The 144,179-nt window shown below is 43.4% G+C and overlaps 5 protein-coding genes across 11 annotated transcripts; 3 read left to right on the forward strand and 2 right to left on the reverse strand.

Moving 5' to 3' along the window:
* Window positions 1-8,222: 8,222 nt before the first annotated feature.
* pigc (phosphatidylinositol glycan anchor biosynthesis, class C) lies at window positions 8,223-16,558 on the reverse strand. 2 transcript variants are annotated; one of them, XM_056603788.1, is made up of 3 exons: window positions 16,468-16,558; window positions 15,814-16,072; window positions 8,223-10,140 (listed from the first exon to the last, which is right to left on the reverse strand). In XM_056603788.1, exons 2-3 carry the CDS (start codon window positions 16,039-16,041, stop codon window positions 9,484-9,486), a joined length of 885 nt encoding a protein of 294 aa, XP_056459763.1. In that variant the 5' UTR covers window positions 16,042-16,072; window positions 16,468-16,558; the 3' UTR covers window positions 8,223-9,483. The 2 variants fall into 2 exon arrangements, with proteins under 2 accessions (XP_056459763.1, XP_056459764.1); XM_056603789.1 differs by having other exon boundaries at window positions 16,272-16,478.
* A 75-nt stretch (window positions 16,559-16,633) lies between these two features.
* On the reverse strand, window positions 16,634-20,685 carry tmed5 (transmembrane p24 trafficking protein 5). Its single transcript, XM_056603790.1, has 5 exons — window positions 20,486-20,685; window positions 20,039-20,339; window positions 19,442-19,539; window positions 19,162-19,345; window positions 16,634-18,551 (listed from the first exon to the last, which is right to left on the reverse strand). Exons 2-5 carry the CDS (start codon window positions 20,222-20,224, stop codon window positions 18,333-18,335), a joined length of 687 nt encoding a protein of 228 aa, XP_056459765.1. The 5' UTR covers window positions 20,225-20,339; window positions 20,486-20,685; the 3' UTR covers window positions 16,634-18,332.
* Window positions 20,686-21,887: 1,202 nt separating this feature from the next.
* suco (SUN domain containing ossification factor) lies at window positions 21,888-85,748 on the forward strand. Of its 4 annotated transcripts, XM_056603907.1 has the most exons (24): window positions 21,888-22,173; window positions 61,576-61,708; window positions 63,856-63,966; window positions 64,323-64,738; window positions 65,276-65,419; window positions 65,865-66,033; window positions 67,762-67,873; window positions 69,035-69,162; window positions 69,996-70,063; window positions 70,283-70,390; window positions 70,489-70,594; window positions 71,401-71,421; window positions 71,750-71,805; window positions 72,319-72,410; window positions 72,730-72,795; window positions 73,666-73,749; window positions 75,848-75,935; window positions 76,490-77,917; window positions 78,157-78,244; window positions 79,483-79,587; window positions 79,761-79,918; window positions 80,099-80,190; window positions 80,930-80,985; window positions 81,438-85,747. In XM_056603907.1, exons 1-24 carry the CDS (start codon window positions 22,121-22,123, stop codon window positions 82,020-82,022), a joined length of 4,467 nt encoding a protein of 1,488 aa, XP_056459882.1. In that variant the 5' UTR covers window positions 21,888-22,120; the 3' UTR covers window positions 82,023-85,747. The 4 variants fall into 4 exon arrangements, with proteins under 4 accessions (XP_056459882.1, XP_056459884.1, XP_056459883.1 ...); XM_056603909.1 differs by lacking the exon at window positions 63,856-63,966 and having other exon boundaries at window positions 81,438-85,748; XM_056603908.1 differs by lacking the exon at window positions 71,401-71,421.
* On the forward strand, window positions 29,143-49,678 carry LOC130393271 (uncharacterized). The gene is made up of 2 exons (XM_056603914.1): window positions 29,143-45,870; window positions 45,930-49,678. The coding sequence occupies exon 1, from the start codon at window positions 42,507-42,509 to the stop codon at window positions 43,656-43,658; it is 1,152 nt and encodes a 383-aa protein (XP_056459889.1). The 5' UTR covers window positions 29,143-42,506; the 3' UTR covers window positions 43,659-45,870; window positions 45,930-49,678.
* A 796-nt stretch (window positions 85,749-86,544) lies between the features above and the next one.
* On the forward strand, window positions 86,545-92,765 carry mysm1 (Myb-like, SWIRM and MPN domains 1). 3 transcript variants are annotated; one of them, XM_056603912.1, is made up of 20 exons: window positions 86,545-86,857; window positions 87,112-87,184; window positions 87,297-87,367; window positions 87,481-87,555; window positions 87,636-87,714; window positions 87,835-87,933; window positions 88,127-88,655; window positions 88,754-88,994; window positions 89,130-89,260; window positions 89,509-89,612; window positions 89,702-89,779; window positions 89,951-90,033; window positions 90,141-90,195; window positions 90,340-90,390; window positions 90,761-90,835; window positions 90,941-91,129; window positions 91,223-91,355; window positions 91,573-91,678; window positions 91,765-91,822; window positions 91,926-92,765. In XM_056603912.1, the coding sequence occupies exons 1-20, from the start codon at window positions 86,724-86,726 to the stop codon at window positions 92,262-92,264; spliced, it is 2,703 nt and encodes a 900-aa protein (XP_056459887.1). In that variant the 5' UTR covers window positions 86,545-86,723; the 3' UTR covers window positions 92,265-92,765. The 3 variants fall into 3 exon arrangements, with proteins under 3 accessions (XP_056459887.1, XP_056459886.1, XP_056459888.1); XM_056603911.1 differs by having other exon boundaries at window positions 86,546-86,857; window positions 88,751-88,994; window positions 91,926-92,764; XM_056603913.1 differs by having other exon boundaries at window positions 86,546-86,857; window positions 88,751-88,994; window positions 90,340-90,351; window positions 91,926-92,764.
* Window positions 92,766-144,179: the final 51,414 nt, after the last annotated feature.

Below are 144,179 nucleotides of genomic sequence, written 5' to 3' on the forward strand. Positions count from 1 at the left end.
CACTCTCACACACACACACACACACTCAGTTTGTGTCTGCCTCCGCTTACTGTCATCCCCATTGCGCTACACAAGTATCTGGCCATCAACAAACACAGTTAAGCCATTGACTCGGCGCATCTGCTGAACAAACGATCCACAAACTCAACACAAGCAAATCCCTACTGACCTCCGAGCAATGGACCTTGGGCGTAGGGCAGGATGACTGGGATCCTTCTCTTAGTTATTCATGTTATTATATGAGATCAGATTAGATGCATGCATTTTCAAATGTGTTTTCTCAAAGAATCCCCCCTCCCCCCCCCCCCACACACACACACACACACACTTTCGTGATTTATTTGTGACCACATTTTATTTATACTATTCTCTAAAACTCTCCCCCGTCACCTCTTTCTCGTCTCTCTGCCTCTGTATCACTTTCTTTTTCTCTCTCTGCATCTCTCTCTGCGTCTTTCTCTCTGCCTCTCTCTCTTTGCGGTTGGCAGTCTCCCTGGGACTGTTCACATTCCTGGCTGGAAAATCTGAGGCTTTGTCCAAACACCAGCTTCCAAGATCTGCCCAGAGAAATCCCACATGGCTGTTTCTACTCTACAGCCCCCACCCGCACAGTCCTCCGCCAACCACCCATCCACCAACCAGACCCCCAGCAATCCCCCCCCCCCCCCACACACTTACTACTACACCTCCACCTCAAACCCCCCCTCCCGCCACTACACCACCCCCTCCTCCCCGCACCCCCATCCCATCCCCTCTCCCGTCTCACCTCCATCAACTCTGCTGTCTAACCTCCCTCCTGTTGGCCCTGCTTTCCTATCCCCCCCACATCCCCCTCCTCCTCTCTAGTCATTAATTTGGAAATCCCGAGGAGTTGCTTAACCTTTCCAGAAGGCCTTGCACCCTAAAGTCCATCAATATACAGCACACCGTGGTAGTTATCCGGTCAGAGTTTTAATCTCTGCTCCAACACTGAGCAGACTGGCATTCCTGTTCCCTACCCCAAACAAGGGGCCACCGTCCTGCCTGAGGAAAAGCAGATATCACACAAAACTTATATACGCTCCATCAACTACCGTCCCCTGCGCTCTCTATGTGTGTGTGTGTGTGTGTGTGTGTGTGTGTGATCAGGCATGCTATATATATCAGGCATGCTATAGGATCCATTAGTCTGAAGGAAGAAAGGATATCATCTCTTTAGTCTTGAAGACGTAACAGCTGTGATGTATGACGTTCCTTGACCACCCGGACACCAACAGGAAGATATGTAGACAGACACAAACAAATGCACATATAAGCACTCACATGTTCACACATGCACACAACACACACACACACACACACACACACACACACACACACACACACACACACACACACACACACACACACACACACACACACACACACACACACACACACACACACACACACACAGATCAATATTGTATCAATATTGTAAATATTGTAAATAAGAAACTGTTCTTAATGTTTTATCTGGAAAAATAAAGTTTAAATAAAAATAAAATAAACACACACACACACACCCACACAGTGCCATTATATTAGTGAATCTTAAGTCTCTGTGTGCTGAGGCCACAAGCTGAGCAAGTCAAACTGTACAGGATCTTACACATTTATTCATTCGGAAAGTATTTGTTCAAACAAGATTCTTCTAAACTGACTCTCTTGGTATGTAGACATATAAGTTAGTCACTGTTTTTAAAATTGTTAACTATATCAGAAGGGTTAGGGTTATTTGATCCATAGGCTTTTACTATGGACTATGGACTACTTCTTACATACCACCGACATTATAGTATATTGTTTTCTCCCGGACCAACAGCAGCTGCATGCAAACAGACACACATTCATGCACAATTCATCGGTGTGTCTCGACAAGAGGAGCAGGGGCGACCAGGAGGCTCTTCCTTGCACTGTCTAACCAATGTGCAGACTACTGTACACCAGTAAGAGCCTGAACAGGTAGTCTGAACACTGGGATGACCGAGCAGGACCAATATTTCTCGTCCCCTCTCGCCGTGATTCCTCCATCGTCTTTTCTCCCGCACTTAGCATGCAACAACCCCCCCAACAAAATCTCTTCTCTCTTGTCCCGTGGCGTCGGATGTGTGGCAGGAGAATGTGGGGGGTCATACGCTACACAAACACACAAACTCCCGCTCACATCACACACCAGACACACACAGTTAAGCCTCTCCGCTCCTACCGGCGTGCCACCTCTGGAAACGTCTTCCACTGCTTGGGAGGGGCGGGGGGGTGTTGTCCAGAAGGCCGCTCGGTCCAGGCTCGGTATCCAGTCTTGACGTGGCACATTTGCACTTTCAGCTGCTGGGGATCTGTCTGTCCTCTCACTCGGGGTAGGCGTAAGGAAATAGGGGCGAGTGAAAAGAGAGGGAGAGAGAGAGTGAGGTAGGCTGGAAATGAGGTGGCCATATATGGGTTGATGGGACTCTTGGGGAATTGACGCTGGAGTACTATGCAGAATCTCCCCTCCCCCCAAGCTACCCCCTTGCAAACTTTCTAAACTCCCCATCCCTGCTGTCCAGGTCGGTCAGCCTGAGCTCTGTTGTTCTTCTCATGCTCACCTCCCTCTGTCTCTGTCTTTCCCTCTGTCTTTCTCTCTCACTCTCTCTCCCTCTCTCTCGCTGTCTCTCTTTCTCTCTACAAGTCTCCGCTCCCTCCTCTTCCTCTGTGTCTTGTCTGTACTTTCTATTTCTACCCCATCAGAACGCGCTCAGCTTCCTCTCTACCCTGACACCCCTCTCTCTCTCCGAGCTAAAGCAATTCCAGATGTTTCTGCACAAGCGCCAATCGCCTTCTGTCATTTTTTTTTCGGCCTCTGCAACAGGAAGTGGGCCCCTCTGACAAAAAAGTTTGCATAAAAAAGAAAAAGAGGGAAGAGGGGAGAGAGTCGTAGGGTTCAGGGGAGCAATGGGAGAGACTTGCGTCTTCTACCAACATCTAGGTCTGTCACTGTGGCCTCACACCCGCCTGTTCCCTGAACAAATGGGATTTTGTCATGGGACTGGAACTTTGCTCACAAAATGCCTATTGGTCCGATTTCAGGGGAGGTCACATCTCTCTGTATTTTTGGTTATCCATTTTCTCCCATCTTCCCCTTCTTTGAGTGAAAAAGGAGACTCGGTGAGCTGGCAATGAGAGGAGAGAAGGAGAGAGAAGGACAAGAGGGGGATGGGCCTCCCTCTCGGAGAAATGTTGTATTAGAGCTGAATCTGAGTAATGACTTTCACATGTGCAACCAGCCTCCATAGCTCATATTTTTTTTACTTCTTCACCTACACCCCACCACCCCTCAGTCCACCTCAGTACTGTCTGGTTCGCCTCACTCTGTTCTCCTTCATTCATAACTCCCTGTGGCGATGACAGACTATGGACCCACGGCTTCTTTCTCTGAGTGGGCTTGTAAACATGAGTATTTCTGATATGCAGGGCAGTAGGCATGCTAAAAGTAACAGTGAAGGTGGTGTAGGTGTTAACTACAGCACCACCTCATCCAAATCTGTCTGCATCCTTTTATCTTAGGCCAGATATAAATATAGCTGAATATATTATAATGCTACATTGAGAAGCTATATTGTATGCATCAGTGAATCAGTGAGAGTGACGGGCAGTATAGGATAGTGATGTTTTAAAACCAACTACTCACCCTTTCCACTATAACTTAGCAGCAAAGTATAAAAGTGTAGAAACATAAAAAAGTTAGTGTAAAACTCTGGGCTGAAGCTTGCATGGCGAAGGTTGTGTGTGTGTGTGTGTGTGTGTGTGTGTGTGTGTGTGTGTGTGTGTGTGTGTGTGTGTGTGTGTGTGTGTGTGTGTGTGTGTGTGTGTGTGTGTGTGTGTGTGTTTGCGTGTGTGTTTCACTGTTTGTTAATTGCAGGGTTGTGGCTGAAACAAAGGGAGACAATGAAAGAGTGTTTAGAATCTGGAGCCGAAGCAAAGGCTGTATGATTGTACCGACGCATGTGGCTTTTGTTTATAGTTCTCTGTTATGCTATGTTCTGAGAGCAGTCTGTGTTTATGTATGTGTGTGTTTGTCTGTGTGTGTCTGTGTGACTGCATATGTACATGTGATCCTGTGTTTGTGTGTGTGCTTGTGTGTACGCATGTGTATTGTGTGTATCTACATATGCTTGTCTGTTTGTTTGTATGCCTGCTTGTGTGTGTGTATTCATGCTCATGTGTGTGTGTATGCTTGTGGGTGCTCATGTGCATGTTATATGGTGTGTGTGCCTATGCGTGTGTGTGTTTGTGTGTGTGTGTGTGTGTGTGTGTGTGTGTGTGTGTATCTACATATGCTTGTCTGTTTGTTTGTATGCCTGCTTGTGTGTGTGTATTCATGCTCATGTGTGTGTGTATGCTTGTGGGTGCTCATGTGCATGTTATATGGTGTGTGTGCCTATGCGTGTGTGTGTGTGTGTGTGTGTGTGTGTGTGTGTGTGTGTGTGTGTGTGTGTGTGTGTGTGTGTGTGTGTGTGTGTGTGTGTGTGTGTGTGTGTGTGTGTGCGTGCACGTAGACCGCAGCATACCAACAGCAGGCTCATTAAGCAGCTAATCAAAGCCAGAGTGCTTGGATCAGAGATGAGGCTGCTCTTGTTTGGAAAGAATTGCTATACTCACCACAAAAGAAGGAGAGAGAGAGAGAAGGGTTGAGGGGAGATGGGGAGAGAGGGAGAAAGAGAGAATATTAGAACCATTGGCCAGAAATGTGTCCGATGAAGTATGTCCAATGGCGCCCCCCCCGACCCCCCTTCCTGTATTCACTTTTCCGTGTATTTATGTGTTCTCATGTGTGTATATTTGTTTCGGTGTGTGTTTGTGTGTGTACGCATATGCGTGTGTGCGCTGGAGTGTGCGCGTTTGCATATGTGAGTGTGTCTGAGCGGTTTTGTCCCTGTGTGACAGCCATCAAAACCTCAGGAAACCTCCTCAAACATAAGACCCGACTGTGTGCCGAAATTCCTGTAGATGCAAGAGACAGAACAATTTTCAATAAATAAATCTCACAGTGCTGGAGATAATAGCAAGGAGCCTCCGAATGAAAAACATGGTTTGTGCAACACTAAAGTTTGGTTAAATGTGTGTGCTACTAAGTTACGAACATCCGTCTTTATAGTGCTGTCATCTTTATTAAGTCATAGTAGGCGTTGTCCTTCCCCCTGTCCCTGTGTTGTCGCTTATTGCCCCGACCCGAGCGTCCCACAATTTCTCTCTCTCTCCCCCCCCCCCAGGATCAGAAAGGTCCTTGTAGTTGAGGTGGTGCAACCGTGAGAAGGGACCCGCGTCAGAACAACAGAGTGATTAAAGATAAATGTTTAACAGATGGGCCTTGGCCAGCCCCAGATTCTCACCCGCTTTCAAGATAGCCTTGCTGAGACTATGGAATGGGAGAATTTAAGATAATCTTTAAATAATTAATTTTTGTATGTTTTACAAACATAAAAAAAATTATTATGTATTTTTTTGGGGGGGGGAATTATGTCTAACTTTGTGTGTAGCTGTGAGCATTTCTTTGTGTGTGCATTTGACTTTATCCTTTCTGCGCCTGGTCGCCTCTCTCCCTATTTAAATGAATTGCTGGAATGTGTATAAGGACTACAGGTCCCTGTAGCTGGCCCGTAACTCTCAGGAGGCCAGCTGGAAAGATTATCTTGCTGTGAGCTAAGGTGGGGTCAGCAATAGCACTCTCCTTCAACCCCAACCCCACCCGGCCTAGCCACCGAATTACAACCAAGCTTGACCTTAGCTATGGGAAACTGCACCTGCCCTCACCTTAACAGTCTCCCCAATGAACACTGAGGCCACAGCAGAGAGGCCAATGTTCGTTCCAACTTCACTAGCCAGGAGCCAGAGACAACAGGCTAAGCCCACTCCCTCAACCCCCTTCAGTGCTTTGTACCATGCATTTGATTTATTGCACGTTCCCAATTTTCCCTCATGCAACATACCTTTTCCCCTGCCTTTCTTTTTTCTCTCTGCTCACTTTCCTCCATTGTCCGGTTGCACCCCGACTTTTGGCCAGGGTCTAGCCACCGAATTACAACCAAGCTTGACCTTAGCTATGGGAAACTGCACCTGCCCTCACCTTAACAGTCTCCCCAATGAACACTGAGGCTACATTAACCTCGGAAACTAAGGCTGGAACCCCTTTCCTTTTCACCCTCGCAGAGAGAGTGAGACAGGAGGGAGGGAGAGTCCCCCACCCCTTCCATGCAGCTCTGTCGTTGGCTCCTCAGCAACACATTCTTAGCTTATGATGTCACTATGAATGTGTGCCTGTGAGTGAGTGTTTCTTGTGTGTGTTTGCCTGTGAGTGTGAGTGTGTGTTAGGGTTACTATGTGTGTGCCTCTGCTCGTCTGTTTCTAATCAGCAGTTTAGTTGGCCCCCCATCCCTTACCCCCTCAACATCCCTCCACTCCTTCCCCCTCCTCACCTTCGTTGTGCCCAAACTGCTCTCTGGCTCTTCAAGCACGGACGCTCCCTAAAACTTGGATTGTACTGAGGTCTGGCGCATAGCACAACAGCTCCGATTTAACAATGGGTACACATGCTGCTTGCAACCACGCCTGGAACTGGGTTTCATGGAGAAGCCACTCGTACTGCCATAACTTCTAACTCTCTGATAGTCATTTTCCCCCTGTAGTTGTAATCAAGGCTAGCGTGTGATTGTTTGTTCCGGTCAGCTGGATGGGAAAGGGGGTTGGAGCCGAGAGCCTGCAGGACTGCTAATTTGAGCCAACTGGTGCTGGACAGATCGTTGCCAGGTCGACGATCATTCTCATTACTTCCAAAAACATATTAGCGAAGACACTCGTGCACCTTATGGACAAACAAGGAAATTCTACCTTCGCTCCCAAGTGATAGATTGCTCAAAATTGTTGATCTGCTCTTAGATACTCTATAGATATGCTCTGTTTGACACACACACACATCAGTTCGATTTGGTACTATGCTACATTCAGGTTAAACAAGTGGGCGACTTCATGTACGAGATAATGTGTGTGTGTGTTTATCGCTACACACCTTTTATATCTGTTTCATATCGAAACAGCGACCACATGTGCGTAAATGGCACCTATCTTACTCCTCATCTTACGCTGTTTTTCAAATGGCCATTTCTCATCTCCGCACGCCCCTTCCCCCCTAACTCCACTGATCCTGCATTGCATTGTACACCTCCCGTCGTTGATGGCTTCTAGGAGTCCACAGTTCAACCCGGCGGTGGCTCAGCCCAGGGACCACATGTTGGGTTAGCATCCAAGCACAAATCCACTCGTTTAGACTCACCCGGGCCACATTCTAGCCAGCCCCCCACCTATTGACACACACACACACACACACACACCAATACACTCACATACAGGACATGCATGCACTTACACACACACACAAATCCTAAACTCACACCCGTAACCAAACCTTGGGCTACAGAGGCATAGGGGGGAACGAGTGTGTTATTTGAGCTGGGTGGGGGTCTGCTGGAAAATGTGTTTCTCATATTCCCTTTCCCATCAGCCACAGCAGAGAGGCCAATGTTCGTTCCAACTTCACTAGCCAGGAGCCAGAGACAACAGGCTAAGCCCACTCCCTCAACCCCCTTCAGTGCTTTGTACCATGCATTTGATTTATTGCACGTTCCCAATTTTCCCTCATGCAACATACCTTTTCCCCTGCCTTTCTTTTTTCTCTCTGCTCACTTTCCTCCATTGTCCGGTTGCACCCCGACTTTTGGCCAGGGTCCCCCACTCTCTGTATTTCCTCTGCGCTCTCCAACAGTTTCTTTAGGGCCTTTCCCGCTTTTTACTTTCTCTCGTCCATTTCCCTCACATGTTTCCCCTACCCAATCTATCTCTGCCTCTTATCCCTCATCTATCACACACTGCCTGGGCGTAACCATCTCAACAACCATACCATTATACCAGTTGTACGTCTAATCCTGCATAGTGCGCACAGTTCGATTCAATTGTTGCAGCTAATACAATTAAATACAATACACAATAGCTCATTTTGACCAGAATAAATGTTTGAATGGTAGGATATAGCATTTCCATCTGGTTCCCATTTAAGTAAACAATGAAAACCAAAATGTCAAAAAACCATACCCCCCCACCTGATTTTTTTCTCCTTCCTCCCTGACTTTTAGAACATTTGCATAAATAATAGGGTTGGAAAATACCCACATATTTAGTTGTTAAAGCATGCTTTTATATGTAGCATTATAATATCAAGTATATTTGTTCATTGGCCTAAACTTGACGGCAAGTTTCAATTTAGTGAAAAAAATTACACATACAACACATTCAACTATTTCAGGATGCAGCATCCAGTTTCCTGTTATTTCAGATTATGCTTTTCTATCGATAACTACATTTCCCATATACACCAACAATCATTCAGGCTGAGAGATGTCAATGAGGTGCACAATGTGTAATCCAGCAGTATAGTAGTGTGCCAAATTATTCCTCCCCCAGAAAACTTCATGTCTGCGTTTGGACCTGTGTTGCACATAAAAATCTTTGTCCAGAAAGGTTGTACTCTGGCTTTGTCTCCGGAAATCTCTAATTTGCCTGAGCTCCGTCAACAAAAATGTGTAAAATTGCTCAATCTGCTATGACAAAGGTGAATATATACAATTGGATACATTTACCAGGGGAAAACGTATACTTTATTTTAAGAGCAACCATTCAGCAAAATACTTAAGTACATACGTTTTATTAATATGCATAATTTCTAAGTCAGAATCGGTTGGGAAAGACATGGTAAACATGTATGGCAGTCCCCGTTGTCTTCACTCTTTGAATTCCAGAGAAACTTGGTGCACCAGAAACTGTAGAAAACATATACATCGTGTCTATCACCTAGGAATGTAGTCACACAGAGGTATTGATATATATTGTTCCAGCTCACATTGCTTGGAGAAGCAATATGTAATTAATTTAGAATAACAAAATTATTCATACCACAGGAAAACGAAAAGTCTTAACCTGTTAAGTTAGGACATCTAGTGGTTAAGTTAGGACATCTAGTGGCTTTTTCCGCTACTACACTGTGCAACTGGATCACAGACAGCAGTCACAAATGTCATGTTCATCTATGCGCAATACATTTTTATTTGGAAATACTTGGAAAAACAGTTAAACATTAACCATATTTTCAGTGGAATTCAAGACCCTTTTTTTCCCACTTATTAAATAGTAGGGGCTACGATAAAATAGAAAAAAGTATAAATAAAACAACCATGAGATTTATCATAGTATAAAGAAGTAGCTTTTGTAATTTTAGGCCGAGAAGCACATCAATCGCACACAAACAATTTAAAACTGTAGCAACATTCCCTCAAGTTTTACCCATTATCTTTGGTGTTGACAGGAGAGCAACATAGGCTGCCGGTCCCTCTGCATATGACTGCCTTATCATCATGTTGGGCGCTCACCCTATGCACCTCAGTATGGGACTTTACAGAGGTCCTCATGGATCTCAGCCTCATCCCACGGTCCCTGGATGTTGTCTTTGTGTCTCTGCAGCTTGACCAGCAGTAAAGGACAGAGCAGGATGACACTCACAAGGGCAAGGGCCAGGAGTACAGCCCCCCCCAGCCACCTGGACCCCAGGCCCCCCACCCCTCCAAGACACACTGCGACGCACAGCCATGCGGACGGCCCGATGGCATGGTCCCTGATGCTCTGCAACAGGCAGGGCCACAGGGCAAACATCAACAGGGCACAGCTGAGCATGGCAAAGGTGTGCAGGGCCCCTGGGAGCCGCGACGCCAAACACACAGAGGCAAACAGCGCCGCATTAAGGGATAGGCTGCCAGTGGGTGAGGGGTGGGCGTACGGGAACGACACCAGGTGGGCCAGAAGCATCAATGCAGACATGGCGTACACCGTGTCAGTGCTCACAGACTCCGTCAGCGTCTTCAGAACTGGCGAAAAGCCAAAGGTGAAAGAAAGGAAAATGGCGGCACTCTGCAGGTCTGCCAGGTGCGTGCGGGGCTCGCGGTCTGTGCCCAGCTGCGGCCTCAGTGCGTTGTGTAATCCATAGCCCAGTACGCCAACTATCAGACTGGTCCACAGAAGAACTTCTGGGGAGAGCAGACCCTAGAACAAAACTGGTCAGGTCAATCACAAGTGGCAGAAGAAAATAAGAGTAGTAAACAGGGGTATTCCATCAAAGTCGCTAACGAAGGTTAGTTGATTAAGCTAACGCCAACTTCCACTTGAGGCTAAAGCCATTCCATCAACCCAGTTCAGCCTCGCCTTGGTCAGGTTAGTTCAAATCAGGCTAACGTTATCTTGGATTACGCGCAGTCACGAGAAATGCAACCCGCCCAGAACCGTGAATGTCGAATCATGGATCAAATGTCCATACAGGATCAGGCAGCATCTTTACCAGCAGCGAACAGAAGCTGCTGGTGGAGGTCTAGGAGGAATACAAGCATATAATAACTCAAAAAGGGAACACCGCAACCATTAATAAAAACGGCAATAAAATCGCAGATCTTTTGAATGCAGTAGTATTAAGCGTAACATATTTGAATTGAATATTGACAATAGTTTTGATATCAGGGTGATAGTCTCGAGGTAACTTGTCGGACTTGGGTTCAATCCCCACGCTATTAGTAATTTAGGAAGGATTACTGGAGAAATAAAATAACTTTTCATGCCATTTATTTTTCATTTCTTGGAATATTCTAAATTGAATAACCATAGTATTTATCTCAGAGGTATTCTCGGGGGCCTGCCGAGAAACTCACCTGAATAGAATTTATGTGGCTGACAATTTCCCATGCAGTAGTGTCTTTGTCATTGTGGCAAAGGCTTCACTAACGTTATTAACATTAAGTAAGTAACATTAAGTTATATTTGGTTTCATGGGAAATTGTAAAACATATTTATTATATAAAAGCCCATCGTTAGGCCTTCTTACTCTGACAAAGGGAATTACAAAATTAAGCCAACATCAAGAATTCTATTACGCACTCGGGAAGCGAACTCGGGTCGCCTGTCCCACAGGGCAAATGCTAGACCATTTACCCAGAATTTAATAAAAAATGTGTTGAGAAAATATCCAATATAGCTGATAGTAATTCATTTAATTATTTTATTTGCATCATTCAATCTAAGACCCTTAGTAAAAAATATACGCTGTTTGTACTTCATATATGTACATTTTTTACAAAATCGTGAGGACTAGGCTCGGTGGAACCTTCTGATGGTACACTTGTTTCCAACAGATGGAATTCTCTCAAACACAACATCAAATAAGCCCGTCAGTTAGCCTGGTACCAACCAGGTTAGTTTGGTCGGATAAATTGCCATGGTAACTTAGCGGCCTATTGTCCCCCACACAAACTTGATTATTTTATTTATTTTTCTCGCAGACACATCGTTACGCCGGAAATCCGACGGGGCGCCTGAAAGCTATCAGGCAGGTATATGATGTTATTTAAATATAGAGCTCCAGGACTGTAAAGCAAGTGTTGTAGGCCTACACTTCTTTGTTATTTGGATAACTGTTCTGCTGTTGGTGTTATGGCGCATAACACGTCGGACTCTCGTCTCTGGTATTTCCACAACGAGACTCGTAGTGGGGGTTATCTCATCCATGGTTGAGAAGGAATTGGGGGAAAGGACATGGAGGAGAAAGGGATTGTTGCCCGCGATGTCTTCCACTTGAGCCCCGGACCACCGCCTCGGCACTGCCTGCTGCAGGAGGCGTTGGTCCCTCTGCAGCGAGAAGCGGGGCTTCTCCCTTTCTCCTCCATGTCGTGGTTAAGTCTGCTTCAGATTGATGTTGACGTGTTAGAACCCGAGAAATCAGAGAACCCGACGCAGACGTCTGAGATTCATAATATCGTCTGGAGGCGACCACATATCTATGTATAATATGATATTAATTAGATACAGCGCTCCAGGACTCCCGCCGGAGCACCCGGAGTGTTCTAGAATACTGCCGGTAATACTTCCGGTAGAGCTCATGGGACCTATGAGATCGAAAAATATGAATGGGTGTCAATGGAGAGAAAATAATTATTTTCTGGTCCCAGTCTTTATATGCCCTGGATTACACATATGTTGTTTGTGGATTTAAATGATAATTTTTCATGCAAAGAAAACTAAAAATTTTCGTGAAGAAGTTTGATAATTTTAGGTTTTATGTGAGGCCGCTTTGTGAACTACAGCTCTTCGCTGCTCTCGACGCATATGATATACGTCACCACACCCGCACTTGGAACTCGGCACAGAGATGGCACATAACTAAAACTCTCCACATGCCCCGACTTATAGTGGTTTTCACCTCTTTCTATGCTTTTATCCTCACCTTGAAAAAAAGTGGCGAAGTGTAGCAGAGAGATCGCCATCTCTGTGCCGAGTTCCAAGTGCGGGTGTGGTGATGTACATCATATGCGTCGAGAGCAGCGAAGAGCTGTAGTTCACAAAGCGGCCTCACATAAAACCTAAAATTATCAAACTTCTACACGAAAATTTTTAGTTTTCTTTGCATGAAAAATTATCATTTAAATCCACAAACATATGTGTAATCCAGGGCATATAAAGACTGGGACCAGAAAATTATTATTTTCTCTCCATTGACACCCATTCATATTTTTCGATCTCATAGGTCCCATGAGCTCCACCGGAAGGGGCGTGACTTCGCCACTCTATAGGTCCCTTGGGCTCTACCGGAAGAGGCGTGACTTCGCCACTCTATAGTGATACATCCACTGTAAACAGAGCGCATGGTACCGTGGCCGCAAGCTGCTCAAGGCCACAACCTATGGAAAGCCAAGAAGGCCACAATCCGGACCTAGAATGGCGCGGTAAAAGTGCAAAACCGCACGGAATCCGTACGGAAACCGTACGGATTCCGTACGGATTCCGTACGGATTCCGTACGGTTTGGCAAGTATGCCGTACGGAATCCGTACGGTTTCCGTACGGTTTCCGTACGGATTCCGTACGGTTTTGAATGACTAATAGCCGCGGCTATTAGTCATTCACTCCGGCTATTAGTCATTCACTCCGGCTATTAGTTATTCACTCCGGCTATTAGGTATGCAGAACGAGCCCCTCCCTCTTCTTTGCTTGAACACTAAGTTTGAAGGCTGTCTAAATAATCAGAGCTGCAGTGCCTCGATGTTTCGCTGTAACATAAAGCTGTGTTGTCTTTACTAGTTTCACTACAATGTAATGACCACCATTAGCTAGTGGAAAATACATTTGTGTCTGTACAGTGATATATTTGTATATGTTAGGCTATATATTGAGATGGCAGTGTGCGAAATACCCGACAATATTCGGGGATGTCCTCATCCCCAGATGTTCTCGATATGCAGTAGCAGCTAGGCCATAACATTACATAACATGAACATGAACTGAATAAATGCCAGGTAGGCTATATAGCATCGGAGACGGGCACACAATCAGTGCATTTGCAAATGAGAGCCTGCAGTATGACCGATCTTGTGACATGTGGTCGGAAAGAGTCGTGTGTGTGTGTGTGTGTGAGTGTAGAGCAAGTTGTTGAAGGAAGTGTTTCTATTTGACGTTACAATATTTCATGGATGCAAGCAAGCCAAGACAATCAATCTATATCTATAGCTACATAACACACACACACACACACACACACACACACACACACACACACACACACACACACACACACACACACACACACACACACACACACACACACACACACACACACACACACACACACACACACACACACACACACACGTAAAGCAATAGGAGCCTGCATTGGCTAAAGTTGTTGCGATGCGCGTTATTTTATAACAGGGAGGGGCAAAGTTGTGCATTACAATGCAAACACGACAATAATTGGCACCGTTCTTGCGCACTCAGAAGAACATGAACTGAATAAATGCCAGGTATATAGCACATCGGAGACGGGCACACAATCAGTGCATTTGCAAATGAGAGTCTGCAGTATGACCGATCTTGTGACATTATTTAACCATCCCTCTACAGCTAATACGATCAGACAGATACATCATTGATCACATATAAGCCCATTACAAGCCCAACATCACCACGGCAGGTGCGCTCTCTCTCGCACATTCACACAATCACTCCAACTTCTCCAACTCCAAGGCAAGACTGTTTCACTAAGACCACAAACAACCACAACTAAACAGCCTACATATCCACAACAATGCACAAAAATCAGTTCATTGCGTCTATCTTCTGTTTGCCGCACATGGCTAATTTGCATACTTGCACATGACTGTCGGCTCCGCTTGTCAAAAAAATAGAACGTATTTGTGAATAAATGCTTTTCATTCTGAATACTGGACTTGGTGAGCTTAAATATGCTACATTTAAGTGACCTTTAGTGAGATGGCCTAAAACGGAATACAAATGAATTATTCTAGGACATAGGCTTTCAGGATCAATGTAATGCACAACTTTGCCCCTCCCTGTTATAAAATAACGCGCATCGCAACAACTTTAGCCAATGCAGGCTCCTATTGCTTTACCAGTGTGTTTAAAGTGTGTGTGTGTTTAAAGTGTGTGTGTGTGTGTGTGTGTGTGTGTGTGTGTGTGTGTGTGTGTGTGTGTGTGTGTGTGTGTGTGTGTGTGTGTGTGTGTGTGTGTGTGTGTGTGTGTGTGTGTGTGTGTGTGTGTGTGTGTGTGTGTGTGTGTGTGTCATGTAGGCTATAGATATAGATTGATTGTCTTGCTTGCATCCATGAGATATTGTAACGTCAAGTAGAAACACTTCCTTCAACACACACGACTCTCTCCGACCACATGTCACAAGATCGGTCATACTGCAGGCTCTCATTTGCAAATGCACTGATTGTGTGCCCGTCTCCGATATGCTATATACCTGGCATTTATTCAGTTCATGTTCATGTTATGTAATGTTATGGCCTAGCTGGCTACTGCATATCGAGAACCATCTGGGGATGAGGACATCCCCGAATATTGTCGGGTATTTCGCACACTGCCATCTCAATATATAGCCTAACATATACAAATATATCACTGTACTAGACACAAATTTATTTTCCACTAGCTAATGGTGGTCATTACATTGTAGTGAAACTAGTAAAGACAACACAGCTTTATGTTACAGCGAAACATCGAGGCACTGCAGCTCTGATTGGTTAGACAGCCTTCAAACTTAGTGGTCAAGCAAAGAAGAGGGAGGGGCTCGTTCTGCATACCTAATAGCCGGAGTGAATAACTAATAGCCGGAGTGAATGACTAATAGCCGGAGTGAATGACTAATAGCCGCGGCTATTAGTCATTCAAAACCGTACGGAATCCGTACGGAAACCGTACGGAATCCGTACGGATTCCGTGCGGTTTTGCACTTTTACCGCGCCATTCTAGGTCCGGATTGTGGCCTTCTTGGCTTTCCATAACAACCCGACCCTCCTCCTTGACCCACCTCTCTCCTCCTCGTTTGCATTAAAGCTACAGACACCAAAACAGCGCGTTTGGGGAAAGCTCAATGTGCGACTGGATCGTAGTGGCTGTAATTCTGCACCACAGCTGAATTTTGGGAGCGTTTTCAGATACTGTGTTAGGGGCCCACTAATATCTATATTAAAGCATCCATAAAGTAGCATGCCATGGGACCTTTAAGTCAACTTAATGGAACGCAACTCTAGCTGAAAGTAGCGAGGCTAGGCAAAAAAATAAGCCCGGCTTTGCCTTTAGCTTGCTTGATGGAATACCCCTCAGGTCCCAGAACCAAATCTATATCGCACCAAAAGTGGGAAGGTCCATTCCATACCTGTTCCATGTAGAGCCAGAAAGTGATGAAAATGGCCACACAGGACAACTGCTGGCCGACCAGAACGGCTTCCTTCACCACAGCCCAGTAGCGGTACTGCCGGATTCCCTCATTCCTTCGGAGCTCCTCCAGGAAGCGTTCATCCACATAGTTATCAGGGAACGGCTGGCGTTCCCACAGAACCTTCCGCCAGGGAACATTAGGACCCGGAGCAATGTCTGGCCCCATCACATTGACCAGGCTTCCAGTCAATCAGATACTTGGCATTATCGGGGAAGAGATGCAGACATATTATTCGAAGGCTCAAGTGGACGTGCGAACAGAATAAGTGTCTTAGGACGACACAAATTAGAGTAAACCAGTTAAACCAACCACAGGGCTGCATTTACTTTTAAGACTACGCATTTCGTAAATCCCTCACATTGGGCTTTTCCCTTTCCTATAACATGCCATCTTACCTGCACATATATTACCACACTAATGCCAAGCAGCATGCCTTATGAATTGTAACCTTACGTAACACACAGGTTAAATACATAAGTATATTTCCAGTCAAGTATCTATAAACTGACATTAGTTAGCGGATGTCAAATACAGAGATACTATTTCATTTCTTCGGAGAATGTAGATGAACGTCGTGAAATGTATATCTACCCGGTATATGTTCCGGTTTCTTGCCCGGCGTCTCGTCCTGTCACATCCCGGAAGAGACGCAAATAGAGAACACCGCGACGAATCCAAAGACAGCGCCCTCGTGACAGCTCCGTATGCCATACCTGTGACGTATTTCCTCTGATCGGCATTCTCGCAAAACATCCAGTAGGCAATTCAGAAAAGGTAGTCTTTTAATGTACATGTATTTCAATCAAATAGCCCAGGTAATACTTGTTTATTTATCTGGAAAATAACTGATGCGTTTGCATCAGTATTTAAACAACTGTTTAAATACAGTTGCAAAATGTATGTTTACACTAAAGGTAATTGAAAAACACTTTATGTAACGCTAAATCTCTAATTGGAAATGTAGGCATTTGAACATACCCTTAACAATGGTTAACATACGGAGGATTTCCATTAGAAACCCTTAAAAATGTAACAATGCATTTCATTGAACTGAAGTTAAGGCAAAGATAAACAGACATATTTCCTGATCCCTAGACAGCCCGTCAGGGGATCAGGTCACTGCAATGTGCAATGCAATGTCCACAGCAACTGTCAGGATTTAAGTCCTAACAAAAAGATTGTTCACAATGCAATTGAATGCAGCGACATTTTTGTACAAGAATACTGTACATTAAAACCTTCTTTAGCAATTTCAAGTCCCACCAGAAGATGGAGACAGAGACCATTTAGTTGACAAAGTAAAAAGGAAAACATCAATGCAGTCAAAAGATAAAATAAAGTAACCAACGTCATAAAATACATTTTGTTTGACGTTATAAACAAAATCGAATCAAAACCCATGAACAGATGCTAAAGATTTGAAAGGTTTCATAAACCCACACAGATCTAGAGCTCTGACAGTGCATCCATTTATCACATTGCTGACCATTTGTCTATGTGTTTCCAATGACCTTGACTATACAGACCAGTAAATAAAGCCAACAAATAACTGCGGGGGTCTGTTCTCAATTTTGTTGGGAGTTTTGTTTCTAGCCTCTCTAGTAGTGGCGATGACCCAACTGCTGGTCAGTAAAGCAGAAATAGACTTATGTGACTCAATATCTTCACAGGCAAGGTGGCTGTAACCAGAAACTCATAGTGGCCACACAGCTGAAGAGAAGAGGGCGAGTGAAGCCAACTGCTGTCCAGTCAATGCAGCCTGGGAGCCATGCCATGGAGATGGCCCTTTCTCCCTACTCCACTCTCCCCCTTGGTGCTATGAACTACGGTTAGCAATGTGTCCCTATTACTTCAACACAGAGCCCTGTGGAGAGGGGTCATTTGTAAAGGTTGAAATAGCTATTCAAGGCGGCAAGAGACTGGTAAAGGAGGCACAGATTGGGGAAATTGCTGATGAATGATAGTCGAAAGTGATATTATATCACAGTAAGTCTGATGGTAACATGTTTTTAAAAACATGAACTATGAGAAAAAGGCAAAGGTGAAGGCATCTCAGTAACTTATATCACATGAAAGAAGGATATTCCCCAACATTCTATAGCTCCAGGCCTGTTTGGAAGACATACACCACAATATACAATTATAGAGCATTTCTATGCTCAGTTTTACCCCATTAAGTTTATGTAGTTTAGAAAGAGTATTCCTGGGATAAAGTTGGCATCATAGTAAGATCCTCGCACTGCTCACCTGACATCAGTTAGTCAACACAACAAAATGACCTTTGGCATTCGAGTAAATATGTATACGTTTTAAGTTAAAATATTTATATCTCTTTGTATGATTCTGTGTTTATACAGTGCCCTTGTATAGTCATGTACAATGCAGCCACGTCAGTTGATCTATTTTTGTACTAGGTGTGTTTTGTTCCACCTCTTATTCTGCCGCTGGGGCAAGTGTTACGTCCGCATTCTCCTTTTGTCATCAAACAGGGAGCGGAGCAAGTACACCTGAACGCCAGACACCAGCACCATAACGAACATGTTAATGACAGACCAGACGTTCACCCGCTCAAAGTTGCTCTCCTGGATGTTGCGGTCACGCGCCTCAAAGGCCCGCAGCACCGTTTGGATCTGTGCACTCTTCCCCAGTCGGGCCTTCACACTGTTGATTGTGTCCTGCAGGGGGAAGGAAATGAGGAAATGGTCAGAGGCGCTTCCTCCAACACACAGGGGTTCTGGGTAAAAGGTGGACCCCAGCTCCATTGCCCTCCACTTCCTGACTGTAAATGGAATCCAACTAGGATCTAGGCTACGTTTATGAGAGAGATTAGATTTAGTCTTATGCAGAGGGATCAACAGCCTTTGTTGCTCACATGTCAACACCGAAGATTATTGGTAAAACTTTTAATTGTAATCAAACACTGCTACGGTTTTAATGCGATTGCTCAGACCATTAGTGAATCGGTAGTTGTTCATTAACTGGTACAATAATCAAGTTATTCAAATAATAAAATCTATTCTAGATTTGGAACGTTCACACTGACCCCGACTCTCAACTAGGTCATCTATTCAGCAGACTGCCAACACAACCCAGGCTGAATAACAAACATGACTAGCAACTAAGACACATTTAAAAAAATTACTGCACCTCATGAAATGAGACACTAGTCAGTTCTCCTTCTCAAAAGATAACATTAAATACTCACACTTACAAACAAAGATTATAATTATTTGTTCAATATTTCTGTACGACACAGAGGTTATTGAAGTCAGGACAACTTCTTACCATAATGTCTTCCAATTTCATGTCCAGCATATCTGTTCCATGAACATACTCCTTCCAGTCATCGTCGTCATCTAAATCTTGATCCATGTTGTCCAGGATCAGCTCAAAGAAGATAACCTTCTCCGATATGGAACTGAATGTGTTGTCAAAGCATAATGCGTAATCTCCATCCTCTGTTTCAACTCTAGAGGAAAAACAAACAGGTCGTTGGCATACGCGATGACGATGCTGGCGGTGATGGTGTTGAAGACTTCTGATTATTGTGCATAAAAAATCTCACGTGTGCACGCCGTCTGATTTGCGATAGTCACTGAAAACCACATGACCAGTGGGAGAAGAGATGTGGAAGTCAACATCCAGGCCTGCGCCATCTAACACCTACAGATAGAGGCAAAACACACAGACACACTATTGAATAGCACTACACGATATACAAGATGTTAAATACAATACTCGAGTGGACCATAACCCAAAATCCCAATGACATACATAACAATGTTGAAGGGGGGGGGGGGGTGTTAAAAATGCCTGAACGAAACTATTTGTCGAAAAGCAACACATTTGAGGGTACATTTCAGACCAGAAATTCCAATGACATGAATAATCAAACAAGCTTTCATGCACACAGAAAGTATTGGTGAAGTTTGTATAACCAACTATTTTCTGACATGGCACCTGACCACGGTAACATCAATTTTTTATTTTAATCTTATTTAAAACAAACGTATTTGTCCGAAGAACATTGGGCTGATATGTTAAGAAAAGTTATTACGAATTTACTTTTCTGATAGTTCCATGTTAACAAAATTGTGCTGCGTTTGTGTTGTTAAATACCATCAGAAAATATTAATGTCCGGTATTTTAACTTGGAATCTACCTGGTATTCGATTTCCAACGATGCATCTTTCTTCATGGTCTGGTAGAAGCATTCCTTCCGACCGGCGGGTAAGGTAAACGTGAAGTCGCTGTCAAAAGACTGCGAGAATGCGGCCAACGCAATAAACCTTGTAGAGAAAGCAAAAAACACTAGCGATAATTCCAGTAACATCCTAATAACTCCCATAGTAAATCGACAATAAACAATTTGACAGCCTAAAGTCCTTGTTCTTGCACTCTAAAACTTGTTGGACAGCTCATACGTTCGCGAGGACAGGACTGATATTCTTTGAGGACCCCGCCTGTAAAAAAAATCGTAGTCGAATATTTTCGAAAGTTATTACGAATTTACTTTACTGATAGTTCCATGTTAACAAAATTTTGCTGCGTTTGTGTTGTTAAATACCATCAGAAAATATTAATGTCGGTATTTTAACTTGGAATCTACCTGGTATTCAATTTCCAACGATGCATCTTTCTTCATGGTCTGCGAGAATGCGGCCAACGCAATAAACCTTGTAGAGAAAGCAAAAAACACTAGCGATAATTCCAGTAACATCCTAATAACTCCCATAGTAAATCGACAATAAACAATTTGACAGCCTAAAGTCCTTGTTCTTGCACTCTAAAACTTCAGGACTGATATTCTTTGAGGACCCCGCCTGTAAAAAAAATCGTAGTCGAATATTTTTGAAAGAATTACACATTGTCTTTTCTTTTCTTGTATTTATTTGTTGTGGCCACAATTATTCAATATCTCGTGTAGCGGTATAACATTTCATGAAATTATCGCACTGGTATTGGGTTTGCAGTGATCTCTGGGAAATGAAGTTCCATGTTCCCTGGACCAGGGACAATTACAATTTCTAAGTAGAGATTTGATTCATTGATTTATTTATTGCTGCTACTATAATTTATTGCTGCTGTATTACAGTGATTTTTTCTGTGGCTATGTTGAAAAATAAAATAAAATTACACAATTGAGGAAACATTTGTCTTTCCAAGATTGATAAAGCGACCTACATCTGAGAATACCAACAATAATTAACCCATAGATGATCAACCAAAGAACTGCAGTCAAAAGGGTGCACGACAGAGTCCAGAGGAGCTTTTTTAATGTTTAGTTGTGATAGTCAATTGGATACTTCGCAACAGTTGATGTGGTTTTCAACGTCTAGTAGCCCAGTATAGAGGGTGGTTACGTTTCATTGATCTATATATGACAGTTTGTTAGGTTACTATAGGCCTACACAAACATTTTCTTTGGATGCATGCATACTTTGAATCGATAATTTATTTATTCTTTCGTTAACAAAACAAGGCAACAAATAAATAACCAAAACAATAAAACAAAAAAACATCAACAAAACATGGAGAAGCTTTGCTGCGTTATATTTTATAAGTGAAGACCGCACAAACCTCCTTCTATTATTATTAGATTATCAAAGAGTTATTATTGATAAAATAACAACAATAATATTTATCCTCAATAATAATCTTATTATTATTACGACTTCTACCTACTTATAATAACAATATTAATTGACACCAAAATGTGAAATTGTGATATTGCTAAGCTTATTACCAATAATATTGCTATAGCCAAGTGTTTCTTAATCTTTTATCAAAACGAGTCAGCAAACCATTAGGCAATACCTTTTCACTGGTTTGAGGAGTTTGCCTGTCAAGAAATCGGTGACGCGTCCACTTCCAGCATGTCCAAGTCATCTAAGGAGGCGGGGCTGCAACGGATTCTGTTTGCAATTTCTACCCTGTGATTCGTCCGTTAAACTACAAGTCTGATCCAATTGGTCTGACGCGTGAAGAGGCTGCGCTTACCAATAGCTTGCTATCGAGCAACTGCAGAAGCCACCAAGCAAGCAAGAGGCAGCGAACGTTTGATACAATCAAATTTAGACCTAGTAAGCTGTAGATTTGACCAAAAAAAAAACATCTTCATAAATCTAATCTAAAATGTGCTTTGGCTCTCAGTCGATACATTATTATCGTCCATAGCCGAGTATCCACGACACATTAGAAATATCACCAAAAGAGCGAGGATGTTGGTCCCCGCGGGAAGATAATGAAGAGGTTGCGCGATTTGTTGGTGTGCCTCATTGTTGCTCTTCTGTGCTGGTAAGCTAAGCAAACCTTTGCACCAATGTACAAAATGTGGTTGACGTTACATTTTTTATGGTCATGCAGAAGTGTATGAGGATAACCTTCATAATGTCTGCCATGGCGATGGATCATGTTTTGCCACATATTTCTTATCATCATGCTAACCTTAAAAGCTGGTCGGGGTGTGTTGAGGGATGTCTGGTTGGCCTTAGTTAGGCTGTTTATATCAATGTATTATTCACAAGACAAATGCTATTTTGACCCGTAGACCTGAGTATATGTTAATAGGAATCAAGAAGTTGATTAAACCTTAAACTATTCGCATAACTTAGACGTTCGGCACTAATACAATAGGAAGGAAACCAACTTGCTAGCCTTACTAACACAATGCGCATGATCGATTGGCGCAAATACGTTCATATGTGAACGTATTTGCATGGTTGTGTAGCAACAATCCAACCTTTTCATAATGTCTAAGCTATGTTGTACACCAAGTCTTGATCTGAAAGGATGATAAAAGGAGCATGCTTTGCAGGAAGCATCGACGCATACCATAACAAGTGGAAGTCAGTCTTATGAATACTGCAAAGCTATCTATATCTATATATATCTATATATATATATATATGTATATATATATATATATATATATATATATATATATATATATATATATATATATATATATATATATATATATATATGCGTGTGTGTTTGTTCTACCAAGTATTACGTATGATTCATATTTTTCAAGTTTAGCTTTATGTGTGTCTAAATAAGTGATGAACTGCTATGGAAGCTGCTGTTACTTCTACATACTAGCTAGTTTTATGCAGAGTGTAAATGCTATCTAGTTTATTGAAATAAATCACTTTCTATTATACTTAGTGATGATACCAATGTCAATATATTTCAATCAGACCTATTATTTGCTTATCAAGTAGATAAATGCTTTCTTATTATAAACTCGATTGCTTATCGAGTTTACATAAATAAACTTTGTTTGCCCTTAAAGTAATATGCTTTTTTTTCTTTTAGTTTACACTTTTGGTTGCCAGGTACATTGCCATCCTTTTGTCAATTTGTGTTTATAAATCTTTTATTTTCTTTGGTGATATTTAAACCATATACATTTTTTTTTGACGGTAAGATAGCAGTTAAAGGTTTAAGGGTTTCCAGAGCAGAAACAAGACAGGCCCTCTGTTATCAGCTCTCTGCGTGACCAAGTGAGGGGGAAATGTGCAGAAGTGACAGGGCTAGTCGCTAACGTAAAAATGAAATTGATTAATCAGTCCAAGAAAAAGTTGGTTTTCCGATAATATTGCTTGATTCCTGTATGTTATGTGTTGTTGGAAGGACAACTTCATCTATTCTATCTTCACTTGGGGAAAGAGTATTATAGTGATGCAAAATCACATCCACTTTGGTTGTTTTCTATTCTGCAGAACATTTTCACTTTCTCAGTCATAGCAATGCACCTACTAGACTTATTTTGGAGCCCCTACTTGTGTGTTGCTGTCCTATTCCTGGTGGCAAGTGTACCTCACACTTCCCAGGAAGCACAGCGCTGAAAGGGGAGAGGGGAGGTGACTTGTGTTCATGTCCATGGTGTTTTTAAAGCATAAAACAGGGGTCTCTATCATAAACGACTGTTGGAAAGGGACTGTGTCTTCCTCAATGGTTACAACTCGCCTGGCTAGAATGGATGTGTTTCTGCATTTCCTAAGTTACATTATTCAGCTGGCATGTTCAGCCTTCCGGTTTTATTCTAATAATTGCATTTGGCAATTTGGCAATTTAAGTATCAGAAGATGCCAATTTGAAATCTCAAGCTGCATTCTCTGCTTCACTGACTTTGCTTCAGTTCTTGCCGGGCTTGCTGGCGTTTTTTCTTTAGTTTTCCTGCTTTTGCATGCTCCAACGGCTGATCTGCATGCAGCAGTGTGCATGGATGTTGACTGGTCGAAAGGAGCACAGTTTAGCGGGATAGGTGCATTCCTCTTGTCGCAAAATCAACAACATGCCCTGCGCTAAGTACACCCTCCGCATGCTGCTGATGTGTGTGTCTCCGTAGAGAAGTCTGCCTGCTTGAATACGGGAAATCCTGTTGTATCTCTTAGGACTCACCTGCCACTGATCAGTTCAACCAATGCATCTTATCCGGTGCCCCCATGGTGACTTCCTAAAGTCTCGTTACAGAAGGCCCCTTCTGCCATTCTCTGTGCCCCGCTCCTGTTAGTGACCTGCTGCAACTTCTCTTACTCTAGTGTTGAATTTAAAATAGCTATATTCATGCACTTGGGCAAGAGATAACCTCATTACCTTCTCATGACGGAACGCCTGCTACTGGGTTCTCCAAATATGCGTTATTGTCAAAAGAGGCTGGGACTCGTTTCAGTCATATGGGTTTAGTGGCGAGAAGCATGAGAGGGGCAGAGACTTCCACTAGATGGTTATCTGTCCCTGTTACACGTTTTCGGATACTGCTTTTTCAAATTCTTCATATTTATATGATTTATTGTGTTCTTCTCACTCCGGGCACTATTAATTGGGATACATGGCTCACAGGACGTACAAGAGAAGATTTTTATTTGATGAAGCTGGTTGTGGGTAATGCTACACTTCATAACCATCTTGCAGCCTAGGCCAGAGGAGGGCCTTTAAAAACCCTTTGTGATATCTTTTCTATGTGTGTAAGTTATGTCTAGCCATTATGTCATCCAAATGTATGTAAATGGAATGGTGTAACTATTACTTCTGTTTACCGCAATAATTGATTTGATGCATTGAAATGTTTGGAAGTGTGTTGTTGCTGGTCGATCATAGCCCATGGTAAGTCTTTAGATGTGGGGATGTAAGCAGCACAGCCGCAGGTCCAGTAATATAACACCAGGAAAGCTTCTGCTCAACCAGTTTTTTTTCTGTTGAGGAGAACATGGCCTTTAAAACTTTCCAGTCAAACGATGTCCCTGAAGCATGTTTGCGTACCCTTGTATTCAGCAACGGTGTTTATCAAATTTCCCACTCACCATACCCAAGTATACACAAATGAATAAATTAATTAACATCTAAATCATAAAAACAAGTTGAAAAGACTTAAATGATGCATTATATTTTGCAAATTTTTTTTTATACAGGCTTGAGAAAACACAACTATTCCTTAATCCTTTACTCTTGAGTCTTCTTCAGTGTTCGAGGGCTTCTTCCTCATTAACGATGGGAGGACATAATGTTCAGAATTACCAGGCCCTCTGTAGGTAATGACCCTCCGCCCCCACTCCTTGTAAAAAAAGAAAGAAAAGGCTGTATGGACCCTGGCCTAATTGTAAAAGTACCCGGTGTGCCTCAGCATTGCTACAGTCAGGAATCTTTCCTGTTCTCATTGAGTTGGACAGCAGTAGTCGGCACTGACCACTTGTTGGTCAGTCTTTGCCTGGCATTATTTTTTTGTGTGCAGAAAAAAGGGAAGCAAAAAAAAAAGGGGGCGTGGTTAAGTAGTATGTATTTTGATTGTACTTGATGCATGAGAGATGGAAGGTCAGTAAACCTCATTAGTGCACTTTATTATCTGCAGCCTTTTGGTCTCACACTCCTCACCCTCTTCTTGCTGCACTCTCCTCTCTCTAGGATTTATTGTCCTGCAATTGGTTGCATGTATGCCTCCTAGATGTGTTTTTTATTTTCTATCACTATACACACAACGCTGATATTGTTGCTTGCACTCTCCTTTTTTTTTTACTGAACACCTTCATGGCGTTCAATACTTTAAATGTCCAGGGTGTGGATAAGAATGAGCTTGTGGATAAGTATAACAATGCAATGTGGTATTTCTCCTCTGGGTTTATTCTGCTTCTGCTACATTGTCAGCTCCCTGCCACATTCTGAATCTGCTCCCAGTAGAGGAGGTCTGGGCTAAGTGGGGTCCTCCTGATCAATGCCTCATTGCAACACAGCCATTCCATTGAAGTGATTGTCCGTGGGATGTGCAATAGGGTATAAAGGCACATGGAATTTTTCTGGCACTTGTAATTAATGAGCTGTCGATGTTGGAGATTCGCGCAGTAAATACCCATGCTGTGTCGATAACTCACCAACACTCACTCGCCACTAAATTTGTATGTAGTTTGCATAACGTTACATGTTATATGCTTGCATGACGTTAATCTTGTGTTGGGATTCTTTTTTTATGATTTTATTTTATAGTTAATCTATTATATAGTCAGTCAGCATCTGCACTGATTTACTACTCCTGTTCTGTTGCCTACATATGCATGAAGCTGTAATGTTCGGCTATGATGTAAATATGAACGGGACTCTTTGTTGTCTTCTGATCAAGGCAAGCATGACAGGATAGACGCAACTATAAAAGGAGCTGCAACTTTGTGTCAAATCGTTATCAGCTATATGAAGATTTATCAACTACCGGTATTTACTTATGATGACATAAGTGTAAATAGTTATCAATGTTGTTAAAGGACATGATATTGACATTTTAATGTCAATGTCTTACTCCAATTATGCTTTCAGGGAATGTTCAAAGGAGTCAAGATGTAAAGGGGGATATGCAAATCACATTGACTTGTTTTAATTACCATTCAGCGCGGCCTTGGCTTGAACAAACACTTGGTACTGATTAACACACATCCATTCGTTTTACCTCTAGCTCTTTTTAAGGTAGCAGACTAAGAATGGAATTGGCAGCCCTCCTTGCAAATGTTTATTAATGTTCTTATTGTTGTTGTTGTATCATGGCTTATTGCAACACATTGGTCGTCTTGTACCTTAATCCATGGTAACACAGACTGGACTGGCATTGTGGCTTTTGCCGTTGTTCCAGCCCACTGGTCTGGCACACTTTTGAGCAGCATGAAAGGCCCTTGTTCTATGGCCTTGCCGACCTACTTGGAAACTCGCATACATATCACACCATGACTCAAAACTATTCACTTTCCATTGCGTTTCTTCATTGTAACCATTGCTTACATTTTTAATGCAACCATATTGGCATGTATACAAAGGATTTCCTGATTTATATTGAAACTTACTGACTGACTTTGAATTCCGATGCAGGTGTCTTTAACGACCAGTTGGGTCTGGGTTGCTTCAATGATATGGCCGGTTTGCCAAGACCGCAGCCCAGGTTAATCTTTCGCATTGTCTTATGTTGAGCTGGAAACCAGCCATGATTTCCAGATTTTCTCCAATTCTCCACAAATCCACAGGTTTTGATACTGTGTTCACAAGCCACTGTGTATGCTCATTGCTCACTGACTTAGACTGGGGGATACTGTGTTTACCGGCCACTGTGTATGCTCACTGACTTAAAGACTGGGGCATGCAGTTAGAACTATGAGCGATTTGGCTGTGTTTTAGGCAGTGTAATAATTCTTGAGTTTTGACCGCAGAGTCATATTTCAATAAGTTGCGAGGGTAAGTGTTTGAGGAGGAACTTTAACTGAATGGAACGTATCTCAGTGATCAATTACGGATTCAAACCAGTTGTATGGATGTATGTAGAAGCCTCCAATAGTGCCAGAAAAATGCAGCTGTGTCTGTCTACATCTAGACATCGATGTCAACAATTAATCTTGTGTCAATTCAAACTGCCTGATGGCAGAGGACATAGGAGATCAAACCAGCAATCTTTCAGGCGAGAGTTGAACACCCGAGCCATTACACTGTAAAAAACAGACATTCTCTCTGTATTAGATTCAAATGGCCATTATTCGTCCATCATATTCCATTAAAAAAAAGGGAGAGAATTGTCAACCTTTACTTCTAAGTGTATCGGTCTAGTTTCCTGAGAAAGTAAATCATTTGCAGGATCCGAACTCTCAGTGCAGGTGGATCAATAGTCTTTTGGCCAAAGGTGAGAATTGGATTCTAGCCAGTAGCCTCGTGTCTTGAATCGGAGGCCAAAAAGCATTGTTTACTGTGAAGCTATATGGTATTAAAAGGATAGTGATTGTTGTCTTGAAAAAGCAGGCTTTTTTTGCCTACACCAAAGGTATAGGTTATTTTGCCCATACTGTTATTATATTTAAAACATAAATGTGTATTCTTTTGGCACAGGCATAACTAGCGAATGATATACATTACAAAATATATATATTAGGGCCCGACCGATTTATCGGCCTGCCGATTTAATCGGCCGATTATAGCCTTTTTGAAAATAATCGGCATCGGCCAAAAAGACGCCGATTACAACCGATTTTTTTTTATTTTTATAAATGTTATTGCGCTTATTATACTGCAGATTGCGCTCCTACTCGCCTTGCTAACTAACAACTTTAGCTGGAGTAAAAAAGAGGAGATTGAATTTTACCGTACAACATGAAAGCACGCTCGCCCAGGCAGCTGCGCGCTCACCTCACCAATGTACACAAGACGCGTTGTTTGAGCATGTTGTGCCTGTTTTTGTTTAGGTCCCAGGCCATGTTAATTTGTTATACTGTAGACTCTAACGGTGAGACCATACTGCTCAGCACGCACGTGTTAGTCACTGCTCACGAGCGCAGCACATTGGGATTTAGTTATTTATTTTACATTTTACATTACACTCATTTTTGACTGTAAATGTATTCTAAAACACTCAAAGGTTCTGCACTCAATTCACATATTCGTCAAAAGTGTTTAAAGTATATTTAAGGTATCAAAAACTACGTTTTATATGCTTTTTTTTTTTTTAATCGGCCGATTTAAATCGTAATTTTTCTCTGAAAATAATCGGCATCGGCACTCAAAAATCAATATCGGTCGGGCCCTAATATACATTGATGTATATCTTGAATTCTTATCTCTTCTCTGAGAGGAACACAATGTTCTTTTTCCTCTATGGACGACTCTCCTTCCCTACCACCCTATTTTCAACCCTCATCCCTCTCCCGCTGCTTATTGTCCTCTCATTGTCTTAATCTTAATTTAGGTCGCTTTCTGCCTATGCTTTTATTTTTATTCTTTGGGGGGGGGGGGGGGGGGCTACCGTCAAGGCTGACTCGGGAACATTATGTACTATAGCCAGTGAGGAGGAGTGGCTTTGAGGGAGCTTTCAGGCAGTGTTGTAGCCAATCTACAAAGCCTGCTGAAAGCCCGCCCACATACATTGGACATATAGAATGTCAACACGGACGTTAAGCCCTCTGTAGGGTTTGTTTAGTCAACCAAAATGTGTTGCAATGTTTCTCCCTGGGTAGCTCTGTCCTTTACAAACAAGCGTGTATAGTGAGGGTAAAATATTTATGCTCCATTTTTAGAAGATGTTGGCCACAACAGCAGCCCCAATTATGGGGCTTCAGGATCTTTAATGACGCTGTGTTGTTGTACAAAACCAGTCTTTGTCTCGTAGCACTCCAGACATTGAGTATCTGTGTTCCATGAGTTCCTGTTCTGCTGCTCGGCCTGATGCATGTCCACTGAATTCATGTCTGTGGTGAATCCACACGCACGCAGACACGCTTTAATGCGCCGAGCAAGTGGCTTTACCCATCACACGTTGTTATACCGCATGACTGCGTCCTTAGTTGTCCTACTCACTCGCTCTCTCGCTCTCTCTCTGGGATGGTGTTCCGATCCTCATTCCCGGCACTCCCCAAGGCTCTTTGATACCCTACTGACTCTGACTGCTGCTATTCTTCCCACTGTTCAGCTTCACTCAGCCCCAGACCCGGCGGGGGGCTGGGGCTATCTGTCCAGCTTTTTCTAGGTGTGTGCTGACTGGCTTTGACATGAATGCGTTAACCAAGGACAGTAGACCTCATGAGGACTGTATTTATCCAGACATTGTATTTTTTTGTATTTACTATTTTTTCCTATAATGCCTGCATTAATTGATTGCCGTCGTGATCGAACAACCCTTCATCAAACCTCATACAATTGTATATTATGTCATATTATCTTCCCTTTGTGTCTAAATGATGATGCAAATTAAAATGTAGCTTCCCTTTTTGAAAGAAAGATCACTGCGTCGGACCAGAAAGCGATAACCGATCGCTTCCATTACTTCGCCAATTGACTTCAATTAATTTTTTTCCCCTTCCCCGATCAGGTTTCACCAGCTTCTGTCGATTCCTTGGGGGACAAATACATCTCCATGAATAAGTGGATGATTTGCTCTTTAACAAGGATGTCTTAACGTCAACTGGAGCGTATCCTGCTGGGGTTTAATGAGTCAGCCCCTCGGGTGACGTGGTGTGTTTTGATTCTGGGTCTAGCTCCAAGGCAGAGGCAGGCCTGTTTATTCATGCAGTGCTACAGACAAACCGGCTCTAATGTAAACCGAATGCAGTGAGATGGAGTCGTGTGTCACACCGCTATTGTGAGACTCGAATCCTGACGAGAGGACCACCAATTTCACCCATGGTTCATCATGGAATTGGAAGTGTAAATTATGTTTCATGTGCCTCACCCCATATAGGAAAGCCACAAAGTGATATGTGCATTATCGCTTCCTGTTGCTCATACCTGGGCCTCTTTGTTAGCTTGATTTAGGTGTGTTTGAGATAAGAGTCTTCCACATATTTGTTTTTCTGTTTTCCTTGTCGATGTGGAGCCATTGCATCACCTGATGTCATCAGGCAGGCGACGGCTATTCTGATAAGCACCTGGAGCTGGATTGATTTGGGTCAGTAGAGCTTCTCAGATAATCAGTAGTGGTTGTCTCTATTGGCATTTATTCATTCTTCAGTATGGTCTTCTCATCTTAACAAGGGCTAATCTGCTTTTTGTATGACACAAATCTCCAAATGTTGAAAGCAATGTTGTGGTTGTATGCGGTAGATCTGTTTATGGTATAGTTTCTTCCTTTCGGAGTGTGTTTTTATGTGCGTGAGTCCGAGGGAGCTCTTCAGCTGAGCCAATGTGTGCTCCAGCAGCTGAGTAGATGTGTCAGCATAGGGGAGGATTACAGAGGCTAAGCAGGCTTTGGGACAAACTGCTTCTGCTCAAACCTCATTCTATTTCCTTGTTGTGGCACTATGCTAGAGATTGGAGCAGGCTCTATGATTGGATCCTCCCCGGCTCTTCGGTGCCGCTGCCGCTTCCTCCAAGCAGTTAAATCTTTTTTGTCAGTCTGGCTGAAGCCCATCCCCTACTTTTTACAAGCAGGTCCTACCATCTCTCCCCGCCCTTTACCCCGCCCCCCTACGTCCCCACCTCCGCCCACGTGGCAGCTGGAACTTCTTGCGATTGCATTCTCTCTCGGCCTCTCTGTTTCAGTATTTCACTCTGGCTCTCTGTTCTCAGTCAGCTGTTCTGGAGGAGGAGGAAGCACTTCAGTCCACATTTCTTCTCGCTTCTGCTTCATGAGCTATGATTTATAGTTGGTGAAGTGTTTTTAGCAACTGCTGCAATGCTATGGCCTTCTGAATGGTTTATTGCCCGATTTGATGTACAAGTATATTTTCTTATAATTTCTCATAGCTTTTTACGTTCTCCACGTCCCCGCCCTGAAGAACCCATATACAAACAGTCCTAGTGTTTTACAGAGTGCTTCACAGAATCAGCTACACTATTCCTTTCCACTGAGGGATTGGAACCACAGTGTAAAACACAGTGGTATCTTCAGGTGTCAGCCATTGCTGACACCTAAACAATGAAACAGTCATATTCTTTGTTAGTCTGTCTGCTCTCATGCATCCCTTTCTGAGTGTGTTTGTCACCCTTTTATCATTTCTAGCAGTGGCTAATGGGCTTAGCGGTGAGCTGATGCATTCAGAGATACGATGGTAAACTGGTTTGAACGTGGTCAAGGCTTGCTTGCTGTGCAGTTGACAATTTTAGCCACTGCCAGTACGTCATCTTATCTCTGAACCTTGGCGAAAGATACTTGACCGTTGCAATGGTGACATCGCATTTATCAGCATACACCGTGACCTGGGCATGTGTGAGATACAAAGATGCAGGGTTATTTACTGCTTCTAAGGTAGGTTAGTCCCTTGAAGTAAATGGCAAGCGCGAGGGATGTAGGGCAGTCACATAGTTTGCCAGAAACTTTTCAGACAGACAGTCTCACACCCTGTGTGTGTGTGTGTTTGTCTGTGTGTGAGGCAAATCTCCATTGTAACTGGGACTGGCGGAAGCTTTGTGTTACTGGGCAAACATCCTGCCAGTGACCAGACAGCTGGGTGGTAGGATAACGTGTATAAAAAACCTGCAGGTGGATTAAGCTTCCTCGTCCGGTCGATTAAGTTGGGCCATCAGTTTGTATCGTGGGGTCCCGTGGATGCAGTACACTCATTTTGCTGCAGTACGGCAGGCTCCCAAGCCTGCAGGATATTCGATGCGATTTGACTGCATCCAGCAAACGGGGACTAAACTGTTTTTAGTTTGGTATGAGACAACGGCAAAGGGCTTTATAATTTGATGGTTATATAATTATCTGGACTGCTGATAATTATGCTTTCTTTTTTTACTGCCCAAAGGGAGAATAATTTGGAATTGTTCTTGCAGTTGCTTTATTGAAGAATAAATTATTCTAAGTTTGCCGCTCCGTCATACTGGGATGGATTTTAGAAGATGAATTACCCTTACCCTTTGGTTTTGTCACAAATATATTTGTATAATGTTGTTTGGTCTTTTTCTAAATTATTTCTCATCTAGGCCGGTACAAGGACGCATGAAGCCAGATGTATTGCATGAGCAAACATCCTTCTTGCTCCTCCTACTTCTGTAAATAATATGAGAGTGAACCAACTCATCATTGAAACACTTAAGTGTTTCACTGCATTTTAATCAGCCAACCTAGCTGTTAGTTATACCCAGTCGCCATCGCAGTTTGCTCCTAAACTCAACGAGTGCAATACAGCCTTCTGTCTGTATTTTAATCAATCAAAGGGTTGGATTGGGAAATATGCAGTCCACCTTTTGAGACCTTAGTTGATAAGATTAAATAGATCTTGGAATGCATTATTACCAGCACGCTCAGTAATGCAAATACCCTATGTAATATTTTAGGATGGCAAAATAATATTGCCTGAAAAGGGAAGGGAGAGGGAAGAGAAAGGGAGCTACTGCTAAAGTAGAACAGGATGGATGACTGACGAGGGAAGGAGTAGAGCAGATATCTGTAGCTCTGCAGAGTCATGAGTCTTGCCTGAGGTTCTTCCTGAGCTCGGAGAGCATCAATTCTTGGAGCTACCGTTTCGGACAACACTTTCTCTCGCTCATATTTCTGACCACACTTTGCCTAAGCCTCCTGAGTTTGGCCTCTTAAGCAGCCTCCAATGTATTTCTACTCAAGGGTGGTTCCGCCCCCAACCCTCAGTGTTGCATAAGAACCAGAAGTAGGTCAAACCCCGCCTCTCAAAGCGGACGTAGCACATGCACACTCGCACCATGGCCGTTTCTTTCCCCTTCCTCGTCTTTTCAAAACTTTTTCTCTTTCACCATTGAGACGATGATGGTGGGGGGGAAGGGAACACTGAACTTGCTTTGTCTATTCCACTGAAGAAGTTGAAAAGGAATGTTTTGTTTGGACATTCATTGATTAAATTGTTTATTTATCATCCAATGCACGATTCGCAAAAGGCTGCAGTATAACTGCCTGTATGTGCAATTAAGGTATAACTCCTGATAATTGCTATATCTCAAACCAATATTGATGAAATTGTAAATAATGTGTGATTAGTGAGAATTGTCTTTATTGTATGGCTCGAATGAGTAAAATAAGCGCATGTTTAACGAGTTTGTGCAGGTACATGATGGTCAAGTAATTAATTTTGCCACTTGTTTTCGTAAAAATACTTTACATCCATTGGCTTTAATTAAATACATTTTATTTGCAATGGCTTAACATTGTCTTAATTCTATGCAGGCTGTTTTCGATTGATGGCCAAAAGAAAAGGCATTTTGTCGCTGCTTATAGCAAATTAAAGACGTCATTACAGTAAGCTTTCTGTTCTACCTCCATGGACTGTTATAGAATCAAGTGGGGAGCTACATAATCTTGATATACCACCCTGCAGAAATGAGTACCTTCCTACATTTTATTCAGCATCCTACCTCTATTTTATTTAAAGGAATACATAGGGACGAAACATTTATGGGCAGAACTATGTGATTTTCTGTAAATTAATCATGATTTATTTATTCATATCTATGCCACACGCTACTTGCCCTTGGTAGAGGGTACATAATAGGGATGGGTCAGAATATTTGATTATTCGTTCCTGAGGGTCAAAATCGAACTTTTGGACCATGAACATATTTTCCCATTCAAATATAAAGTTTTTCACAAGCCATTACTTTGTTTACCTGGTAACGCCTGAGGGTTTGTCTTATACCTGGTACAATCATTACCTTCCCGTAAGGTTCTTATGCAACGGAAACGTTGTTCACTCCTCAAGTAAATAGTACGGACCTTAGTTACAACTTGGCAACGGGAGGTATTCTAGTCCCTAACATTATGCATTGTACATATTTATAATTCTAAATTCGTCCAAAGCCTTTATACAACAGATGCTCTAGGTCTATAGCATATAACCGCGTTGTCTGTTTACAGTTGAATTCATTTTTCACAATTTACCAGCTCTCGTTTTGAAGACCGAATCACCGTGACATTCGTTTCAATGGGATTCGCGACAGTCTATACTTTCAACATAAAGTGTACATATTTATAATTTGAAATTCTACCCAGCCGTTAAACCACAGATACTATAGGGCAGAGGTCACTGAATGGCGGACTCCGATCCGGACCGAGTGAAGGATCTTTCTGGGCCGCGACACATTTAAAAAAAAAAAAATAGAAATTAATAATAATATTGAAGGAGCGTTTTTTTCAACCGGCGCGGCTTTGTCGCAGCTTGTCCAGCTTCACGCTACTCGGCCAATCAAAGCGATTGTTTAGAGTGTGTGGAAAGAGAGGTGGGTAATTGTGGAAATGGCTAGCTAGAGAGAATCTTTAATGGTCCATGGAGAGAAAGAGAGAGGATCAGAGAGAGGATCGAAAGCAAGAGCTAGCAAGAGAAGAGATAACAGCATGTCGTGCTCAAAGATAAGAAAAGTAGACTCCGAAAATCGAGCTTTCAAGGATGAGTGGACAGAGCAATACGTCTTCATTCTTCCTGCTGCGAGTAGTAAACCAGTCTGCCACATATGTTCCGAGACCGTGGCGATCATAAAAAGTGGCAATGTGAAGCGCCACTACGAAACCAAGCACAAGTACATTGAGCAAACATACCCACTGAAGTCAGAGGTGAGGGCACGGAAAATAAACAAACTCAGATCCCAGTATGATCGGTCCACCAGAATACTCTCACATTCATTAACGGCCCAGCAACGTGCAAACGAATGTTCACTAAAAGTAACATGGATTTTGGGTCCACACAAGCCATTAACTGACGGGGTCGTTGTTAAGGAGTACATGAATGCTGTTGCTGAAACATAACATGAGGGTAAACAAAAATATGAGTTGTGTGAAAAAATCAAACAAGTCCCAATGTCTGCTCAAACATAAAATGAGACAGACAATATTAACAGAGGATGTACTGCCGCAGCTTGATGCAGCTATTCAGAGTGCACCATATCCTTAGCTGTTGATGAATCTACACAGATATCACTGATAAAGCCCAGCTTCTGATGTATGTTCGATTTTTCCACAAAAAGAAAGAATTCTGTGAGGACCGGTTCTTCAAGTGTAACATCAGTTGACTTGAGACACATACAAGAGGAGAGGACATATACAAGGCCATAAAGGAGATGTTGAGAAAGGGGGATAGATTTGAAACAAGTGGTCTCAATCACCACAGATGGAGCACCTGCCATGGTAGGAAGAGAGAGAGGAGCTGTGGCACGGATGAAAGAGGACAACCCTGATCTCATAGCTTACCACTGCATCATCCATCAATCTGTTCTGTGCGCTTATCTGTCAGAAGAGTATATGAAGTGATGAATACAATGATGAAACTCAACAACTGCCTCAGAGCATCCTCATCCCATCAACATCGCCTTCTGAGAGAATTCCTGAAAGAAGTTGATGCAAATGCCGACGACTTACTACTGCACAACAACGTAAGATGGCTCAGCAAAGGCAGGGTGTTGGAACGCTTTTGTCCATTCGTAAAGAAATGGCCACTAATTAGTACAGCTCAAGAGTCAAGTGTTTCGTAAATTAAGCGCATCAGCTGCATTTCCCCCATATAGCCACATGGGAGCACGATCAAACACATAAGCTGCCTTACCCCCACATAGCCACATGGGAGCAGGATCAAACACATAAGCTGCATTACCCCCACATAGCCACAAGGAAGCAGGATCGAACACATAAGCTGCAATTACTATACATTGCCACAAGGGGAGCAGGACCAAACATACAAGGGGTAATAACTACTCCAGTCACAGATGGCAGCACCTTTAGACAGATGAGGAAGCCTGAGCCAATGCGTCACATAGGTCACGCCTACTTGATACAAACGCAGAGCGGGAGCCAGAAGAGGGCAGAAACATGGCAGCCCCGTTGGCAGCCCCGTTGCTAATAGGTCAGCGGTATGTCGCTCCATGCGCGTGTTAAATACAATTCACTCCTTCTGCTTCATATTTACCATGCCGAAATACTTTAACAGAAGGAACCACAGTTTTTACTTTTTCTGCAAGATGAGAGCAAAATCGATATTGCAGGGGTTGACACTAACCAGTACCATTATGTGATCACATAATTCAACGAATAATCAGCCAAAGTCTGCATATTCATGCGGGGCCGCATTCTTTCAAGTATGCCTCACTTTCACCGCCTAAATTGCTGATTTCCGTGAAAAATATGTGGGGCTGCATGATTTCATAATCACATATATCTTAGCAGAAAGTTGAAAAATGTTGTGTTTACTTCACACAAGAGCAGCCATTTCCCCCTGTTGCCATGGGAACGTTATGAAGCGACGTAATTACGTGACGTGAAAAGCTGCATTTTCGTCATCGAAAAGCTGCATTTTTCGCAAGTTCCTGCATTTTCATCACATAAAATTGCATAAATATGCAGTATATTTCATCTCATTTTTTAAGAAAACGTGCCGCATAATCAAGGGTTTTTCTGGAGGGACTGTTTATTACGCACGTAGAATAACTACATCTACCCCTGAATCATAGCGCAAGTTAGAAATTTGAATGGTTCGGACCTTCGCTGGGCGGAAATTTGAGTCACTGGACCTCTTTGAATTCTAATTTGGTACCCTTGCTATAGCGTTTACAATGTAACCGCCATTTCTGATTAGATTATAATGCATTTTTCACAACAGACAATTTGACTTTTTTGCGTTTAAGATATTAAGTGATTTCTTTCCAATGATCCATAGATACCTTTGTGAATGTCGGCACACATCGAATAATCAATTATTTGTTCATACCACCCACTGATTATTCGACCATGAAGAATTTGAGTTTTTCACATCCCTAGTACATAAGCATCTGTTGTTAAATGACAAATCAAATCAACAAGAGGTGTTGGTAGGTCCGTAATATGCCATTTTTCTTTTTACAAATTAGTTGACCTTTACTGCTTTTAACTGATACTGAAACTATCGCAGACGGTTTCAAGTTTCTTAAAATCCGACGTAGGCTAGTTTTGATGATGTCACACAACCACTGTTTGGCCAAGGACAAGTCTCTTCCGGAAGAATGTAAAATGCAGAGGATGTCATCTGCTGTTAAAGTCACCTTGGCTTCCAGTTGACTGCAGATGCGTCAGATGAATACATTCCTCTTCTTGCGGTGAAAATGCATCCATTCTACATTACTAAATGTGTAATGTATTTTCGTGATTACTCACTTCCTTGGTGTCGTGTGGTCTGCATCTTGTGACATTCAATTGATTTATTTAAAAAAAGCAACGGCTTCAAGATTCAGTTCAGCATTTACATGTGCGCATTGCAATATGTGAAAGGTGCAGGTGAGTTTGTTTAAGTCTTTAAAAAAAAAACGTATCAGACTTGGTGGTTCTGAAAGGTCATCCTCAATGAACTTTCCTAGCTTGGTCTTGAACAACCAGAAGCTTCAACTGCCATTCTTTGCAGATAAGCTACGTTAATCAACATAGGTCCTGGCTCCAAGTATAGCTCAGGATCATATCACCAGCCCCCCCCCCCACCCACAGACCCATATAATCTGTATGCTTCTCTGGTTTCTGTAGGTGTCTTGTCATTTTGACTAACCCTCATGTGGACATGTGGGTGAGTAACATGCCAACCAAACCAAAACGTGTTTTAACGACCAGTGTGGATGTGACCAGTGTAAACCCAGTTCATTGGAAAATGCAATAGAAAAATGTGACACGTTAAACCAGTTTTTCCACAAAAAATAAATATTGTAATATGTTTAGGCTTTATCGAGTATACTATTTATATCTCAATATTTTGAAATCTCCTGTAAATGCTTGATTTGACTTTTTGAGTGTACAATCAAACCAGTATGATGATTATAATAGTTCCTCCCAACATATGGTGGCAATGCAACATTCTTGTTTATATTGTGGAACCGTTTTAAAATGCAGAAAACTTACAACCAAGTTAAATTCAACGAAATTGTTAAATGAAGCTAGGCCTGCTGCCTACATACTGTAGTCACTTGCAAAAAGTGCACTTTTTGCGAATGATGTTTGTGCACAAGGTCAATTTAAAAACTGTAAAATTAAATGGCAAAGAGTGTGTACCATAAAAGGCACACTGTTTTAGCTGTAATTCGAATACTTGAGTTTTGGGCTGAGGTTTGTACGAAGGGTTAGCGTTTCACGACCCACAGCAATCTTGTGATGCCTTTTTAGTACAGTAGTTTTGGACCGCAAGATTAATCGTATCAAAGTCGGGAGACGATTTCAGTTTTGAGAAATCGCAGTTCGTTTGACCAATCAATGTACTGATCATCAGGGATGGGCATTCGATTTAGTTTTCTTGGTCGATCGTCGGGAGAATTAATCAATTAGTCGATTAATCGTTATTATTTTAAAAATTATATTCAAAATTAAATGAAAATACAAATGCAGCGTGTTTTCCTCATTGGGATCTTTATTATTAGATCAACAACTCAGTTAAACCAGATCCTTTGAATACTTATGCGCTACTCTGCTCTAAACAACGGAGCATGCAGCTCGATGCCGGTGCTCATAAACATAACTAAAAATAAACACAACCCTAGTTTCTTCCCAAAATAATAACAATAATAATATCAAAAAAACAATCATGTTATAACTTAACCAACCAGTCTACGGATTTTTGTTCAGAAAGATGAGCATGTTGACATGCTCTGGGGTCAGACGCGACCGCAGCCTGGTGACAGTCAGTCCAGCCGCCGAAAACACCCGCTCTGACGCCTCGTGCCCACTACCTCCGTCCGTTGACTGATCCCCATTGACTTTGAATGGGGACAGACGCCCAATGCATTGTGGATCCGTTCGTTCCGTTGGAGCCTTCGGCTCCGTCAAAAAGTTGAAAAATTTTAAACTTTTTCGGCAGCGACGGATCCGTCATCCAATCAGATCGCGTATGCAAATTTAAGCACTGTGACGTGACTCGGGCTCTGACGATACTGGAAAGCGGGAAAGCGGGTCATCTTGCAATGACAACGCAACAAGCAGGAAGAAGCGGGAAGAACCCGGCTTTGTTGTTGTTAGCGGGAAGCGATTTGATTGACTGACGGATGCCTCTGCAAAGACTACTCCCCCATCCGTCAGCCACGCCTTCCCACGTCCTTTGACTGACGGTGCAGTGGGCATGAGGCGTGAGGGGACCGACGTTGCCGTGATGCACAAATACCTCCGTGCTAACTTGGCAAGGCGGGGGAACAACTTTCCACAATTAGGGGTGTGACCGGGTACACCTGTACACTAGAGATGCGCGGTTGGCGGTTGCAACCGCGGACTCCGCGGTTAAACCGCGGATCGGACGGGTGACGTGACAAAAAATAATATTTTAATTAAATTCGGGCGGTTGGCGGTTTAACCAACGAAATTCAAAAATATATACACATTGTTAAATGTCGTTACCTACTTCCAAGCACATTTTGAAATAATCCAATTCTCATCAGGCAGTAAATTGGCCTCTCTGTCTCTATCACACACACACACACACTAACGGAAGCAAAAGTTAAAATTAAGTATAAATTAAGTGACGATCCGTCCCATGTCGCATCTCCACAAACCTGCAAGTTATGAGACAGCTGTCAGTATTGGAAGAAGCTTTAACGTCTCGTAGATGAAACTGCCTGGGTTATTTTGTTTCGTATGTTATATTTTAAAACAGCCAGTCATTGTAGCCTACCACTCGTGGAATATGGAATTTCAAAGAGATGATGGAGTGATTTGACTCAGAAGTGACATCAGGCATTGGCAGCGTGAGATGTGCAGAACAAGTTAAACTTCTAGCTCAGTAACATCAACACCTAAGAAAGAAGGTAAGAAAAATAGTCGGAAAACTTTGATTTGCAAGGCAAGCAGGCAAGTGTTGGGCTTGTTACAGTAGCCTATATAGCCTTCAATGCGGTGAAATTTCGGAATTAATAGGCTCGAGTCGGTGTTTCCTTAAGGCGAGACACAGCAGGTGAAATATCGATTTTTTTTCATGCCCTGGTCAAATTTGAGATTTTGAGCTAATTTGCCTCTTTAACTTGTTATCTTTCATACTACCGTAAAGAAAACGTCAAAATTACACATTTATATGTCTGTTTCACTGCATTTAGTTCAGCCGCGGCATCCATTTCGTCCTAAAGAACTAAAGTCGATTCATTGGCTGACGGCGCTTTTCTGCTAACGTGATTCGCTCAGTGCCTCACGTGTTGTCTTTTTGACATTTCCGTGTTAGCTTGCCGCGGGAATTTTAGAAATGCCTCGTCTTACTAAATTGTCCGCTAAAAGAAAGACACAAATGGGTCTAGCAAGATCCACGAGAATATATCAGCCGGCCGAATTGCCTCATAACCCTCCAGTGAACAGCGCGTCCGGTCGTAAGTTGTTTACTAACCGTGAGGTGAGCGCCACTGACTGCGCGACACAGCAGTGGTTGATTGTCCATGTCTCTCGTATAAATGATCTTCTGTGTCCTAACTGTGCCGAATCGGATCTGTCAATAAACATTGATCAAAAAAACCAGGGCTTTTGCAGTAGCCTGATTCTGGAGTGCAACTGTTGTTGCACGCCGAGACGTCGCCTTTGACGTAAATGTGCGAATGGTGCTGTTGGCACACGAGTTGGGCTTGGGTTATGCTGCGCTGAAAAAGATCAGCAAGGTTTTGGGGATCCCTTCCCTTCATTTGAAAACGTACCAGCGACATGACAAAAGAGTTACAGGTAGGCTATGGAAAGATGAGGAATGATTACAGACTTGGATGATAATAATGTAGGTCTAGTAATAATAAATATATGTAGGCTACTGTATTAGGTAAATGTACACATTATTATGGTAGATAGGCAGGGTTTCCCCCAGCACTGTCTTGTTAAGGCGGCCGCCTTAACAAGACTAGGGCCCCGCCTTGACTACCAATGTATTAAAAAAAAAAAAAGTTGAAAAAAAAAAAAAAAAAAAAGAAAAGCGAGATTTTTCTGCCATGAATAGGGTAAGCCCATCATCTTCTCACTATCTTAGTTCAAAATTTAAAATATTAAATATACAACATTGACTTCATTCACTCTATGTGTAGATAAAGACAGACCTGCGAAACAGGCTGCAGGGCAAGAGTCTTACAGCCTGCATGAAGATCAGCATCAATGGCCCACCACTGTCTAAGTTCAATTACAGCAGGGCGCTAGAACTGTTCTTTGCACAGCCACGCAGAATTGCATGCACTGATGCCTCTTGTCAGCTGTGCCGCAAATAAGATCCAAAAAAGGAACTGTAAATAGTTGAATTTGCATACGAAAGTTAAGTGTATTGTCCATTATTTGTATTTAATTTGCACTTTTCTTTAATTTTATTTTGTAGTGTCTGCATGTTTGCACAACATTTGTACCTACTGTTGTTTATTTATATGGAAATAAACAGTCGTTTATTTCATTCATGCGTACTGGCATCTTTGAGCAAAATACCCCCAAAATTTTTCGGCGCGGCGCTTTGCGCCGCACCAACAACACCACCGACTGCTTACCACCTTGACTGAGACATTTACTGGGGGAAACACTGATAGGTATTAACTCTATACACATCCAACATAATTATGTTACACCACTAGTAGTAAACATAATACACCATACAACAGATAATATTATATTAGGCTAATAATACATTATGTTATTCTTTTGATTATGTTATAAAAAAAAGGACATAATAAAATGAGCAGATGTTGACACAGTGTGTATTTTAATTTTAGTGGCAGAAATTGAGAGGGGACTAGGGTCCTTGCACAAGGCCAGGGAGAGCATCAGGCAGGCGTATGCAGATATGGATCCGGAGGTGGCTGAGTCACTGAGGCAGGATACGGATGCTGTCATAGACATTGGGGTCTCATTCGATGGGACCTGGCAGAAGCGAGGCTTCACCTCACACTACGGTGTGGGTGTCTGCATTGACATCCTGACAGGTCTCGTTATAGATTACGAGATCCTGTCATCTTACTGCCATGCATGCGCCTGTAAGAACAGTGTGTTGAAAGCAGGAGAAATCAGTGAGGAGGAGTTTGACAGCTGGAAAGAAGGCCACAAGGCTGACTGCGCTAAAAACTTTGCTGGCTCCAGCAAGGCCATGGAGCAGGAGGCTGCCAAAAGGATGTGGGGTAGGTCAGTGAGCCGTCATCAGCTCAGGTACACGGAGATGCTGTCGGATGGAGATAGCTCAGCATTCCGGCAGGTAGTAGAGCTGAAGCCCTACCCGGGTCAGGAGGTCACCAAACTCGAGTGCATTAACCACGCTCACAAAAGAATGGGCACTGCACTCAGAAAGATAAGTGTAGGCAAAAAATTGGGTGGCAAGGGATCAGGCAAACTCACGGCAAAGAAGTGCAAATCTCTACAAAATTTTTACAGGGGGGCCATTCTAAATAATCAGGGAAACATTGAGGGCATGAAGTCGGAGATATGGGCGGGCCTGCTCCATTGCATGTCTACTGACGAAGTGCCATTGCACAACAGATGCAACCCCCAGTGGTGCTTCTTTAGGAGGGCGGAAGACAACGGAGAGACCCCTGACAGCCACTCGCTTCACTCAAAAAACCATTTGTCTCGGGAAGTGGGTCAGACACTTGTGCCCATTTATCATCGAACGTCAAGGGACAGTCTCCTGCAAAAAATGCAGCATGGGGGCACACAAAATAACAATGAGTGCCTCAATTCAGTTATATGGGCTCGCTGCCCAAAAACAGTGTTTGTGGGGAGAAACAGAGTGGAGGCGGCTGTAAGCATGGCCATATCATCTTTTAATGAGGGTGCGTCAGCCATCCTTAATGTGATGGCCAACCTGTGGCTGGAGAGCACAACAATCACCCTAAACACCATCAGGGAAGCTGACATGCTGAGGGTCACCAAGGCAAATGCCATCCTGTCTCCTCAAACAAAGGGAAAGAGAAAACATGAGAGCAATGAAAGAAAAGTGAAGTGAGAACAGGAAGAGGGGGCGACATATGGTGCAGGGATGGAAATGTAGGCCCAATGTTCTGTATATGCAAATCAATTAATTACCATAGCCCACTTAAACTAGATTAAAAAAATGAATTGCATGTTTTGTGTAATCATTTTGATTTAAGTTATGAACTGGTTCATGATGATACAGTATGTATAAGTTCAAATCTTACCTTATTCACCTGCACAATACCGTATAATTAACCAGCCTGTTACAGCAGTTGTTGGCTTTCTATGGCTGCCATGTTATTAAATTATTTATTTAAATGTTCTTTATATATTCAAAACTGTTATGACTAAGAGCTTGAGCCTTTATTTTGCGTTCTAGTCGATTTTTGCTGTATAAATGTATGAAAATCCCCTATATAAATCTTTAAATGCCGTTTTCTCAAAATGAGTGTTTTTCCATTTTTAGGTGCACATTTCTCAGCCTTTGTAGAACCTAGGTACACCACACTTCCCAGTTTCACACATAGCATTGTTATGAAGACATCTACACATGGATTTATTTATAAATTGTTCCTGGCCAGATTTATGGGTCATTTTACCTGGAAATCATGGCGAAAATAGGGTTTTTAAGGCCATGGATAGTATATTTTGATTTCCCAGGTCATAAAAGCAGATATCCTAAAATCCATGTGAGGATTTTTTGTCATTTGATATATAAACAAAATAAAAAAAGAATTTTGGTCCTGGCTTTATCCCAGTTTAAAATTCATGCACCGGAAATATATGCAAAAACGTGCATATTTAATGAGATTCAGCCTAATTAGCATAATTAAATATGCAAAATTCAAAGACTTGTAATACATTTTTTTCTTATAATGTATGTAATCAACTGGTAAAGTTTCATGGTGATCCCTTGTATTGAAAATTTTTACCCTATTCACCTGCCATGTCTGGCCTTAAAAGACTATCTTTCATTTTGCAAAAAAAAAACACAGTAGGCTATATTACCATATTAAAATGGTGTACCAAATTGCGTTTTATTACAATGATAAAAAAGTGTAGGCCTACTAGCCTATGGTAAGGTCAGGTTTGACGATGTGCTTGGCTATTTTAAAGTTTCTCCCTGTGCATCGATCGGAGACAGACGTCACTTCACTGATAATATTCTGGGGATAGGCTACAACATAGCCAATAGGCTTTCATACTAGGGACTTTATCCTTTAAATATCTTTGCGGCATTGGATCAGTCTCCTTTCAAGAACAGGCAAGAACTTTCTAGGCTCGCGTCAGCAGCGCATATACCTAAAAACAACAGGCGGATGGCGGGCGGGTGCGGTTTTGAAAATTGGTCAAAAAAATTGTTGCGGAAGGATGGCGGGCGGATCAAGCGTTTTGTGATGCGGTTGTGGATGAAATAATAGCCCATCCGCGCATCTCTACTGTACACGTGTAACCGGTTAGTAAATCATAACCGTAAGGAAAAATCAGTTAACGAAAACCGAAAAAATATAATAATAATTAAATCAAAAATAACACATGCTATTTATTTAGCGATTAATAAAGCTACAAATGTTCCACTTGGACAACATTAAGGAGCTAATAAATGCACGCGATAAATGTTGGGTAACTGAACACCGGGCATTAGGCTACATCATGTTACGTGTAAGTTCATGGTTCCAGTGCTGGCCTTACCGTGCGTTCACACCAAATGCAACGGGGCGGCAAGATCCCATACAAAGTGAACGTAGAGACACGTATCGGGGAATTTTTCGCGAGAGAAAACCGGCGACAAGTTCTGATTTGTCGCGCCACACTTTTGCCGTGCACAGGCGAGCGCGTTCACGAGAATTTGTTGCGCGAAAAATTTGCTTGAGTTCAAATATTTGAACTTTGACGCGAATTTCGTGTGACGCGTGATGACAGCCGTTCAACAGCGTGGCCACTGAGTCACATGTGTAACGTAACAGCCAATCAGCGTTCAACCGTCAAACTCAGTGCAGTGCAGTCCGGGGTGAACTGCAGCATGGAGGAGAAAGTGAATGTTGCTGTTTGCGACTCCCAGAGCTCTATATATAATATAATAGTATATAATATAATATTTGTATATATAATATCACGGCCAAAAGCTCTGTGCGCCTCCGGATGGCCGTAGCGCGGGGAGCTCTCGTAGGGATTGGGCTTCTCGGGGTTTGTTTACCGGCGTTGCTGTGTTTCCGTTCTTGTGTGTTCCAACGGTTTATTAGGTAATAATAATAATAGATTTCAATTTATGTAGCGCCTTTCTCACACTCAAAACGCTTAGGTAGGCCTATCTAATAAATCTCTGTCTATTCAATACTTCATTCACTGCCTCTTCCGTGGTCATTACAATATTATGAATATACTGCGTCGTGTCCTCCGACGTCTCTCCCTCTTCCACAAAAGGTAAAGAAAAAAAAAAACGGTTAACTGTGTGCACGAAAAAAAAGTGGTTGTGTAACAGTTTACATATTTTTGAAACCGTTCATCCCCCTATCCACAATCCAGGGACTCAGAAAGTTCTTTATTTCTGCTTCGATGCTAACCTCGCCTTGAGTGGTAGGCCTATAGTGTTTCCCAAGAAGTCATTTTTTAAATCATAATGGTCCCACACCAGACTTCTCCGTTGCCTCGTCCGCTTCATGATTACATCGCCGTGTTCCAATATCCATACTATCCGTACTTACTAGTCTTAAGTTTGAGTACGCAGGGCGTTCCGATTCAGATCGGGCGAAAATAAGTGTACTGAAAACGGTAAAATCACAAAGTGGGTGGCGAATGGCGATGTACACTTTTCGTACTCAACGGCAGCCATCTTAGCTACGTAGCGGAAGAGGGCGGAGCCAGGCTGAGCCAAAGTCTGCGCATTTTCCACCGCCTGCATTCATAGTCACTTTGTAGTTTTATAGCTGCTAGGCGTAAAGAGTTCACCGTTCAAAGCGGGATGTTTATTGCGGGGGAGGAGCCGCAAATGTAAATATTGGCCCTGTGTGGTAAAATGTTTAATTGCACACTGCATTAGTTTAATCGATTAAAAATGTACGCAATCGAAATTCTTAACGATCAATTAGTCGATCGTCGATTAATCATGCCTGGGATCAGTAGGGATTACTGATCATCCACCTTGATAGCAATCGGGGCTACAAGCCCTTGTTTACTTGCACCGCGGTGCCTGAATCCAGGTCGCTTTTAATAACATGAGTGTGCAGTTGTATCGCAATAGTTTCGTTTTGGATATCAACTTTTTCCGAAAGAGTGAGGGCCTGGTTTTAGTTATCGAACATGGAAAGTTACCTCTAAAAGTAACATCTCCAAAACATAAATGTATTAAAGAATGCACACCCAATTATCATAAATCTTTTTTATGCTGCTACAGATGCCCATCTTATGCCCACCTTTTTACAGCATGGTCCGCGTTTACACTAACCGAGGTAATATACTGGTTTCATTTCGCACCCCAATTTACCCTCTCAGACCCTACACATAATGGGGGTTTAATTTTTATGTAAATGCAATTAGACGGCTTTGCGGTTCCAGAGGCGCGACTTGAGTAGGGGTGTTGTTTTGTTGTCTCTACAACAGAAACAACGCAGCGATATCAACATGAGTAGTTCTAACTTGAGAGACGGTGAAATCCGCGAGATGCTGACCATCATGGGAGAGAAGGTGATGCAGTCGCATTTAACAAAGATGTTGAAAAATTGTTATCTATGAGAAAGACGTAGAGGAACTTTCCTTACTATGCTTTCGTCAGGATAAAAATTATGTGGTCAGCAAAATAATGAAAATGCTGTCATTTTTGCACATGTAAATAGGGGCCTACACTGCGATGTTAGTTTACTCATTCGTGCACGCGAGTGGCTTGAATAACAAAAAATTAACCAAGAAAGCCTTCGTCCCGGCTCTTTGACGAAGGCTGATTAAACCCCTTCGGTTTTACACGGGCAACACAGTGTAACGCAGCTTGCCCACTGCATCCGTCCGTCAACGGACGACGGAAGGCGTTTCTGACGGATGTGGTAGTGGTATTTGCCGACGGAGCCACGATCTGATTGGCTGACGGATCCGCCTGAAAAGTTAACATTTTCTCAACTTCTGAACGCAAGAGACGGAGCCGACAGAACGGACGGACCCACAATGCATTTTGGGATCGCCCCATGCAAAGTCAATAAGATCCGTAAACGGACGGATGCAGTGGGCAAGGGGTGTAATTACAGGGGGTGCTAAGCCGCGACCGTACCGGCTTGGCAGTGTAAAAATGCCTATTGACCCTCTCATCTTCGAACTGCCATTCGCTACACTATTTTGCAGTATAACATTATAATTGAATCCTCTTAATACAAAATATATTTTGGTGATAGGCCGGAATATTAGTCTTCAGTATGCTATAAATTGGGAGTTGAATCCAACTTTATTTTTCACTGGTGCGATTATTATTGGAAATAACCACAGAAGGAAACACACAAAATGTTGACAGACTGATGTTTTTGCTTTGGTTGACTTTGGTTTTCATTTTAGGAGGCATACAAACGCCTAATCTCACGCACAGAAAACAGAAAAAAGATTGTGTAACAAAGAGAAGACAAGATACTGAAGTCGATTTTGTTTTAATTTCAGTTTCAAGCTCAGTGTTCCCTTCTGTGGTCAAAGTTGATATGCCAGCCCAATAGCAGGTAACATCATATTTGTTTGTGGCGATTCCTTCTGTATCTGGTTAATTAGTGAATTATTTTTTAAAAGGGGACATATGAAAAAAACACTTTTCCTGGGATTTGGGGTGTTGTTTTGGGTCTCTGGTGATCCCACTTGCATACAAAAGGTCTGTACATGATTTTTAGAGTGAGATATGCATTTCTGAAAGTACCCAGCCTACAGTTACCAAACGAGCCGTGACATTAGATATAATATTATATAAATGCCCATATATAATAATAGCGCTCCAGGAGTCCGCAAACCGCAGCAATCCCTTCTCCTCCAGGCTGTGGTTCAGTCTGACAGCTCATTGGTCAATGGGCAGCAGCTCATTTGCATTAAAGCTACAGACACCACAAACGGCGCACTCTGAAGGGACTGAAACAGAGGGGAATAGCGGTAGGCGAGATCTTTTTTTTCCTAAAAGCTATTTCCAGCAAAAAACGTAAACATGTTTTCTAGAACTCAAATACTATGTTTACTTGTTGGGAAAACACCATATTATGTCTCCTTTAAATTAAATAAAAAATAATCGTGAGATTTGTGATCCATTTCTAATGCCTCGTTTCCAGTTGGACAGGTTGGTTACGCTAAATCAAGCTTTTGTTTCCACCGCCGACGGAACCCTAATCGTAGGGGCTGGGTTTAAGCCGGATGGCGATAGCCGCAGCAGCTACGGAAGCATTGTGCATATAATAATAATAATAATAATAATAATAATAATAATAATAATAATAATACATTTAATTTAGAGGAGGTGTCACGTTAAAATTGTACCGGCCTACGTCATCAGTTGTTGACACCTTGACAACTGATTTGATTGGGTTGTCCGTTGCCGGGCAGGTTTCAAAGAACATTCGGCTCATGTTTCCAAAGGCGAAATAACATAATACAGATAACGGATCGCTAGATAACACTTGTTTTTACTTTATATTTGTATTGTATTGAATTGTTTAATCGAATTTAGCTAGTAAACTGAGTGTTTAAAGTAGGTTTCAAAAACCTGTCTTGTCACGCTCAATGAAGGAGTGCAATGAACGAGCATGAAAGTTCGCGAATGTTCAAGAACCTTCCTACGTCATTCGACGCGATCGCCCGTTGCCAGGCAACAGACGATCGCGTCGCCCGTTGCCAGGCAACAGACGATCGCGTCGTCTGTTGCCAGGCAGGTTTGGAATTTGTCAACAACTGATGACGTAGGCCGGTACAATTTTCGCCACCGGTACAATTTTAACGTGACGGCGCCTTTCAAGGCACCCTAGGTCACCTGACAGAGCATAAAGTCATCATAAATCGTTTAAAAACAAGACATTGTGAAAAAAATAATAAATAAAACAAAAACAAGACAAAACAAACAAACAATCAAGACAGTGATCAGTTAGACGTTGTGTGCGAGTTTGAACAGGTGAGTTTTGAGTTGTGACTTGAAGGTTGTAATGGTGTCTGACTGTTTTATGTTTGTTATGTTATGTTTTATATAAAGCATATAAAGAAAATCGTGGTTCTCATTTTATCAAAAATCGTGCAGCTCTACCGTTTTTGTGTATGAACCATTGTGCATGAAATGTGCCACACACCGTGGCGTTGTAGCAGAAATTGCTTGGAGAGATTAAACCCTCACTTAGACACGGATATCAAAATATACCTCTGCTCAGAAGGTGCTCAACACACCAACCTACACCGTAGCATAATAAAGCTGTCCGGAAAGCACAACGCTCTCTCGGGACGCTGCTGTCCACCGCGGTCCTACGCAGCTCTACATGTCTACACATGAATCAATGCTTGTGTTCCTTTGTTGTGACGTCAAATAACAGGCACTTTGGCGTCACACAAATGCAGTTATATGGAATGATCACAGGCTAGCAAAAACATAAAATGATGCTCTGGTTTCTCTAAATCAGGGGTCTCAAACTCAAATTACCTGGGGGCCACTGGAGGAAGAGCTTGGCTGAGGTTGGGCCACAAGTACTCAAGTATTTCTTAAAAAGGTGTTTAATATAAAAAAAAAAAACTTCAAATTTTCTCAATATTTATTATTAACAGTTCATCAACAGTTCAACATTCTCAAAGTGCATAAACAGAACATAAATAAATTCCTCTGAAAAAAAAAAAATATTTCTTTTTAATTTAACCTTTTAGAAAACAACTGTTCCAACCTTCACAGTATTTATTATTACATAACAGTTCCTCAACCGACATTTATTATTATTATTAAATTTGTATTGCAATGTAAACAATCTCAAAGTGCATGAACAGTAATTATAAACATAAATTCCTCATAAATGTTACCTGACAGCTCGGTAACACGCTCTGCCACTGTGTTAGGTGACAAGCTGATGCTGGCAAACTGAGCTCTTTTTTCGGGGCAGACAATACTCGCAGCCTGCAACATACACTCCTTAATAAACTCGCCTTCTGTAAAAGGCTTTCCTGCCTTAGCGATCATTTCGCTCAGTGTAAAGCTGGCCTTTACTGCTTTATCAGCCTCGTCGGTTGGTTTCCTAAAGAGAGTTTGTTGCCAGGTGAAACATTTCTTTAGGTCTGTGACTCGCTTCTCCCTCTCATCTCCCCGGTATTTCGCATACTCCTCGGCATGCCTCGTTGAGTAATGGCGTCTGATGTTGTATTCTTTGACAACGGCAACTTTTTCAGCACATACAAGGCAGGTAGGGGTTCCCCTGTGCTCAACAAAAAAATATTCTAACTCCCACCTTTCATGAAATTGTCTGTGGACATCGTCGACCTTTCTTTTCCCACTGGGTTTTGAGAGGGACATGATGTGACGCTACGCTTCCACTTTGTGTCACTCCGTTGCTTGCTGCGTTTCCTAGCAACCCGGTTGGCTGCCTGCTATGGTAGCCCATGCGGGCCAAAGCGCGTTTGGTAAAGACACGCGGGCCACATTAACATTACATACTGACGACCACTCGAGGGCCACAAAATGTCGGCCCGCGGGCCACAAGTGGCCCGCGGGCCTTGACTCTGAGACCTCTGCTCTAAATGGTCTAATTTCATTATCATTGCTAAAGTGGCATAGATTACTCTATGTTGATGATCATACAAGACCTATTACCTTATTTAAAACAGCCAACAGTTTTGTGATCACACACAGCCACAGTGTTTCCCGCAGACCAGGTAGCAATGTGTGGAGTCTTGCGATTAATGTGTGCATTTAACATTAATCGCAAATATCCCGCTGCTTCGGGTTTTCCTATACAGGCGCGTTGAGAGGAGGCGTGGACGAATCCGCTGTCAGTGCGTGTGCAGTGTATCAGTTATATGCGGGACAGGGAGAAAGAGTACTATGCGGAGATGAATGAATGGAACGATATTTATAAAAAAAAAAAAATTGTGGAGCTCGGTGTTCATTCTGTGGCGCTGTGCCACACATTGGTCTATGTGTGGGAAACACTGAGCCATGTGTGTGGATATGCGGATGTGTGGTGCTCAGAGTTCCCGTTGTCCGGTAATTACCGGTCTTTGACCGGAAAAAAATGAGGAGGACCGAAAATTCTAAATGTCTCCGGTCAGAATGACCGATTGGAAATAAGGCCCCGTCCACACGGAGCCGAAAAGGGCGAAAACGATCCGGTTTCGTTTTATGCTTAATGTTGAAGGCGCTGGTTCTCCACAGAAAAAAGTGGAGCGCATCAACCCTGCGCTCATACAGCATGCGCGCTGTAGTGGTGCAACGGTTCACGGGTTTCCCGTGATCCGTACGGATCAACCATCACGGTTCGGGACGCAAGTTATCCGCGGATCGGCTGATTAAAAAAAAAAGTTGTGCGTTGACGTGATCAGCGCATGTTTAGAGGACAATTCCGGTATTAACAACATCATCAAGTATCGTAGCGAAATACAGTTTATGTTGTGTTTTATTTGGCGATCCGTAAATCCCATTGAAACGTAAACCGGAACCGGTCGTCTTTAGGTTTGGTTGTAGTCTTTTCGCGTATCAACAGTAGGGCTAGAACTGAGCGAAAAGACTACAACCAACCCCCCTAGCAATGAGCATGAGTCTCCCAACCGAAATCAATGGATTTACAAAATACCAAATAAAACACCACAGAAACGGTATTTTGCTACCAAACTTAAAAAAAGAAGATAAGGATGTCTGCATTGCCTTGGGAGAGTGTAGACTCTAAACTCCCCAGGCAATGCAGACATCCTGAATTGTAAATCCAGGGTTAGGGATTATTTACTATCCTATCCATGTTAAAAAGAAGAAGGAATAATGCCTCAAATTGCAATTATTTTTAAATATTGACCATGCTTAAAGGAAGCAGAGCTCTCCCGGAGCTCTTTATATAATAGTATATAATATAATTGTATAATAATATCACGGCCTAAAGCTCTGTGCGCCTCCGGATGGCGGTAGCGCGGGGAGCTCTCGTAGGGATTGGGCTTCTCGGGGTTTGTTTACCGGCGTATGAATATACTGCGTCAGGTTCTTCGACGTCTCTCCCTCTTCCACAAAAGGTAAAGACATGCAATGGTAGTTATCTCGGCCGGAATTTGGCAGTAATGGTGGAAAAAGTAACAGACCGGGGAACATAGAACCCTTTTTAAAAAAGGGTCCTATGTTCCCCGGTCACATGCATATCGGGAGAGGGGAACATATACAAAGAGGGGAACATAGGACTCGGGGAACATAGACACGCTCCCCTATAGACTACCGTAGGTTTATGAACTAAACGGCGGCAAGCTTGCGAAAGCCGGCGGCAAGCTTTGCGGAACACCGGTATTTAACAACCATGGCGAATCAAAATATGATCACACACTTCTTCTTCTTTATATAGCCTGCCTATCAATTTAAGTGCAATAAACACGGACAATATCTGACCGTTTTTTTTTCCAATTTGACCGGTAAAATGATACCTTCCCGGTCACATGACCGGCACCAATTTCTTCTAGCAGAAACACTGGTGGTGCTCATTCTGTGTAGCCATTGAATTTGATGATTGCGAGAGAGGGTCAGGATTCCCGGACACTCTAAGTATAACCCAACAGTTGTTTTTTTTGTACTGTTTGGCCTACTGCACGTGTCTTTTTGTATCTGGAGGGAAGCAGGGAACGGGGAAAGAGCCCAGATAGAGCTGAGAAGCTAAACGTCAAAAAGCAAGTCTCATGCCAGTAGCTTAAGAAATTATGTCAAAATTAGTTACTAGATGTTCCTGATAGTCATTTACTACATCCCATTTTGAACAAGTCGAAATATATAGAGTGTACGCGATACATTGCCCAGCCCTATTATGAGAACATTTCAGGTGGAATGAGCCAGAACCCTACTGGAATCAGTGATCACACTAAAACTGCTCTGCCCACATACAATAGCACTGCAAGGCCACATCAGCACCACGCACGCGTACATCAGTATCATGCACTTCAGCACCTTTTGATCATAAATGAGCACCAGTCACTTGCATATCAGCAACTTGCACGCAAACACACCATAGTGCAGTCAAACAACACTCTGCCCAGCTGCTTGAAACTCATTCCACATTTCATTTTCACTTTGTGGCTTGTCCACACAGAAATGCAAACAATTGACCCGAAAATGCAACGGTTATTATCTTAAAGGCCCACTATGCAACTTTTTTAGCCAAAATTACATTAAGTATGCAGGTTGAGAGTTATGCTGATGTTCTGCATCCATTTCTGGGTCGATTGGTGGGTGTGTCATTTACCCATGTAGCCTCTACAGTGAAAAAGCGCATATGCAACTTACTCTGTTCGGACCGACACAATCCGGATGTGACGCAGCGGAAGTATCCTCGAAAATGTAGTCGGATTGTAGTTTCGAAAATGCTTTACGGCACAGACACACACCCAAACATGGCACCGGCTAGATATAAACAGCCAGTTGCGAGGCAATTGTTGCATTCATCATGGATCAATCGACTGATAAGGGACCCAAGAGGCGACCGTCGGTGGAACAAAAGAAGAATGGACCAGAAAAGAGATCAGACACGAGTGAAAGGGGAACTATGCAACTTTTTTGGCTTGATTTACCTTAAAGGTTGCGTAGGTGATTCGCTTTTTTGGCCATTTTTGCAAAATTACTTGAAATCCTTATCATAACCCGCTTACAGCCACTGAGTTAGAAGTACTGACATGAAAATTAAACTTGTCAATCATCTGTGGAACGGGCAGGGCTCGAAAAACTCCAGCCAATCATTTCCATTGCCACCGAGTTTCATTGGACAGTAAGTACGTCAATCAAACGGTCGTACTGCACTCCCCCTCCCCCGCGCCCCGCGCGCGCAGTACTCGTGACCCAGAGCTCGTGACCCAGAGCAAGCTCCTGTTTGTTGTTATCCTGCGGTATCTACTGGAACTAGTTAATCCACATTTGGACCTAGCAGTAGAAGACAATTTCCATGGCAGACAAGACGCCACCATCCCCACCACCACCACCACCACCAGCAAAGAGAAGGAAAACTCTTTTTCAGAGAGTAATTGATAATAAAAACGCTGAAAGAGAAAAACTGAAATCAAGAATAATCCTAGGCGCTGCTTTTGAACGTTGGCGGCAACTGAAGGACGAGAAGGGTCTAAAAACCGATGCTTGTGTGGCGGTTGACCTAGTTTCAAAGTTTATACCGTTTATACTCGGTAATACCGGTGTTGAGACAAGTGTATTACTCGGTGTGAAAATGTCCACACCGCGGCAACCCTAGTGAAAACCAGGACTTCCAATACAATTATATGGAACAAACATACATTTTCTAAAAATAGTAATGATTTATGTGACCGTTTAATGTTTATAACATCTGGTGCAACCATAGCCGCGAGAACGTATTCTCAGCAGGGGGTGCTGGAGAAAAAAAACCCGGCCTGCACTAGACTCGCAACTCGTCACATTGATAAAAAAGATATATAGCAGCGCAGCTCAATTACACCAGTGCATGCGCGCACAGTTGAAAATCGATCGTTGTGTTCACTTCCTTCACACCATGGTTCACATCCAGCTGCTCACAGAACAAGTTTAGCGCACCACCGCTACCCTCACACTTTTTCATATAACCTTTTTTCAGCACTAGGACATATGAGCATTAAATAAATGCTGCGTCTCAACATGCCTTGGACAGCAGCGAGGATGACTCGCTTTGCCACGGGCCGAAACAGTTCGGAGCGACCACAGCCAGAGCGAACACAGCGGGGCAGAGGAGTGTCAGGAAGTCTTTGGTGTACACATCAGTACGGCCTATTTGCACTACTGTTTAGTGGCAATGCAGTGTTTTATTCTATGCCTTTTTATTTTCGTATATTATTTCAATTAATACAATTTATTTATTCATGAAATCAAGATCTGGTCTTCAAATCTTTTTTCCAAATATAGGTCGTATTACAATGGGGTTTGTGTTTATATTCGGACCAATACGGTACAGCGGACGCTCACATGACGTTAAGCATTTCCTGGTGCATAATGTGACGCTTCAGAACCTAAAATCCCGTTTCTCCCCGTTGATACGACAACACATAACCGGCGTTTTCAGAAATCTCCACTTTGGCCGGAGTTTTTAGAAATGATCGTTTTCTGTGATAAGACAGGGCCTCGGACAGGGGGTGTTGCAGCACCCCCAAAACCCCTACTTCCCGCGGTACTGGGTGCAATTTACAGCTGAATGTAGTGTCATGTTGTTAAACGAAAACCTACGCTAGCCTGGCTCGCTCTCGCGCATCTCTGTTCGCGCTCGTGCATGATTGCGCGTCCAGGTACTTGGAATGGGTGGAGTCAGAGTCAGCGTTGAAGGAGAGGGGGTAGGACCATTTGAGTTGTGTATTTTCAAAATCTGCTGGCGTTTCGCAAATCGCGTACCCAACCTTTAATATAACAGGCTAAGAGTCATGCGATGGTTCTATTATACATTTTTGTTCGATTGTTCGTTGTTTCGACTCACCCTTGCGCATCTTGGCGGAGAAAAGGAATATGTTTCTGCCGGCAACCCGCCGCCCACTCTCGCGGGAGTCTCGGGTCTCGCAAAGTAACGAATTGCTTTACGGCACAGACCCCGAAACACGGAACCGGCTCGATATAAACACAAGTCACTAAGGGATTGTTATATTCATCATAGATCAGCCGACTAAAAAGAGACAGAGAAACCTAATGTCGGTGGAACAGAAGAAGGGAAAAGGGAGACTGACCGGCAGAGAGGCCAGACACGAGTAAACGTTGGGCAAGCTTTTCAGGAATAGCGTGAACTGAAAGAAAAAGAAGACTGCAAATCAGACGCCGACTCGGCCGTGTTGCTTTTTAAATTGAAAGTACCCTTGGGTGGCCTTTGTCTTCGTGGTATTCTTGATGTTGATAGTCTCTGTACAAATGTGTTTGCTCAACCATTTTGTTGTGAGCCCTGTAAAAATTGTTTTCTCGACCGTTTTGTTGTGAGCCCTGTATGTTTCTAGCTTGCTTGGTTGCAACCATATAAACACCTTTGTTTCCATGGGTGTTTTGCTGTTCGTCTGTCTCGTCCCCCAGATACAGACTGAATCCCCGAATCCAGGTTCTTGTTTATTTAGATTATGTTGGCCAAACCTCTTACACTGATTGTTCTGTTCAACCTAAGATAAAACAATTATAATCTAGGATATAAATTCTCCCCGTCAACTATAAAAAAGGATGGATTTATGTTTATTGCAGTACAAATACACCCTTTTAAAAATGTATAACCTTGCCTACACTTTATGAACATCTACTTCGGACATGGCTCCACGCATTCGCCGGCTTCTTTGAAAACAAATGCACATGGCTCGCGTAGAAGTGCATGGGGAAGGGTCGTCAACGAGTTGTTACGACAGTGTTGTGAAATATCTACTACGAAGCTGTAGGGGGCGCTGTGTAGAGAAATGTGCGTGCCAAAACCAAGAAAACAGCGAAGAAATGCCCGAAGTTGCATAGTGGGCCTTTAATTGCCCACTTGTTTATATTCATAATCAAGAGTCTTGAGCTGTATGACTGTTTACCATATATTGACCATACCAATTGAATTTTGTTCTGTAGCCTACTGAACAAAATTCAATTGGTAAGGTCTGATGAGCCCCCTCTATTAGATGGTGAGTAGAAATATATAAATTTGGTTTCAAATTCAGTGTCACGGAAGCGACAGTTTCACAGGAGTGTGCCCGCTTGTAGTGCCGCTTGACAGGACGCTGCCCCTCCTCTCTGCCCACTTGCATCTCCATTGAGAATGCATTAGCAGACGCGACAAACGTTTAAAAAGCCCTTTATGGCACCTGAAGCAGAGTCCTGCACGGGTTTGGATACCCACTAGGTGTGTAACGGTACACTGAAGTCACGGTTCGGTTCAGACATCACGGTTCGGTACGAGTTCGGTACAATGAAGGGAAAAGAAAAAACAAAAATGCAGCAGAATCTTTTTTGTCTCAGGTTGTACCACCTAGTGTCATACAGTCTCTCCCCTGAGCTAGCTGCAACAGCCTGAACTGTGTATTCTAAGATGTAAACAATAAGTACCCCACATCACCTCCAGACTCCATCTGTAACTTGTAAACAAAATAAGAACAGTTATAAAACTGAAAATTCTGCATGTCTTATTTATGAATCTGAATCTGCGCATTTCCACCGGAGGGTGCGGGTCGGTTCGGTGCGGCTTGGTGAAGTAGGGAAGGTGCGGTTCGGCGCAGCTCAGTTACGGCTCGCGTTTCCACTGCCTACAGTACCCTTATGGCGCATTTACACGTGAGGGTTGGTTCGGTGCGGCTTGGTAGAGAATTGAAGGTGGCATTTTACAGATCCATTCAATGGTAGGTGTTTAGTATGGTCCTTCACCGTTGCTTCTTTACCTATAAAAATCTACAGTCAGTGTTAAATTACGCTGATTTACCTTTGAGCATTTCCTATTATAGGCTACTGTGTAAAACAGTGTTAAGAATTATTGTGAGTATCAAGAAAAGAAAGACCCACCGATGGGGAAAGATCTTACGTTTTATGTTTGTTTTTGTTATTATGCATACGTGCATGTTGCAGAAAATGTGCAACGGCGCACACTGAAAAGGTCACACTTTTCACTTTTTCGCAGAATTCGGTGTAACAATGGCAAACTTATGTGCGACATTTTCTTCAATAAACGAAGGTTTTGACGTTGTCCAGAAATACCTTGCAGATAATGTGTTTGTTTATTATCCCCCTGTCTCATGGAAGTGTGATTCTGTTGACCAATCAACGGCTTACATGTGTAGCTCATACTTGCCGGCACCCTTTCAGGCGTCTCAGTTGTCCCTGAAGATCGCGGATCTAACATTAGTTCGGCATTACATTAATTAAATCGGACTCTAGTTTTATTTAATTTTATTCTGTGTATTCTCCGTGTAAATCCATGCACCGAACCGTGACGTCCGTGCCGATTCGGTTCAATACGAATACATGTATCGTTTCACCCCTAATACCCACGGGTACCGGTGTGGGTACCAGATCGACTCGGCTGCCACATCGACTCGGGGTCCTAGATGGGCAATAATGACGCACTTCCCGTAAACGCTGTCTTTTAAATGCAAATGCGCGTTTCATTCATTCATTCCCATGTTATTCCCAAGTATTAACGATCTCCTTTTGTTTTCTAATCTATGAATAATAATCGAATGTACAAAGATTGATCAGATAATATTTTGCATCAGTATCAATTTATAGCAATGCGGAATGTAATTCGCGCTACTGTCGGAACACGGGTCAGATGCGGTTCTAAGTTTTGCGGGTACGGGCGGGTGCCGGATTGCAAATTAAGACCCAAGGACTCTAACTGGCACTGGCACCTAGCCGCAGGTCGGAAGAACGAGTCAATAGTTTGCTTGCTTGTTAAAACGAGCGTAGCAGGTTGTGAAATTGTTCTCCTTCTCACAGACGTTTACGCTAGGGTTGCCGCGGTGTGGACATTTTCACACCAAGTAATACGCTCGTGTCAACACCGGTATTACCGGTATAAACGGTATCAACTTTGAAACTATAGGTCAACCGCCATCTTCTCCGTCAAATCTCCTCTCACACTCGGTGACAGCGGCTGGCAGCGCGCCAATTCTCGGCGTCTTATAACGTTCTATGTATAATAGTATAATAATTTTATATATCATAATATCACGGCCAAAAGCTCTGTGCGCCTCCGCATGGCCGTAGCGCGGGGAGCTCACGTAGGGATTGGGCGTTGCGGGGTTTGTTTACCGGCGTTGCTATGGTTACCAGTCTTGTAAGGAAGCGCGTCAATTCTGGGCGCGCCAATTCTCCCGCACAGAGCACTGTGGCCTATTCTACACATTTTAATTATCTTAATTATAATTATATTATTCATTTTTACTAAATTTGTTTTTTATTACTGAAAAAAAAACTTAGTGTTGCCGGTGTGCAACACCGAGTAATCGGTGTTGGCCTCAACACCGGTAACACCGGTAATACCGTATAACGCGGCAACCCTAGTTTACGCATGCTCTAACTTCTAGAACTCTCCCCCTCCATACATTAGCCACTAACAGTGGCCATTCCCTATCCTTCTCACAATCATTGCTTGCTACAGATTCCGGTTTCATTGACGCCCCCCTTCAACGTTTAACGTGCAAAAATAAAAGATATTAGATTTTTAGTGCCCCTTGTAAGGTTCCCCCTTTGATTGCATGCCAACATGAGGGTCCATCTGCTGTGTGCTTGAAAGTGTTGAATGGCTGCTCAAGAGGAACAACTCCAGTTGCTGAGAATCAAAGAGTTGTATTGCTATTCCTATATCCAGGAATGACTCATCTTCTGATGTATACAGGTGGGAATTTTACCTTTTTAATGGCCTGTAGGGTATGTTCAATTTCCGAACTGCCTATTTCCTGTCTGAACTTCTCATGATGCGATAAAACGCAGCGGCCGTCCGAGTAGCTTGCTCCCAAGTGTTCCATCCTCTCTGTGGATTCACACGGATCGTAACGAGTAGCCTTGTGTTCGCGACACAATCTCTGCCTTCACTACGAGATTCATGACAAGTGCAGGGTTTCCCACAGCACTTCTCACTGCACTTTACAGCTTAGGTGGCTGCCTAAGATACACACTATTTATTTTATTGTGAATATTACACAAAAGTATAAAAAAAGCATTAGCATTAATGGTCCACCTGTCAAAGAGTGCACCACCACCCCCCCCCCCCCCCCAATCTGACGGCAAACCACACCACCTAACACCTTTTCTGCAGGAAACCCTGCGGTGTGTCCTTCTCTTCTTCTTTGCTCTTCCGGTTCTCAATCACTTACTCTTCTCTATTCCGCGTCTTCTTAAATAAGGGTAAATAATCTAGTAACAATCTTTTCATTGTTCTTGTGGTTCAATGCATTCAAAGTTAAGATGATGGATAAATATTGCTATTAAATCATCAATTATCGATATTTATAAGGGCAGTGAATGTTAAAAAATAACGGGAATAAATAGCAGTTCAGTCTTCAAAACTTGGTATTTTTTCGATAGTACTAATATGTCTAAAGGACATTTGCTTTGTAAACAGTAACTTAATTTGATGGCTGGCCCAATGACTGCAGAAGCTAAATCTCATTTAAAGTGCTAAAAAGGTACAGGGGAGCCCACATAATGGGATTTCTAAAGCAGAGACTGAAGCCGGTCTGCACTGTCTCTCTAGTAGTGGACTCTCCAGCATCCAAATAAAGGTTGCGCGACAGGTAACCATAGCAACAAGTCAGTAACTTACAGCCAAACTGAAGTTAACATCTGCTGGTGTCCCTCCATTAAATTGAGATGCAATCAATTGTCTCATAAGACCAGAATTAACTTCTCTTCTTTTTTTACCACACACCTTCAACTAGCCATTCATTTAATTTGTGTTTTTCTTCAGTTGGGAGACCAATTCTCTCTAGCACAAGCCCATTTCTCACTCCGCCTGTCCAAAATTACTGCCTGGACTCGATACCCCGTTGGCCTCTCATTGAAAATATACGAGGGCTGAGGATTCTTGTCTCGTCTCTTGCGGATCCACAGAGATATTGCTTATACTGGCAGCATACACTTCCATTGTTGCCTAAAAACACATAAAAGCAAGTCACAGAACAGCATAAAACCATTTTGTTTTTGGAAGGTCCGTCTGGGGTTTCTTGAAGATGTATGATATCTTGTATGATACCAGGCTAAATATTATATATTTTTTTGACTATCGTTTTGGTGTACAAGATCGCCTTTCCAAGGTGATGTATATTTATAATGATACCAAATGGATGGTTTTCCTGTGCTTGTTGTCTTCCAGGTGCCCCAGTAATTATGTGTATAGTTCAGAGCAAAGCGTGCCCAGTCCAGCTCAGTCTGGTGGGGACACAGACCCTGAGGTCCACAAACGGACCATGGAGGGGGCCCTGGAGCAGGAGTCCACTCGGCACAAGGTTTGTCCTGTTCATTATACGGTGTATATATATCGTCATAAAAAACACTCTCACTTCTACACTGACGTTTATTTTGTACACAGCGTCTCTCATCGTCTTCTGATCACAATCAATCAATTACACTTTCAGCCTAGAAGAGTTTGAGTTGACTTATCGCGCTTTTCCAACGATGGGTACCCTGTTCCACCGAAGTGCGATTCTGTCGACCAATTAACGGACGGTGTGTGTAGCTCGGAACTCGCCAGCAACGTTTTAGGCATCTCAGGACCCCAACGGAGGAGTACTGCAAGACGAGTACGGCTCAATACGGCTCAGTCCGGGTCACGCCCACTTTTGACAGTGGAAAGGCGATCCGTGCCGCATCTTTGCGAACTGAACCGACCCGCACCCTCCGGTGGAACTGCGCCATTGCTTCGCCGGCAGTCCGGCGTTGTACTCCCGGAGCTGAACTGCCGCCGAAGCTGGCAGGTCCGGCGGGGGTAGGTCTCGGCGGCAGTCCGGCAGCTCCAGCGCGGGGAGCTCGGCGGCAAGTCCAGCAGCTCAGCTCCCGGAGTACAATCCCTTTCTCCTCCATGTCGCGGTTCATGGACTTCAGAGAGTCAAGGCCAAAAGTACCTTTCCCCCAATTCCTCTCAACCATGGCCGAGATATCCCCCACTACGAGTCTTTACTTGTTGTTGAAGTGCCAGAGACATCAGACGCAGTCTTTATGATTCATATCATCCGAGGCGCATATAGCTTTTGATCGTGATATTAGATATAATATTGTATAAATACCATTCTTTTTATTATATTATATGATATAGATGTAGAGCTCCAGGAGTCCGCACACGGCAACAACTCAAATACTATGTTTACTTGTTGTGAAAACATCATAATATGTCTCCTTTAACAATACCACAAACAGTGCTCAGTCATTATGGCTGATCGGAGCTGTAGAGGGTAGGCTATCAGTGTTTCCCCTTGCCAGAGATCTTAAGGATCACAAGGGAAAAGACAGATAGGGATATCTGTGTAAAAAGTTATGATTGCGTCACTGCTGGATGTGTGTTAAATACATCTAATCCACTCATCTAGAGCTGCCCAAAGATTGTGGAACAGTCTCACTTTTTCACCTGGTTGCCTGCCTTAACCAAGTCTTTAATGTCTAGTGTTGAAGAAATATATCACCCAAACCTCTACTAAAGTTTCACGGTCACATCCTTACATACTAGCACATAACCAAAATGTCATTGGAATCTCTGATTACTTTAAGGGTTAGGGTTAGCCAGGTCTCTGCCATCTTCTCATTTTAGCACCATCACGTGTTCCCTAACCATTTCCTCTTAAATGTATTGGTAAATGAACATGTTTCATGCACAGCATCGAAATATGCCATGACCGATGTGCTTTCTGAATTTTGAGTTGACTCTTATTACTTGTTGAGGCTTCTGCCTGTTTGACGCTTTCATAGTAAAGCATGTGTAGGTAGTACTGAATTGGGCAACTTTATACTGTAGTTTAGTCTGTTGACGTTGACTGTCCTCCAGAACGGTATCTACTGGCTTATGTTGTGTTTGTGTATTCTTTTTTTGTCTGCCTGTGTTATGGAAAGGCGTGTGTATCGGGAGTGAGTGAGCGAGTTGTACAGTAAATGTGTGTTTGTATGGAAGAAGAAGGGCCATTGTTTGATGTCCTGTGCCCAGCCACCCCACCAAACATGCCTGTCAGTCTGTCAGTGCCCTGCTAACACGCTCTTTATCTCTTCCAATACCGAGTCCAAAAAAGTTTATCTCACAACCTGAGATGGAAACTCATCCCCCGATTTTGTTTCTGTCCCTTGAGCTCAATGTAGGCTTGGCTTGATTATTTTATACCAACAGGATTTTCTAGTTGAGACAAGGTATATGATTATTGATCGAACTCTTAGAAATTGAAAACCAAAATCAAATGAATATCTCGAGCGAAAAGCAGTCGAAACACTAGCGTTAACCTGCTTGACAATAAGTCGAAGTCTATGTGAAACTTGTTTTTCAAAATGCTAAGCGTGTGTGTGTGTGTGTGTGTGTGTGTGTGTGTGTGTGTGTGTGTGTGTGTGTGTGTGTGTGTGTGTGTGTGTGTGTGTGTGTGTGTGTGTGTGTGTGTGTGTGTGTGTGTGTGTTTCCCAGATTGAGGAAGAGTCGTTGCACACGCTTACGTCATATGATGTGGGACTGAAGACGGAGAGAGCAGAATCACTAAAGCAACCGCCAGCAGAAAACATACACAACAGTGAACTGGTTAGCGTCCAAAAAATATCCACAGCATAAAATTTCCCTTGCCCCGAGGGCTTTTCTTGTCACTCTACCTGTTTAGTACAAACAAGGTCATAGCGCTGATAACCAGTTTGTATGTAAGGCACTAATTTCTTTCAAAACCATCTCTGGCCAATCAGTAAGTCCTCTGAGATGTAGGCAACATATTTTACTATACTAATCAACAGTACAAACAATATGTGATGGTCCGTGATCCATTCCAAGTGATGCATTTGTTTTGTTGCGTATGTTTTAGTTTGTGGGCTTTCTCTGTGGTTAGGAGTAAGCCAGTGCTTGCAGAGCCTCATCAATTCATCCTACTGTCTTTCTCTTCCCTTAAGACTCTGACCCCAGATGAGGCGTCTTCAGCGGCAGATATCCCACCAGACCATCAAACCGACTTTATACCGGGTTCTCCTGAAACCAGAAAAGACACAGAGCCCCAGACATACTCGGATCCACACTCTGAAGGCCAGGACCACGACCGGGCAGCCCAGGCTCTACAGTCCCCCACTCCCTCTACCTCCTCCATGCTGGTCACCCCAGACCAGCCGCCACCTCCAGCCCAGGACCAGGCTACCACAGACATTACTCCACCCCGAGCCCTCCTCCCCGAGCCGACGGAGGGTTCCGGCGATGCCCCCGCGCCGCAGCCCACCTTGGAGGCTGTCCCATCGGCTGACCCCTCCGGGGAGCAGTCCCCACGCGACATCCAAGACGCGCCTACCTCAGGGAGCGTCGGCTCCTTGCACACAGGGTAAGAAGGACCCCACTCCTGCCAACGCAGGACCTCCATGTCTAGCTCCATGGAGGATTTGACACTCACTGCAGACGGTCATTTCTGACAAGTTCGCAATGTAGGGTCTATCATGGTAGTCTCTCAACCAGTTCCATTGGAATAAACTACATACTTATTTTGAAATGCATCATGTGGAATGGGTTAACCCACTGCAGCTGTCAAGTGCCAAATTACGCACATCATTGGAGTATGCTTTTCGATGTGTGCTGAACTTTTACGCAGTGTCTTCCAAGTCGTTATCCTCATGGAATTCCACCACAATTGGATGTGGTGGAAGTTGGTCATTGCACAGTCACTAACTTAGATTCATTCAGGATCCAACCTTCAAAAAGAGTGGCCTCATGGCTTCCTCACTGTCCGATTCCTCGAGCAAAAACACCTGCTTCCGAGAAGACTGTTTACTCTTCATTTGAGCTGAACCACAACAGCCTTTCCCTTTCCCTCCCCTCAGTTGAAGAAGCTGTGTTAAACAGCATATCCTTTCTTTCCCCTCAGTGCAGTGTGGGTTGCCAGTGACGGAGACGAACCCCCAGTAGACAGCTTTGTCTCTGCTGAGCACTATGCTGAGCTCTCTGACTCACAATGTGGAGTCAAACTGGCAACCTGTGCAAACCCTACTTTTGGCAGCCCTCTCCCCAGGTGAGTTAAGAATCCAGAAGGCCAATCAGAATACCAAGCAAGGTAATCGTAGAAACGCCCCCTCGCCCAATCACTGCTCACGGCTAAGTGCATCCGCTGTTCGCTGGCCTTGCTCTCCTCCTACGCCTCCTCCACTCTCTTTCACTGCTGTTTCCTGGGTAAAGCCAACAAAGGCTAACTGGTAGCTGAAAGGGGATGACATATCCCCTGTTGGAATACATCTCCACATCCACGTCATTCTCGACACCCACTGGTGAATGCTGGCACGTTCACCAATGGGTGTCGGAGGAGCAACGTGGGTGGTAGAGATGCACTTGCACAGTTGTGTTGTGTACCTTGCCCATTGTTTTAGTGAGGCCTACTTCTGTTGTCTACCCTACCATGCTCACTGTCCACTTTCCACCTCTCCCTCTCCTACCTCCACCCCTTTGTCTCTATGCTATAGTGAGGATGTTAATGAAGCGGAGAGCCAGTGGTCCGAGCAGCAGGTCCAGGAGGTGGAGGTCCAACAGTTAAAGGTGTCTCTGAGCCCAATAGAGCGGCAGGAGGAGGATCTCCAGGTGCTGAGGGACAGGGACCTGCAGGGAAATGCTACCGCTCCCCACCAAGAAGAGGTCAGTCATTCACAGCCATGTGAAGCATGTGCTTTGGGTCTGCCAGTGTAATGCGGGATACAATGGCAAGGTCTCCCCATCACCATCAAGAGAAGGCACTATATGGTAAACCTTGTCGTGACCATGGTTTGGTGTCTTCAATGTCCTGTTCCTTATGACAAAAGACCCCCCCCCCCCCCGTTCAAAAAGGGTGTTCAAAACAGCCAGGCCGCTTTTGAAAGGGAAGGAAACCTTTTTTACCAGTTCAACTTTTGTTAGAGCTTTTTATAGGGGTGTTAGATATTTTCTGTTATCTTAGCCTTGTCAGGGCCCCAGACTGCGACCAAATGGTCATATTTTGCTGTGCAAAAAAAAGCACATCATCCACTGAATAACATATCCAGCACCGGAGAAGTCTCGCTCGCAATCACAAAACCCGCGTCCGACCCGCAGCCGTGTCCGACACAGTCCATCATTTTTCACCCGTTTCATCCAAATTGTGCGGGTCACCCGTCATGTACCCGCGGGTACCCTAACCCGGTCAGGACTTCATGTGCCATAAAGGGCTTTTCACACTGGAGGCATTTTTCGCGCCTGTTAATATATTAGCAGGCGCGAGCGGGCAAAGAGGAGGCGCAGCGTGCTCGTCGAACGCATGCGCGCACACGTGGAAACAGTTGGTATAGAAGAGAATCACAATAAAATGTGATACTGAATTTGAAACCGCACATTGTAATTTCTGCATCTATTATCAAAATATTTATTAGTAATACAGTGAAATAAATTAGAAAATCACATTGGCATTTTGATTTATGTTGTGTGCCCCTAAAATGTCTGGTTGTGGCCCTAACAATTTCAGTTAGGGGCCACAGTGCTCCTAGTGAAAAAAGTTAGTCTGGAGCCCTGCTTGTACCTTTTGCAGTGCTTGAATATTTGCCGTCTCAGGTGAGAGGTGCTATATAAACTCAAGGTTATTAAGGTAGATGTGTGTCATCCCAGCTACGACCATGCCGCAGAATGTGTGCACAGGCAGAGCAAGAGATGGTGGCTCTAGCTAGCCAGAATAAATGGCACTCCTGACCAAAGGCGTGGATCATAAATGTTTTAGCCGCACAGTCACGTGAGTGTATGGATTTATTTTCCTGTTTTTGTTGGTCTAGTCCGGAAAGTATTTCCTGGATTTAATTGTGAGCCTTCGCTCTGTGTGGCAACTAAGTCAGCCAGTGAGTGGCTGGCTGCCTAGCCCACTGGCATTCTGCATGCTGAATGGCCGTGGCTGTGCTTTTATATGTGTAGATGTATTTGGGTTGGTGGCTTCGTAGACCTTCTCCTGGGACACCCCTAGGTTTATGTAATCCCTCAAAGAATTATTCACAGTGCAATGTATCTCCCTGCACTACCAATGCCAAAGGCTCTTCACACTCATCCTAGGTAGAATCTACTTAGGTTCCGATCCCACTATGTACTACTCTCTTACTCTATTTGGCCAAAACATATTTAATAAGTCGTTTTGTGCCTGTTGATGACAGAGAGGCGAGTTGTTATGCACATAATACGAGAGTCTATTATAATTCATAGCTCACTGAAGCCAGGAGGACTATAAAATGCATCCCATGTAATAGTGAGTGGAACATTTGTTCATGTGCTAACTGAGAATCATCCTGATCTTAGAAGGCTGTGTTCTGCTGCGTCCTCCTGAAACAACTGCTGATTTCAAGGGGGTCATATGCTGCTTGTTGTTGCTTTCAGGCGGGGGATGCCGACATCTCCAAAGAGACGGACTCCTCGGTGCCGAGCAAAGAGGATATCCCAACCTTTGATGAGTGGAAGAAACAAGTCATGGAGGTGGAGAAAGAGAAGAGTAAGAGACACGACGCACGCATGCATGCATGTATGCTAGCACACACACATGCACACATTCATGTGTTTGTGTATTTGATTGTGATGAATATATGAGAAACTGTTTTTGTTGAGAGGAAAATGTATGTTTTGTTATCACAAAGAAACTTTCAGTTAGTCTGGACTCTTATTTGCGCTTGAAAAAGAGTCTATACCTCTCTCTTCAGGCCATGTGTCATACTCACTTGAGCGTGAGTGTATTGGTGTTGCGTAACCTCTTACTCAATGTGCTCTGCTCCTATGTCAGTTTCCACTGGGGCCATGGGCCCTGTCCTACTGGATTCCAGTTTCCATTGTGTTAGCGTGCCCTGTCCTAAAGCATTGAATTAAAAAAAACACATGTATCCTATGTGAGTGGAAGCTCTACGTACATGGACTTGATAGGCTAGGCATTTGTTCAGTGTTACCCACAAAAAATGGTTAAGTGGAGGGGGAAATGCTTTGAGAAAGGGGAAATTAAAGATGTCAGGTCGTACCTTAAAATAGTCTCATCATTGTCAGTCGATTCACATTGTTTACGTAAAAAAATCTTGCGCTCAAATGTATAATCATGTTCATTATATTAACCCAAATTAAGCAGGTTATTTCGACCGCTAACAACACAGGGAAGACTTCCACTTTTGACTCAAATGGTGGCGCTAAGATCACATAGGCAGGTGATAGATCTTGCCCACAGCACATTCTAATAGGCCCCCATCAATTGGGGTAACCCTGGTGTTCACTTCATGCCTTTGATGACACTGGTCAACCAAACATCTAAACAGACGTAGCAAGAAGCTTCAAATGCAATGTTATAGTTCCCCTGACAATTTTGGTAAAACTTTTCCAACACCTTTCATCTATATGAATAGCTTTTTGGGTTGGTTTACAACCCAAGTTAATAATAATCAATTACATTATTCAGGTATGAACTTATTTTGAGTAAGATTGGAGTATACGCATCATTTTCTATTAATTCCTGACCGTTATTATCATGACCATGATCATATGGTTCACATAGATCAAGGAGACGCGTGTGCGCTCTTTGATGTCCTTCTACTCAATGAGCCCCATGACTTGACCCTTTGCATTCAGGAACCCTCTTTGTTCTACTGGCTTTAGTCGCTCTGTTCCTGCCTTTTAGGTCAGTCTCTTCATACCTCAACCAACGGTAGCCCCCACCCTGTGAAAAAGGTCAAGAAGAATTTCAAGAACAACTACGCTTCTGTGGAGTGCGGTGCCAAGATACTGTCTGCTAACATTGAGGCCAAGGTGAAACATCTATTCCAAGAAACCCACTGCTCAAGCTGGGGCTTCAATGTCACCAGTGCGCCGACATTGCTTTCATGCATTTCATTCTACTACAGATAAGGAATTCTCCAATATGCATAACATATTTATTGGAGAATTTGTATTTGAAGGCCAGTTATAAATACATGTAAGCCATGTGGAAGTACAGACACGCACTCAAAGTGAATTGCTCATACAAGGGGTTTTGACCCCTATGACCGGGTGATATTATTCAATGAATATAATGATAATACAACTTTATTTATATAGCACCTTTCAAAAGAAAGTTACAAAGTGCTTAACAATAGGAACAGATAATCCAAGACAATTATTGCAAGATTACAAGATGCACTACATTATATACACTATATTATATAATCAAAAAAAAAAAATAATAAAACAAGATAAAATAATTTGAATAGTAAACGAAATGCCATCAGTTGGGAAAAGCCATAAGATAAAAGGGAGTCTCAAGAACAGATTCATAGAGGATACTGAGTTTGCCCGCTTGAGATCTCCAGGTAGGAAGTTTCCCCAACTTAGGCGCCCAAACAGCAAAGGCCCGGTCACCTTTATTGAGAAGACCAGACTTTGGAACCATTAGACGGGACCTGCTGGAGGATCTCAAGCAGCCTTCAGGCTCATGTGGAGTTAGCAGATCACAGATCACAGGCAGGAGCATAACCATTCAAGGCTTTAAACACAAGCTATAAAATCTTAAAATCTATTAAAAAACGTCTGAATATTGAGTTACAAAATATTATGTATGTTATGTCAACGGTAAGCTCATGATACTATGCTCTTTTTTATTACAGAGCACCTCTGCTATCCTCATGGAGAATATGGACCTGTACATGTTAAATCCATGCAGTAACAAAATATGGTAAAGGCCAAAAAGAAAAAATATTTGGCTGCAACTATGCATCATCTTTTTTTTTCATAATCAAGTCAGTTCGTTTTATTTTATTTGAAGCATGTATTTATACCGTAATGTATCACATTTGGAACTTCCATTAGAAATGTAAGATGCAATGCATATTCTGTGAAGTACTTGATGGATGATTGCGTTCTCCATCCACTAACTCTATCCCCGGGCCTCCAGGTTTGTAATTGAGCTCTGTGAGCCCATCCAAGTGAAGCAGCTCGACATTGCCAACTTTGAGCTTTTCTCGTCCACACCCAGAGACTTCCTGGTCTCAATCAGCGACAGGTACACTCACAACCGGGACACTTGAGCACATGTTGAAGAAACATGTTCTGTTTGTGTACACGAGTGCTTAACTCTTTGACTCCGTTTTCCATGTTCAGGTACCCCACTAACAAATGGGTGAAGTTGGGAACGTTCCACGCACGGGACGAGCGCACCGTTCAGAGCTTCCCATTGGACGAACAGCTCTATGCAAAATATGTGAAGGTGCTGCTCTTGTTCATTTTTGTTAACTGTCTGATCAGTACATTAATGCAATCTGTGTTGTCAGATTTCGATGCAAATAGATGGGATCCGTGCAAACAGGTGGGAACAGGTTTGAAGAGATGAAGGCAACAACGTTCAAAACCACCCACTGAGGTGGCACATGCTATTCTCAATCTAGATTGGCAAGAGATAGCTTGCCGTCTCATGATGGGTTTCAAATTGAGATGCAATCAAAATATAAAAAAGGTTATAGAATCTAGACATTTGTCTCATAAACAGAGCTGTTGAGTTGTTACAATTACGTTGTTACTTCACGGTTGTTAATGACGGTCTGCCTGATGTCTGGGAGCCCTAAACCTAATCCATTTAATGACATTTAGTATCTCTAAAATGGGCCTCAAACCAACACTGACCTTTTCCCTGTTGAATTAAGATAGCCGTGTGATCAGACTGTGAATAACCTCTTGTGTAATGCATTAAGTTATATACAGTAAGCGTTATACAGTAAGATAGGCACTGCAGCCTAACTGTGTAAATCTGATGTCTTTGTGCAACTCTTGTTCTTCCCTTTGTCCTTGTTAATGTCCTTCCCTCTGTTGCCCTCCTTTTAAACCTCGACAACAGCTTATTTGAGTTTGCTGCTTGTAGATGTACTAGCTTAATCCTCCTGCGTTTGTCAGCAGTGCATTGCCTTATGAAATGAAAAAACACTTAATGCTGTGAGCTAAATGCTGACTTTCTTGGAGCATGACATACAAATCTAATGACTTTTGTCTCTTTTTCTTTCTGTCCTCTTCTCGCATCAGATGTTCATCAAGTACATAAAGGTTAGAACCTTTCTCTCTGTCAGGGCTCACAAAGCGCTTTTACTTTGATACGGTGTAATGAGTATTTTGGTGGCGGAGCACAATACTGATCTGTAATGCATGAGGAAGGCATTAAGCCGATGGGACACACACAAGCACTGCCATTGATTTGGGTAACCCTGTGTATTTTGTTACTTTATTGAGTGGGAATACAATTAAATACGTGCCTGTTTGTTTCCATGGGGATGATTGGAGTTAAATAAACCAAACCAATGCTTGTGGGTTACTTGCTTTAATGTGGATGACTTGTTTGTTGACCATGTGTTGCCTGAATATCCCTCCCTTACAGGTGGAACTCCTGTCCCACTTTGGATCTGAACATTTTTGTCCCCTCAGCCTCATTAGGTGAGACGTCTTGAAGAGCTCTTGAACCGGTTTTATCCAGGCTTCCAATATAATCATTTCAGGTCCTCAGAGGGCTACTACACTCTGGGTCAGTTTCCCACAACACAGGTGCAATGGGGTCTGTGAAGCTGGTGGGCCTCAGGACATTTTCAACTGAACTGTTTCATTAATGGAACTATTGTGTAGAGGTTATCATTGAGAAAACTATCACTTTCCACTCTAATTATTTAATTATTTGTTTGTAATACCACCAGGCACATCAATTAAGATCGACATTTAGTGTGGGATCCAAGATTCTTATCAACCAGAGTTGCCTGGCCTAATTATTTTAATGTAAAGGAAACATTGTGAAAAAATCATCAATCGTCATCAATGACTTCAAACCCTTTCTCTGTGTTGATCAACCGCTAACCCTTTTAATTCAGTAAAAGACTTGAACTTCGGTACTTAATGCATTTAATGCATGTATAAATGTGTTAAGTTATGCAAGTTTGTTTGTCTTTGTTTTCATAGGGTATTTGGCACCAGTATGGTTGAAGAATATGAAGAAATAGCAGATTCTCAGTATCCCTCAGAGAGACTTGAGTACCTGGAGGAGGACTATGGTATAACACAAACTATTGACATTATGTCAGTTCCTTTTTATTTATTTACCATATACAATTTTTCCATATTCATTTACAACCAAGTTACTGATATTACAATAAAGATCATTCTTTCGGCAAAGCCTATTGAGAAGGGTTGCATAATATTTATTCTTAGAACACGAAAGTGTTTTGCTGCCAATGCATTCAGAACTGAGTGGTGTGCAAATTAGAATTGATTGAACTAGCCCCAACTTGCTTCACAAAACACAACGTTTGTGTGTTCAAAGTTCTGTCGAAGTCATCATTAACTGTGTTTGTGTGTGTGTGTTCTTCTCAGACTACCCTCCAGGTTTCCAGCCCACTGAGGACAAGGCTGCAAAAAACCTCCTCGGCTCTGCTACCAGTACGTACGTGTGTGTGTGTGTGTGTGTGTGTGTGTGTGTGTGTGTGTGTGTGTGTGTGTGTGTGTGTGTGTGTGTGTGTGTGTGTGTGTGTGTGTGTGTGTGTGTGTGTGTGTGTGTGTGTGTGTGTGTGTGTGTGTGTGTGAATGCAGTATGTGAAATACACTTTCAGAGGTTGATCACGCAGAGCAAGTAAAGCACACTAAACCAACCATTGTTTTCCTCTGGCACTTAGCTTCTTCTTCGCTTTGTGTTTTCGTGGTGTTTTTTGTTAACCACACTGTACGGGCACTCTGAATAGTTCTCACAAAGCACTATGGTATGCTGTTTTCAGAGCGTCCGTGTCTGTTGTGACACTGTTCTGTGTGATTGGTCCCCAACCCAAAACAATCACTGGATTATTTATAAGAATTTGTTTAGTTCATATTCAAATTTCTTCAGATAGACGGTTTGGGAGTCTGCATGTATCGTATGATTTCTTTATTTTTGGTACTCTGGTTGGGGATGTCCGTGTTTGCACGGGCACACACCAGTGCACACACAAGCACACTGTGGCCCTTTTGTCCACTGATTTAGTTTGAAGGGGGATTCTAAGGGAAAGCAGAAGTTGAAACATGCACACACATGCACTCATGTTATTAAACATGTTGAGACCCAACGGAGGGCTTTAGAAACATCATGTGTCCATTGAAGAGTGTTTGAGCCCCTTATAGACAAAAGATTGGAGCAGAGTAGGCAAAGAGCCGGATGGTCGAGTGCTTGTGGCTGAGATCCTTGTGATTAAGCCTCCAGTTGCTGCCTGGCGGATGTTAAAGCCAGGCAGAGACATTGAGCCTGTTAAATAAACTCAAGTCTGCTATCTTCATTTTCAGATGCCATCCTTAATATGGTCAACAACATAGCCGCCAATGTGCTGGGGGCCAAACCAGAGCTTGCCGATGGGACACACCTAGAAGGTAACTGAACCCATCTCCATCTCCTCACTCAAGGCCGCGGGGGGCCCGGGTCAAGGGCCCCGAGGAAGCCTCCGTCTACCAGAAGGCCTGCGCAAATGCACAAAGTTTTGGGGATATTTGTAAAGTTCTAGGTTGTGTGATTCATACCGGCCTGTGGGGCTACATGCTAGGCCAGCTTATGCACGATGGAAGCGGCGATGCCTTTCTATAGCAGGGGAGGTGGTTTGTTCTTCTGCTGTGCTAACCCTCCTTGTTCTTCCTTGTATTAACCATTCCTGATTACGTGTAAGAGCCTGGAGGAGGCTTTCATATTTCCCTATGAAAAATGTATCAGTGCTTTTGAGTAGCCTACCAGCAAAGTGTTTCATACCACCTCAGGTATGTAGCCTGCAGTTGTGTGTGTATAAAGAGGACACATGAATGGTCAAAGGACTGCATTGATATGTTATGGAACATGCACTACTCCAGGCTCACTAGCACATATAATAATACACTCTACAGCTGAGAAACACACTTTTTTGCAGATGGGACTTAGTCATTTTCAACAAACAACTCTCATTAAGGGTCTGCCAATAAGGGCCTACTGTTGACTGCATCTCAATCAGACTCATTGGTTTTGTAAAAGGTTAGATAATTAATAAAGTTTGCATATAATCTTGTGTTCAGTGGATGTACAAGAACATGTGGACTTGAGTGAACTTTAATCATAACAATTGAGATCCTCACCTTATTGCGCCTCATGCAGGAACAAAAGGGGACAATTTTTATCTCATCTGTAGTTATTATTAGATTGCCTTATATAAACACGTTCATCTACTGTTTTTTGATGAAAAGTTTATTTGGTGATGAATTTATTTTTTTATACTATAAAGATGAGGACACAACCTATGTAATGCTTTGCCCTGTTCTCTTTACTGTTAAATGTTGTTGGACAGTCTCTTTCAGTTCTGCCTCCTGATTGGTGGACACTTGGTGGACACCGCCCATTTCTCACACTGACGTCATTCCTCCTTCGAACCACACTTGTTTGAATTAACTCAAACAAATACTGCTTTGACTCGTCCGTCCACCCTCTAATTTCAGTCTCAATCTGCATTGTATACATTAAAGTATGTGTTAAACTGTGTGGGCAGAGTCAACCAGGTGTTTACTTTGCCTGTGGGACTGCGTCAGCACGGTTTGCACAAAACCATGGTTCTCTCTGTTCCCTCTCAGTGGGGCGCAGTCCTACCGTGGGACGCGGGGAGCAATCTACACTCCATTCACAACGCACCCTTTCCATCACTGCATTCAGGGGCGTGTTTAAGATATATAAGCAATTTTTTTGTTCGAGAGTAAGGTACCAACTAATAGGTGTACCCAAGCGCTTAAAAATACACATGCAGTGGCTGAGCAAGGAATACCAGCGCCCTCTTATACACTATTATATCTGCAAGAAGGCCAGGGCCAGTGGGAAACTGGAAGACAAAGTCAGCAAACCTGCTATGCTACTACTGTGTTTATTTGGTTAATACAAATAATTACAAGCCATTATTCTATATGATATAGTTATGATGTAATTCTGTATCATATGGGCTATGTCTGTTCCCATCTAATAGTTGCTAACATTCCTTCAAAGGAGATACTCGTGTGAGATTTTGGTGAACAAATGTGTTCATCAAAATGATTAGCTAACGTGTTTACTATCAGTCCTCCCGCCTCACTCAGGAATAATTTTTGTCACGGTTTTTGTATTAGGGCTGACTTAAGTAAATATAATAATTTATAATATTCAAGCTTTGTGTATACTTTTAACAACAAGATTACCTGGAATGGCAAATCAAGAGAATGCTGCAAACCAAGTCCAGATCTGGTCCCCGCTCCTATAGCTGGAACAAACCTATTTGGAATGCAGTTGCATTATTGTCGATAATAACAGGGATTTAAACAGGAAATGTGTTTTGAAAGTAACTGGTACGTCATGTGATGCATAGTTTGGTGTATATTTTTCCGTTATTGCACACCTTTGCTCTTACAACATACATTTCCTTTCCATCATAAATAATTGTATTTATATTTGAAGGATTCAGAATTTTGATTGTGTGTGTCCGTCTCTCAGACAATGACACGGAAGAGGCGGGCTATGTAAAGGATGAAAGCCCGGAGATCCTGCTCACAGCAACGCCAACGATAAGCGGTTCCGCAACGTGAGTCTCTGTCTGTATGAAGTAGAGATTTGGTTACTACTACTTAATCTATTTTCTGCAGATGGCTGTGACCGCATCAATGACAAACTAAGGATGAGTTCATTCATTGCAAGTCTTAGTCTTATTCATCTCAGATTGAATACTCGGATATAAAGAAAATAAATTTGCATGTGGCCAATATCAGATTCCAGTGTGAACTGGTCACATTCTTAAATGACCGGCACTTGCAGAATATCAATAACAAAGACGTCATAAGCAACAAGCACGGAAGTGAACATGGACACTGTGTGGACATCTTTCCCTGGTGGATGTTCTCTTCATCAACTGATCATTTTTCCTTTTCATTCTCATTGTCATTTCTATGCTTGAATTCCTTTTAGATTGTTCCCCCAAAATAAAATCTGGCCCGAATATGAAAGTTGCCCAAATGAGAATTGAACAGATTCGATTCCATGGGATTTCTGGTGATCATACTGTTAATAATATAATGAGCTAACAATGAGCTAATTTAGCTATCACTGTGAAGGAGGTATTCATTTTATGCTTTTCACTAGATTGGAGACGGCAGAGGTGGAGATGGGACCCACTGCATCCCAGCCGAACTCTGACCTTCCCACTGAGCTTCCCACTCCTACCCCCTCCTCTCCAGAACCCCTGGAGTTCATGCAGATCGTCACCCTGGTGGAGGTGGATGAGGAGGAGGAGCAGGAGGAAAAGCAGTCCACAGTCACCCTGATGGAGAAGGAAGAGGGCGAGGAGGAGGAAGAGGAGGAGCAGGAGCAGGAAGAGAGGATGAGACGGGAAGGAGAGAAGGAGAATATGAAGGAAGAAGAAAGGCGGAGATGGAGGGAGAGTCAAATGTACTGCCCCCTCTCCCATTCCTTCTCCTTCTCTTTTTCCTGCATGGCCTCCTTGCCAGAGCTTCTGCACGGCTGGTGCTCGGCCAGGTTGGCCCGCAGCCTGCAGCGCAACTCCCGCCGCAGGCAGTTAAACGCCCAGCAGGCCCAACAGGCCCGCGAGGAGACACACGCCCCCCCCAAAACAGAAGGTCCTCCCGTGGTGCTGACCCCCGTCGGCGCCTCCCCCTCTCCTGCCTTGACCCAGGAAATCCTACCCCTGACAGAAAGTGTGGTTCCTGAGCCCCATCCTTCGCACCAGACCATCGACCAGGAATCGCCTCCTGCCAATCATGCCATCAGCGCGCACACACATCCTGAAACACACATACCCGTGCCCTCACCTGCCCCAGGGCCCCAGATAGTGTTGGAGCCCAGCCGGACTGCCACCATCCCCCCCCACAGCTTCTCCCAGGCCACATTGAGCAGGCCCAACCAGGAGGAGGGTGGCGACGATGTTCCCGCCCTGGAGTTTACCCCCCTTCCTAGCCTCTACCAGGTGTTGGTGATGGAGACCCAGGTAGCCAGTAGTGTCACCTTCACCCCCACCCCAAGCCTCACCCTGCAGCCCACCGCCTCCGAGACGGCTGCTCAACAAGACTACTCCATTCTCCCTGTCCAGGACCAGTCCGTACAGCCTCTCCTCTCCGCCTCCCATCCAATAGACACCATCCCACCTCCAACGGAGCTGCCCCCCGCCCAGCCCATAGACGCCCACACGGACCCGGCAAGGCAAGGTCCGGACGGCGGGGAGCTTCTGAAGCCCGAATCCCACTACGCCTCTGGGGAGAAGGTGGACCCTTCCACGGCCCAGGCAACAGAGCACCAGCGGGGGGAGGAATCGGTGGACGAGCTCCTCCTCAGCTCCAACGGGAACATCCAGCGGTCAGCCACGGAATACTACGCAGAGCTGCACGGGGACTACGGGGCCGGGAGTGGGAACGGGAACGGGGCTATGCTGAACGGGGCCACGGTGCACGGTTCCAGCCAGAAGGAGAGTGTCTTCATGAGGCTCAACAACAGGATCAAGGCCCTGGAGATGAACATGAGCCTGTCCAGCAGATACCTTGAGGAGCTCAGCCAGAGGTGAGGAGGAGCCCCACACAGACCATAGGACAACTAGATCATTCGATTATTGACTTGCACTTAGACAGAACAAAGATGATAAACATCAAACAAAATATACGCAATTATTCCAAAACGAAAATGTTGAGATCAAGTAATGGAAGCTTTGGAGATGGCACTGTTTATATGATATGCTTCTACAATAATATGTTAACGTCAAATCAGGGTCCGTGGGATATTTAATAGTCTTGTCTGTCCAGGTACCGGAAACAGATGGAAGAGATGCAGAGAGCCTTTAACAAAACCATCATAAAGCTGGAAAACACCTCTCGTATCGCTGAGGAGCAGGTCAGCGACAACCTACATCACAGTGGGCATCATAGTTGGCATCACAGTCGTACACAGTATTCATTGTAGTAGTCGAAAATTCGAAAATAGAAACACATTGTCAAAAAAACGCAAGAGCATTAAATGTTGTATGCGTGTTTCACAATACTACAAATTAGCTGCTCCGTAGTGTATAAGGCACACCTTATTATGCATATTTGCCCACTACACAAATACTAGCATGTTCCGCCCAATGCTGTTGTGAACCGTAACCAAATGGTTTTAATGATGCAATATTCCTTGTGGCCGTGCAGTGTTGCCGGTCAACTGATGGTTGAGTGAGCATTTATGAATAATTGGAGCTGATGCCGATTCAAGCTTGTGTAAAACTCTGAACTCTTTGACGGATTTTGAAAGCAAGGCATCTTTTATTTTGCAACCATTTTAGATGCAGAGGAAGTTTTGTTCATGGACTGAGAACACATTTTGGAAAACTGTCTTCCTTGTTTTTTAGTCTGTTATGAAATGATGCCAATGTTATTTCAATTTGAGGTTATCTTATACTTAGGTAATCTTAGGTAAATGAGCATATGGGCTTTACATCGTGACGGAACTTCATGTTTTCTCATTCTAATCACTGAAAACGTGATTAGAAAAGTCTATTTTTTAGACTTTGTGTTTGCAAAATCTACCCATAAGCCAACCCATAAAATAAGACAGCAATCGTTATGGCTCATAAAATCGGGTTGCAAGCTGTGGCTTTATTTTGTAGTAAGGGTCGGCTTAGCTCAGGAGGTAGAGCAGTTGTCTTGTAACCGAAAGGTTGCTAGTTCGATCCCCAGCTCCTCCTATCTGTTTGTTGATGTGTCCCTGAGCAAGACACATAACCCTAACTGCTCCTGACGAGCTGGCTGTCGCCTTGCATGGTTGACTCTGCCGTCGGTGTGTCAATGTGTTAATTAACTGATGTAAGTCGCTTTGGATAAAAGCGTCTGTTAAATGCCCTAAATGTAGTAGAAGTAGTCAATGGACTAGCGGCTCTGCTCACTATCACAGGTAGCACTATGTTTTCCATATTCGTATGTATGAATGAGAAGTAATTGGTAGTTACTGAAGTTAATGTGAGCAAGATCGTATTTCGAATTCTAAACCCTCACACAAACAATAAGATGCAAACCTGTTGAATGCACTGTGAATGCTGATTGCAATCTGGTTTTAAACTCTTTTTTTAAAAAACTTTTCTATGTTGTGCTCTTTAGGACCAGAAGCAGACGGACTCCATCCAGGTTCTGCAGAACCAGCTGGAGAACGTCACCAAGCTGATGCTCAACCTCACGTCTACGGTCAGCCAGCTCCAGAGAGAGGTAGGCCCACCATACACCACTGCTTCTGATGCTGCTCAAAGATTTAAGGGCCAAGAGGCATCAATAGCCATCCGTTGCAACTAGCGATCCGCTAGTTGATGACCTCTGAGTTAAGAGGCTATTTGCCGGATATGTCAAGAGGCTTTTGTGTTTGATTTTTTTCTCTCTTGCAGGTGTCGGACCGCCAGTGCTACCTGGTAGTGTCCTTGGTCCTCTGTCTCTCCCTGGGCCTGCTGCTCTGTCTGCAGTGCTGCCGTAATTCCCCTGCCCACACAAACCAAATCAATTCCCCTGTTCTGCCCAAGAGCAACCACTACCCCAGCCCCAAGAGGTCAGCTCCAATTTACATTTAGTCATTGGGCAGACAAATTCAAACGTTTACTTAAAGTACATGTACGTGCATTCACACGTTCACACACTTTCACAAGCATGCACCAAAAGCCTATGATTTAATTCAACTATACATTAAGCATTAGTAATTTTGTTTCTGTCCTCCCTGTGTTTGTGTTAGATGTTTTTCGTCATATGATGATATGAGTCTTATGCGAAGAGTGACCTGTCCTCTTGTTCGCTCCAAGTCCTTTCAGCTGTCGTCTACAGATGGTAGGAACTCCTCTTCCACATGCACACGCATACACATACACACATACACTTCTAAGATGTAATTTGAGTCACACACTTCCCACGCATATCACATGAGATTCTAGTTTCTTGTGTCCTCTTCACTTGCCCTGTTACTAGTATTAGTTAACATCTCCCTCCATCTACATTCTCTTGACTACCCTCTCTGTCTTTCCTTGTGATGGCCGTGTCCACCTATCTGATCCCCTACGGAAGACAGTGTGGAGTGTGAAATGGGAGCCACACTTTTCCCAAAGGGAGCGGCCGGCACATTTCCTGATTTAATAAAGCCTTTCACAGAACCTGAAACTCCATATCCCTTTCCCTCTCCTCAGAGCCCCCTCCACTTTGTGTCTGTGACTGTGTGGGTCTTGCTTTGAGAGAGTCATTGCCAGCTTGTGTCAATGTGCAGAAGTATAATAATAGATGCAATGCTTTGGGCTGGCTCATGGTCGATATTTGCAAGTAGTAATGATAGGCTGAAAAGAACGACACACGTCGCAGAAGCGACTTCTGCCGTTTTAGTTTGAACATCAACAAAACCTTATTTTTATGGAATTATATGCATTTCTAAGCGTTCCGTTCATCTTTTGTGTATGTTATACATCTCTACGTATCTTCAAACCAAGCCACTACTTGCAAGGTCATTTCATGCTTGTTACATGTATGTGTTCCTGTTTGCCATTCCATCATTAACCGAGGCCCTCTCTCCCCTGTTCAGTAGGTCCAGATGACTTGTACATTGTAGAACCTCTAAGGTTTTCTCCAGAGAAAAAGGTACAGTGTTCACCCTAAACCGCTACTGTGGGGCCTTTGGCGGCCATGTTGAGTGTTTGTCTTGGTGTCAGTCGGGAGTAGAGACAAATTAGTCAGTAGGTTTCACTTGGTCTCCCTCCTTCCTGTCTCTCTGCACCTTGGCCAGTATCCTTGTTATTATTCTTGTAACCTTAAACCCAGGAGCAGTGCCATGACGTCACGAAAAAGGATAGTGACCTGTTTTTGCGAAAGACAGTGTTCATGTTCACGTCAGAAACTTTCCACTTTCTGAACATAATAGTGTTGTCGTTATTGTCCATTGTGCTCTCCCCCCAGCATCACCACCCAAAGTAGGACTGTCAATAATATCAGTAATAACTACTAGTGCTTGGCTTGACTGTGGATTGATTTGGCCTTGATGATTCACAATCTTGAGTCATTAGTTTTATCCATAATATATATTTCCCCCATAGAAAAAGCGGTGTAAGACGAAGCCATCGGAGAAGGTTGAGGCGCTGATGATGCCATGCCCCTCGAGCCCCATGGCGAATGGTGGTCCCAAATGCAACGGCTTCCATCGCTGCCTGTCTGCCCCTCCTCCTCCTCTTCCTGCCCTCCTGCCCCCACCTCCTCCTCAGTCACCCCCTAATCCCCTCCCTCAGTACGCCCGTGTCCCCGTGGAGGATTTGACGTTGACGCTCGCTTTCAGGCCATCGTCTGTGGAGACTGGCGGCGGCGGAAGCAGCAGCAGCAGCTCTAGCTCCTCCACCCACTCGGAAGAGTCTTACACCAGCCGCCTCCCCCCGCCCTCCCTCAGCTTCTCCTCCTTGTCGCCGGGTATGTACATCGAGGCCCTGCCCTTCCCGCTGCACCGGGACCCCACAGCCAAGCCCCGCCAGGTGAAGCGCTCGGTGAAGCAGCGAAAGTCGCGGCAGTCTGAGCTGCAGTTCCCCTCCGTGCCAGAGGGGGTGGTCGGCTCTCTACCCAGCCTGCAAAAATTGATCAAGGGAAACAAGGATATCAGCGTGGGGTCAGTGTCACTGGGCATGTCTGAATAACATTTGGAGAGACACACGCACATCAGAGTGATCATGGTTTTGTGAGTCCCCTGAGCCACACATGGCACTGCTAGCTGACTACCGGTTTCCAGGATAAGCCTGGCGCCTTGTCGTCTCTGTAAAAAGTCTACAGCAGCCATGTGCGTTGAGGAACTAGACTGTCTGGTATTAACTGAGCATCATACACTCCGTAAGCTACTTTAAACACACACAAACACACACCCCTGTCAGAGACCTCTGAGGTGGTCACGTGCCTTTTTATAAGTTCGAGAGCTTTTAGTGGTGGAAACATGAAATTGAGAGTTTGTCTTTTGTCTTTCCGTACCAGGTTATATTTTGTTAAGTTTTCTTTTTTGGGGAGGCATTAACCGAGACACTTAACATTTTGGTGTGGGGGCATGAAACATGAATAGTCCAACCCATTGAAATGTGAGTGAGCTGTCCCCAATAAGGATAGCACATTGTTTTTTTATTGTTCTTTCCTCCTGCCTTTGACAGCCCAACGCTGGATCAAACGAATTGCATCGTTGGGGAAATGAGAACAGATGCTCCGTCTGATGAAATGTGATTCATCAGTGGAACCCAGCAGAACTGTTCCCAGTCCCTCCGTCTTTCACTTCCATTTTTTCTTTTATATAATATATCTTTCCAGTCTTTTTTCATATGGGACCAGTTTTGACCATTCACAATCATCAGGCCCTATCCCTTTCTATATTTACTTTTCTGTCTTTCTTATTTATTATCTTTCTTGTCAACTCCAAGCCCAACTTTTCGTAGCTGAATGACGAAATGTGCTCAGTGTGTGGATGATCAGTGATGCGGTTGCGTTATTTTGTCCAGGTTAATGTTTAACTTGCGTTTAGCTCAGGCTATAAAATCAACTGAAGCAGTCTCAGAAACCTAACCACTCTACCATAAAAAACTTCTTTCATGCCTTTTGGGGCTGGGCCCCAATTCAATACTTTCCCAATTTTCATACATGCTTACATAAATGGCAACGGCCTAATGAGATATTTACTGTAATGGTTGACGTGGTACGTATAGCTGGTGAGGCAGGTCCAACTGGGTAAAGCATAGAGGGGGAATCTCTTTGTAAATGTGACACGCAGCCGAGTCGCGCCACATATCGACACAAGGATCGGTTTGTTTGAATGGAAGCAGGCATCCAAATGGGGTGAGGACACATACAGAGACCACATGAGCTATGACCTCGTGTTCTGAGGTTTACACACTTTTCTTTCAGACAAGCGCTCCTGGTACACGGTGAAGGACGCCGATGGACTTGTATTTAACTATTTATTTATTTAAATGCCTTATCTTCACAGAATCTTCCACACAATGTAGTCAACCCTGCCTCAGTGTCTTGGGAGACTGGGGGGCGGGGTGGGGGACTGGACACACACAGGTTTCCTGGGAAAAATGCAATATTACACTCAACAGTACTAGTGCTCACTAATGGGCAATAAGCAAAGCACCTTTTTTTTAAGTAGATGTATTAATATATTGTATCTTTCTGGGAAATGGCTCAATGGTCTTTGAGCTCTGAATCCACAGTACTCCCTGAGGGAAACTCCCTAGTTTCCCTTAACCAGTTATCTACCAATGTCACATGCCCTGAACAGGTTTACATAAAGGACATAATTCTAGCTTTATTTATTGTCTGGCTCCTCACAGAAGCTTGTGGGTATGGGTGAGACTGCTCCTCTTGATTGTGTCATGGGCGCTTTGGAAGTAACTGTGGGCAAATCCACTGAAATTTAAGATGCTTTTGTGTGTCTTGCTCTCGCTTTCATTCTCGGTTTCTTACCACCTATGCTGAAGCACAGGCGGACCCCCTGGTAATCCTTGAGACGTGAAACCGCTCCAACATTATAAAGAATCTATAACTCCACAGATTGACTGAGGAATCACTGAATGGGCATTCCCTACAATGTTTCTATGAATGAGAAATAAGCACCTATTTGTGTTTTCTGAATGGCTACCGATCTCGTTGGGCCTGGAGTTTTGACTATGAGATGTAGGCTGCAGGGCTCATCTTCCCCACCTCTTTTAAATTGACCTCTGAAGATTGTTGTCCTGCATCCACCTCTCTGCTCCATCCCACATGTCTTTCACTACACTTATTTTTTGCTCTTTTGATTAAACCAAGTTCCTGTAGAGGGATTGAAAATTTGATCCTGGCTAATTGTTCCATACACGTATGCATCTACTACATTATTGCTTGCTTTACTTTTTAGCTGTCTTCTCTCCCTCATCTTCTTCACTCATGTAGTGTATGTGTCTGCCCTCCCCTAATAAACATGCCCTTGGTTTTGGAAGAATTAGGATACGAATCATGTTAACGTTTTTACCTAAGGGATCTAATTGAGAATTGGGTATGGATCGGAACACAATGTTTAAATGGGACTATTTCAGATCCACATACCCAGCAGGTTATGGTTTTTATTTTAATTTCTCTTTGTTGGGATTGTGTAATCACTTTTGATTGACTGATAGTATTGACCTGTATGCATGTGAGAGTGTCTCGCTGTTGCTCTCCTGTTTGCCCATGTCTGTGAGTCATGAGAGAGAGTCATTGTGTTGATTTTGTTGATCCCATTAAACGCTGAATATAGAGCGATGGATCCCGGTAATCCAAGGATTTCTGTGTGCACTTTGTATAACTCCTTATGCCTTTTTTTGTTTTAATGTCACCATTTTATTTTTCTATTCAACCTCATATTGTCAAATGTGATGATCTTTTAAAGCTGCAGTTTTTTTTTCTTGTTACCCCTCACCCTCTCTCTCTCTCTCTCTCTCTATCTGTGAAGATTTGCACAGTAGGAGTGAGAGTAACTACAACAAACTGTAGTGCCATTAGAAACTGTGAATTTTCTTAAATAAAAACGTTTTTGTTGTCTTTGACTTGCACTGCTTTCAGTGTTTCGACATGTAAGACTGCTGGGAAGGTACAATGGTAAACAAATACAACCTTGGATCAAATACATATTTGGAAACAAAGTTAACCCAGTTAACATCATACCTGTTACCAGGAAGACGTGCATAATTTATCATTGAGCTGTCTGTTAATAACTGAATTTAGCCGAGGCGGAGACACAATATGATCTGTACAATTTGATACATTTTTCAACATGATGGGGGAATTTCAACATCCCTGCCATGGGTCTGATACACCATGCTTTAGGCCAAATATTTAATTAATTCTGAGTAAAGGGTTTAAAAGTTTAAACCTTATTGGTCCGGTCATCAAATTTATACGAGTAACTCTAAAGCATAAAGGCTGGGCTGCACCAACATGGATTAAATTAATCCTGGTTTAGGGTTAGTAAATCTAGGTTTAAACTGGTTTATAGGCCTAATTAATCAGATGCGTTGCACATCTTAGTTTTAACTCTGGATTAGTTAACCTAGTTTAAACAAGGATTTAAAATAGGATTAGTTTGTGTTCAGTGTCTGCCATGATAGATTCCGGCGAAATGTGAACAAATTACACAATATAATCCACAAATGTATTGGTCTTTCTATTTTTCTAGCCTACATCGTGAAAAAACAACGGGAGAGGGCTCGTGAATATATTTACAAGCTCACTTTTTCATAAGGTTAAGTTATTTTACCTTAACTGTTACAGTTGACACTACAACACTTTCGGAATTGATGGACTTTGGGGTTATTATTGAGGATAAGAGAACTGACAGTGTACGCTGGACAAGGAGGAGACAGGTCATGTTAGCGGAGCGCAGACGAGGGGACAAGACGCCTGCTGGAAAAACTTAAAGGCAAAGGCAAAAAAGGATACGGCAGAAGAGAGGAGGGGGATGTTTAAAACTGGCGGAGGGGGGGGACCACCACCAATGATTACGGACCCTCTATCAAAGAAAATCATTGATATGATCCCGCAGCAGATTTCCCCCCTCCCTAACCAATAAGACGATGACGGCGCAGTTGAGAGGAATACAGCGAGAGAAACTGAAAGTAAGTAACGTTAACTAGCAACCATAGCTAGTTACCTACATTTTATAATCGTTTTATAATACTATTAATAAAGTTAGCAGGTTACAATAATGTGTCACCCCTCTGTCCGACGCCATTAATCGCAGCAATGAAATAGTCCATATAACGTTAAAAAAAAAAAACGTTAAAATAGTAACGTTTGTCTCTTTTGTCTCAGCTGTGGGTATCCTTCCATTAATTTGTTTAATGTCTTCGGTGTTTTTGTTTGTTTAGCTGAGACTTGCATTGTGCTGGACCTGATAGAGCCAGTGGAGACGGATGATGGAAACCTGAAAGCAGAAGCAGCATCACCAGTGAATGCCCCTGCTGAAAAGCGCTCTAAGCTTGGCTGTCACCCGGAACTTCTTAGATTGGAGACAGAAAGATGCATGAATGTATTATAGCTAAACTATGACGCTGTTTAGCTATAACATATAGCTTTAGCTTTATGTGCTTAACATGTAGCTCACCAATTAACATCAATAGACTAGTGTATTGAAATATTATAAAATTAAACTTCTCCCAGGCATAATGTAGCCTATAATAAGCACTATGTAGAAAAATATAAACGATAATCGGAAAGTCAATGTTTGGACAGATGTGTTCAAGTGCGGCTCATGTTGGTGCCGAGTATCTTGTGTAGACTAAAAATAAGTAAATGGCGCCATCTTCTGGCGGAATTGTATGTTTATTCATTACTGAATATTATTCATGTCCACTGGGTGGCAGTGCTTGGATCACTGTGTTCTACATCTCTCAACGTCCTGTTTACGTTCTGATCGATCAAACATGGCGGACGAGGTGGACGTTGACATCGAAGGAGATGAGTTTGATGCCAGTGTTTGGTAAGTTTGAGTTGAATTTATTTGTGAAATCCATATGGACGTAGTAGCTTCGTCCTTCGTCCTTTCATGCCACTTCCCACGGCGGTCGTGTCTAGCGTTATTTAATATTATCTTGTTTTTCAGTCTAGCTGCCATCCCCAGATGCTGGATAGCTTAGAATGTGAACATGTTTAGTCTCTGGCCTCCGCTTCCCTGCTTTACCACAAGATTGGTGTCGCAAAATACATCTATGTTTGCTTGTCTCTAAATCTCAGTGACCTGGGTGAAAACCGGCTTCTCCAGGACCAGTTTGTGCAGTCTGCATGGAAGACCAAAACTGGGATATCGGTATGTTATGGTTAATTATCACATACTTTTGTGATAGAATCAAATACTGTGGTGTGGAATTGTGTACCATTTTGCCTGGCTCTCTTTACATCTTTAATTTTCTCTCCTTAAGCCGTGGAAGCTTGACAGTTCCATCAGTGTGGAGAATCGAGAACTGATCGAGAACATGCTGTTGGAGGAACAGTATCCTCCTGCTGAATTCACAATTTATAAAATCATGTTACCGTTAGATTTCCGACATTTTAGAGAAAGTTTAATCACTTATTAATCACTTAAGTCCTAAACCATACTATTAGATATTATCTTACTGGCCAAGGGATTCCGCAGAATGCATGGCCGACTGTCTCCAGCTCAAAACCTAAAGCTAAGCAGTAAGTGTTTATTGATTTAATTCCAGACAGTATGCTGTCTGTGTGTTTTGGCTACCTATCCTGTTTCTTACACTGTGCAGGTCTCCATCTAAGCCCTCAGGCACAGGTGCATCGTCACGCTGGTCCCAACAAGAGAAGAGGTTTTTTGAAGAAGGATTGGTACGGAGCCCATGTTTTTAATCGAATCGTGTATGCCATTTTCATGTAAAAAAAAATAGCTGTGCGGCTGTGTAGTATATGCATTGACTGTGAAATTGCAATATTTAATTACTTTTTTAGACTCAATTTGGTCGAAGGTGGACAAAGATTGCAAAATTGGTGGGCAGTCGCACCGTTCTTCAGGTCAAGAGCTACGCCAGACAATACTTTAAGCAAAAGGTTTGTATGCATGTTATTACTATGTAGTACAATCTTAAACCATAGACAATTTCAATTTGAGGCTGAGGCGTCTTTTTCTTTTTTTACAAATATTCACAAGCACCATATTGTTAATTCAGTAGATTAACCAGGAGTTGATTTAAAAAAAAAAAAAAAGTTTGAAGAATATTCGTATTTTCTTAAATTTCTGCAGGGTAAAACCGATTTGGAAGCCATGGTGCCCCTTATAGTCCATGAGGCGAAAATACATCTCCCACAGCCCAGCTCCAGCTCTATACTACCATCCGCTCTGGTCAACGCTGTTCGTATCGAGAAGCTCTCAGATGATGAGGACGAAGAGGTGGACATTACCGATGATCTGAGTGACGAAGGAATCTCACCCAAAAAGCCCCAAGTGGAGGACAAGCTAGAGTCCTACGTGGCAGCACACGATGTAGAGGCAGAGATGGATAGCCAGACCGACAGATTTAGCCGACAAGAGAGAAGCCTAAAGAAGAGCGAAGGGGGAAAGGCTGAGAACCACAGTGAAAGAGCCTTAAAGGAAGATGGTTCTAGTCATGTGGATTCAGCGCCCGCCCACTGGTCAGAGGGGGCCCGGCTGAAAGAGGATGGGGAAGATGTCTCCATCTCTCTGAATAAACCCCAGTTGGGCGAAGGAAGGTCCTGGTCTGAGAGCTCAGAGGGAAGGTCTGGACCCGAGGGAGCCTACAGTGAGACAGCAGGTCAACTCATCAGTGCCACGAATATTAACAGGCAAAACATTCTTCACAGCTACTGAGCAGTTATCTAATATCGATTATATATTCTTTTACTTTAGAAGGCAGTGACAACGGGGTTGGCAAGAGTCCAACTGATGGAGCAGATGAATACCAGGAGGAGGAGGAGGAGGAGGAGAGGGAGGAGGAGGATGAGGAGCTGAATGCCCCAGAACAGGAGATTCATCTGGACGTGGAGAGCATCACCGATGACGAGAAACAAGCTATCCCCGAGTTCTTTGAGGGACGTCCATCCAAGACGCCGGATAGATACCTGAAGATAAGAAACTACATCCTGGATCAGTGGTACGTTATTCATTCTCTGCCCAGCCGGAATTATCCATTATTGAAAGGATAAGGCTGGTGTGAAGCTATATTGTCTTATTGCTAACATACTCAGAATGTCTTCTTTATTGCCTGACCATGTGGCTTCATCATTAGGATGAAGAGCAAGCCAAAGTACCTAAACAAGACTTCTGTAAGGCCAGGCCTCAAAAACTGCGGGGACGTCAACTGCATCGGCCGTGTGCATACATACCTGGAACTGATCGGAGCCATTAACTTCAACTGTGGTAAATGAAAAACACTATGAAAAAACGCAGCAATGGATAATAATGCAGCCCATCTCCCATTTGAAGGGAGTCAGAGGTTTGGTAGACATTTTTCTCAGGTATATCCAGCTTAGGTATTAGGTTGATCGTTAGGTCAGTTGTTGCTGCAAGGGTGTATCGTTGTTTGTATTTGTTTTGGTGACCAGAAGCTGATATTGCTATGTTTTTTGAAGTCTACTTCTATGTCCCTACTCCTCTCTCTTGAGTAGAGCAGGCTGTGTATAACCGGCCCCGGGTGATAGATCGTTCAAGGCATAAGGAGGGTAAGGATGCCTCGGAGGCCTACCAGCTGGCCCAGAGACTACAGAGCATGGTGGGTAGCACCTCAAACCGCATTCAGGCTCCACCCCTACAGTTAACCCTATGTCCTGTGCTGATGGGATGATGTTTTGGTTTTCACAGCGGACCCGTAAGCGGCGTGTGCGGGACCTATTAGGGAACTGGTGTGACTCGAGGGACTTGGAGGGGCAGACATATGAGGTATACCTGCATGTCCGTCAGCATGGTATTCAAATAAATTATACCACAGTAAGAATCACAGCTTGTTATCTTGGTACGACACTAAAGCTGTCATTGGTCCCCCTGAGAAGATCCACCCTTGACGGTTTGCGAATAGATCAAGTAGGTTACTCCTCCCATTTCCTATGTTAGCATCTGAGTGCTGGGGAGCTGGCCCTTCGCAGGGAGGAGATGAAGAGACAGCCCAAACCCTGCAAGATTGCCCGACATAAAGAGTAAGACTACAAGCCAAACTGTTCCTGTTGCTAACAAACCACAGGCAGTGGGAGCCCAAGGCCATCACTGATATGGTCATTGTTTGGACCCTTCCTTTTTCTTCTAGATCCTTCGATCCGTTCCAGTTGATTATGTGCAAGTCTTTCGGGGAAGATGTTAAGGTGAGCTGCAACTTCTCAGGTGCTCCCCAGTGAATCAAAATCCGCCAGGATGTCAATATGTTTTACAATTTAAGGAACAATTTAATGTGAAACTGCGTAGCATTTGTTCTGAAACTATGACATTCGCTGTGATCTAACCAACAGGAGCCGTTCCGGGTAATGGTGTGCTCAGAGGCTCTCCTCATCATGGACATGGTAGCCTGTTCTTCTGTTTGCTTTTTACCAAACATTTCGACAATAAAGACATAGAAGGATGTGTGCTAAGTCTGGCTACTAGTGCAAAAACAGAACTCACGTCTATACATGAACACCGGTCAGAGGAACCGAGACCAACCTAGAACTAGGACTGTTAAACACACTGAGCTTTACTTACGATAACGAGCTGTGTGGGTTTAATTAAGGTAACGAGCTGTGTGTTTTTAATTAAGGTAACGAGCTGTGTTGTACAATCATGATGTTGGTCCGTACTGAATAGTATGTTCGCGTTTAACTTCTTTCTCTGGCTTGTGCAATGGGAAAGCAGGTTGTTTTATGAACTAATAAACTCCATCGTCTCTTCCCTCAGCATGCCCATGTGTCCAGGGGAGAGGTCATTGGACTACTGGGAGGAACTTTCAATCAAAAAGACAAAGTCCTTAAGGTAACAATGGTGTTCTGACATTAAAACAAAATTTCACGTTAATGTTTTATATATTTTTTATTATACATTGAGTGATTGTTCATTATACGTATGAATCTATTCTAGATCAGTGTGGCCGAGCCATGCAACAGCGTGAGCACAGGCATGCAGTGTGAGATGGACCCGCTGTCCCAGACGCATGCGTGTGAGGCGCTGTCAATGCTAGGGTACAGTGTGGTGGGCTGGTACCACTCGCACCCAACCTTTCACCCCAACCCCTCGCTACGGGACATCCACACACAGGACCAGTTCCAGGTAAACAGGATTTAAGATCTTCTGTATACAAATGTTAGCAAGAGATTTCTGAAATTAATAAATTAGGGCTGTTGGATGATTTGTGTGTTGCAGAGCTACTTTTCCCGAGGTGGTGCTCCATTCATAGGTATGATCGTGAGCCCCTACAACCCTTCCAACGCTTCGCCACATTCACAGACCACCTGCCTTCTAGTGAAAGAGCACCAGGAATCATCCGGCTGTCAGAGTATGTCTCTCTCACAAACACGCACACACACATACACAGCCCCACATCAAAAGAAGATACAATTGTCTGCAGAAAATCTCCCAACAACCTCATCTAGTTGTGTGTGTGTGTGTGTGTGTGTGTGTGTGTGTGTGTGTGTGTGTGTGTGTGTGTGTGTGTGTGTGTGTGTGTGTGTGTGTGTGTGTGTGTGTGTGTGTGTGTGTGTGTGTGTGTCCAGAGCTGCCCTACAGATTTGACTTCCTGCCATCCCAGGACATTCCAGACTGGGAGCAGCTAATGAAAAGATCTCAGTGGATCATAAGAAAATATTCCCAAGCTCATGGGTGAGTGACCCATGATAGTTTGGTGCTCGGTGAGCAATTCTGGTGAGTTTGTTATGAAGGAGATAATCTGTTTTTCCTCTGGTCAGAATTGTGCATATGGACAGGTTCTTCCGGAGGGATTCCCACCTCACCTGTCTAGAAAAGGTCAGTCTTGCGTAACTCATCCTGCAGGGTTGTAGCTTGACAAACGTTTTGTTGTTGATGCATCGAATTATTTAACCCAAACTAACTCCCTTAATGTGCCTAGATGCTGTCGTCCCTGGCCAGATACCTGGAGCCCCTGCCCGACGACGAGGGAGACCCCTTCCTCACCCAGATCCAGGCTCTCTTCCAGTCTGACTTCATCCCCAAGCAGGTGGATGAGCACCAGGAGGAGGAAGATGGCAAAAACTTTGACTCCCCTTGCGATCACGATCAGCCAAACAGCACAGAGCATCCAGGAAGGGGCTTGGAGTCTATTGGCTCAGGCAGTGGTGCAGAATGGGAAGTGGAGTCCCCACCGCAGACTGCAAACTCAGGGACTGAAAGTAGTCCTGTGTTACATCTTGGCTCAGTGTTATTAACTGGTCATGATTATTTACTGTGATATGTCTGAGAGGTTAAATCCTTTTAGATTTAACCTCAATAGAAGGTGAGAGATTTGTTATGGAGCCTGGTTTAACGTAGTTGATTGTAAAGTGCTTTTATTTCTTTGACAATCTTAGTCGAATTGATACGCTGATATAATGGACCATTGAGCAATGTGAAACTAAAGGTTTAGGCAGTATGCATGTAATTTGTCTATGTATTTTTAGAGAAAGGTAATATAGTTAGACCTCTTTGTATAAAAATTAATGTATTTGCTATTCATGGTTTTATTTGTTGTGTATATTACTTATTTAGATAAATAACAATACATCTGAAAAAAATAGGGGCAAGAAACTATGATAGGCTAGTCAAGTTGTGTTAGGTGATGCTTGTCAACCCTTATAAGGTGTTCGGGTCTGTGGGACCCGTTTTTCAGTTTTTTTATAAAAGTGATACAAATAATTATTTTTTTGAACTAAGATTCATTGGCTTTGGCTCATTTTCTGTGAGGAACATAAATCCGAAAACATTTTCAATGACCCCCTGTATACCCCCCCTTCACATTTATATTACACACAGCGTGTTCGGGTCCAGTGGACCCGGAGCTAGTTTAAGTGTGGAAATCATAGGTTCTGTGCACCCTCATTTTCCCTTCTTCCTCACAGTGTGTGTGTGTGTGTGTGTGTGTGTGTGTGTGTGTGTGTGTGTGTGTGTGTGTGTGTGTGTGTGTGTGTGTGTGTGTGTGTGTGTGTGTGTGTGTGTGTGTGTGTGTGTGTGTGTGTGTGTGAGCAGAGAGTAAAGCAGTAAAGCAGGGCCCTTGGTGTGAGCACCCACAATGTGCACCCACTGTTCCCACACAAGGTTGCAAAATTGGAGCACCCAACACTATCTACACCCATATTCCCACACATTTCACCCTCTGTCTTGCGGGAACCAAGCTTGGGGACCTGACACTATCAAAAAGCTCTGACAGTGGTTCCATACCACAACTGATCAAGATGGCAAAGCGATTCTCTGTTCAGACTGCCTTACAGTTGATATTTGAAGAGACAGAGGGTTTTGATTAGCCTGGTTCTACCAGACTCTCGTACTTCACTTCATTTCATTTCATTTGTACAGAGAGTCTGGACCTAATCAATTGACAAATGTTAACTCACTTGAAGGCGGGTGTCTGTTGAAGTTTAAAATGATTGGATCTGCCCAGTGCCACTCTGGATCTGCCATAACCAATCGCTAACGTTTGGTTGTGACGTATGTCATGCGCCGGGAATCACGCGCAGGTTGTACACAAACCAAACACCTTGCGCGTCTGCACGAAAATGTCCGTCAACGACAGCTGCAGGTTTTGTTCGTCGAATTTAATTTATCAGGGAAAAATTGCACATTGTTAATCAACTACCGACCTACAACAACAACTCAAACTGGCGTACGACTTTATCGTCATTGTTCTCAGACACGCCCTCTGTTCGCTGATTGGTGGCCGCTGTGGCGGTGTCACGTTAAAATTGTACCGGGGGCGAAAATTGTACCGGCCTACGTCATCGTTTGTTTACATCCTGACAACCTGACAACCTGCCCGGCAACAGACGACGCGATGCAGAAAACATGTTTCCAAACGACGAAATAACATAATACAGATAGCGGATCGCTATCTGTATTATGATAGATAGCGATAACACTTGTTTTTACTTCATATTTGTATTGTATTTAATTGTTTAATCGAAACAAAAAAAAAATTTGCCCGCAAAACGGGCGATCGCGTCAAATGACAAATGTTTTGCCCGCGAAACGGGCGATCGCGTCCAAATGACGTAGGAGGGTTCTTGAAACATAATACAGATAACGGATCGCTAGATAACACTTGTTTTTACTTTATATATTGTATTGAATTGTTTAATCAAATTTAGCTAGTAAACTGAGTGTTTTAAGCAGGTTTCATAGTCTAGAATGTTCAAGAACCTTCCTACGTGATTTGACGCGTCATTTGACGCGATCGCCCGTTTTGCGGGCACATTTTTTTATTGTTTTGATTAAACAATTAAATACAATACAAATATAAAGTAAAAACAAGTGTTATCGCTATCTATCATAATACAGATAGCGATCCGCTATCTGTATTATGTTATTTCGTCGTTTGGAAACATGTTTTCTGCATCGCGTCGTCTGTTGCCGGGCAGGTTGTCAGGTTGTCAGGATGTAAACAAACGATGACGTAGGCCGGTACAATTTTCGCCCCCGGTACAATTTTAACGTTTAACTGTCACACTAAATTTGTACCGGGGGCGAAATTTGTACCGGGTGCGTCATCATTACGTAATCCATTACAAACCTGCCCTGCAACAGATGATCGCGTCGTCCGTTGCCGGGAAGGTTTCAAGAAACATTCGCGCTCATGTTGCCAAAGACGAAATAACATAATACAGTTAACGGATCGCTAGATAATGTAATGTTTTGTTGGGTTCCTTAATAAACACACGATGTATCTTGGAACAGACATCAACATGCAGCGCGCCAATCCAACTGCGCATGCTCCGTGTGACGGTCTAATAACTGATGTTGATATCATTACAGATAACACTTGTTTTTACTTTATATTTGTATTGTATTTAATTGTTTAATCAAATTTAGCAAGTAAACCGAGTGTTTAAAGCAGGTCAAGGACGAAATAGCACAATACAGATAACGGATCGCTAGATAGAAGGTTCGCGAATGTTCATGTCATTCGACACGATCGTCCGTTGCCAGGCAACGGACGAAGCGATCATCTGTTGCCAGGCAGATTTGGAGTGGATTACGTATGGATGACGCGCCCGGTACAAATTTCGCCCCCGGTACAAATTTAGTGTGACAGCACCTCTATTCATAAATGTGATTTAACAAAGGTAAAGTGAACAAATGTAACATATGTGTTGTTTATATTACTTGCAATTGGGATGAAGTAACCATCTGGTGAGTATTTAAAAAAAAAGCTTGATTATGTTGAATTAAAAGGCAATGGGTCCACCAGACCCAGCAGCACCTCCTGTGTAACAAAAAAACGAACACCCAATGAGGGTTAAGTGGCAGACTCGGGCTGTTTGAAATAAATAAAAGGGTACGTGCTGCACTATATGGGGTCCCACCAGCACGCATACATACATGATGCGTCATTTATCATTAAATTAATCTTTATACTTGAGCAATGGTTTAAAAACACCTCCAATGTAACTGAGATTGTTCTCCTTTAAGGGAACTTCATGTTTTCTCTTTTTACCTGTAGCGAACGTCAAGTTTTATAAGGGCACCTAAATGGCACCACATCACATTTCCTCTAGTGGGGGGTCATTAGGAAACTTGTCCACATTGGGCACACTTTACAGCAGTGGTTCCCAAATGGAGGCACTTGTACCCCTATGGGTACCTTGGAGTACTGCAGGGGGTAGTCCGAAAATGTCCAAAAAAAAAATACAACTGATTATTCGACTCTTTCTCACGCTGAGCAAGTTTCTACGGAGCCCGGGAGGTGACATGGGATCCCATGCGCGCTTTAGTAAGTCGCACGCATGGTTAGTGTCCCACACGCAATTTACAACGATTTAGGGAAAGTGAAAATGTTAGAAGAGGGGGAACTTGCTTGCAATATTGGAGTTCCATGCCAATCATGACCCCGTAGTTGAAAATAAGATGAATGGGCAATGATAGATACACCAGCCATCAAATCTTAAACAAGGTTTTGGATACGTTGGCAGAGATGGTGCGATCCACCATCATCAGAGAGAAAGAGTCCCAATTCTTTGCCGTTATGGAAGATGAAATGAAAGACGTTAGTAAGACGGAACAGATGTCATTCTGCCACGGTACTATTATCGTGGAGAGCTTTTTCTTTGCCTCAAAGAGCTTTTTGCACTTTGAGGCATTAAAATAACTTGATGCTGCTGCGATGACTCAGAGAATAGTAAATATAGACTTGAGCGGTATGGCCTGGAATATAAACAAAATCTTGTGGGACATATTATCGGACGTCAGTCATGCGCAGAAAAAAAACGAGTGGCGTTCAGGGACCTATTAAAGAAGGGCCAAGCCTGGAAGTTTGCACTGCTCCTAGGGGCTTTGGACCATGGACATATTTTGGGACCCCATGAGCAGTGCATACTTCCGGGCTTCTTTAATAGGTCCATCGTTCAGGCTCGTATGAAGATGCTTGAAAGTAAAGCATTCTATGGTCCAGTGGCGGCTGGTGGAATTTATTTGAGGGGGGGCTGAAAGTTTGCATTCCAAACCCCTGTAGGGGGGTCTGGGGGCATGCTCCCCCACAAGATTTTTTTTGTGATTTTCACAAACAAACGAAGCATTCTGGTGCATTCTGACAAAATAGCAAAGGCAAAAAAAAGAACATTTACTTACAAAGACGAATGGGGCCAGGGAACTAAGTTTTAAGTTAATTATTTGCCTTGTAGAAATCAGCAACATTAAGAGTGCAGATACATCAACAATAACTTTGAATTACACACAAGGTAACATTCTCTCTCTCTCTCTCTCTCTCTCTCTCTCTGTGAGTGAGAGAGAGAGAGATAGAGATAATGCGTGAGTGTGTTACGGCCAAGCCATTGTGTTGGTAAACGTCACTCATAAATATATCTACAGTCTGCATTAGTATGCATTTAGACAAATACAATGAAATATGAATTCCACAAAATTCATGTAAATGTGCAAACTTTTGTGTGTGGTTGTTGAAGACACACTTAAGGCATAATACCAACATAGGTTTGCAGGGGACTACATACAATACAATATGCAAACTGAAGGCCTGATGCCACCATAGGTTTGCAGAGGACTATATACAGTACAATAAAAGGCTTTATATTCTATTCTAGTATGTACACTGAATAGGTTTGCAAAGGACTATATACAATATGAACACTGAAGGCCTGAAGCAACCATAGGTTTGCAGAGAACTATATACAGTATGTACACTGAATAGGTTTACAGAGGACTATCTCCAATATGCACACTGAAGGCCTGATGCCACCATGTTTGCAGAGAACTATATACAGTAAGTACATTGAATAGGTTTGCAGAGGACTATATACAATATGCATAATGAAGGTCTGGTCCCACCATAGGTTTGCAGAGAACTATATACAGTACACTTGAAAGGGGTGGGGGGAGGTTGTGAGGGTCTGCAACCAGTGTCAATCTCAAGGGAAATACATATAGGCTAGTGCATGGTTTCTCAACGGGGGCGGTGTTCGCACAACCTAGGGGGGCGCTGGGAACGTGATTCCATTTTGGGGGGGGATTTTAAACATTATTATTTTATTTTATTTTTTATATAGGCCTATTTTATTTTTTGGGTGAAAGAATAGGCTACCTGAAATAAATAGCCTGATAATACAGCGCGGTTCGGTCCTGCACACGCCCGGACTCCCGTTACATCAGCTATCGTCATGAACTCTACAGTAACGCTCAGGGACGTGCACAGGGGGGTTGCTCAGGTTGCTTGGGCAACTGCCCATATGCCGTTCTCGACTCAGGTTGCCCTTCCGAGGAAAAAAATGTTTGTGTTCATGTATGTTCTTCTTCTTCAAGTCATGTTTTTCTGCATTATCGTTAGTAGTAGTTATTTCAGTGTTTTACTTATTTGTAATTATATATTAATAAAGACCCTGTTATTCTCAGTCCTTCATATAGCCTGCAAGTTTTTTTTTGGGGGGGGTGCCCTTTTTTCAGGTCAGAGCAACTGCCCCTCAAAATTCCTGTGCACGTCCCTGGTAACGCTGATAAACATAACCCAAGTTATGCGGGTTAAAAGTTCAATAACCAACACAACATAATCAAACATGGCCGTGAGCAAAAAAAAAAATCGAATTTTGTTTCATAGCCCGTTTTCCTCCTTCCTCTTGTTCAGTTCCAGCTGCTCTGAGCGTAGTCTCCATGAAAAGGCTGTTGCATTTCAAATACAAAATATATAGGCCTTATTAGGCCTCTGCGTGCGATCTGTTTTCGAGTCCGCGTTGCCCGGGCCGCGGTGCCCGTGGTTCCCGGGCCATTCATTCATTCGTTCACGGGGCATGGCGGGAGTCGCGGGAGATGCGGGAGTGGTCGCGGTGCCCAAGGTCACGGTGGCCTGGCCGCAGGGTGCCGCGGCAGGACGGGAGACGTGGGAGTGCCCGCACCGCAGTCACGGTGAATGAAGGTTCAATCCAACCATTCCTTCCTCAACCAACTCATCTCTGGAAGTTTAATTGCATGTCATGAATATTCACTAATATTTTTATATTTTTTGCACCAAAACCGACATTCATTGCTATTAGTGACCAACGCAAAATCAATGAAAAAGCGATGCACTGACAACTTTAAGCAATATAACACGAGTGTGAGTGGGGTTGTTAGTTTATTTTTATTTTTTTATTGGGGGGGGGGGGGGGGGGGGGGGGGGGGGCGCCAGAGGATCAGGGTAAGGTCAGGGGGGCGTTTGCTTAAAAAAGGTTGAGAACCACTGGGCTAGTGGAATAAATAGAAGTTGTTTACCTCTAGCATGGCTAGCTAAGCTAGGGTGACCAGACGTCCTCTTTTTCCCGGACATGTCCTCTTTTCGAGACCTAAAAAATGCGTCCGGCAGGGATTCCAAAAACGTCCGGTATTTTGCCTCGTCGCAAAAAAAAAAATATATATATATTATTGTTATTATTATCTTTTTATTTTTTTTTGCCTCGTCGCATATTTGTGTTTCTGGGTCTTTCACATAACCTACTAGTTATTACCATTGTATATGTCCATGGTTATATGTCGTCGTCCCCCCCCCCCCCCCCCCGTCAACAATCTTGCCCGGGGCGCAATTGGACCCAGGATCGCCACTGTCTGCAGCCATGCCTAAACGTAAATGTAAGTTCACGGACGAACTAAAGAAAAAATACCCATGTTTTCGCCCCCCCCCCCCCCCCCCCCCCCCCCCCCCGCGACGAAGTGTCCTCTTTTTCACAAACTCAAATCTGGTCACCCTAGCTAAGCTTCACACAGTTGTTCATATGCACTCTTGTGTTTTTTTTTATCCGTTCTGACAGATGTTTCAGGTCTGTCAACCCTGTCTGTGTCTACGAACTATCACATGCACTTGTTTTAAAAAGTATACAAGGAAAGCAAAAAATTGCATTGGCATACCCACAGCTAGTTAGCCAAGCCTGGACCAAACTCTGGAAAAACTTCTCTTGTAGGCTCTATCCTTTTCCCTTGCTTGTTGGGTTATGTTCACTTCTGGCTTTTCTGCTCCGAGTTCTTTTACTTGCAAATTTTCTGCAGATGTTCTTCTTTCGAAGGGATTCATAAGCAAAGACTTAACTGAATTTGGGGCTAGCTGAACTCACAGGGAAACAGTGGTAGCAGTAATCAAAGTCGCCATCTTGCTGATCTCTAAGGCAGGGGTTTTCAAATTGTGAGAGAGTGAGCCCCCCCTCAGAGAAAAAATTTCAGCTGAGCCCCCCCCTATTTTAATTATTTTACACATTTTAAACATCTCCGATCATGATTTTAAAACATTTGGAACATATTTTGTAAACATTTTAAACATATTTTTTAAACATTTTAAACATATTTTTTAAACATATTTTTTAAACATTTTAAACATATTTCTGAAACATTACAACATCTTTTAGCTTAACCTTTTTTAAAATACATTTGAACATCTTAATCAGAATCAGAATCAGAATCAGAAAGGATTTAATTGCCAAGAAGGGTTTTACACCAACCAGGAATTTGGCTTGGTGATTAAGGTGCATACATTAAGACAATAAAAATTAACAATGAACAATGAAGAAGAGAGATATATATACAACACCATATAAACATATAAACAAGCAGGAACACAAGCGATCAATTAAAAAAGGATAAAATAAAATAAATAAATTAAAAACTAAAGTAAAAGATACAAGAATTTAAGATACAAGAATATAAGAATTTACAAATTGGTGATGGGTATTAGTGCCAGAGTCAGTGTCAGTCAGTGGGGGTGGTGGTCCTGGGACTTGTTAAGGAACCCAACTGAAGAGGGGAAGAAACTGTTCAAGTGGCGGGAGGTTTTGGTCCTGATGGACCGCAGCCTCCTGCCAGAGGGGAGAGTTCCAAATAAACTGTGACCAGGATGGGAGGGGTCAGCCATAATCTTGCCTGCCCGCCTCAGAGCCCTGGAGCTGTGCAGGTCCTGGAGGGATGGAAGGTTGCAGCCAATCACCTTCTCCGCAGAGCGTATGATACGCTGCAGTCTGCTCTTGTCCTTAGCCGTAGCAGCAGTGTACCAGACAGTGATGGATGAGGTGAGGATGGACTCAATGATTGCAGTGTAGAAGTGCACCATCATAGTCTTTGGCAGGTTGAATTTCTTCAGCTGGCGCAGGAAGAACATCCTCTGCTGGCCTTTTTTGGTGAGGGACCTGATGTTGAGCTCCCATTTTAGGTCCTGGGTGATGATGGTGCCCAGGAAGCGGCAGGACTCCACAGAGTCGACTAGGGAGCCACACAGGATGATGGGGGAGGATGGGGCTGGGTTCTTCCTGTAATCCACAATAATCTCCACTGTTTTTAAAGGGTTAAGCTCCAGGTTGTTCTGGCTGCACCAGGTCACCAGATGGTCAATCTCCCACCTGTAGGCGGACTCATCCCCGCCAGAGATGAGCCCAATGAGCGTGGTGTCGTCCGCGAACTTCAGGAGCTTGACAGACTGGTGACTGGAGGTGCAGCTGTTTGTGTACAGGGAGAAGAGCAGAGGGGAAAGAACACAGCCTTGGGGGGATCCGGTGCTGATGGTCTGGGATTCAGATAAATGTTTCCCCAGCTTCACACGCTGCTTGCTGTCAGACAGGAAGTCTGTGATCCACCTGCAGGTGGAATCGGGCACGTGGAGCTGGGAGAGCCTGACCTGAAGCAGAGCTGGGAGGATCGCATTAAATGCAGAGCTGAATCCGTGTAAACTGCCAGTTTACACCGATTCATTCAGGGTCCCCGACTCTGAATTTTCTGAGTCTAATCAGATCTGCCTTTTCAGCCAGGAGATTCGACTATTCGGCGGGGTTTGTTTACCGGCGTTGCTATGGTGACCTAAATTATTATAAGCAACTGAAAACAATGCCGGTTTGAAACTAAAAGTGATTCTGAAAAAAAGTATAAATGCTATCGGTTGAAAAAGGAATGAGTTACGATGTCTAGAAGTAGGTGTATCAGAATGGGCTGACGTCTTCAATGAAAACAGCTGAAAACGAAGCGGTATGAACAGTGGCGGCTCCTGACAAATTTCTCAGGGGGGGCAATTGTTGCGATGATGGCTAAGATCCACGGTACAATCAGATTGTTTTCTGCTTACCTCATCAAACAGCTAAATGGCAACATCAGACATTGACTGCATGTTCTATATGATTTTTTTGATACAGCTAAATCAAGTTCATAATGAATGTTAACATGCATAACGTTGCCTAGTAACAACGACACTAACAATCTCCACGAACCGTTCCAATCTGGCTTCCGTCCAAAACACAGCACTGAAACAGCCCTAGTCAAAATCACCAACGACCTCCTCCTTGCAGCCGACTCTGGATTACTCACCATTCTCATCCTCCTCGATCTCAGCGCAGCATTCGACACCATCTCCCACCCTCTGCTCCTGGACCGCCTAGCTGGTATTGGGATCACTGGTGCTGCACTCTCCTGGTTTACATCCTACCTCACCGGCCGTCAACAATTTGTTCAACTAAGCAACCACAAGTCTGGGTGTTCAGGTGTCTCACTGGGTGTCCCCCAGGGGTCAGTCTTGGGTCCACTCCTCTTCACCACTTACCTCCTCCCGCTGGGCACACTCCTCCGTCACCATGGGGTCCATTTTCACTGCTACGCTGACGACACACAGGTCTACATCTCCACCAAACCCACCGCTGCCATCCCCCCCACTTCCCTCATCACGTGCCTGGAAGAGATCCGGAGCTGGTTGAGCAGGAACTTCCTGAAACTCAATGGAAACAAGACCGAGGCCCTGCTCATCGGATCCAAATCCACCCTCACTAAATCACAACACACCCCAGCTCCACTCATAATTATCGATGGATTCCCAGTACCCTTCTCCTCCAAAGTCAAGAGCCTCGGCGTCATCCTGGACAACACCCTCTCATTCGCACCCCATATTCACAACATCACCCGGACTGCATTCTTCCACCTCCGCAACATCGCCAGACTCCGCCCATCACTGACCCAATCCAGCACTGAAATCCTAGTTCACTCATTTGTCACATCACGCATAGACTACTGCAACGCCCTCCTCACCGGACTCCCCACCAAACTCATCAACAGACTGCAGATCATTCAGAACTCAGCCGCCCGGATCATCACCCGCACCAAATCATCTGACCACATCACCCCTGTCCTCATTCAACTTCACTGGCTCCCAGTACACTACCGCATCCAATACAAAACCCTACTCCTCACCTACAAAGCTCTCCACAACCTAGCCCCCAGTTATCTCTGCGACCTCCTCCAAGAATACACTCCCTCCCGCTCCCTCCGCTCAACCTCTGCTGGACTACTATGTATCCCCACATCACGACTCACTTCAATGGGTGCCCGGTCATTCAGCTGTTCAGCACCCAGGCTCTGGAACTCCCTCCCCCCACACATAAAACAGTCAGACACCATTACAACCTTCAAGTCACAACTCAAAACTCACCTGTTCAAACTCGCACACAACGTCTAACTGATCACTGTTTTGATTGTTTTTTTTGTTTTGTTTTGTCTTGTTTTTGTTTTATTTATTTCTTATTGCTTGTTTATTTATTTATTTATTTATTTATTTTTTCCACAATGTCTTGTTTTTTTTTAAATATGTATGATGACTATATGCTCTGTAAGGTGACCTTGGGTGTTTTGAAAGGCGCCTCTAAATTAAATGTATTATTATTATTATTATTTATAACATGCAAGTCATCTAAAGGTACATTTTCATCTACCATTTTGCCTCCTTAAATACCTCTGAAAGTTAAAAGAGACTGCTTTACAATAAATCACAATACTCTTTCTCCATCTGATATCATTTATTTTAAGTGCAGCAGTTATGTTCTGATTAAACAAAAAAATGGATGTTAGCATAGCCTAGTAATTATAATATTTACAGTTCTTATCACATGTTTACAACTTGAAGACAGCATATATAAAAACTAGTGGCATAGCCCACTCATTGCAATATTTACAGTATTCCTAAAACAAGAATGATCCAAGGTGATAATCAAAACATTGGGTGCTATTTAACAAGAATTTACCCATAAGACACATGTACATTACAAAGCAAACAAAAAAATTGGCTAATGATATGCAATTAATACAGCTATTTCCAATTCAACATTTGAGTAGTGCAACAACACAACAACATTAAAACAAAATTTCTCACTTGTATTGAAATTTTGCTCGTCTCTCTTTCAAAGCAGCAAAGTGATCAATGAACCTCTCATTAAAATCAGGCATGTTCCTGACTAGTTCCCTCTCCATGGAAAGCATGGCCACAGCATTGAGACGATCCTGTCCCATTGAGTTTCGCAGGAATGTCTTGATTCTCTTTAAGGTCGAGAAACACCTTTCAGCTTCAGCAGTTGTCATGGGAGTGGTTATGAGGATGTTCAACAGAGCCAGTCTCAGATAGGGTCTCATGGAGGTTGTTCCTCTGTAGAACCTGGTAGAGTGCCAATGCACCACTGCAGCCCTTGAAATCTGGACTCTCGTAGATAAGGGACAGTTCAGTCTTGAGCTTCGCCTTATTCAGCATGGGGTATACTTTGGCAGTGGTGTTCAGAGCCTCATCAGGGAACATATGGCAGTATTGCTCAAACAGGTCTCCTTGTAGCAGCGTTGCACTCACAAGGTGGCTTGTGAAAGAGAACCTCTCGTTTGCATGGCCCAAGATGGTGTCACAGATCTGTCAAAATAAAGAGAGTATATCACAAATTGGAAGTACACTATGAGTAAAAAACACTGCCACCATCCATCCTTGAATGCAACTGTAAATACAGAAGGGGTGATTTTTTAACACTAGGTTTCAGAGGCCTTAAAAAGGAGGTCTGCATGACTTTAGAATACAATAAAGTAAGGTATGCAATGAAGTGAAAGTGAGAGAAAAATAGAACAAAAAGAAAATAAACAAACAAAACTACAAAATCATCTACCTCCTTAGACAGCCTCTGCTTGTCTTGCTCTCCCAAGGCCCTCCTTTTTCCTGTAGTTCCTGCTGCTACTTGCTGCTGCTCTGGAGATTGTTGTTTCGCCAGCTTGTATCGCAACCAAGCTGGCCGACTGCACCTCCTCCGTAATGCGTGCCCTAATGACAGCTGCCATGCAGTCGAGCAGCTCATTTTGGACCGTCTTGGATGTGCCTTTAAAGACGGTGGCCGTTTTTAAATGCTCCTCAAAAACTTCATCTAGGGATGCAATTAACTGTACCAATCCTCGAAAAATTCCGGGGTTTCTGGATCCCTCGCTCTCGTCTCAGCCTCGCAAGGCCAACTCGAATACACCGCAGAACTTAACACCGTCGATCAGGCGGCCCAGAATGTGGCGGTTTTTGCTCACCTCATCATTGTGCCGACGCAGTGCTAGCCTGTAGCCATCGTCCAACTGCGTAGCAATGTTGACGCTCCCAAACACAGACAGTTTTAAGCAGCTGTCCATGTGGATCCTCGATGTTTCATGCTTTTTATTTTTTTCGGACAGATGATGCATATCTGTGAAAACTGTCGTAGTCCAAGGTGTTTCCGTGGTGCAGCCATCAGGGTGGATGAGGACGCAGGGGTAGCAGAAGAGTCCGTTGGCTACCTCGCATCCTGCTAGCCAGTTTTTCCTCTCGTACCAGCACCGCGAAAATCCCCTGGTGTACGACTTGCCTCCTTTCTTTGATATTTGTTTTATATTGAAATTTGGTCGGGGTGGTCCTAATTCTTTAACAGCCAATTTTTCCTGATTGCTTCGACGACTAAATGGTAATTCTCTAAATCAGGCCTCGACATTAACGGTTGCCCGCTTGCCCGGGGCAACCAAATGTCATATTTGGGCAAGTTGAGATTGATTTCTGGTTGCCCGAACGGGCAAGTGGATTTTGGGTGGATGTTAATATAAAGACTATTTATTCAAATATGTTTAGAAACTGCAGAACAACCTTTTTTGTCGCAAAATAACACAAAATATAAGTATTTGCAATTGATCAGCGCGCCGTCTTCTCTTCTCTCGGAAAGCGAGTTAAAAGACACGCATCGCTTCAGTGCGAATATAGCCCCGCCTTCTGTCACTCGCAGTGCGTTCTCTGGCCGTGATTCGAAGGTGTTAGCTGAAGGTTAGCCAACAAAGCTAGCATCGCAAGTGCAGCGCCTCCGCGAACGGTTTAGGTAGAAGGAAAATGGAGGAGTGCAGTTTGGAAGTACTTTGGATTGAGGCAAATTACCAAGGAAAGTCATATGCAAGAACACGGTTTTGGGTTTCATAACTGTGCACATGCACAGCAATAGCGATCTTTTTCACGAAATTGGACCCTCACAAACTATATATTACATGAAAGCTGAGCCTCCACTTATTCCAACAGTCCAAACCATATCATTCTGTGACTAAAACTCGCAAATAACAACTTAAGAAGAAACGTCCCCTTTTCTTTTAACAACCAAAAATGAAGTATTACCTTTGTGATTTTTGTCCACAAAGTTGATTCTGGTCGAATAAAACCACCATAAACAGATAACCCAGTGTCTGGGCCAAATTTTGCAACTAAACATGGTATTTTCAATCAATGAATAAGAGAAGGTTTCTTAGGAAATAGGTAAATTGCCTTCAATCAGAAAACGTATTCTTCAGCGCAATCTAGTGGCCATATGTTTATTTGCGAGTGTTTGGCTTGGTGCAGTCGAATATATTTGCCCTGAAATTTAAATAGAGGTGTCAAGTGTCAAAATTGTAAGATATCTACCTTTATTTGTGTCTCAGAGTAAGACATCGCTCCCAAATGATAACGACCAACTGATAATTATTTCAGGTGGAAATGTTATCTTCCACTTATGCTGTGTTCCATGGCTTTATTCACTTTAACCAAGTATCATCCCCATTGAATATTTCACTTGCACAACAATCTTTCTTTGGCACAAATATGAAATTATCGCCCTAGCAGTTGTGGAGATATACTCTATTTACTTTGGGTATGTTCTTTCCGGAAAAAACTTTTCCCCTGATATCGAAAATGCTATAGAATATCGATATTTTTCCAGGTATAGTGTCAAAGTTAGAAAATCCAGTATCGTGACTGACAACACTACTTGGCGATAGCTTTAATAGGTTGCAACGGTGGACTGAAATCACTTCATGGCACGATGTGACCGCTCGATAAATAAGTAAACAAAGGGAAGTTTGTTATTTTTTAAGCACAACATGTGTGGAAGCTAACATTCAGCATTCAAAACCAGGCCGCATGCCTGGCAAAAAGAGGCCTGTTCAAGATTCTGATTATAATTTGGGCAAGTGAACATCACATTCGGGCAAGTTGAACCTGACCTGTACTTGCCCGATGGGCAAGTGCTTTTGAAACCTTAATGTCAACCCCTGTAAATGAAATTATGGAGTTGCTCTGAGCCGTAATATTCGCCATGACGATTGTGAATGTGACTGCGGCGGCGGCGCGACTTTCCGTCTCGTAAACGGTCGTTGCCATTTGAAACGGTCGATGCCATTTCCGAACATTTCCGATTGCGTCCGCTCTCCGATCTTGAATTCCGAATGCTTCGTGAAACGGTCGATGCCATTTCCGACCATGTCCGATTGCGTCCGCTCTTGGAGTCAGTTAAAAACAGCACAGGGTGGAATGTTTTTTTCCGCTCAGTTGCCGTGAGTAATTATGAAACTATCTATGCCAGTCATACATAATGATTGATTGAATAGAGGAGACCTGGGACAGTTGCAACACTTTTTGCTATAATGGCTCTTTTGCTTAGCAACAATTTGAATTTAAGGGATGATATTTGAATAAAATAAACTTACATCTGTCAGCTATCATCAATACAATTTAAGGATGATTACCTTAAGTACATTATTCACAGTTGGCCTTTGAATGTAAGATGCCAACAGCAACTGTCCCCGTAAAGACACCCATGATAAAGACTGATATGCTCGGATATAAATAACAATAATCGGGTTAAATAACTTCACATGGTGTGTCTGGTGTGTTTCCAGCATTCGTAGTGTTGATCAGCAGATATATAGTCCGCCAAGACGTTGAGGTTGCTTAGCAACCAGAGACTCTGTCCATGCAAGTGAACGGAGCGTTCCCTCTTCGTCATAACTATCAAACCAAACATCCTTCACATTCACCGAGCGAACATTATGAAAGTAAAATGCACATTTCTCGTTAAAAATGTTTCCATAAAAGCATTTAATGGCGTAACTATGTTACTATTTCCACACAGAATAAAGAAAGATGTCGGCCGTATGCTTCTGTCCAAGCTCACTACTCTCTGCCAGTGACGTCGGGTCAAGCTCAACGCTGATTGGGCAACGCGGCTAATCAATTCAAGATCGGAGAGCGGACGCAATCGGAAATGTTCGGAAATGGCATCGACCGTTTCAAATGGCAACGACCGTTTACGAGACGGAAAGTCGCGGCGGCGGCGCAGGCACGTAACGTGATGAACCTATTAAAAGCCATAAAAGCACCACGTGACGTTCACTGTAGTGTACGTATGATATGACGGAATCACGTTAGTGCAAGCACTCCCGGAACCCATAGAGAATGCATTGCAGGGCTTGCCGTTTGAAAAAAAAAAAGCTTTTACATGAAAGTCAATGAGAGCGCTGGGGGCGATTTCCAGCCAGGCTGAAATCGCCCATAGCGCTCGGTTGGTATGGAACACAACTGCTCAGAGGAAAACAGGCTATGTTAATTTTTTACAAAATGTATTGGTTATCATCATTATCACTAAAAAATATATACATATTATATATTATAAAAAATATGTATTAGGCATCTTATCTTTTTTCTTTTCTTCTTCTTTTTTTTTTGACTCAAGGAGGGCGGCGCTCTATCGCCCTCTATTGGCCGGCCGCCCCTGGGTATGAAACTAAAACTGTGATTCTGAAGACATTTTAAATGATATCGAAATTCTGTTTAGATATTATTGAAGATACAAGTGTGAATATTAGTTAAATGGTTTGCACGAAGATAAACGGTTGAAAATTGATTTAGTTATGTTACTTCTACAGTTGAAGTACGACTGATGATTTGAATCATCGACTTTCAGGTTTTTTTTCGGGTTTATTTTTTTCTCACGTCGCGCCGCCCCTGAAGAACTCTGGCGCTGTCACGTTAAAATTGTACCGGGGGCGAAAATTGTACCGGCCTACGTCATCGTTTGTTTACATCCTGACAACCTGCCCTGCAACAGACGACGCGATGCAGAAAACATGTTTCCAAACGACGAAATAACATAATACAGATAGCGGATCGCTATCTGTATTATGATAGATAGTGATAACACTTGTTTTTACTTTATATTTGTATTGTATTTAATTGTTTAATCGAAACAATAAAAAAAATTGCCCGCGAAACGGGCGATCGCGTCAAATGACAAATGTTTTGCCCGCGAAACGGGCGATCGCGTCAAATGACGTAGGAGGGTTCTTGAAACATAATACAGATAACGGATCGCTAGAAAACACTTGTTTTTACTTTATATTTGCATTGTATTGAATTGTTTAATCGAATTTAGCTAGTAAACTGAGTGTTTTAAGCAGGTTTCATAGTCTAGAATGTTCAAGAACCTTCCTACGTGATTTGACGCGTCATTTGACGCGATCGCCCGTTTCGCGGGCAATTTTCTTTATTGTTTCGATTAAACAATTAAATACAATACAAATATAAAGTAAAAACAAGTGTTATCGCTATCTATCATAATTCAGATAGCGATCCGCTATCTGTATTATGTTATTTCGTCGTTTGGAAACATGTTTTCTGCATCGCGTCGTCTGTTGCAGGGCAGGTTGTCAGGTTGTCAGGATGTAAACAAACGATGACGTAGGCCGGTACAATTTTCGCCCCCGGTACAATTTTAACGTGACAGCGCCCCCAAGGGGGGGCGCGCCCCACAGTTTGAAAAACACTGCTCTGGTAATGGCAAATGCGCGGTTACGCGCAGTGGACGGTGCACTGCGCTTGGGGCTATATCTTGAGCGCCCCAAAGCCATACAATTCAACGACGCTGATTGGCGAAATTATGTACTTTTCTGCCTAGCAATGGGGGAACCATTGGCTAATAATAGGGTGTATGCACTAAGCTGTGTGACGTACTTCCTGTTTCAAATAATACAGCTCGGCCGGTTCCGGTCTGTGTGTTTATCGCGCTAGCCAGCTGACGTTGATACACTTTATACATGAATCAAGACCGCAAACATTTAAAAACGGTTCATTTTTATAGGCAGGAGAAACCTACGCCGAGCACTGCTGTGTCCCCCACTGTAAAGCGTCAGTCAAATCCAAAGGGGTATTAAGTTTCCATGGCTTTCCGAGCCAAACTGACGTGAGGAGTCAATGGATTGTAAACATACGCCGGGATAAATATGTCATCACCACTCACTCTAAGATCTGTAGCAGACACTTTAGTTCTGACAAGAACATTGAGCCAACTACTCTTCAGGGTCGAAGGAGACTCACAAAAGGTGGTGTCCAGTGGCGTTTCTACATTAGGGGCAGGTGGGGCAGTGCCCCACCAGACCCACGAGATGGCGCTGTTGAGCAGAAGGCTCAATCCATTCCTACTTCGTGGCAAACTATATATATATTTTTATATGCAAAGTAGCGTACATATTTGTGTGAATAAACTTGACTCACAAGCATTATTGCCTTGTTTTGGAGTAATTTGATTCGTGTGTTCTACTGCCTGTGTGCTTGCTTGAATGAACGTTATGTCTATATTTCCGTTTCCTGTTTCCGGAGGGGCAAAGACCCACGCTGCCCCACCGTTACCATAGAAACACCAATGAGCGCGAACCACACCGGCCAAAGTTAACATTGAGGCTAGGGGCAATTTCAAATTTGCCCCTAGACGTTAACTGCGTAATCTACGTATTCTACGTAATGTAGACTGGGATAATGCGAAACCCGCGAGAACTCTACCCCGAGACTAAGCAAAAAAAACATACAGTGAGAGTGAGAGTTACAGGAGACTTACAGATGAGTTCGCTATCGGTAGATTTACACAATTTTGAAAGAGTTTTTTAATTAATGAATAACAATGAATAACGTAGATTATTTGCTGAGGGTGCAATTCAGCACATTGCCGCAAGAAGAAAAATTAGAAACAAAACGTTTGGGACCACACAGACCAGACGACTTCATTCTGAACCAGCCTGGTGAGAAAACGAACCGAAATTTCAAGATGGAGTGGTTTGAAAGAAAGACATGGCTAACTGCGAGCACAACAAAAAGAGCACTGTTTTGCTTTCCATGCCTTCTTTTTGGAAATACCACTAACACAGACTCAGTTTGGACCACTGATGGCTTTAAAGACCTGAAGCATCTGGCGGAAAGAACGGTAAAGCATGAAAGTAGAAAAGATCATATTAATTGCGCCATGAAATTGGGACTATTGGGACGGGTCGTGTGTAATATAATGCAATATTATTATTATTATTATAGGCAACATCTTTGTGTCGTACTGAGCGCTAAAGCATGTTAAATTTATTTGAAATAGGATGTCTGCTCCCTGCTGGCACTCAAAATGCAGCCCATAGTATACCTGACTGGTCTATATACGTAGGCCTACTGTTATAATAATCAGCTACCTCTATTTTTGTGACGTAATATGACGTCATATAATTTGCCCCACCAGAATTTTCAGGCTAAAATCGCCACTGGTGGTGTCACACTAAATTTGTACCGGCTGCCAAATTTGTACCGGGTGCGTCATTCATACGTAATCCATTCCAAACCTGCCTGTCAGCAGATGATCGCGTCGTCCGTTGCCGGGCAGGTTTCAAAAAACATTTGCGCTCATGTTGCCAAAGACGAAATAACATAATACAGTTAACGGATCGCTAGATAACACTTGTTTTTACTTTATATTTGTATTGCATTTAATTGTTTGATCAAATTTAGCTAGTAAACTGAGTGTACTTGAGCAGTTAATCAATGAAAGTAGAGACTGTTCAGTTGAGACACGAAGCCTGTTGGCCTTATTTGACCTGGAGTTTGTTGCACTCCTGGTAACACTCACCAAACTTTTGGGGGAGGCATTCCAGAGGCAAAACATAGATCTCGGTCTGTCTCTGCCAGATCGTCTCTCGATACTCACAGAGCTTTCCTGCAACTCCAGAACTGTTTCTCCAATGCTGATCCTGCCTGTTACCGAACCCTCGCCTGTCTGACCACCCGCCGGTTGTCCAGTCCCTGCCGGCCTGTCTGCTCCCCTGTTTCCAGCTCCTCGCCTGCCTGTCTGCCCTCCTGATATCGACCCCTCGTCGGCCCGACTACCCGCCCGCCGACGGTACCGCTAGTCTACCTGATTGCCTGCCGGTTCCCGAACTCTTGCCTGTCCCCATTTACTCTGCCTGCCTGACCCTGATCATCTGTGCGATAAATAAAACCTTTGGACTGCCCTGTCACCATTTTCAGTCTATGCACTTGGGTTCTGCCGAAAAGGGAGAACATTTCGCATTAGCAACAACCGCCTACGGGGACCAACACACTACTTCCGTAGCAAAACACGGCAAGTCTGTTGATTTCAGCAACTCGGCAATGTCGGCGCTGCTTTACTTCCTGTTTCGCCGGATTAGTGTATAGACTTGGTTGAGGCACTGGTCCAGAATCTCCCAACGTTTCAGAAATGAAACAGTGAACATCGAAAACCAGCCAACTCGAAGAAAATAACTACCGATCAAAAGGCTAGAAAAAAACATGTGTTCCGAAGCAGGATTCTTTACAAAACAATCGATTTGATGTTGAGTTAAATTGAACGATGGTTTTCTAGGGCAAAGATGTTTTTCTTGGGCGTCGTATTGAGGCCTTAAACCCTATGGGGTTTAATGAGCCCTCTAGCATCATTGTTAACTATAACAAATGCATGTTTTACTTTTTGAATGAATATATTAATTTAAACAGTAATGCATGCATTTGTAATAGTTACAATACCGCTATTTCTCTGTGGCATATAAAGTCATAATCATAAAGCTGGTGGCTGATTTTAACAGGATAATGGATTAGTTAACTTAAACTTCTTAGTTGAAGCCTACAGAATAAACAGTCTCGCAGGAGGGCAAGACATCTCTTTGAGGGGCCACCTATACATTAATGAGGCGTCGGGGGTTAATCGGAATGCAGGCATTTATGGATTTTTTTGTTAACAAACAAAGAACAACACAGCACATATCTTGCCAAGATACAACAGAGTCATAAAGTAAATGGGATACATCCACACATATTTGGATCATATCATAAGCATTCTTTACAATCTTGTTAAAGATTAATTAATTTGAACTGATTCGGTCGCCAACGACCCATCACTACTAGGGAGCAGAATTTGATGGGTAGCAGAAATTGGCAGAACACCCGCAACAACATAAAAACAGGGTCAGCATATTAAGGCCCAGTCCACATGGAGACGATTTTTTGGTGAAACCGCATAAGTCTTGTGCATTTGGGCCGACCGACCAGGCGGATCCGGCAGATCTTGTGCCTGAAAACGCACTTTTCTGAAACCAGATCCCAAGGTGGTTTCAAATAAAAACTGACCTATGTGGTTTTGTGTTAATGGCTCTTTATGGTTCCACGTTCACTCAACGCAATGACCATGCAGACGCTTCGACGCAGTCACTAGTGTTTTACGTACGGACATGAATTTATTTACGCCAGCCAAAAATATGGGGGAACGTATGATAATGGCCGTTTTTAGGAGACCGGTACTTTGGAACATGAGGATCGACATATACAGAGATAAAAACAAAACCAACCAGGCTTGGAAAGAGATCGGCGAGGAGGTAGGCCTGCCAGGTAGGCCTACTTGCATGTTTTGTGAAAAACAAAAAAACTTTCACACGGTATCTCCGTAAAACAACGGCGGAAGTTACATTTTTTGAACGTATATTACGGACATACCGGACAGAAATTTTACGGAGGGGAGGAGTCTCGGAGGAAAAACGGACATTAAGGAGAATCACATAGGAATGAATGGACTTTCGTTCGGAGACGGTTGGATCGCATACGATAATGTAGGCCTACGTATGGGGAAACGAGGCGCTATGGTTCTGCATCGGGTTTTAGTAAGTGGACCAATCACAGCCCTTGCTGCTGCGGAAGGTCACGAGGCGCACGCCTTGTTCACACTACCTCCGTCCATAGACAGCATTGTGGGTCCGTCCGTACATTCGGCTACGGGGCCCTTTTCCAAAATTTGAGAAATGTTCAACTTTTCAGGCAGCGCCGGATCCGTCGGCCAATCAGATCGCGGTTATGGAAAATCCCCGTCTACTGGATCCATTTCGCAATAACAAGCAGGAAGAAGCAGGAAACCGTCATATTTTTTTAAAGAAATGTGGAATGATAGGATTGTTTTTAGTCACCTGTTGTTTGTGTCATCTTTTGTATTTATATCCAGAAATCGGCTTTGTAGCGGGAAGGGATTTGATTGGCTGCAGTATGCGTCTACAAAGACTAGTCCCCTATACGTCAGACACGCCCTCGGTCATCCGTGTGGGAGAAATTAACCATTACTTTTTTATTAACTATGAGTATTATCAGGCCTATATAGATCAGGCATAAACATTAATGGTGGAATGTAGAGAAACCACACCTGGACCCAGAGTAATGGCCTGATAAGGCACCAAGGACTTTGGGGCCCAGACTACTGACATCCTCCCATTTTTAGATTAACTACAGGAGATGAGCACACACGTAAGGAATGTAAGGCCATTTTGAACATATACCAGGATGGTCATATATTACATACATGACAGCTCAGTTTGGGTGGATAAGAGGGACTGGGATCGGAGCGCCAGTCAGTGTGTCTTTTGCAAAACCTCATGCTCGGCTCTGTTGTACCTATTTTGTGGGTGACAATAAAGTCTCTGTCATTACTTTTTCCGGACTCCCCGATTTCTATTGCTCATAGCTAGTTGAAGTAAATTAGATAAGTCGTTAACAAAAATTGCAACTACATATTGGCGTCACGAAGAACAGGACTGAAAGGAGACAGCCCAACTGCCGGGCTGCAAGCCGGGGCGCGGACGGATCACAGAACCAAGCGCACAAAATTATTCTCGGTAAGTTTGGCTTACCACTAATTAAACGGTTGGTTGATCTGTTTTTGCCCCGTCTGAACGCTTGGTGAAAGGGTAAAGTGTCTCTTCAGTCAAACAAACCTAAGTTAAAGAGAGAGAGATAGAGAGTGAGATTGATAGAGATTGACGTGCGCGCGCACATAGGCCATATACGCGTTCTGTGGTTCTAAATGACCAAGACGCTTTGTGGCTCCCTATTTTGATACGAATTGTTGTTATTTGGAATTTTGAGGAATTGGTTAAATAGACCTATTATAAAGTCCTGTGTCTGTATTCTAGAGGATCGAATTAGTGGGAAAGTTCCAATAGGACAGTACAGGTCCGCAGGTCGATTGAAGTACCTGTTGGATGTCTGAGAGTATCCCAGAGAGCTGGGTTGGAATTCATTGCCGTCGATGAATTCATTTTATTTGAGAAGAGTTTCCTTGGGATGCCGACTGGTTAATTTCAATTCTAATCTTGGAGCGGTTGAACTGCAATTCCTGCAACAATTGTGGGTGAATTTCGAGTTCCGTTCTTGGCATTTTGAGAAAACAGGCTTCTCGCACTTTTGAATAGATAAGGTTCTTGGTTGGAGTACCGTTTGAGTTGGTATTTTGAGAAGTTTCTTGTCTGTTTTTGATCTGGTCGATGTTATATGTTAACAGGCAACGTAGAAATGAAAGGGGAAGTCACACTAGATGAAGGAGTTAATAACTGTAACACACAGGGGAGGAGGGGCGCACCCATACACATGGACTGTTATGAGGGGATTAGGAAAGCAAGAGAAGAGTGTAGCAATGCTGACACTAGTTCTAGTGAGAGTGAAGATGAGGACGAAAATGAGACAAGTGGTGATGAACACAGTAATAAAGATGTGAAAGTTGATAATGAGCGAATTTGCGAGGGGCCTTCTCCGGGAAAGAAAAAGAGAGGAAAGAGGTCAGTAAAGAGGACAAAGACTCAGAGGAAGCTAAAAAAGAGTAATAACCCCAAGGGGGAGGGGTATAGTGGGAGCCCAGCGACAGAGGAGCCTGGCTGCAGTACATCAGTACTAAGCCTCACACCATTCGAGTTAGTTGAGAAACGAAGGAGATCACAAAGAAAGAAAAAGGCACCCGACACCCTCACAGCGAATTATCCTATTCTAGTCAAAGGACAACAGGTCCACTATCAACCGTGGGGTTCACAGGACTTGGAGGGAGTCATTTCTAAACTCCCTAACATACACAACGGGGCGTCTAAATGGATTAGAACATTTGAGGAACTCACAGTGGGAAAGCTAATGGCAGTGGGGGACCTGAAAGCTCTGTTGGCAAGAGTATTGGGGTTATCTAAAATGGAGTCTGTACTGAGGAATGGAGGGTTGGATATAATGGACGGAATGTATGATGGGACTACACTTGATCGATACAGAGTGGCGATGTGGACCACACTGAGAACGGAGTTCCCGACCCACATCGATCATAAAAACATGAGAGGCCTCCCCATCAATGACACAGAATCCTGCATCCTACCTCCAGTCCCAAGTGGACAGATGGCGCTTGGAGACGGATGAGGATCCTGAGATCCATCCTGTGTTTTCGGTCATGTTTAGAAACTCTGTGATAGAGATTCTGCCTAGCCCAATTAAAATTAAGCTGGATGATGTGGTTGGACTGGTTACAAATAAATCTCACAGAGACTTCTGCGATCATGTGGTTAATGCAGTGGACAAATAGCCGTCCAGCAGGGCGCATCACAAACCCAACCTCCTCAACAGGCATTCTCCCCCCCAGTACAACAGCTTCAGAGCCAATGGTCACCCACTCCACCTGCCATAAATATACACACACATAACAATGGGAACAAGCAGAATCACAACAAGGGGCCCCAGGGACAGTATAAGAATAATCAACAACAGGGGCCCCAGGGACAGTATAAGAATAATCAACAGCAGGGATTCCAAGGACAACGCAGAGGTCCTTTAATATGTTTTGGGTGCAACCAGGAAAGACATATTAAGAGAGATCGTTTGATTAACCCTTTTCCACCACAGCAAGGACAGGGCAACAGCTATCAGGGGAGGCAAGATCAAGGGAACCACAACCAGAGACAGCAGGGTCCCTTCATGGGTCAGGGATACTAGGGGTGCCCAGAGAATCCACAGGGGGAGGGTCAGCTTGTAGCAATCACAAAACAAGCTGATGAGGAACCAATACTGCAGGTTCTGATAAATGATAGAGGCACGCCAATGATGGCTGACACTGGAGCCACTTACACTTGCGTAGGTTCAAAATATGCCTCTCACCTCCCCATGGCAGGAAAAATTCGCCAAAACTGTAGGATTCTCGGGACCCACGCAGTTAATACCTATGACAGGCTCCAGTACGCTAAAACTGTACGGACGTACAGCTAAGCTACCCATCTTGGTATCAGACACTACACCGGTTAATTTGATTGGAAGGGATGCATTGTGTAAAATAGGATTGCAGATATTATGTACACCACAGGGCATAATGATTGAAGCCGCAGGAACAGCATCTCAAATGACTCTATCAAAGCCTGACACTTCAAATGTATATTGGATAGGGAGAATTCAGGACCAGGTAAAAGAGACAGTGGGGAAATGGGGTAGCAACATCAAGGCTCAGATCCCAAATGCAAGGGAGTCAAGGATAGGATATCATTGCACTCTAATGTATGACCCAACACAGGACCCAGATTTGGAAAACGAATGGCAGGAGAAAGCGGCAGGAAAAACAGTAGAGATAGAGTCACAGTATATAGTAATTGGGCCACAAGGAGCAACCATGATGATACAAGATGCAGATCAATCATCAGCGATAAAGGATTGGTTTAAAGACACTAACAAAGTTGCCCATGTCACGTTGTTGATAAACAGGGGATTTGAAGCAAAAGATCTGGGGGAAATGATGTTTAATGAAAAACAACAAACTTGGGAAAACACAGAGAATCCATTGGTTCTCATGTCATGTTGCGGGACGTTTTTGAAGATTCTGTGTTATGCGCATATGACAGGAATATTACAGGAAGTGGAGGTGGTTCAGAAAAAACAACGGCAGATGACAATAGAGGAACCATGGGATAGGCGGAATAAGATGAGAAAAGAAATGTTGGCAGCCATACCTGGACAGGTGTGGTCAAGGTTCGATACAGATGTGGGTTTGGTTCATTCAGCTAACCCAGTGGTAGTCCGGACTAGACAAAATGTTAAGCTACCATGGCGAAGACAGTATTACATTAAACCAGCGGCTGAGATAGGAATAGCCCCTACCATAGAAGGTTTAATAACAGCAGGAGTACTAGTAGAGACCAAAAGCAACTGTAACACTCCTCTGCTTCCAGTGTTAAAAGCCGACAAAGAAAAATGGCGGCTGGTGCATGATCTGCGAGCTGTGAATGATGTTGTTGAAGATATGCATGCAGAAGTTCCAAATCCACACACGCTGCTGACCAACATCCCTCCAGATGCTAAATACTTTACAGTAATTGACTTATGTGGAGCATTTTTCAGTGTGCCGCTTGCGGAGGAAAAGCAGATATCTATTTGCATTCACGTATAAAGGTAAACAATACACATACACAAGAATGCCACAAGGATTCAAAAATTCCCCACATGTGTTTAATCAAGTGCTGAAGAATGATTTGGAGGAATTAGAATTGCATGGAACTCTGATACAGTATGTGGATGATCTTCTGATATGTTCCCCCACAATGGAACAATGTCACGAAGACTCCATGTCTGTATTAAGAAAATTGGAAAAAGGCAGACACAAGGTGTCAGAGAAGAAATTACAATACTGTCAGACAGAGGTTGAATATCTAGGCAGGTTGGTAGCACATCAAACTAAAACCATAGCTCCTAGTCAGCTGGAAGGGATTGGTAAAGCACCCAAACCGGAAACAGTCAGACACATGATGACCTTTTTGGGGATGACAGGGTTTAGTTCAGATTGGATAGAGAACTATGCTTTGAAAACTGCGTCATTGCGGGAGATCATGAAGGAGGCAGGAACAACTAACCTACAAGCCTGGCTAACATGGAATGTAGATGCATCAGCGGCATTCGAAAGCATTAAACGTGATATGCAAGGGGCAAGCACATTGGCAATTCCAGATTACACCAAACCGTTCCTGTTGTATGTAGCTAATAGGAGTCAGGGCTATGCATCGGCAGTGTTAATGCAGGATTTGTGTATTGGTAGGCGGAGTCAACCAATAGCATACTACAGCACAAAGTTGGATGCGGTAGCACAGGGCTACCCACCATGTTACTAAGGACTGGCTGCAGTACAATATGCCTACGACAAGGCCTCAACCATCACAATGGGGTATCCGGTGACGATTCGGACACATCACAAAATCACGGAGTTGATTGAGAAAGGAAAGTTTGTGTTAACGGACGCTAGGTTGCTGGATTATTTGACATTACTAACATTTCCAGATGTAACCATAGAAAAATGTTTCACGGTAAATCCAGCAGACAGAATTCCACATGATTTTGAAGGGACACCACATGATTGTGTGGCTGATTCTCTCACCTTTACTAAACTAAGGCCCGATCTATTCTCTGAGCCCAGGATTGGGGCAGAAGAGGATTTATTTGTGGATGGATCATGTTTCAGAGATCATTTGGGTAACCATGCAGGTTTTGCAGTGGTTAGACAGAATCCGGACCACACATTCGCCGTTACTCGCAGTTCACAGTGCGCACAGCCATGCTCAGCACAGTTGGCTGAGTTGAAGGCTCTTACAGCGGCCTGTCAAGAGGGTGCAGGTAGATCGGTGAACATCTACACAGACTCTGCATATGCGCACGGCGTATGTCATTTGTTCGGGGCAGTGTGGAAAATGAGGGGGTTTAAGAAAACTGATGGATCCCCCATATTGCATTGTAATCAGATTGTGGAATTGATGTCGGCGTTGTTGCTGCCAAAAGAAGTGGCAATAATTAAATGTCGAGCGCATAGAAAGGGCGTTGATAATATCACGAGAGGTAATAACGAGGCTGCAAAGGTAGCTTCGGACAGTTGCAGGGCAATCCAGTCAGTATTATCCATGCCTGAGGCCGCGCCTAGTGAGGACGACATTGTCCGCATGCAGGAGAAAGCTGGTGTCTATGAGCAGAACATGTGGCTGAAAAGAGGTGCTATACGCTCTTCCACAGGGTTATGGAGAACTCATGACGGGATGATGTTGGCGCCTACGGCACTGTTGGGGTTACTCATCACTAATGCGCATGGTTTTGACCATTGCGCAAGGGGGGAGGTATTGAGGAGAATTAGAAAACAAGGTTTTTCTTCACCATACTTACAAGCAATGATTGATAATCAACTAAACGAGTGTGAAGTGTGTGCAAAAAACAATGTGAGAAAAACAATCACTACTCCATTGGGGCACATTCCTAAACCTGAAGGGCCTTTTAGACATTTGGTCATGGACTATGTTGACATGATCAAAAGTGTTGGTGGTAAAAGGTACACGTTAGTTATCATTGACAGGTTCAGCAGATGGGTAGAAGCAGTCCCATCAAAGGACCAGAGTGCAGCTACAGTGATTAAATTCCTAACTAGAGAAGTCATGCCAAGGTTTGGAATTCCGTCAGAAATAAGCTCAGACAATGGGGCTGCGTTTATTCAGAAAACACTCAAACAAGTGATTCAACATTTGCATGTCAAACAAAGATTAGGTTGCGTCTACCATCCTCAATCACAAGGTATGGTGGAAAGAGTGAATGGGACGCTCAAGACAAAAATTAACAAAATTTGTGCAAGCACTAAATTGAATTGGATTGATGCACTACCACTGGCACTAATGAGCTATCGCATGCAAGCTAACAGAACGACGCATCTAACCCCGCATGAAATGCTTACAGGACGACCCATGCCGTCCCCTAACATTCGGGGGCCTCACAAAGGACCTCCATTAGAACAATTGGAAACTGAATTAAGACGCTATATGGGACAACTAACTGGCATACACAGGCTTATATTTCAACAGGAGAAAGACAGAGTTCCAGAGTTGGAGGAGGAGCCACCAAGGGGGGTGGAGCCAGGTGACCAAGTGTACCTCAGGGTGTTCAGGAGAAAGTGGAACGAGCCCAGGAGAGAAGGACCATACAAAGTCACCAACGCAACACCAACAGCCATCCAAGTGGAAGGGAAGTGCCACGTGGTATCATCTCAACCACTGCACAAAAGCCGCTCAACCCAAAGCCAGGGATGAGCGTGAGGAGGAGGAGCCAGACGCAGACACACCTGGGGCTGACCAGCTGCCCCAGGACCAGATCCAGTCGAGCCAAGAGATACAGCAACATGATGATGCTGAAAACGGTGAGCCTGTTCCTGATCCTTTACGGGTTGTGCCAGATTCCGCTGGCACAAGGACAGACCCCGAGGAAGGATGAAACCATGGAGACAACACAGACCTGGAAGAGCCAGGTATCAGGGGCTGGTACTGAAGGAAGCCAGAGAGAAACACAGGTCAATCCGGCCCCAACTCATTCAGGACTAGTTAACAACAAAGGGAAAATAGTCTTATATGCTCAGATACCAACGCAGAACCAAGTTAAGGAATTTGTGTTTACTGTTAAGTCGGATAACCAACCGTTATGTGCATTAAGCTTCCGCCAGAATTATGAACATGCGCATAGGAAAAATCGGTGTGAAATACATATCCAATTTAATCCAATGAAATGGTGTTTAACAGTAACGTCAGGAAAACATGAGGCTATAACAGAAAGTATAAATTAAACATGAGAGAATATATACTTCGTAAAGCAGTGTCAGACAGAACATTCAATTTTACATTAGAAACAGAAGACCCTTGTGTAATCAAAAATCAACCGGGTAAGGTCGTTGAGATTGATCTAAGCAATCCACTAAAATCTTCAGATAATGACAAAGTAAATGTAACCACAGCCACCGATGAAGTAGATCAACCTCCAGTTAGGGATAATGGGATAAATTCGTTGGTAACCACTAACTGTCCGTCCACACCAGAAGCGAATTGAGCGACCAAATCGCCGGAAGTCATTCACTTTCTATGGGCAAGAGCGACCAAAGCGACCAAAGCGACCAACGCTACCAGCGGCCAAAGTTGAGCGACCAGAGCGTCAAAAAGAAGTTGAAAACTTTTTAACTTTATGCAAATGACTATTATTCGCTTCAGCGGCCAAACGCTGACAGGCAATCGGAATGTAGATGCTCTTCGCTTGCGTGGATCCCAAGGAACACCGGCAGGCACTTTGGTTCCTACCTACATTTATTCACTAGCTGAACAAAATGTCGGTCGAAGTACTAATCGCGGCTGTAACTGGGCACCCGGTCTTGTACGACCCAAGCCTTTTTCAGTTTAGAGATCGGAACGCCAAGGCCCTGGCCTGGGCGGAGGTGTCACGCGTGGTTGGTTGGTCTGGTGAGTGAGTTAATGAAACGTTTGAGATTATTGTAAAATAGGCGCCAAGCCGCTCCATACATGCCTGCTAACCGAGATCCTAGCATACGAATCTTCCTTGCTCTGAATGGGACGATATCGTTTTCAAATATGGAAAATACATACGTTGTGCAAAGGAATAATACGTTGTGCAAAGGAATAATGCACGCATAATAATGCAAATGAATAATGCACGGAACAAACGTGTCACTACAATGCGGTTTAATTGAGGATAGACAGCTGACAAATTACCATTTAGCTTTTATCCAAAGCAATTTACAATAAGTCATTTGACATAAGAAGTGAAACAATATATTGCTGTAAGTGACATATATAATGATAATGACAGCTGTGTTTTCTGTTTGTGTTCAATAGTTAATGAGTGCATCAGGAAATGGAAGGGTCTCAGGGACACCTACAGAAAGAATAAGAAAAAGGAAAAGGAAAGGAGGAGGAGTGGTGCAGGGGCAGGTGGAGGGAAGCCATGGAAATATGCCCGCATAATGGCCTTCATTGATCCATTCCTGGAAGACCGCCATAGCCAGACCAACATGGCAGGGCCAGTGAGTGAGAGTGAGGAGGACACGGATCAGGCAGCACCAGGGAGAGCACCGGTCGAGGACCAGGAGGCACCAGGGAGAGCACAGGCCGCTGACCAGCTAGAACAACAGGCCGCTGACCAGCTAGCACCACAGGCCGCTGACCGGCTAGCACCACAGGCCGAGGAGCAGGCAGCAGGAAAGAGCAGGAGAAAGACAGGACGAGGCAGAGACCAGACTCGTGATGCTGTTGATGCGGAGAGGCTCATCACAGCCATAGAGGCTGTTAGCAATCGAGTAGTGAGTCAGAGTCCTCCAGAGGACTCTGACTCACTATTCTTTCGAAGCCTCCAAGAGGATTTTAAAAAGCTGTCCCTTAGACTAGAGAGGGTCTCAAGTTTGAAATGTACAGGATGGTGTACGAGGCCAAGTGTCGTGAGGTTGACATGTGGGATGAGGGGAACGGGGTGCAGCTGACAACATTGTGAGGGGTGTTATAGTAAGCTTATTACCCTTGCAGTGCTGTCAGCTGCACCTTGTTCTCCTCCCTCACATGCCATTTATATATACACACACACACATACACACACACACACACACACACACACACACACACACACACACACACACACACACACACACACACACACACACACACACACACACACACACACACACACTTCAATTTTACAACTTTCTTTTGATGTTCTTTCACATGTACACAAGTTTGTTTCTTAGTTTGTTCCCACATGTGCACTTTTATCAGCATTTGCTGAATAAATATTTCCTAAGAAAAGCTGTTGTGTTTATTATTTTAAAATCTACAATGTTATTCTAAAATATAGGCCTATGCTTTGAGGACATTAAATGACTGCAACTACCATGGTTTATAATGTAGTATGCAATGTAATGTGTAGGAGCCATCTATGTTCACCCTTTAGTTTAGTTATTTTAGCCACTTGGGGGAGTATTGCATTGACTGTTGCATCACTGGGATCACTGGGAATTATGTATATACAGGTGAGATGATCGAACATATAGGATAGCTACCACATAATGTATTATTTATTGCAGAAATGGAAGTCATGCTCTTTATTGAGAGGAGAGAGAGAGAGGAGAGAGAGAGGTCATGTTTCCCGAAGCTCCGCTGGGCATTGGAAAGAACTACTTAATTCATCGTTCATTTCTACTTATCTTATTTTATTACCTAACAGTATATAGTTTGTTTCCGTCGTCCTCAATCGCTCGATTCAACAATACATTTTGGCACTTTTTACTCCCGGATCAGACCGCAGAAAAAGCCTTGGACTTTCCTATCGCCAACATGCCTCTGTATTCGGATATCTCAGGCACGGAGACTGGGAAATGCACAGACTGCACCAAAATGCAACAGAGGGTGGCTTTAATTGAAACGAGACTAGCAGCAGTAGAAAATGCAAAGGACTATCACAGGATACAGTGCCGATGGGTGAGTTTGCTGAGCTCACTCAGATACAGCAAGATGATCAAAGCTACACTGTATCCTTCCCGAAGCTGGACAAGAGAGAGACAGTTCCAGCTGCGTCTCACTGGAACAGAGTCGACGCTAAGCCAAAGCAACATACCAAAGTGAATCAACAAGTTCACTCAACACCAAATGCTAAGCTACCCAAAGCTAAAGTTATCAGCCCGATTAGCCCGTCACTCAAATCAACCCTGCCACTGAAGAACCGGTCCTGCCACTTCAAGAGTCCACAAACGCGCCTGCCACCGATGCACCCCTGAGCCCCGAGATGCGTCCGGACGGACAGTGCGGACAGAGACGGAACAACCAGTCGCCACGGAGGCGGGCTGCGCATGTGTCTGCCACCGTCCAACAAGGGCCCATCTCAGAGAAAGCAGATGAACCAGACACTCTGATTATAGGAGACTCAACTATCAGGATATAACCGGTAAGAAGATCAAACATGCATCTTCCCATATGGAATGGTTAGTGATATCAACCATAAACTAGCCAAAATCATATTGGAAAACCCCAAAATCTCACAGATTATTGTGCATGCAGGATTTAATGATATTCAAAGAGAACAGTCAGAACTTCTGAAGAGGGATTACACTGATCTATTGGATACACTGGACAAAATACACATCAAGTCTTCCATCAGTGGACCCATACCAACAGTTGACAGGGGAATAAACAGATTCAGTCGTCTACTTGCACTGAATACATGGCTTTCCAGAGTCTGCAATGAAAGAGGAAGGGACTTTATTGACAATTTCAACTTATTCTGGGGGCGCAAATATCTTTTCAGAGCAGATGGCCTACACCCAAACAGGTTAGGCTCAAAACTGTTGAGGGACAATCTTCTCTTGTCGTTTTACGCACAGGCCACAATCTTGCCATGGTCTGACGCACAGGCCACAATCAGAGCACAGGTTGAGAAGAAGCGAGACTACAGCCTCCCCCACACAACTACTCTGCCACTATCTGACACACAGATAGCAGACAGCCCACAGACCTTGAAGAGAGACAACAGCCCGCCCAACGCCATCAACACTGTGCCCTCCCCCATCGCTGATGCTGGCTTGGCGAGGAACGGCCACCCCCCTCCTCTGCACTCCCCCATCGACGATGACCTCCAGCCTCATCTCTCCCATAGCCACAACAACAACTCCAGCTGGGATAGAGTCTCCGATGTCTCCCTTTGCGATTTCCAGCCGAATTTAAGAAACTGGAATATGCTGGCATCAAACTTGCATCTGTGTCAATGATAGCATCGCCACGTCATGGCCGCAGGCTGCTATCACCCAGGAGGATGGCGCCCCACCCCCACCACCGTACTGATAGTAGTCCTGAGTATTACTGAGACAAAAAAGGGTTCAGCCGTAGACACAGTATAAAGGAAGTTTCTCATAATCTGCTGAACCCAAGGTTGCCTACGTCAAAGCAGGGCAACTTTCACATTCATGCTGTAACCACTAAGAGAGTAAACAATGGGAAGACACACTGCTAACCTCACAAATCTCATATCTATTGCCTCCAAACCAAAAACAACCTTAAAGCCTATCAACAGCACCATCAGGATGGCTCTACTTAATGTGAGGTCTCTTAATAACAAATCATTTTTAGTTAATGATTTTATTAACACTTCCAAACTGGATTTTATGTTTTTAACTGAAACATGGCTGGAACAAAATAACAGTGCAACCGTTCTGATAGAGACAGCTCCTCCCGACTATAACTTTTTTGATGCATGTAGATCTGGAAAAAGAGTTGGAGGGGTTGCTGCTATATTTAAAAATGTATTTCAGGGGAAACAGATGTTATTTGGTGATTTTCCATCGTTCGAATACCTTAGTGCTGTATTGAAATGCTCCCCCAGAGTTCTCCTATTAATTATTACAGGCCACCCACATATTCTGCAAATTTTTTCGATGAATTCACAGAATTATTGTCTAGCATCTCCACAGAATTTGACTGTCTAGTTATAACTGGTGACTTCAATTTTCATGCTGATGATTTGAATGACAAGTGTGCAAAAAACTTTTTACCATTTTGGACACATTTGAACTGTCTCAACATGTGAAAGAGGCTACTCATTGTAAGGGGCACACTCTAGACCTGGTTATCACAAAGGGCCTCAATGTTTCTGATCTCTCTGTGACTGATCCTTCCTTGTCTGACCACTTTTGTGTTTTCTTTAACATATCTTTTATTCCCGACATACAGAAAAATCAAACACTGTCAAAAAACGGTATATCAATGAAGATTCTAATGTACTTTTTAAAAAGGCCATCTCCTTGCTACCACCTCTAAACCCATGTTCTGCTGATGATCTTGTAGAAAACTTTAATTTGAAAATTTTGAAAGTCATAGATGTCATTGCACCTTATAAGGTTAAAACGATTTCTGGAAAGCAAAAGGCACCCTGGAGAAAAGCTGCTTCTGTAACAGCACAGAAAAAGGAATGCAGGAAGGTTGAACGCATCTGGCGTAAAACAAAACTTCATATTCACCATGATATCTATAAAGAGAGCCTCCGTGCCTACAATTTAGACTTAAAAAATGCTAGAGAAACATTTTTCTCCAATATCATTAAAACCAACACTAATAATGCAAAAACCCTATTTGCAACTGTTGACAGACTGACCAACCCCCCAACAGAAATTCCACCTGATCTCCATTCCACGCAGAAATGCAATGAGTTTGCAGCTTTTTATATTGATAAAATTGAAGGTATCAGACGAGCCATCAATATCTCCACGTCAAACAAAAATGTTGGACTACCACCCTGTTCAGGCAAAAATTACGTGGCAAGGATGGCATGCTTTAATGTTATAGACTCTCAAAATCTTGTGGAAACTGTGACACAACTAAAGCCATCCACCTGTTGCCTTGATACTATACCTACCAACCTCTTTAAGAATGTTTTCGACTGCCTAGCAGTAGACATATTGCAGATAGTTAACAACTCTCTCCAGTCAGGCAAGTTCCCAAAAGCTTTGAAAACTGCAGTTATTAAACCCCTTTTAAAAAAGCGGATCCTCGATGCCTCTATTATTAACAACTACAGACCAATATCAAATCTACCCTTCATAAGTAAAATCATTGAGAAAGTTGTCCTCCAGCAACTAAATCACTTCCTGGCATCAACTGGTTGCTATGACACCTTCCAATCAGGATTTCGACCCCTGCACAGCACTGAGACCGCCCTTATTAAAGTTGTAAACGACATCCGTCTTAACATAGACTCTGGCAAAGCCTCAATACTAATGTACTTGACCTCAGTGCTGCATTCGACACTGTAGACCATACATTACTTCTGGAAAGGTTAGAAAACTGGGTGGGGCTTTCAGGCACTGTCTTAAATTGGTTCAGGTCCTACCTACAAAATAGGAACTACTTTGTTTCCATTGGCGACTTTGTATCAGAATCAACCAATGTGACATGTGGAGTCCCACAAGGTTCGATCTTAGGACCCTCTTTATTCAACATCTACATGCTCCCACTAGGGCAAATCATGCAAATAACAATGTTGACCATCATTGCTATGCTGATGACACGCAAATCTATGTATCGCTATCACCAAATGACTATCGGCCCATAGATCTGCTGTGCCAGTGCATTGAGCAAGTGAAGGAATGGATGTGCCGAAATTTCCTTCAACTAAATGAGGACAAAACAGAGATAATTGTATTTGGTTCTAAAACGGAAAGGCTTAAAGTAACCCAACACCTTCACTCTCTGTCCCTGAAAACCTCAATCAAAGCCAGAAATCTAGGGGTTATCATGGATTCAGATTTACATTTTGACAGTCACATCAAATCAGTTACAAAATCTGCATATTATCACCTTAAAAATATAGCAAGACTTAGAGGGCTCATGTCCACCGAAGACTTACAAAAACTTGTACATGCCTTTATCACTAGTAAGCTTGATTACTGCAATGGTCTCCTCACAGGTCTCCCAAAACAAACTCTGAGGAAGCTTCAGCTTGTTCAGAATGCTGCTGCTAGAGTTCTAACAAAGACCAACAAATTTGATCATGTTACACCAATTCTGAAATCGTTACATTGGCTTCCTGTAGGTCAGAGAATTGATTTTAAAATCATGTTGCTAACCTATAAATCCCTACATGGTTTAGGCCCAAAATACTTAACTGATATGCTTCCACTACATCAGCCTTCTAGACCACTAAGATCCTCTGAGACCAATCTGTTAATTATCCCCAGAGTAAACACAAAACATGGGAAAGCAGGATTTAGTTACTATGCAACAAATAGCTGGAATAAACTCCCAGAGGATTTAAGACTTGCCCCAACTCTGAGCACCTTTAAAACAAGACTGAAGACTTTTATGTTTGCTATAGCTTTCTGCTAAAATCTTAAATACATTGCACTTTCTAAAAAGCTTTTTTAACTTTGCCTTTATTTTCTATTTTAATACTAAAATGCCTTTTTCTATTCTACCCATTTCTTTGCATATGTTTTTCTTTTACCTATCTATTATTTTATTTTATTGTATGACAATGTTTATATGTGAAGCACTTTGAGTCTGCCTTGTGTATGAAAAGTGCTATATAAATAAAGTTGCCTTGCCTTTCCTTGCCTATTGTATTTGAGTGGCTCTTAAAAGAGCCGTTTTAAATGAATACTCAAACACCAGGTTGCCAGCCAACAGCTCCCTCATTGGAGAAGTAGGAGACATACGCCTCCCTGACACGAAGGGCCTCCCGTGTGGCGTTGTTGGTGCCTGCTCGGTGAACACACTGTAGGCCAGCAGCTTCACGGTTTACAGATGGTCCTGGTCGTGGTTGTGGTCGTGTTGTTGGCCTGGTGGTTTTCCTGATGAAGTTGTGCAGGATACAGGTCGCTTTCACACAGGCATCCACATTGCTAGGGCTGACCCCAATGACTCCTCTGTACATACGCCACTGGGAGGTGAGAATACCAAAGGTATTCTCAACGATCATCCTAGCATGGGACAACCTGAAGTTGAAAGCCCTGCGGCTGCCATACAGGTGGGTCCCCGGAAAAGGCCGCATGAGGGCACGGCGCAGTGGAAAGGCCTCATCTGCCACGAAGACAAACGGCTGCGGTCCCAAATGATCAGCACCTGGTAGCAGAGCATCTTCTGGTATGCCAAGTGTGCCGTCCTGCAGAGCCTGGCCAAAGATGGAATTGGCCAGGACACCACCATCACTGGTCCTCCCGTAGCTGCCCACATCCACCACACGAAAGCAGTATTGTGAATCCACCACTGCCAGGAGCACGATGGAGTAGGTTCCCTTGTAGTTGTAGTATAGGGACCCTGAGTTGTTTGGGGCCCTGATAACTACATGTTTCCCGTCGATGGATCCAAGGCAGTTAGGGAAGGCCCACCTCTCACGAAAGCCCTCCGCAATGCTCCTCCAATCATCTGTGGTGGGCACTGGCATGCACTTCTGTACCAAGGCATCCCAAATGACCCTGGTGACCTGGTCAACGATGATTGCCACAGTACTAATGCCCACACGGTAGCTGTAGGCAATTGTACGGTAGGAATCCCCCGTGGCCAGGAACCGCAGGCAAATGGCAACCCGCTCTGCGGGTGGAATCGGGCGGCGGTAGTTGTTATGTTGCATGGTGATCAGCGGCCCAATCTTCGACAGCAAGCTGTCAAACTGCTCCCTGTCCAGCCTGAAGTAGCGCTGGAACCGGTCCTCGTCCAATCTCAGCTCCTGCACCAGCCGATGGAACTCGCCGTGCTGAAGACGACCTTGAAGGATCTCGTGGACCCAAATCCTCCTCCTCCTCCGGCGTCTTCGCAGGTACAGGAAAGCAGCAGCACCAATAGCGACGATATCTTGTGCATCCATAGTGGTTTGGATACCAAGTGATGATAAGCGGGAGTATTTATACATCTAGAACGTTCGTATTTAAGCGGGAATCATTTTCATTTGCTCTCCATGCCACCAATCTAACCAACCAATCGCGTGTAGCATGCTTTAAACAAAACCAAAAAAGTTTTTGAAATCGTCACATAAACAAACTAACCGACAAGAAGAGGGATAAATGACAAGGGATATATCTCTTCTCTTTTATCCCTCTATTCCCCACTATTCACGGAGCCTGAGATGAATAATTGTTAATTAAATAGTCTAGATAGATAGATAGCCTAGTCAAGTCTTTATTAATACCAATCGACACAAATCGTCGGGAATCCATTTAGGTGGTTCGGCCCACACAGGACAGTATCCTACAAGACCACACAAAACAAGTCTGACTGGACATACACACAATACATCATTAAAACTATACACGCGTTTATAGATAGATAGACAGATAGTCCTAGATAAATAATAATAATAATAATACATTTAATTTAGAGGCGCCTTTCAAAACACCCAAGGTCACCTTACAGAGCATATAGTCATCATACATTTTTTAAAAACAAGACATTGTGGAAAAAATAAATAAATAAATAAATAAATAAATAAATAAATAAATAAATAAACATAAGCAATAAGAAATAAATAAAACAAAAACAAGACAAAACAAAACAAAAAAAACAAACAAAACAGTGATCAGTTAGACGTTGTGTGCGAGTTTGAACAGGTGAGTTTTGAGTTGTGACTTGAAGGTTGTAATGGTGTCTGACTGTTTTATGTGTGGGGGGAGGGAGTTCCAGAGCCTGGGTGCTGAACAGCTGAATGACCGGGCACCCATTGAAGTGAGTCGTGATGTGGGGATACATAGTAGTCCAGCAGAGGTTGAGCGGAGGGAGCGGGAGGGAGTGTATTCTTGGAGGAGGTCGCAGAGATAACTGGGGGCTAGGTTGTGGAGAGCTTTGTAGGTGAGGAGTAGGGTTTTGTATTGGATGCGGTAGTGTACTGGGAGCCAGTGAAGTTGAATGAGGACAGGGGTGATGTGGTCAGATGATTTGGTGCGGGTGATGATCCGGGCGGCTGAGTTCTGAATGATCTGCAGTCTGTTGATGAGTTTGGTGGGGAGTCCGGTGAGGAGGGCGTTGCAGTAGTCTATGCGTGATGTGACAAATGAGTGAACTAGGATTTCAGTGCTGGATTGGGTCAGTGATGGGCGGAGTCTGGCGATGTTGCGGAGGTGGAAGAATGCAGTCCGGGTGATGTTGTGAATATGGGGTGCGAATGAGAGGGTGTTGTCCAGGATGACGCCGAGGCTCTTGACTTTGGAGGAGAAGGGTACTGGGAATCCATCGATAATTATGAGTGGAGCTGGGGTGTGTTGTGATTTAGTGAGGGTGGATTTGGATCCGATGAGCAGGGCCTCGGTCTTGTTTCCATTGAGTTTCAGGAAGTTCCTGCTCAACCAGCTCCGGATCTCTTCCAGGCACGTGATGAGGGAAGTGGGGGGGATGGCAGCGGTGGGTTTGGTGGAGATGTAGACCTGTGTGTCGTCAGCGTAGCAGTGAAAATGAACCCCATGGTGACGGAGGAGTGTGCCCAGCGGGAGGAGGTAAGTGGTGAAGAGGAGTGGACCCAAGACTGACCCCTGGGGGACACCCAGTGAGACACCTGAAGACCCAGACTTGTGGTTGCTTAGTTGAACAAATTGTTGACGGCCGGTGAGGTAGGATGTAAACCAGGAGAGTGCAGCACCAGTGATCCCAATACCAGCTAGGCGGTCCAGGAGCAGAGGATGGGAGATGGTGTCGAATGCTGCGCTGAGATCGAGGAGGATGAGAATGGTGAGTAATCCAGAGTCGGCTGCAAGGAGGAGGTCGTTGGTGATTTTGACTAGGGCTGTTTCAGTGCTGTGTTTTGGACGGAAGCCAGATTGGAACGGTTCGTGGAGATTGTTAGTGTCGAGGTGGGACTGTAGTTGTGCGGCAACCACCCTTTCAAGTGTTTTGGAGATGAAAGGGAGATTGGAGATGGGCCGGTAATGGTTAAGGTCAGTTGGGTCAGCACCAGGTTTTTTCAGGATGGGAGTGATGGCAGCCAGCTTGAGAGTGGGGGGTACAGTACCAGTAGTGAGGGAGGAGTTAATTATGTTGGTGATCATGGGGGAGATGGACGGAAGACATGCTTTGACAAGGGAGGTGGGAAGAGGATCGAGCTGACAGGTGGTGGTTTTGGCTTTGCGGATGAGTTCTGAAACGGTCTGTTCTGTTACTAGGGTGAAGTCAGAGAGGGAGCTGATGAGAGGTTGGCCAGAGGTTATCATCCAGGGTGGGTCATCAGAGGGGGTGCGAGATGAGGCCAGTTGTTGGTGAATGGTGTTGATTTTAGAGCTGAAGAAGTCAAGGAACGCAGTGCATTGGGTGGTGGAAATGTCTGGAGGGAGAGATTTAGGAGGCTGAAGTAAGTGGCTGACTGTTGAGAAGAGGACTCTGCTGTTGCCTGTACCAGTGTTGATGAGGTTGGAGTAGTATGAGGTTTTGGCAGTAGTGAGGGCATTCTTGTAGTGATGGAGGTGGTCCGAATACATTTGGCGGTGTACAGTGAGTTGAGTCTTTTTGTAGAGTCGCTCCAGTCGACGACCAGTGGCTTTGAGCTGGCGCAGATGAGGAGTGAACCAGGGAGCAGTGTGGGTGAATGAGACTGAACGGGTTTTCAGGGGGGCCAGGGTGGTGAGGGAGGAGGAGAGGCAGTTATTGTAGTGAGTCACCAGGTCAGTCAGGGAGGAAGCTGGGGGAGGGTTGGGGTAGGAGCTGATCATGGTGGAGAGGTCTGTGGTGTTGATAAGTTTGATGTTTCTGAAGGAGATGGTCCGTTGTTCCTTGGTTTTGTGTAGTTGGGTATGAATGTCAAAAAGTACAGCTTTGTGGTCGGAGATGGGGAAATCAATGACATCAAGGTTAGTGGGAGTGATGTCAGTGCAGCAGATTAAATCCAGAATGTGACCTTTGTTATGGGTTGGGAGGTTGACATGTTGTGTGATGCCAAGACAGTCCAGAAGTGATGTGAAGTCATTAGCAAAAGTACAGGATGGGTTGTCAATGTGGATGTTGAAATCACCAAGGAGGATAACAGTGGGGGACATTGCACATACAGATGTAAGTAGTGATGAGAATTCATTGAGGAAAACGGCGGAGGGTTTTGGCGGTCTGTAAATGGTGACAATGATAGTGGGTTTGGGGCCTGAGAGTTTTACAGCTAGACATTCAAAGGAGGAATGAAGGGGGACTGTGACAGTGGTGACTTTGATGTTATCACGATGGAGGAGAGCGAGGCCACCCCCCCTCCCATTAACCCGGGGTTTACTAATAAAAGAAAAACCTGGTGGGACAGCTTCATTTAGATGGGAGAAGTCATTTGGTTGTTGCCAGGTCTCAGTGAGGCAGAGAATGTCTAGGCTCTGGTCAACAATAAAGTCATTTATCAAAAGGGCCTTATTACTGAGGGATCTGGTGTTCAGCAGACAGAGTTTCAGACAGGTGAGTGGAGTGTAGCAGGTTGCTTTGAGCAGAGGGAACAGTACACTGTGATTGACGGGACTGACCGTACGGGCTGTGCGAGGAGGGGGGCGGGGCCCAGTGGACCAGAAGGAGCGGATGTTTTTGTTGCTGGTGTGAGTGTACTGAAAATTCCGTCCAGAGCCTCGGTGGATGTATTTTGGTCGTTTGAGAATGTCCTGGTGGGATGCAAGCTGAGGTGGTTGGGTCCTTGAGAAGATCCGTAGACGTAACATCTCCGTTACCGAGTAACGGAGCGGCAGAGATGCGCTCGTTACGTGAGAGTAGATAGATATGTTCCATTATTTGCCTTGCGGAGCCAACCAGTCCTGTGCAGGTATGCAAATTAGCCATGTGCACCAATGTCTATTTGTTTTGAGTGCGACGAATGAGTGTCGATCATGATTTGCAGATGCAGATCAGTGAAACATATTTTAACTAGCCTACTACAGCACGCAGGTTTTTTTGTTCTCGGTTGTAATTAGCCTACATTTTAGGAGTTTCTTTATATTAGGGGGAATCACTGTCCTACTTGTTGTCGAAGCACTTTATCCAACAAGCAAAACCGTCTCGGCAATATGGCCAAAGTGTATGGGAGTTGACTCTTTGATATCGCTGTCTGTACAAAAGCATACGGCTCCTTTAAATGCGTCTGCATAATTTAATTGTACGTCATGAGCGACTTGAGCGACCAAAGCGAACAGAAATATTCGCAGCGAAACTTTGTGAGCGACGCTTTGGTCGCTCCTGGTGTGGACGTACAGATTAAATTCAACTCTAAATGCAAGTAAGACTGATGAAACTTCTGATATCAGGGATTTAGCACAACCTTCAGTCACTAATGTACCTTCTATTAGAGAGGATACAACAATATTAGCAACCACTAACGTAACTCCAATTAGAGAAATAACAACAGTCATGAGTGATCAAATAAAACTAACAACAAATGGTACAGCAGCAACTGCTCAGAGTAAAATCAAATTAACAACAATACTAGCAAAAGTAGAGGTGACAACAATGATAATGTCTAAAGAGGATAATATAGAAACACTGACAACCGCAATATCAATGGCAAATTCAGAAACTATGGCGACAAGGATCTTAACATCGACATCAATGTCTCTTGAAGAGACTCTTGTAGAACAGACAACTATTCGGGAGGGTAATAAAACTAAAAGCATTGGTCACGGCTCGACAGCTAGGACCCTAAAACAATATGAACCTGATCCCAGTGGGCGCATCAGGGTCAGAACCTCTGACCAGTTGTTCAGGCAGGCCAAAGCAAATAGGTGGTATAAATGGGTCGAATTTACGGGGAAGGGAAACAAATAGAGGCAGACAACTGTTATTTGTGTAGCAAAAATCGTCAGGATGCAATATATGTCGTAAACACTAAATATGATTTTGAGTTTTGCGTAGAAGAACGGAAACAGCAGGAGTATGATATAAAGGTAAACTTAAATAGAACACGAACAGAAGGTATCCCATATCAGGAAAAGTACGTTATGCTCAATGAAATGTTTTCTGCTGTTAGGATCGAGTCAACATAACAAATATCTTGAAGATAAATATGATGGAAAGCCATGGAACATAATTATGAAAAGATGCCGAGAATTTGATATAACTCTGTCACAAGAAATAGGCGAAGTAACACGACCGAAACAAACCAATTTTCAAATTGAAGAGGGATTAGAATGCTATCAAAATGACGAAGGAAACAAAAATGCCAGCGATGTAGGTAGTATACCAGAGGAACAATGTAACATAATTTGGAATGTCACACTATTCGATATAAACGGGAAACGAATGTCATCTCAACCACCTGCGATTAAAAATGTTCAGCTTTTACCAGGCCCTCAGCAGAAGTCTAGAGAAAACTACATGTCAATGCTGTGGAGTGATGAAGCATTCGTGAGGCAGGACAGAGTGGTGGCAGATCAGTTTTGGCTTTGCGGTAATAACATTTTGCGTCCCATACTTGCTAAAATGTGGAGGGGACGATGCGCAAAAGTCCAAGTGGTTACAGAGATAGCAATATTACCATCAATAAAAGATGTAGTCGGTAACTTAGAAGATGATAACCTAAACAGGCGGAAGAGAGCATACGAACCAGACAAGAACATAAAAATTGATAAAATAGGACAACCCAGGGCAAGGGCGTAACCATGGTTTAGACATTGGGGGGGCAAATTTTTTATTATTATTTGTTAAGTGCATTGCCCACAATTCTATATTTATATATGAAAATGTGGACATTTAGAACATAGTTTCGAGGACTACATTGACCATTTGAATTCACATCTAAAGGAATAGTGTAATAATGTAGTAATGTCTGCCCCCCCCCCCCCCCCACACACACACACACACACATACACACACACTTTGTTTTGGTTAGCTGCTTACTGACCTTAAACACACCTACCAATTACAATTATGCTCTTCCAGTTGTACTGTAGCAAAAAGGATAGCTTCCAATGGAAAAATACCACATACCCATGACCACATGTCATTATGTTATCAGAAGAACAGTGGCTGACCTTCGTGATCATTTTGGTCTATATATTCTGCTTGTATTAGAAGTAGGCTACTTTTATGTATTGCTGACATGTAGGCCCAGGTTATAAACAATGTTGTAAGGCTGTCTAGTCTCATATTCAAAATTCTCAACTTATCACCTGCATGTCCAGAGCATGTCCCTGTCTGGCCACTGCTTTCTGCATGCCTGTCAAGTTACTTACTGTCTGAAAAAAACTGCGTATGCTTGGCTGTTGGTCCAGTTTCTTCTGCTTTTTAGGTAACCTCAAATCCTCCATTACTCAACTTTACTTTCTTGGCTCTCACTGAAGAAAGAGTGTGGGGTAACCATGACAACGCAGAAAGTCGCGAGGTGGTTTCAAACTAAATCGCACAAGTGTACAATTAGGAGGGGGGATTCACACACTCAACAAACAGAAATAAATTGAAAATAAATAAGACATAACCAGTGATGTTGATAGGTTTTCAATGTAGTGAGTCCCCGGGACCCACAGGTGGCGAGTTGGGTGGGTCCCTGAGAAATTCAATGGGTCCCGACTCCCCAGTTTAAAAAATGTGTTTCTTTTTTATTATTATTCTATTTCTTAAATTAAATTAATAGTGTTAAACTCCTTGATGGTGGTATGATATGGTTAGAGCTGGAGTACTCAACCGTTCATGTTTAACACTAGAAACGCCGGGCCATTTTTACTTACTCCTAGCGCCGCAAGAGGCCTAAGTCATTTTAATGAGAGGCTGTGCATTTGCACATAATGATCACTAGGTGGCGCCAATGAGCTATTACCGCGCGAGCGCCACATTTGTGTGTGTGTGTGTGTGTGTGTGTGTGTGTGTGTGTGTGTGTGTGTGTGTGTGTGTGTGTGTGTGTGTGTGTGTGTGTGTGTGTGTGTGTGTGTGTGTGTGTGTGTGTGTGTGTGTGTGTGTGTGTGTGTGTCACAAGCCTAGTCCTCACGATTTTGTCATAAATGTACATATATTCAATCAGAAGGATTGCAAAAAAATCCTGTTCCACTGCTCGACACAGCATCGAGCAGTGGAAACGTGGGTTTATTTACTATGAAGTTCGTATTTTTAATTGTTGAAATGAAATCAGCGGTGACGAGCTAGTTGTTTTGGTAGCGGCTAAATTAGCATGTCGCGATACCTTGTACAGAGGATCACGTCTGCGCCGAGTAGATGCGCAGAGGGTTGAAACAGCGCTTGTCCGATCTGCTCACAAGAAGGTTTCTTTGGCCAGTTACTGTGATTAAACACGAGTTGTTTAATGTTCACAATGTATCGTTTTTCATGGGGAAAATGAGATGCGTCCCCGGGACGCATGGATAGTGAGTTTAGTGCGTCCTTTCAGATTTTAATGCGTCAGGGACGCAGGACGCGTACCTAGCAACATCACTGCATAACAAGAGACCGATCCATTGACAGGGTTCATAAAAAGAGAACATATATTTTACATTTTATCCTGCTGTATATTGGGGGGGACAGGTTAGTATTTTCTCAACATTGGGGGGGACACGACCCCCCCAAAGAATGCGTGGTTACGCCCTTGACCCAGGGGAATACCCAATAAATTTAAGGCACGAAGTGAAGTAGCAGCAGGATTTGAGGCACTACTGCCAGCAATCGGAATTGCTAAAAATGCGGAATGGATCAATTATATCTTTTACAACCAACAAAGGTTTATCAACTACACAGATGATGCATTATCCGCCTTGGGTGAACAGCTGAAAGCCACAAGCGCTGTGGCTTGGCAGAACAGACAAGCTTTAGATTGGCTTTTAGCAGAAAGGGGGGGAGTTTGCGCGATTATAGGTGAAATGTGTTGTACCTTCATTCCAAATAATACTGCCCCAGATGGATCATTCACACTTGCGATGAACAACCTAAAACGTTTGAGAAAGGAGTTAAAGGAAAATGCAGGCCATGATCAGGGAATGTTTGAATGGCTGGAATCAAAGTTTGGTATGTGGGGAATGATGTTCGCAAAAATAGGTGCAGTGCTCCTATTAGTACTAACAGTGATGGGTCTGATCTTCTGCTGCTGCATTCCCATAGTCAGATCTATGATAGCATCTAGGCTCTCTAGGGAGATGACCCTTAGGGTAACTGGCATAGATGAGTCAAATGATTGGGAGTGGAAGCTCTATGGGAAAGTGCTTCAGAGCGAACCTGAAGAGGAGAGCGGACTGTGATATATCAAAACGCCAGGTGGAGGCTCACACGATGTGCTAGTAACCTCTCGATGTGAGCCGGCCTCGTGATCTACAAGGCTTGATTTCAGCCAACAGGAGCAACATCTATCACAATGTCCAAAACCCCCCACTCGTATCCTGCGCACCAATACATGAAGATCACCTGAGCCATTCAAATCCGTGCAAGCATGCAGACAATCTCAAATTTCTAAAAACTTTATTATGATGAAACATTAGTTTTTGAGTATAATATTATGTCACACATTTTTGAATGTATGTTATGTCAATTTTTTGTATAATATTGGGTCACACATTTTTTAAATGTATAATATGTCACATATTTTTTAAATGCCAATTTTCAATGCATGCTGAATGATTATTAATTATTATGCTGTTTATGATTATTATGTAGGTATTCTAAATACACATTTGATATAGTTGCATGATGAATATAGAATATTGTGCTATTATGCTTAGAAAGGTTTTATGTTCATATATGAACAACTAGGGATTAGAGTGTTAATAATACACTGCATTTGGTAAATCTTTTTTGCCTCAAATATTGCAGGTTGAAATCCCTGTCGAAGCTCTGAGGTTTTTACCGATGACCAGATGTGGTGTCAATTTGGCAAGGGCTTAGCAGCATATAGGCTTAGCAATAATTTAAGTAATTTGTTGGAACCTTATCGGCCCCAACAAGGGGGGATATGTGGGAGAAATTAACCATTACTTTTATATTAACTATGAGTATTATCAGGCCTATATAGATCAGGCATAAACATTAATGGTGGAATGTAGAGAAACCACACCTGGACCCAGAGTAATGGCCTGATAAGGCACCAAGGACTTTGGGGCCCAGACTACTGACATCCTCCCATTTTTAGATTAACTACAGGAGATGAGCACACACGTAAGGGAATGTAAGGCCATTTTGAACATATACCAGGATGGTCATATATTACATACATGACAGCTCAGTTTGGGTGGATAAGAGGGACTGGGATCGGAGCGCCAGTCAGTGTGTCTTTTGCAAACCTCATGCTCGGCTCTGTTGTACCTATTTTGTGGGTGACAATAAAGTCTCTGTCATTACTTTTTCCGGACTCCCCGTTTTCTATTGCTCATAGCTAGTTGAAGTAAATTAGATAAGTCGTTAACAAAAATTGCAACTACATCCGTTGACGTATGCATGTAGTGTGAACAAGGCGTTCCTTGCGTTGCGTGAACGTGAACCATAAAGAGTCCTTGGGCTTGTTCACACTACCTCCGTCCGTTGACGGATCTCATTGACTGTGCATGTGGCCCTTGCGAAATGCAAGATCTGTCTACGGACGGAGGTAGTGTGAACAAGGCGTGCGCCTCGTGACCTTCCGCAGCAGCAAGGGCTGTGATTGGTCCGCTTACTAAAACCCAATGCAGAACCATAAAGGTTCACGACTGCGTCGAAGCGTCTGCATGGTCATTGCGTTGAGTGAACGTGGAACCATAAAGAGCCATTAACTCAAAACCACATAGGTCAGTTTTTATTTGAATCCACCTTGGGACCTGGTTTCAGAAAAGTGCGTTTTTTCAAGTCTATTATCTTGCTGATATGTTAAACATCCAATAATCAACCCCACCCCCCCCATTCTGCTGCGTTTGGTTAAAGTTGTAATGTATGGAAGCATATATGTAGCAAAATTCAAATGGCAATGCAATTTGCAATTTGCAATTCAATAAGTAATTACGTTATGCAATTGACAATGCATTATGCAATTTCATAATGTAATTTGTAAATACGTTATTCAAACTGTATTTTAATATGCAAAGTGACAATGCAATCCTCAATTAAATTTGCAAAAGTTATAACAATAAAAATACAATAACATTTTGTCAAATTCTTTTGAGTTCCTTTATTCAAATTGAAAAGCTATAGCGTCCCCGTGATTGCAATCCACTTCGCCACGCTCCGTGTGTTGCGATATTCAAATGACATTTCAATCCGCAAAACGGAATCCAAAGAGGAATCCAAAGAGGAATCCAAAAAGTCAATATGCAAAGTGGCAAACGTATCAGCCAATCAGCGTCTGGGCGGGAACTACTTCACTTTCTATTGTGTCTGACTGTTTTATGTGTGGGGGGTGGGAGGGGAATTTCGATTATCTATGGAGCACAACATAAACATTAGTAAAAGAACTCTAGAAAGAGTGCTTCATAGGAATCAGCTGTGGCGAAGACGCATTAAGGCGGACATCGGAGAAGTAGCCGATTTCATACATCGCCAATTACAGTCCTCTGGCCAACAACATGGCTACAGGTGGATGCAACAGAAGTGTTGGATGGCAGGGATCATCACGGACAGAGAGACCGTTCGTCTCTTGCTGCGTCAAATGGATGGTGGTGGCGTGGATCTCCGTGCACGGCACCGTCTGAGACGTAGAGTCTATGTCAGTCGTGGCCCGAATTATGTGTGGCACATAGATGGATATGACAAATTGAAGCCGTATGGGATATGCATCAGTGGTTGCATTGATGGGTTCTCGCCAAAGATGATCTGGCTAAACACCCACTCAACTAACAGCGACCTACGTCTTATAGCGGGGTATTTCATTGATTCAGTGATGCAGCATGGTCGCCCATTGAAAGTGAGATTGGATCGCGGGACGGAGAACACACACATTGCCGCAATGCAAAGTTTTATTCACAGCAGTGAAAACGGCATTTCCCCAGACTGTGTCACTCTAGGTCCAAGCACGGGGAACCAACGTATTGAACGCTGGTGGTGTACGGCTGATTTCTATGAAGCACTCTTTCTAGAGTTATTTTACTAATGTTTATGTTGTGCTCCATAGATAATCGAGCCAAAATTTCAGCATTTGTATACCTCCGTCTGAAATAATCTTTAATAATCGAGTTCATCATCTCCAGCTAATCTACTGTAATAATAGGCTATATGTAGCACCTATGGATAAGCTACAATTAGGCTACAATGACTGGTCTGGTCCTGTTGAGAAGTTATCTCATTATAATGAGATAGTATCTCATTATAATGAGATAGTATCTCAAAATAACGAGATACTATGTCAAAATAACGAGATACTATGTCAAAATAACGAGATACTATCTCAAAATAACGAGATACTATCTCAAAATAATGAGATACTATCTCAAAATAATGAGTTGTGACCTGCATTTTTTTTCTTTTACGTGGCGGAAACGGGCTTCCATACATACGAACTAGAAGTGAACAAGGAAATTACGAGCAAGTGACGTAGTTCCCGCCCAGACGCCGATTGGCTGATACGTTTGCCACTTTGCATATTGACTTTTTGGATTCCTCTTTGGATTCCGTTTTGGATTCCGTTTTGCGGATTGAAATGTCATTTGAATATCGCAACACACAGAGCGTGGCGAAGTGGATTGCAATCAAGGGGGCGCTATAGCTTTTCAATTTGTATAAAGGAACTCAAAGAATTTGACAAAATGTTATTCTATTTGTATTGTTATAACTTTTGCAAATTGAATTGAGGATTGCATTGTCACTTTGCATGTTAAAATACACTTTGAATAACGTATTTACAAATTACATTATAAAATTGCATAATGAATTGTCAAATGCATAATGCAATTCCAAATTGCATTGCCATTTGAATTTTGCTACATATATGCTTCCATAGTAATGTTGTGTTGATTGATGATCGACTTCCAAGATCGTTTAAGAATGAGAACTAGGGAGGAGCTGAGTCTGACTGACTCAGCTGAGAACCTTGCATTCCATGATTAGATTCACCGCTACCGTGACTGAACAAACAAAAGATTCTGAACGATTCTGCTTGGCGAGCTGACCGACGCTAACTGAATCAAGGAAAATAATCATGAAATCCTTCACTACTACTGGTTCTGCGCATGTGGATCCCGAAAATTCACGATCCCGCGTGCGCATCAATTAATTTCTGCTACCTTTTTGGCTGATGGTGAGTATTTTCTTGAAAACATGTTTCTTAATGTAGAAATACGATTATATATGTGTTATCTTTACGGGACTGGAAGCGGAGAAAGTTTTTGTCGGTGGTGGGGAGGGGGGCGACGACGCGACTTTCCGTCTCGTAAACGGTCGTTGCCATTTGAAACGGTCGATGCCATTTCCGAACATTTCCGATTGCGTCCGCTCTCCGATCTTGAATTGATTAGCCGCGTTGCCCAATCAGCGTTGAGCTTGACCCGACGTCACTGGAAGAGAGTAGTGAGCTTGGACAGAAGCATACGGCCGACATCTTTCTTTATTCTGTGTGGAAATAGTAACATAGTTACGCCATTAAATGCTTTTATGGAAACACTTTTAACGAGAAATGTGCATTTTACTTTCATAATGTTCGCTCGGTGAATGTGAAGGATGTTTGGTTTGATAGTTATGACGCAGAGGGAACGCTCCGTTCACTTACATGGACAGAGTCTCTGGTTGCTAAGCAACCTCAACGTCTTGGCGGACTATATATCTGATGATCAACACTACGAATGCTGGAAACACACCAGACACACCATGTGAAGTTATTTAACCCGATTATTGTTATTTATATCCGAGCATATCAGTCTTTATCATGGGTGTCTTTACGGGGACAGTTGCTGTTGGCATCTTACATTCAAAGGCCAACTGTGAATAATGTACTTAAGGTAATCATCCTTAAATTGTATTGATGAATAGCTGACAGATGTAAGTTTATTTTATTCAAATATCATCCCTTAAATTCAAATTGTTGCTAAGCAAAAGAGCCATTATAGCAAAAAGTGTGGCAACTGTCCCAGGTCTCCTCTATTCAATCAATCATTATGTATGACTGGCATAGATAGTTTCATAATTACTCACGGCAACTGAGCGGAAAAAAACATTCCACCCTGTGCTGTTTTTAACTGACTCCAAGAGCGTACGCAATCGGACATGGTCGGAAATGGCATCGACCGTTTCACGAAGCATTCGGAATTCAAGATCGGAGAGCGGACGCAATCGGAAATGTTCGGAAATGGCATCGACCGTTTCAAATGGCAACGACCATTTACGAGACGGAAAGTCGCGGCGACGACATTCTGTCATGTCATAACAAGATATCGTGTTATATGATCAATTCTAAATACTTGTGTTTGTAAAGCTATGGAGGAAAGTCGGAAAGATTATTTCACCTTCTGTCTTTGGGAACATGCCTGAATGGGTTTGATAAGTCCCAGAAATTAGGTGCGCTTCGAAATTCACAATAAAGGGTAGGTATCTGAAATACATTCTTGTTTATAACGTCTTTATTGAAGATTTCAGGGGTACAGTATGTGGAAAGACCAATCGCCTCTATCAAATAATGCTCCCACTGCAGAATCCCGGTATTTTACACCACTACTCACCCTATGTACACTGTAAGAATATGGGGAGCATATTTTGATGCTGGTTTATAACAACTTTATTGAAGATTGCAGGGATACAGTATGTGGATAGACCAATTGCCTCTATCAACTAGTGCTCCCACTGCAGAATCACGTTATTTTACACCACTATTTGTATCTGCTCTGCACATGCCATCCCGCATCAGAATCAGGTATCCAACGAGTGACGCTCTTATTCCCGCTCGCTCTCTTTGCTTGACAGCAATCTAGCATCTGGGATCGATTGATATTCGTTGGGTGGATGTTAACCCGGATGTTAACACCAAATTTCATACATTGAATTTTGCAACTGAATTTGGCATGTTGAATTTGGGGACGTTGAAAATATTTAAGTTGAATTTTCTAACCTTGAATATTTGAGTTTGAGTTTTTTAACATTGAAAAATAGAGCTGGAAATGATTTATTGAGTTAAATTCGGTGGCAAAAATCCAGATACGTTATTTTAATGCATACATATTCAGTGCTTAAAATTCAATGGCTTTTTGTTTTCAAATCCGATGACACAGATTTACTTCCATAGATATACTTCCATACCGAGCACCGTTCATTTTTGTGAACCTGGCTGGTGTATGGTCTTCTAACAACTATACTGCTGCATATCCTGTAGTAGTTTTCCAAATGTATTCATGGTATAGCCAATGAAAACAGTAATAGA

The sequence above is a fragment of the Gadus chalcogrammus genome, chromosome 12 (assembly GCF_026213295.1).
Source record: "Gadus chalcogrammus isolate NIFS_2021 chromosome 12, NIFS_Gcha_1.0, whole genome shotgun sequence".
NCBI lineage: Eukaryota > Metazoa > Chordata > Actinopteri > Gadiformes > Gadidae > Gadus > Gadus chalcogrammus.

Coding starts and splice junctions, on each gene's coding strand:
- pigc (XM_056603788.1), bottom strand. CDS start 16,041: ATGGGGCCAGACATTGCTCCGGGTCCTAATGTTCCCTGGCGGAAGGTT. Junction 10,141..15,813: donor TCTGGCTCTACATGGAACAG/GTATGGAATGGA, acceptor GTTTTGTTCTAG/GGTCTGCTCTCCCCAGAAGT.
- tmed5 (XM_056603790.1), bottom strand. CDS start 20,224: ATGGGAGTTATTAGGATGTTACTGGAATTATCGCTAGTGTTTTTTGCT. Junction 19,540..20,038: donor CGTTGGAAATCGAATACCAG/GTAGATTCCAAG, acceptor CTCTATCTGTAG/GTGTTAGATGGCGCAGGCCT. Junction 19,346..19,441: donor AAATCAGACGGCGTGCACAC/GTGAGATTTTTT, acceptor TTTTTCCTCTAG/AGTTGAAACAGAGGATGGAG.
- suco (XM_056603907.1), top strand. CDS start 22,121: ATGAAGAGGTTGCGCGATTTGTTGGTGTGCCTCATTGTTGCTCTTCTG. Junction 64,739..65,275: donor GTCGGCTCCTTGCACACAGG/GTAAGAAGGACC, acceptor CTTTCCCCTCAG/TGCAGTGTGGGTTGCCAGTG. Junction 78,245..79,482: donor CTCGTATCGCTGAGGAGCAG/GTCAGCGACAAC, acceptor TGTGCTCTTTAG/GACCAGAAGCAGACGGACTC.
- LOC130393271 (XM_056603914.1), top strand. CDS start 42,507: ATGGATCCGGAGGTGGCTGAGTCACTGAGGCAGGATACGGATGCTGTC.
- mysm1 (XM_056603911.1), top strand. CDS start 86,724: ATGTCCACTGGGTGGCAGTGCTTGGATCACTGTGTTCTACATCTCTCA. Junction 90,196..90,339: donor CTTTCGGGGAAGATGTTAAG/GTGAGCTGCAAC, acceptor TCTAACCAACAG/GAGCCGTTCCGGGTAATGGT. Junction 90,836..90,940: donor AAAAAGACAAAGTCCTTAAG/GTAACAATGGTG, acceptor AATCTATTCTAG/ATCAGTGTGGCCGAGCCATG.